General features: G+C 43.0%; 1 protein-coding gene and 1 pseudogene across 4 annotated transcripts; both read right to left on the bottom strand.

Moving 5' to 3' along the window:
- Nucleotides 1–18,943: 18,943 nt before the first annotated feature.
- Nucleotides 18,944–91,212, bottom strand: CPEB4 (cytoplasmic polyadenylation element binding protein 4). Of its 4 annotated transcripts, XM_002710388.6 has the most exons (10): nt 88,621–91,181; nt 66,770–66,851; nt 48,672–48,722; nt 37,669–37,692; nt 35,821–35,994; nt 29,900–29,989; nt 29,433–29,551; nt 27,948–28,062; nt 26,637–26,818; nt 18,944–23,347 (listed from the first exon to the last, which is right to left on the bottom strand). In XM_002710388.6, the coding sequence occupies exons 1-10, from the start codon at nt 89,743–89,745 to the stop codon at nt 23,120–23,122; spliced, it is 2,190 nt and encodes a 729-aa protein (XP_002710434.1). In that variant the 5' UTR covers nt 89,746–91,181; the 3' UTR covers nt 18,944–23,119. The 4 variants fall into 4 exon arrangements, with proteins under 4 accessions (XP_002710434.1, XP_008253619.1, XP_008253620.1 ...); XM_008255397.5 differs by lacking the exon at nt 37,669–37,692; XM_008255398.5 differs by lacking the exon at nt 48,672–48,722.
- A 27,035-nt stretch (nt 91,213–118,247) lies between these two features.
- On the bottom strand, nt 118,248–118,339 carry LOC127490910 (U2 spliceosomal RNA; annotated as a pseudogene).
- Nucleotides 118,340–131,144: the final 12,805 nt, after the last annotated feature.

Below are 131,144 nucleotides of genomic sequence, written 5' to 3'. Positions count from 1 at the left end.
CGTCTTGTCCTGGCCCTTTCCCTTAGCCTGGCTCCCCTCCCCTCCCCACATGGCTCTTCACCTCCAGCCTCAGAAAGCTCGGCTTATCCCTGGTCCTTATCAGGAACCTAAACAGGGCCTTTGGTGTCTGCAGGGGGCAGTGAGTGGCCTTTTCTGCTCTGCCCTGGCTGCTGGAGGAGGTCACACTGGAGTCCCGGGAGGGGGCTGAGTGAGCGTCCCCGCTCCGTGTGGTCTCGCAGCCCTATTGCTTTCCTATACCTGTACTCAGTTGCCTCACTAAGACAACCATGCGTCTTCCTTGGCTGTGTGCAGGGCAGGCACCCCGTGGAGAAAAAGCTGTGTGCTATGGTTTGCAGTTTGTCCCCCTGAAACTCACGGAGGTGTCTGATCCCCATTGTGAGCTACTGAGAGGACTGAGACTTCATGTGACCATGAGGTTTGGAGGTGATGGGGAGTAGATGCCATGAGGATGGAGCTGCCATGGTGAGTGCGCAGTGCAGGGGTGGGGCGGGGGGTTCCTCGGAAGAGGGAGGAGGCCCAGAGGTGCTCCCTGTCTCACACCATGTGGGGCCCTGGGCTGCCTTTTGCTCTCCATCAAAGCCATTAGCAAGATGTGGGCCCTTGACCTTGGGCCTGCAGAACTGCAGATAAGAGAGAAACCCCTTAAACCTCTTTCCTTTATAACTCATCCGGACCGTGGTGTCTTGTTCTTAGCAACACGAAGTGGGCTAGGACACGGTTTATTCCTCCTGAGAACGTCACCTGGGCCAGGCCGAAAGCCACAATCCTCTTCCACCTCCATCCCACCCTCTCGGAGCCACTTCAAAACAAACTCCCCGCGATGCCACCCGTGTTTCTAACAGTAATTCCAAACAGTGATTTCGGCCTCTTCACATCAGCTCCCCCCGGCTGTCTCTGATTCTGGCCTTTTGCTAAAAGGGAGGAGCTTATTCAACCCACGACTTCCCATAGCCAACATTTCCTTCCAGCTACAGCGTGGAGTCAACTCTCAATACCAGAACGTGCCACCTCCACGGCTCGGCTGACATGACAAGGTCGTTCTCCGCGTGGGGTCCTTGTTCCCCCCTCCTTCGCCCCCCACTGCTCTGAGGACGCTGTGCACTGCTCTTGACTGCCCTTGGAGAGGTCTTGCGGACCCGCCCCCTGCCCGCTTCTTTGACTGTATCTCAGCTTTATCTCCCAGCGGGCGGAGCTGCCTTCAGTTCCTCAAAGGTGTGGTCTGATTTCACCTAGGAGTCTCTACTTGCCAGGACCTTGCCTCTGCTGATGGACTTGTCACCCTTGCAGAACTCTGCCTACCCAGCCTGCCCCCTGCCCTACATGGGCTAGGACCACCCAGAATAAGCTTATTAGAAGTCATGATCATGGGGCCTGTGCTGTGGCATAGTGGGCTAAGCCTCCATTTCCAGCACTGGTATTCTATATGGGCGCCGGGTCAAGTCTCAGCTGCCCCACTCCAACCCAGCTCTCTGCTGTGGCCTGGGAAAGCAGTAGTGGATGGCCCAAGTGCTTGGGCTCTTGTGCCCATGTGGATGACCTGGAAGAAGCTCCTGGTTCCTGGCTTTGGATGGGCCCAGCTCCGGCCATTGCAGCCATCTGGAGAGTGAGCCAACGATGGAAGACCTCTCTCTGTCTCTCCCTCTGTCTGTACCTGTACCTCTCAAATAAATAAATAAAATCTTTATAAAAAAAGTTACAGAAAACATATATTTAAAAAAAGAAAGAAAAAAAAAGAAATCATAATGACCCATTTACCTGTCTGCCTTCCCCAACCAGACCGTGGGAACGAGGTTGCTTTTTGTTCGTGGTCCATGTGTTGACTTGTTCACACCTGTCTCTCTCACCAGATAACGAGCATGGTGAAGTCAGGAGTGCTGTTTCTGGTCACTGCTACATCCCTGACGCACAGCAGAGCACCTGACACACAGTAGGTCCAAAGGCCCCACGGCCCAGCCTTTCCCCTACACCACCAACGGATGTGTGAACACTCCCGGGTCTGTGTCTCTGAGCCCTCAGGGCCGTCTGTGAGGTAGTACTGCTGGTGTGGGCATCGAGAGCCCTGACTGGGCCAGGACAGACTCCAGCTAGGCTTCGTCCAGGACCTTGTCCTCCCGTGTGCGAGGACACAAGTGAGAGACGTAGACGTCGGTGAACAGAACAGCAGGATTTATGCAAAGGCAGAAACATACTCCGGGTAACCTAGAGACAGAGAACAGCCCCCACCCAAGCTAGGATCGTATTTTTTCTAGGATGGGGGTGGGGCTCAGGGCCAGGTCTGGTTGGCGATCCAAAGGAGACATTGATGGGGCCAGTGCTGCCGTGGCTCACTTGGTTAATCCTCCGCCTGCAGCGCTGGCATCCCATATGGGCGCCGGGTTCTAGTCCCGGTTGCTCCTCTTCCAGTCCAGCTCTCTGCTGTGGCCCGGGAGGGCAGTGGAGGATGGTCCAAGTGCTTGGGCCCTGCACCCCATGGGAGACCAGGAGGAAGCTCCTGGCTCCTGGCTTCGGATCAGCATAGTTCTGGCCATTTGTGGGGTGAACCAATGGAAGGAAGATCTTCCCTCTGTCTCTCTCTCACTGTCTAACTATCTGTCATATAAATAAATAAAAAAAATATATAAAGGAGACAGGGTTTGAGGTGCAGCTGCAGCACCATGTTGGTCTCCAAGCAGGTGCCGTGGTGTCTGGAGCATGGCAGAAAGTGAGACTTCGCTGCATGATGAGGCTCAGGTGTGCGGAGTCTTCAGCCATATTGAATTGGCACAGATGACGCCGGCGTCCGGGAGGTGCCCATGGCTTGGGTGTTGGCATCCGTGGCTCCCTACCCCTTTCTGACTCCGTGCCTTGCTCACATCAATGTGACTGCAGAGGTAGAAACCAAAATCAATGGCATTTTACAGATAAAGAGGAGGAGGCCAGGGAGAAGTTAGGTGGAAAGCCTAGCAGTGTGGCTCCAGTGCCCTCACCCCTAATCCTTCCTCAAGCCTGTCACCATCATGCCCATCACTCTGTGTCCTCCTTGACACCCTGCTACCACCAACTGTGCTCCCGGCAACAGAAATGTTTGAACAGAAGAACTAAGAAACGAATGAATAGCTGACTCCGAAAATCCGGAATCCTGTAGCTGCTCTGCTAACTTCATCCACCAGAGGGCAGTCACAGCTCCCAAATAGTCTCTACCTTTTTTTTTCCCTTCCTTTCCTCCTTTAAGAAAGAATGCAATTTCTATCAATACCGAGAAGTTATTAGCCTGAATTCAACACCTAATTCTTCGATTGAGCTTTCAGAAAACAGCACTTAGGAAAAGTGCACGTCCGCTCCACGTGCACCATGGGATGAGAGTCGAGGCAGCCTGTTGCCCAGACAAGCAGAGAATGGGTGGTGCACAGCACAGAACGCAGGATGGATGGAGAAAGATGTAATTTCAGCCCACGAAAAAGCTGATTTGCTCCTCCCTCCCCCCACGCCTCACAGACAGCTGCAGTATTGAGAGGAAAACCAGAGAATACATATATTCCTGGTCATGAATCCAGGCTAGCACAGGAACAGGAGCAGGGAGTCCCCCGGCAGTGAGCCGTGAATGGTGGTCCGAAGGCCTTCCTACCTCATCTGCACCTGCAGTGCTGTCCCTTCATGCTCTGCTGGTTCTGCCACAAGCTTCTGGAAGCTTCTACTGTGTTCCCAAGGGCAGAGGGGGAGCTAGGAAGGTCCTTGTTCCTGAGCCACGCCAACGATCAGGAAGTTAACCCAGGACTTCCCTGGGAAGCACAGAGGCCCAGGCCAGTCCACGGGAGGGCTAGAGGCAAGAAAGAGGGCCACTCACACACACACACACACGCACACATGCACGTGCACACATACAATTCGAAGGAGAGAGAGAGAGAGGGAGAGAGAGAGAGAAAGAGATCTTCCATCCTCTGGCTTATTCCCCATTCAGCCACAATAGCCAGGGCTGGGCCAGGCCAAAGCCAGGAGCCAGGAACTCCATCTGGGTCTCCCACATGGGTGGCGAGATGAAATGCCTATACTGTAAAGGAAGGACCCGCGTCTCGTCTGTCTCCCTGTCCTATACCAAATGGAACTGGCTGAACTGAGAGAGTGTGGAGCCGACCCTACAAGGTTCTAATCACCGGACCCAAGAAGTGCTCTGCCTCTCCGACAGATGGAACCCTGCTGGCCAGTGCTGTCCGGAGGGGCTTGTGTAGGGGAATTCTAGGTCCAGGAAGGGAAATTCCAGGTCTGGGGCAGAGGGAACCACCACTTCCATGTAGCCCCCAGACCAGCGGGAGCCTACCCAGCCATCAGAAATTCCCTAACGCACATGGCCTCATCAACCAATCAATGGAAGGGCACCAACCAGGAACTTGGACACGTGCTGATCACGCACCTCTCAGCCCGTTTCGACTTGGGAGAACTTTCACCCCTCACTTCTCAAGAAAGTCTGAAAATGAAGCAAGAGCTGCCTGGTTCCTTGCTGTGCACTTGGCAATAAAGACCTGTGTTCTGGGCCAGCGCCGCGGCTCACTAGGCTAATCCTCCGCCTAGCGCCGGCACACCGGGTTCTAGTCCCGGTTGGGGCACCGGATTCTGTCCCGGTGGCCCCTCTTCCAGGCCAGCCCTCTGCTGTGGCCAGGGAGTGCAGTGGAGGATGGCCCAGGTGCTTGGGCCCTGCACCCCATGGGAGACCAGGAAAAGCACCTGGCTCCTGCCATCGGATCAGCGCAGTGCGCCGGCCGCAGCATGCCGGCCGCGGCGGCCATTGGAGGGTGAACCAACGGCAAAGGAAGACCTTTCTCTCTGTCTCTCTCTCTCTCACTGTCCACTCTGCCTGTCAAAACAAAAACAAAAACAAAAACAAACCTGCGTTCCTCCCCCACCCCGATGTCAATGACCGGCGTTCTGCACAGCGGGTGAGTGGACCTAGGTTTGGGGCTTCTATAATGACACCTCCAAGTGCTTTGTGGGGGTTGTTCAGCAACAGTGGCAGGGCCCCGAGCACTCAAGCCATCATCTGCTCCTCTCCCAGGCACGCTAACCGGGAGCTAGACCGGAAGCAGAGTGTCCAGGCCTCAGAACTGGCACTCTGACAGGGTGTGCCAGTGACGCAGGCAGTGGCTTAACCTGCTGTGCCCCAAGGATATTTTTTAAAATGAAGAAATGATTCCATAGTTGAAATGTTTGTTAAAAAGATGCTGTTAACCCTCACAGTACAATGTAGCATGCCTGCCTGCCTAGAGCAATTTGCGCACCAGTGTTGGGTTCTGGGCGCCTGATGGCTCCTTGCTACTCTCATTGCAGCCAGCGCACTTCCATGACTACTGTTTCACCTCCAGGTGCCGTGCCTGTCTCCACTTTCAGCTCTTTGAGAATGAACGCACCATGGGCCCAGGGGACTTAGCCCCACGCTGAGCTTGTTGGGACTCAATGGGTGGGAGGACCCCAGCGCTATAGAGGATTGCAGGGTAACTCTCCAGACCTAGTTGCAGGAGAATTGAGCATCCTTTGCTGCCCTGCCATCCCCCCCCACCACTAAACCAACACAGACACACACCTCGTCTCCTGGGTTTTGAGCCCTGTCTCTAAATTAATCCAGCTGCCTGCGCCATCGCTGCTGTCTCGTGTTCCTTCCATCACCCCTCTCCAAATTAGAATAACGCTCCCTCGGAGCTGGGGTCTGTGCCGCGCACCCAAACACTGCACATCGCTTGTGAAAGCAGGAGCGCCTGTACTTGCAAGCAAGCAGGGAAATTCGGTGAGATTTCAGGGGACAGACGGGGTCTGGGGGAGAAATCTCCCATGGTAACCAGCGCGCTCCTCTGGCAGGCTCTCTGTGTCTCCGCTGGTGTCTACGCAAGACCTCGAAACTGAGTGGTGGTTGCTGCTCCCTTCATCTCTTGAGACCCCTGAAACTCAAAATCCCCTTGCTGTGTCTCCTCTTCCTTCCCCCAACACCTTCCTAGCTTGTTCCTTAACAGGTTACAGCCAGAAAAGTCAGGTTACTGGCTGTATTATTTCTTAAGCTGGCCTAAATCAGGTCTCAACTCCATGGAGCCCGGAGCCGCTGAGCCGCGCATGCGCAGAATGGAGGCTCAGGGCCTACACAGGACGCCCGGAACCCAAATTGCACCCCTGCCCTGTCCGCAAAGCCAGAATTGGCGCTGAGTGGGCCCTTCTGGGTGAACTTTGGAAGGGGGAGGACCCGCAGATCGCAAATGCTCACTGGACGTCAGATTGTCCCCATCCTCGTGTCCACTCCCCTGCCTCTCTTTCCTGGCCCCATAAAACAGCCTGCAGAGCCCTGCCTGGGGAGGGAGGTTTATGCTTCACCCCTGTCTTCGTGCCAGCCAGGCACACGGGTGAAGCTTGTCCTTTCCCCAAAGATGGTGACCCAGATTGGATTCTGTGGATCTGTCTTGCTTGGTGACCATTTTGCCTTTGCTGAAGGGCTCCGAGGTTAAGGGATTAGTAATGCATTGTAATTGTGTTTGTTAGGTCCAAAAATAGTGGAGCATCTGGGCTCCTGGCAACACTCAAAGCGTGCGCATGTGACATCCATGCTGCCCACACTTCCTCCAGTGTGTATCCTCGTGTGGCCTCCATCACCCTGGCCCAAGCCACCGTCACACACAGACATCCACCAACACCCACCATTGTTGCCCTCTAAGACCACTGCCAGCCTATCCTAAATGATTCTTCTGGGGCCAGCATGGTGGTGGTCTTGTGCAGACACCAGCGGAGACACAGAGAGCTTGCCAGAGGAGGTGGTGCAATGGGTTAAGCCACCACCTGCATCACCAGCATCCCATGTGAGAGCTGGTTGGAGTTCCAGCTGTTCCACTTCTGATCCAGCTTCCTGCTAATGTGCCTGGGAGAGCAGCAGAAGGTGGCCCACGTGCTTGGGCCCCTGCACCCACAAGGGAGACACAGATGGAGCTCCTGGCTCCTGGCTTCCGCCTGAACCAGATCTGACTGTTGCTGCCATTCGGGGAGTGAACCAGTGGACGGAGGATCTCTCTGTCTCTGTGTCTCACCCTCTCTCTCTGTAACTCTGCCTTTCAAACAAACAAACAAAAAATCTTAAAAAACAAAATGGTTCCTCTGCTCCCATACAATCTGTTCTCTGCGCCCGCTGTTGCCAGGGTGATCACAATTCAGTCCGCATCCCTCCCCTGCAGCTCCTCCGTATTGGTTCTCCCTCTAATTTAAAATAAAATCTCTGAAAGACGTACGTGTAAGCTCCCAAACTGTGAGACTGCAAGATGGAAACAGAGAGAGAAACAGTTCGTGACACTGGACTGGGCGAGAATGTTTTGAATAAGATCCCAAAACGCAGGCAACAGAAACAAAATGAGGCACATTGGGTTTTTATCAAACTGGGAAACTTTTGCCCTGCAAAGGTACCAGTCAACAGAGTGGAGAGTCAGCAACAGAAGCGTGGGAGTGTGCAAACCCTGCCTGTGACAAGGGGGTGACACGCAGCATACAGAAGTAGCCAAACAACTCAATAGCAAAAGCACAAACAATCCAATCAAAGGACAGTTCTCAAAAGAAGACAGCTGCGTGGAAAGCCAGCGTTAAAAAAGATGCCCAACAGCACTGGGCATCCAGACACTGGAAACCGAAGCCGCACTGAGCTGTCACCTCCGTCCAGGCAGAATGGCTGTTACCAAAACACAAAAAGCAGCAGTGCTGGTGAGGCTGTGGCGGAAAAGGGGACCCTTCACGTTGTCCGTGGGAATGCAAAGCACTACAGCCACTGTAGAAAACAGCCTGAGGATTCCTCAAACAAACAAACAAAAACAACAACAACAAAAACCTAAACATCAACTACAAATTGGAAGTTGCCACCTGCCTGAGAGGTCTCCGCCCTCTGAGCTCAGCTGCTGCCCCTGGCTCCCTGGCTGGCTGTGCCCCGCCCTGCGGCTCCTCCCTGAACCGTTATCAAGCTCAGCCTCACTCCCTGTGTTATTTCCGCCACCCAGAATACTTTCCCCTCTGCGGTCAGCATCTGTTTGGCTCATCACTCAGGGCTGAACTCAAATCTCAGGTCATAGAGACCTTCTGTCACCTCCCAGTGAAAATAGCCCCCTCTTCCGAGTCCCCCCCAGAATTCTGATCTCTGTTCTCCTTGGGCTGTGTCCAAGCTCCAGGGCCCCATGAGCCGGGGGGTGTTCCCACGGAGGTTCAGAAATCTTTTCGTCACACATCCACCACGAGTATTTCCTTGTGTAAGCCTGTGTTTACCTGTTGGCTGTCTGATGTCTCCTTTCAGAATGTAAATGCCAGGAAGAATGGGGCCTTGGCCGGTTTGGTCTCCACAACGTAACCAGAGCCAAGGGCAGTTCGAATCCTGGTTCAATGGATGACCAAGTGAGTAGGAAATCCCCCATGCAATTCTCTTTGCTTATGGACCACTTTGGCTGAGAGTTATCAAGTTCAAGACTCAGGCTAGGAGTTCAGCGAATAGCAGTAAACTTGGCCCTCTATATTTATAGCTTCTGTAACCATGGATTCAGCCAATCATAGGTGGCAAACGTACACCCTCTTCTTTGTCCTTATTTCCTAATAACAATACAATGTAACAACGATTTACACAGAATTTGCATTGTATTAAGCATTGCAAATGATCTGGTGATTGTATGAATTACATGGAAGGATTTGTGTAGGTTAGATATAAATACTGCACATTTTTAAAAAAGATTTATTTATTTATTTGAAAGACAGATTGAGAGAAAGAGAGAGAGAGAGAGAGGAAGAGATCACCCATTGTCGGCTCACTCCTCAAATGGCTGCAATGGCTGGGGCTATGCCAGGCTGAAGCCAGGAGCCTGGAGCTTCTTCTGGTTCTCCCCTGAGGGTGCAGGGTCACAGGCACTTGGCCATCCTCCACTGCCTTCCCAGGCGCACTGGCAGGGAGCTGGAGCAGGAGTGGAGCAGCTGGGACTCGAACCGGCGTCCATATGAGAGGCCAGCACGGCAGGCACAGGCCCCCTAAATACCACACCATTTTATGTAAGGGGCTTGAGCACCGGTGGAGTTTGGTGTTCCTATTGGCAGGTGGAGGAGGCTGGAATCAATCCTCTGTTTAATGGGAAGGGACTGTAATGCTGGATTTCTGCAAGGCGTTATCTCCTGAGATCTTCCCAGGAGCGGCCCATGTTGGGTGTGAACATCGTAATTCACTAAAGTTGAGAGAACTGAAATGACTCGCCAAAGTCATAGTCATGATCTCACACACAGACACAAGCTCAAGTCTAGGTCTCATCTCTGGAGCAGAAACGCCAAATGCACAGAGATTTCGCCTGCAGGCTGAGCTCCCCTGGGGCCTACACTCACCCTGTCCACCTTATTCCAAGGTCCAGAAGTGCCAAGGCTTTACTCAAAGAACAAAGTCCTTGCTACCGAGCAGCTGCAGCGTGGACTTGGCCCGGCAGCTGGCTAGGAAGGCAGAGCCGTGGGCCCCAGGGCTACGAATCAGAGCCGGCGGCGTCTTACCGGTATCCCCGGGCGAACTTGTGAAGAAGACCGAGTGACTCAAGCCGCCTTTATCGGGAATTCGATCTCTGATCTCCTTGGGAAATGTCTAGGCTCTGGGGGCTCCCATGAGCCTCCGGGCATTCCTCCTGTAGCACAGACGTCCTCAACTCGGGAATTCTGAGAGCAGGCACAAGAAAGGGAAGCAACCATACAGCCCTCTTGGTCACTCAGTCAACAAACGTTTATTCAGCACTTACTGCGAGGAAAGACACTTGATGGCTCCTGTGGACACAGATATGAGCCATGTACTATCCCCCCCAAAGGTAAACAAATAGAGTGATAATTACCCACTGGGAGAAAAATGCTAGTAAGAGAGAGTGATCCTGATAAACAAAGGTGATGAAGGGGGCAGGGTGCCATGGTGCCCGCCTTCACCCGCACTTTGCCATGGTAAGGGCGAAGGGGAAATATTCATAACGAGGAATTAACGCCCTTGCAAAACTCACGTTGGAATTTCACTGCCATCGTAGTGAGCCGTGGCTGGATCCTTGGAGCGGCTTAGCTATTGCGAGAGCGGGTGTGTTGTGTTTGGCCTCCTCTCACACATGCTCACCTGCCCCCCTGCCATGTTGGGGTGCAGCAAGAGGTCCTCACCAGATGCCATCGCCACGCTCTTGGACCCCAGCCTCCAGAAGGCGGAGCCCGATCTGTGCGGGGTCATCTAGCCAGTCTGTGGTTTGTCTGTTACAGCACACAAGGATGGGCCTTTAGAGAGCGATCTTGGAAGATGCAGGGGTGTCTCGGGTGAGTCGGCAGGGTTGAGGAGGAGAGTGCTGCAGTTCCCTGTGGAGCTGAAGGGGGGCGGGGGTAAAACTTGGCTGCGCCGAGGATTCCGCACTGAGCTTGATCAGCCAAGGGGGCCTCATTCCCAGGATGGAAAAAGGCCCAGGGCAGAGCAGCCGGACACGTGGCCAAGAGGGAGTACTTTTGGAGAGGATGTTAGGGTGGAGGTCAGGGCCATACCCTTCGAGGCCTCGGGGGTAGACTTTATTTCTGGGGGCAATGGGATGCTGGCGGAAGGGTCTCGTGCAGATTTCTATTGCCCTCTGGCTGCAGGGCCAGAGACTGCAGGTACTAATCAGAGCGGAGGCGGGACTTCCGCCCCCCTCCCCGAGGGGGGGTGGGGCCAACACCTGATGTGTCTGGGGCAGTCCAGCTACAGTGGGAGCCCCTCACATTTATGGTTGGGGTGCTTTTCTCGTGCTTATCTCATTTAATCCTCACCCCAACTGGAAGATGGAGATGTTATTTGCCCCTCCGGACCCACGAGAAAAGACAGTGCTCAGAAGCCACCTGATGTGGCCAAGGTCACTGGGTCAGTCAAGGGGTGGCATGGGAACAGATGCCCCAGCAGCCTCACCCCAGAACCCAGTCCCTAACCACAAAGATCCTTCTGCTTGGGATATGAGCCTAACTGTGCCTAATGTCCACACGGCACCCACTGTCACCCACATTTTGCCATTGCAAGGGCAAAGGGGAAATATCTGTAACCGAGGAACTAACAATCCTATTTCCTCTAAGGCAGCGGTCATTGAGCTGTCAGCTGAGGGACACAAGGCACTCATTTCCAGCCCTCCCTCCCCCCTTCCTGCTTCTCTCTCTGAAGAGCACGACTCTGGGCTCAGCCAAGTGTCCAGAAAAGCCGAGTGCCAGGCGCAGGCCCTCTGCAGTTTACATCCAATTTGGGAACAGACGCGACACCCACCGCTGCGGGGTTTGATTCCCCACGTGTGGCGTGGGAGGCATCCTCACGCTGTAGACAAAAAGAGCTGGGCACGGAGTGTCAGTGCCTTCCGTCACCATGGCAACTCGTCATTTGGATTGGGGGGGAACCGAAGAATACACAGGAGACAACCAATGAAGGAGACAGGCATCCAAGGGTTCCTATCTGCTGCCTGGCATGGTGGCCATGCTGCCTACCTGTTCCGTCAAAGCAGCACCAGGACTGGCTCCGTGGACGTCAATGGGTAGTAACAGCAAGAGTAACGCTAAGTAACGCTAAGACTGAGCATGTATTGAGTGCTTACTCTGTGCTAGACACAGCACTCACTGCTCTCAGAATCAGATGTTAGCCCAACTTCCACAAGGGATTCAAAGCAAAGAATGTGGAATTAGGACATCAGTGTAAGGAAAGCTGAGAAAAGCTCGCGGTCCCATGGATGGTGCTTACATCACTGCAAAACTGCCTCCCCCGGGAGACAAGGTCATGATCGGGAGTGTGGAAGGCCGTAGATACCATTACGGGGTGTGTGTGTGTGTGTGTGTGTGTGTGTGTGTGGTGGTCGGGTACTATTGTACTTGATAATAGAATTCTACTTCCTTTCTCTTCCAATCTTCCCCCTTCTCCCTGCTCGGCACCTTAGCTTTCCCCACCCGGGCCCCGCCCACCGCCACCATTCTCTGCCGCCCCTTAGGAAGGGCTGCTGATCTGACTTAATTAGGACAGGTACTGGACTAAATCAGCCCCCATGGGTATCCTCTCCCATTTTAGAATTTTGTGTTTGGTCTAAAGATTGGAATTTGGGGCATGGCATCACAAAGGAAATTGCTAAGGACTGAATTCGGCCACGGTCTTCACGTCTCACTCAGAAGGGAGTCTTGCTGCCAAGCTAGGTTCAAACATTCTCAGTTGGTTCTCCCAGGCTCTAAGCATCACATCTGTTCAAGCACAGCTGTTCAGACTGCAGCAAGCATCAAAGCTGTGCATCCCGGAGCTCCGGTGCTCTAAAAACGGCAATGCTTTCTCTCTTTCATAAATATCTATCAAATCACAAATATGAATTCTCTGCAGAAATCTATTTTGATGCTTCCAACATCCCCGTCCAGAAGCAAAATGTTCAAATGCTATTTTAAAATTCCCAAGGACACATCAGGAAAGCTCTTCCCTCATTTCTTTGCATTTCAGGGCTGATTTTGTGAGATTAACAGGACTGTGCTGAGTAGCAAAGGATGAGATGCCTACAAGAAAGCTTGATTTTCTACACAGAATATGCTCTTCAATTAGGGTTCTATGGAAAGATGTGAAAACCCTTTCTCCTTGGTGGAATTTTCTTTGATCTAAAAAAATCCAATATATAAAATTGTGAATTTGTATTTATCTATCATCTATTAATGTACCTACCTACCCACCTGTCTACCCATCCATCCAATTTGTTACATACATTTTCTTGGCAAATGTGCTTTTTTCCCCAGATTATGGGACTGCTTCTTAGTCCCCTGCCAGTTTAGAGGATGACATATCTACGAGAAAAGGCAGTCATTGCATTGTTGCTAAAGGTATCAAAATAAAAGGCCAAAGGACTTTGGGCTTGTGAAATGAGATGCATGCTTTTAGTGTAACTTCTCAGTGATCTCTTAGTCGATGTAGTGAAGACATAAAATTGTAATAAAATTTCCCCTTGTTCATTTGGAAATATAAGGGGTAAGGTGAAACAGGACCTAAAATGTGTGTGTCTGGGCCCAAGTCCTGGTTAGCTCTGTAGACTGGTCAACTTTCCTGACCCTTGGTCACCTTGCAACGAGCACAATAACTGTACCATCCTAAAGGGCTGCACAGAGGTTGGAAAGAGAAGCCTGCAGCATGGAGCCTGGCACTTAGGAAGCACTCCATCATGGCTGCTTGTTGTCATTCTTACCCCAGAACTGCTTGTGTTTCTGGAAATCTTGGGTTCACACTACTAGAGAAAAAGACCTTTCTTCCTTGTTTCCTACCCCAAACTTATGTGTCTTTCCTTGACAGTTGAATCGAAAGGAAAGAATACACCCTGGGACTGACACTATGATGTAGCAGGTTACGCCTCTGCCTGAGGTGCCAGCATCCCATATGGGTACTGGTTCGAGTCCTGGCTGCTCCATTTCCAATCCAGCTCCCTGCTAATGTGCCTGGGAAAGCAGTGGAAGATGGCCCAAGTGCTTAGGCCCCTGCACCCTTGTAGAAGACCCAGAAGAAAGCTCCTGGCTCCTGGCTTTGGATTGTCTCAGCTCTGGCCATTGCAGCCATTTGGGGAGTGAACCAGTGGATGGAAGACCTCTCTTCCTCTCTCTCTCTCTCTCTCCCCCTCTCTCTCTTTCTCTTTCTCTGTGTGTGTGTGTGTAACTCTGCATCACAAATAAAATAAATCTTTTAGGCCGGTGCCATGGCTCATTAGGCTAATCCTCCGCCTGCGGCGCCGGCACAGCGGGTTCTAGTCCCGGTTGGGGCGCCGGATTATGTCCCGGTTGCTCCTCTTCCAGTCCAGCTCTCTGCTGTGGCCCGGGAAGGCAGTGGAGGATGGCCCAAGTGCTTGGGCCCTGCACCCACATGGGAGACCAGGAGGAAGCACCTGGCTCCTGGCTTTGGATCGGCCGCAACGCGCCGGCCATAGCGTCCACTTGGGGGGTGAACCCACGGAAAAAGGAAGACTTTTCTCTCTCTCTCTCACTGTCTAACTCTGCCTGTCATAAATAAATAAATATTTTAAAACATGCATTAACAAGCCTGTACTTCCTCAAAGTGAATAGAAATATCTTAGCTTTGCTCCTACCCCTAAAAATGTACACCTCATTCTGGCCACTGGACCATAGGCGCTGGTTTAAGAGAAGCCAGTAAGGCAGAGAAGATGGCAGAGGTGGATCTGAGTCACCTGTGCTTGACAGAACTCACGAACTTTGATGTAGCCTCCTGACCTGACTCCCACTAACTAATGACATGACTTTGAGCAAACCTCTTAACTCAGAGTCAGCTTGTAGGGAGGAAGTGACTTAACTTAAGGACTTAACCACCAAAACTCACTCATTTAACTTTGGTTTTATCATCCTATCCCTATACGTTCAATTATGGCACTTGGTTTAGAAATGAACTTTTTTTAAAAACAAATCCTAGGCCGGCACTGCAGTTCATTTGGCTAATCCTCCGCCTGCAGCGCCGGCACACCAGGTTCTAGTCCCAGTTGGGGAGCCGGTTCTGTCCCGGTTGCTCCTCTTCCAGTCCAGCTCTCTGCTATGGCCCGGGAGTGCAGTGGAGGATGGCCCAAGTGCTTGGGCCCTGTACCCCATGGGAGACCAGGAGGAAGCACCTGGCTCCTGGCTTCGGATCAGAGCAGCGCGCCGCTGGCTGTGGTGGCCATTTGGGGGGGGGGGGGTGAACCAACGGAAAAGGAAGACCTTTCTCTGTGTCTCTCTCTCTCACTGTCTAACTCTGCCTGTCAAAAAAATAAATAAATAAAAAATAAAAATTCCTGGGGCTGGTGCTATAGCATAGCAGGTAAAGCCACTGCCTGCAGTCCAGCATCCTTTATGGAGCCGGTTCAAGTTCCAGATGCTCTACTTCTAATCCAGCTCTCTGCTGTGGCCTGGGAAAGCAGCAGAAGATGGCCCAAGTCCCTGGGCACCTGCACCAGTGTGGGAGACCTGGAAGAAGCTCCTGGCTCCTGGCTTCGGATGGGCGCAGCTCTGGCTGTTTCGGTCATCTGGAGAGTGAACCAGCATTCGGAAGACCTCTCTCTCTCTGCCTCTGCCTCTCTGTAACTCTGCCTTTCAAATAATAAATAAATAAATCTTAAAAAACAAATCCCAAATTAAAACGACACACACACAAAAATCCCTCAAGTGAACAAGTGGATAGAAGACCTCTCTGTCTCTGCCTCTCCCTCTCTGTGTAACTCTTTCAAATAAATAAATACATCTTTAAAAAAAAAAAGTCCCTCTTATTTTGTCCACTGCTAATCCAGTAGCAGTAAAGTTTAAGGAGAAGCAATTGGGATTTAGTCAATAAAATTGGTATCAATCTAGACTTATGTCCTAGCTGGGTAGCTTTGGCCAAGTCACCCACCTTCTCCCTGAGACAGCTCATGCTCTGTTCCCAAACCTCCCTGGGGTATGACCCTTGCTAATGCACGTTAGGCGCCCAACATAGGAACACAACAGGCGGTGAGCAATGACCAGCATGTATGTGGAAGTCACAGCAGGATCAGGAGGGCTGAGAGTCATCTGACAGATGAGACTAGTCCACATTCCCTCCCACACTCCTCCGCCCGAGCAGGGCACTGGAATCGGGCCTTCAACCCACAGTTAAACACCCACGGGGCAGCATCACTGTTCCCTCAAATAGGAGAAGTGAGTTTCGCCTGCACCCCTTCAAGCAAGGAGGCATCACATCTTTCCTGGATCCCATCTAAAGCCCTGGATGAGGCTTCACAGCACTAGTGACCACCGTGCCTTCCAGTCCTCTTCTTGGGCAACTTCAGAACAAGTTTCAAATGCCTTATTTCCTTTAGTGGGTTCTGGAGAGTCACTCCTGGGTGTTTGGATCCTCTCCTCTCTTTTGGTGTTGCAAGGGGGTGGGAGAAAAGTTGAAAATAATCTCCTTCAAGTGGTGACATTTGCTTGATCACATTGCCATTTTTATGGTCTCAAAGCTCTGTTTCCTGAAACAGAGCTCTAATGCAAAGGATGAGGGAAAGCTCAAGCTCAGCTTTTGGCATCTGCATTCACTGATTCACCACCCTCCACGCCCATCTCCCCACAAGCGGGTTTTCTCTGCCACTTAATCAGATTACACACAATACAAAACACGGGTGGTTTGTTCACTCTGGATTTGGACACTGCTGCTCATTTTTAACTTCCTTGAAACAAACTGTACTTTTCCAACTCTGGTCACCACGCTGAATCACATTAAGACAGTTTTTCCAGACACCCAACAATGACACCCACTTTGACTAAATGAGAATTTAAAATATCCTGCAAAGACTCAAGGCATGCCAAAACAAACTGTTCTCTAATAAGAGAAACTGAAGTGGCATCACTAGATAAAACGCATATGGTGGGGCACAAATGTTCATTTTCAGAATTCTTAGGAGTTGGTCCAAAGCCAGTGGCCCCTGTTCTCTGAGCATGGACAGAGGGGAGTGCGAAGGGAATTTGCAAAGGGAGATTCTGAAGGAGGAAACGGATCAGCAGCCAGGCAGATGGCGTGTCACAAAATGGCGGACTGAAAACACAGGCTTCTTGTCTGAAGCAGTGTTTGTGGCCCTTAGGAAAAACAGACGCGGGATGGGCACAGGTGCAGCACAATCAACCAGTTCTGCAAGATGCAGGTGCGCTAGCAGAGTACCCGCTTTTCCTTTCTTCCGGGGAGGGAGGAGGAGGGCTTTAAGGAGGTAAACTGGCCACGGACGAGGGGTTAGAAGCTAGGGCAAGCACTGGGAACCCCAGGCAAGTGTCAACAATGGACCCAGCTGTGGATATGACTACAGGCCAGGGCCAAGCGTCCTTAGACACACTATGGATGACAAAAAACAAGATGGGGTTTTCTAAATGTTAGAATGGTATATTGTGAACTATGTTCCACGAGAGCCAGGTTACCTGCAAATAGTCTGTCCTCAACAACTGGGCCTAGATGGGGGCGCTGCTTTCAACAGAAGCAATGCTTCCTCACTGTAGAGCTTCTCAAAGCCTTAGTAAACTAATGCGCACTATTTTGATTTTCCAAGAAACAGGAAACCTCATTTGGTAAGCTTTTTTCATAACAATTTGTTTCTGTCCTTTTCTTGTGGCAAACGCTATTCTACTCCTCTGAAGCTCACTTACGGGAGACAAACACTGGAGTTTCTTCTTATTATTCTCATGAACTTCAGAAAAATATTACTCTGGAAAGATTTTTAATTCATTTCATTGGCACCTTCAATATTGCTCAATTTTTAAAATTAGGAACTTACTTTCCCTGTAACTGACTGTTTTGTTTTCTTAAATCAAACTAAGTATTTCTGAAGCTTAAACAATTAATTTTTTTCCTGAACTGGGCATGGACACCCTCCCACTATCAAAAGAGGTTAAAAAATGAATTGTTAGGAACAAGGTAGAGCATTTTCTTTGTGGGATGGTTGTAGGTGAACCACCAGGGAAGGAGGAAATGCAGCCCAGTAGCCTGTCACAGCCTTTCCAGACTCACTAGTCCATGATTTAAAACACCAGGAGCGTTGCACCTACATATTATTTCAAGCTAAGAATCACTATATTACTAAGTTGAGTATCACTCGGCTTCAAATATTTCCTAAAAGAAACTACATATACTTAAGATGCTGAAAACCATCCCATGGTACCTAAGGATACTGTAGAGGTGGCAACCCATGTGGCCAGACCTAGGGCTTCCTCAGTGCCCTTCACGCAACTCTGAACACAAGTTGTGGCTATTGACCAGTAAGAGGAAGGGATAGCTGTCCAGTCACAGTTCTGTGACCTGGTACTGCAGGAGCACCCTAAGAATGCTGGTCCAGCCCTCTCCCTTGGGAATCTCTATAGCTGAGAGTCACATACTAGGGGGCTGGCGCTATGGCGCTGCAGACAAAGCCTTGGGTTGTGACACCAGCATCTCATATGGGCACCAGTTTCTGTCTCAGCTACTCAACTTCCAATCCAGCTCCCAGCTAATGCCTGGTAAAGCAGTGGAAGACAGTCAAGTGCTTGGGCCCCTGTACACACCTGGGAGATTCGAATAAAGCTCCTAGTTTCGGCCTGAGTCAGCCCTGGCTGTTGTGGCCATCTGGGGAGTGAACCAGCAAATGGAAAATCTCTGTATTTCTCCCTCTCTCTCTAACTCTTTCAAATAAATAAATACATCTTTGCTTTTTTATGGAGTTGCACATTGGAAAAGAATTTAGAAGCAAAATGTTTCATAGTCTGTTTGTTTCAAGATAAAAATTGCTTCTTCTAGTCCTGAGAGCACTACACTCAAGAAAGAGTAGATACTAAATTTGACAAAACAGGCTATTCTCAGATGTTAAACTCTGTTATGATAAATCCTAACCTTAGAAGTTTGAAAGTGTAGGTTAAAATATAAACATTCTACAATACTTGTAGTCGACATGATCAATGGATCCAATCAAAGACAGCATGTCCAATCTACACACTACTCTCAGAAACTATACCCTATGACACTGAAATCTAGAGCAAGTGCAAACTGGAATTTGAAAGACTTGTTTTTCAAGCCCTCTTGTAGAGTGGCCTGAAATTGAGGCTTTTCATTAATAAAAACTCCAAATTAAACCTCCCCACATATTTATTTTCACTGTTCAACATTTTTTATTTTGATTGAACATTTGGCCTTTGGCAGGTGATGGATCACTCCTGGGTGACACCCCACATACACAATGAAGGCTACAGAAGAACAGAACCCTTCAGGGCAGCATGTGAGACAACAGTACAGGCCAAAGACACGGGGACCACCGAGCTACAGGTTTGCACAAACAGTGCCACTGGCACAAGTCCTCACAGGAATGAGCATTTTCCATATTGCTTTGTTCTGCCTTGGTCCCACAAAGTACATTCCTAACATTTTAAAACGGTTATAGTCCCGACCATGGAAGCATACTCTACTTATATTGAAACGAAATAAGTATATTAAAATAAATCTGAGTTAAAAGTTTTATTCATTCAACATCTCACATTACAAATATTTAAAAATTATATGCATACTGGTATAAATAGTCATTTGCAAACTATTTAATAACATTAATTTTTCACTAGCACTTCAACAAATGAACTCTTTTAAAAAAAGGAACTGTGTTATATAACTTAAGAGTAGAACATACAAAAATAGGAACTTAACGTGAAAATGACTTTAATAAAAAATGAATTACCCTTATTTAAAATGCTATAATAAATACTACAACCTCCCCATACACAGTAAAAACTATATGGAAATTCAGCCAAGTAGTACAATTAACTGACATACTTAAATAACTTTTCCTTCTGATAATATGAGCAATACACGGGAAAAAAAATTAGGGATTAGTAAAAACTAGACACCCACTTGCTAAAAGTTTCACTTCCAAAAAATATAACAAAAATCTGATGAAAATTATAAAAACTAATTATACTTTAAATTTTAAAAATATAAAAAATAAAACAGTTGAATACAATATTGTCCCAATTCTTACAATGCTATCAATCACAGTAGCTTTAAAATAAGATAATAAAATAAAGCAAATGACCAAAACTTCTTTTATTCCATTTTTAAAAATAATCTCAAATTTACATTAGTAGAAAGATTGATTTCTGATTCTTTTCTTTAGAAACACCAGCAAGAAAGAGGATTACTCTTAACAGTAGAAAATGACATTTTTAAATGTCTGCAATTAAAAACAAAGAATTACACTGCAAAGATCTTTCAAAAGTTTGAAATAAGTATTGCACATAACTTGAAGTTAACTTGCCACAATTCATCACATTCAAGTTTTAAATCACCTTTTAACAGAAGATTCAACTCTTCAAAACAAAAGGGGTGAATTATCAAGTCTTTCCAACAGCACTCTCATAAAATGCTAAATTCATTCACTGCAAGTTTTATTTTGCATTCTGCAGAGGTCTGTGTATGGAGAAGTATATATATTATACCAAAGCGTGGGGACCAGAAGGGGAAAGGAGAGGGTTCCTTTACATAGAAAATAATCAGAAACACTTTATTTTACATTGCAAAAATAACCATGTAATTACTCTGTAACTACATTGTAAGTACATGGCTGGTGCCATGCTAGTGCCTAGAACTACATGCTTGGTAAATTGAAGTGATACCCTAAAATCTGTAAACTAATTACATGTTAATTATGTCTGAGTTACATGGTAACTCCCACTACAATCCCATGTAATCTGAAGGACATGTAATCAATAAAGTTCAGAGTAATAGATAATCATTGTTTATGCCCTGTAAATTGAAGTGTAACCAAATAATCTGTAAACACGCTTGTCACACAATCACAAGTAAGTATTAGTAGAATAACAATTTCTTACATTAGTCATGCATACTAACATTACACACCTGTCCCACGGCAGGCTATTTTTTTTTCTTATATATAATTTAAAAGAGCAGACATCTCTGAATCAAACACTTAACATCAATTTATTAATATTAAAAATGGCTAAACATTCACCAAAAGTGTCTGCATTTTATGAATAATTTTAAAAACTTAGTAAGAAGCTGTAGACAACTTTGTTATTTTAAATTTCTACCCTATGCTTATGCATTTAACTTTTTTTTTTTAAGGAACTACAGTGTTATCTGTCATTTTCATGCGCATTTTTTTTCATTAATTTGTGACTTTACATAGACTATTTCTTAAATTATAGGTACACCAATAGCTGGTGCTGGGGAAGGATGTTTAAGCAACATGCTTTCTCTTCTCTGCAGACTCTAAAATAGCATTGCCAGTGCACAACATTCATAATTTAAAATGTATGCAGAGCACTGAAATGTATAAAAAGCAGAATATAAGAAAATAAAATTTATTAAAATTATTTATATTAAAAAATGAAGTATATGAAGATCTCTCAGTAATAAAAGTACAAAAAGCTACTCTTTGCAATATGAAAAATTGAGGTATTGCATAAAGAGATATCCCGTCAGTGAAAAGTGTGCCTAAAAATGTTCACTGTTGGAAAAACAAGATATACAAAAGTAGTGCATAACAAATATACATTATGTGCATGACAAAATAAGTTAGCTACAAAAACACTGTACCGAAATTCAGCAGGTCATGTACAAAGGGAAAAATTATTATTCAAAGCTAGTTCTCAAACAGTGTTATTTCTTGTTAACTCATCACACCTGTTTACTGAGTAGGAACAGCACAATAGCACACCCCAAGCCACCTACCTACAAGCAATTAAAAAAATAAAAAAGAGGCAAATGAACATTCCAATTAGAATTATGTAGTTCAGGAGAAAAGAAAAAAGTCCCTGACCAGCTACACAAGAGCACCCTCCATTCGCATGACTTGGCTCTCACTATCGGCGGGGAATTTTTTAAAAGCAGCTCCCTTTCTATGCTTGACTATCATACAGCAAATGCCTCCATTTTGACCTTTGGAACTTAACAGGTATAGTTCATTAAAGCCTGTATTCAAACTAAAGGACTGCTTTTCCTTAAGATAATCAGTAGGGGTCATCAGCCAGGTGGTTCCACAGCAGTGCTGGGGCAAGTCTTTGGTTTTGAAGGATCTAAGATGGTACTGTTAGGTAGCACAACTAGCAAGACTGCCATCAGATGTTTTGTTTTCAATGTTTTGCACACTGATAATAATCCTTTTGATGGTGGATAGGGCATTTAATAAAAGAATGTCAATTAAAATAAAAGTTACCTCCATGACTAGGGCTTCAAGAGACCATCTTAAATTTACCCCTGAAGCATACCGTTCAACACATAATAATGTCTTTCAAAGCTAGAATTGTATTTATAATAAAGCATGCATTACTTGATGAAGTTGGCACTTCAAACACTGACTATGTCCCATGCTAAGTTCTGAAACTGTAATGTTATTTTATTTTATAGGAAGAGTAGGATAAACATACGGACCTTTGCACAGATTTACACAGTTACTTAGTTCAACAGTGCAGAACACTTTGCAACTACTTTTTTTTTTTTCAGTTTTCTATGTTACAACTAAATTACAGGATATTTAAAGTAACTTTAAATCTAAAAGTAAGCCAATCAGCAGCCAATTTGTATACTGTTTTTGTCTTCCAGTTTTGGTGACAGGTGTACTGTAATACAAAATAAAAAAATGATATCCTTGAGGTATCTCTAGATCTGTTGTTGTTGCTTTTTTTAAAAAAAAAACGTCAAAATGGAGAGCAAAGGCTGACACCTGATGTGTGTTAGTTAATTAGGATATAGAGTTTATATATAACATCAAAAAATAAAATGTATACATTTGTTCTTCAGGAGAGGAAATGCTAGTTTTCCCACCAGTTGTCATTCACTCTAGCTTTGGTAGGTTTCCTGGGGCTGTGACCAGATAAGTAAGTTAAATAAGTGCACTCCCCTCAGTAGTAAATTTACCCAATTCTACATTCTGACTTTTAAAAGTTCTTAAAAGAAAATAAACATAGCTCTGCCTACTTTACTATTTTTTTTCTGATGTGGTAGTAACTTTGAGACATAATAAAATTATAGTCAGCCTCAAAACCCTTAAAATTAATTATAATGCTGCTCAGTCTTGCTCATGCATTTGTTTAACATGCTCTTTCCTGTTAATAATTGTTAACTTCCTCCATTGCTGTTAAAAGAATAAAAAGGGGATGAAAAAAAGAGAGACAAAAAAGATGAAAGAAAGGAGAGGAAAAGGCAAAAGCACTTCCCTGGGGGAAAAGTTGTGTCAGGATAGACCGATAGTGTTACTGTTGCATGGTTATTTTAATAAAAGTATTCTTATATGTTATATTATTAACAATAATTTAATTAAAAACCCAAAATACTCTATTGTTTAATTTCTCTTTTAATAATTCTTTCTCTCCTCTAAGAAAATGTTGCAGGAAGTTTGGATCCTCTTGGTCTCCGGCAGAACAAGAGATTAAAACTTCCATGCAACCTGATGTCAATAAGAAAAAGGAGTTCATATGTATTGTTTGCAGTGACACAAGAATCTACAAAACACCTATATTATAGGTCATTCTTCTCATTATACTATTGTTAAGTTACAGACTGCTACAAAAGGACATGCCGCGTGAGGAGGGTGAGGAAGGGGTCAGAATTAACAGAAGAGTGCACTTATTCTGAGGCCTGAAAATGAGCACTGTAGTTAGTTATCCTTTAGTTCCAGCGGAATGAAATATGCCGAGGGCGGTCACCGCCTTCCTTCACCAGGGGCTTGTGGAATTCCCTGCCAGCACGAGAATGAATAGCAGCCCAGCAATATTCACAGTAATACTGCAGACAGGTAACATTAGCACAGAAAAATGGAGCAAATTTTCCCCCACAACGGGCCCCCTGACATTCATCACACAGCTGATCATCCAAGACATATGGCTTAACTTCCACCTGCAAGCAAAAATAAAAGAGAGTTTACCTTTTCCAGTGACTGAACCAGGCAGCTCTTACCAAACGTGCACATTTGCATACACTGTCTGAATTAATCTGTGCCAATGAGTCCAAGAAGAAAGTGCCAGTGATTCACTTAGAGAAACTAAAGACAGTGTATCTTTTAAGAGACTGGTCAGGCTTTTATACCTATCACTGTACATTTATGTTTTATTAAATAAACACCTTTCAAAGGAAAAAAATAACTTCACCAGAAATCATAAAGTAAAGCCTAAAGAGTTGAGATGAGAATGTCATGAGACTAAAACCACAGATTGTTCATAGACATAAACCCTCATTTTAATCAGATCTTGATTTCTGTCCTATCTGAAATGATCATTTTAAAAAGACCAACTAAGAGCTTCCAAGTTCCACCCAGAGCACTTGCAATACCCAGATCCGTGGGAAGATGCGCCACATCTGCATCATCAGCTTCTGAGCTGTCAGTGGGCCTGGTTCAAGGTCTCTGTTTACAATGTTACACAGATCTAGAACTCCAGCCCTAAGCAAGATGCAAAAGCTTGCTTTTGTTCTGTCAAAAACAATGGTTTATTCAAGTCTAAAAGACAGGGGTGAATGTATAAAACTGGGCCTCTTCCAGTGTGCAACAGGTCAGCTTGTCATTTGAGCCTCTCAAGTATTAAAAATAACCTGGCGATTAATTCACCAGCTAGAAAAGGCTTGACTATTTTTAGCTTTGGAGAAACGCATGGATGCAAGCCCCTTCCACCAGGCTGTCACCATCATTGGTCTCATGCGGTTCTGACAAGGATTCCTGACAAAGGAGAGCCATGGACAAAAGGAGAAGAGTGCCACAGAAGGGGAGGAAGGGCACGTGTAACTGCAGCATTCCACTTATGGCCCTGAGATGGTTCCATACACATCTCTGGAGTGTAAAGAACACTCAGCAAAGGGTGTCACTGTAGAAAAAATTAAGTCTAAATTTCTAATGACTAACCTCACAACTCGGAAGCCTGTGTTAGAAGCAAGAGTGAGACGTAGATATTTTTTAGGGGGAATAAAAAACAAGTAGGCACCATATTAACATATACTGTAATTAATCTTGTCTCCTTCCCCCTTTCTCTTTAATATATTCAGTGTATTGTAGGATGACCATTATAAACTTACATTTGTTACTGCCACTGAAATATAATATACACTGCATGTAACCAAACAGCAAGTATAAACCACTATTGACTTGACAGTTTCTACATCATGAATTGAGAACAGCACAATAAAATCAATCACTAAGAGTTTTTTTGAGCACAATGCTTCAGAGTGTTGGATATCAATGGCAGCACTCATGAAAGTGCCAGTATACCATGAAATAAAGAGTTTACACCAGAATATAAATCAACAGATTGCTTCCTTCATCCAGAAAATGTTTCTATGAGAAATCAACAACTGAACTCAATAAACATTGTGTTTAGCAATGCAGTGGTGCGTATTCTGATGTAAAGTCCTGTCTTCTTACAAACTAATAACAGTTTGCAGGTTGGCAATTGCTTTACAGGCCATACTTTGAATAGCATTGGTATAGAGCACAGTTCTACAAGAACATTAACTCATGAGGACAGAGATCTCCTGTCCTAGGCACTAAAATATGTGTTGAAGTCATGAAACACAGAAATAAATCTGTGAACACAAAGAAACAAGACACTTTAAACAAAGATTTTTAAATATTATACATTGGAAAGAAGTTGCTTTCAGTTTTTCCCCAGCCTTGGAATTCAGAGAAGTACACTCACCAAAGGGGAATTTAAGAAGTGCTGAAAATAATGCTAACTAGTTATGACCCAATTCCAGGTGGCACATTAGACTACAAATGAAAAGATAATTTATTTGACTTTATCTTTTATGATGAAAGATTTCTAATAGAAGCAGTCTTGCAAGTAAATTTATTCCATCACATGTTACCACAGTGCTTTGAGAAATAGAGATTTCTGGGGCATTCATGATGTACCAAGATTGAAAAAAGGTCAGGGAATCTCAAGCACATTCATGTTCATACATGAATAACACAGTATTGTATAATTCATGGTATAATACAGTACAGGGAATTTGGGATGTTTTTTTTTTAAAGGCAGGGTGAGAGAGAGAGAAGCAGAGATAGAGAAAGATCTTCCATCTGCTGGTTCACTCCCCAAATGGCCAATGGCCGGGGCTGAGCCTGGCCAAATCTACTGCTTTCTGAGGCCATAAGCAGAGAGCTAAATCAGAAGAGAAGCAGCCAAGACATGAACCAGCACCATATGGATGCTTAGCCTACTATGCCACAGTGCCAGCCCCAGAATGGGAGAACTTTATGTGATGTTAAATTGATAGCCATCAGTTATTCCTATTGGGTCAATTAAAGGTATGCTGTATAATACATACAAAAATTTTCTTCAAATTGCTTCTCTCAGTTTTTTGAGTACCCTAACCAGAAAATATAATTAGTTTACTTGCGTTAATCTTTCCTAAACTGTTACCTCCATCCATCCATCCATCCAATATTTCATTAAGTTAATCATTCAAAAAAGGTTTCCCTAGGAGCCGGTGCTGTGGCACAGCGGGTTAACGCCCTGGCCTGAAGCGCCGGCATCCCATATGGATGCTGGTTCGAGACCCGGTTGCTTCACTTCTGATCCAGCTCTCTGCTATGGCCTGGGAATGCATTAGAGGATGGTCCAAGTCCTTGGGCCCCTGCACCTGCGTGGGAGACCTGGAGGAAGCTCCTGGCTCCTGGCTTCCGATCGGCGCAGCTCCGGCCAGTGCAGCCAATTGGGAAGTCAACCATCGGATGGAAGACCTCTCTCTGTCTCTCCTCTCTATGTAACTCTGACTTTCAAATAAATAAATAAATCTTTAAAACAAACAAAAAATGTTTCCCAGGGCCAGCAATGGCTGCTGTGGTACAGCAGGTTAAGCCCCCTTCTGCAGTGCTGCCCCACTTCTGATCAACCCACTTCCAATTCAGCTCCCTGCTAATGTGCCTGGGAAAGCAATGGATGATGGCCCAAGTCCTTGGGCCCCTGCACCCATGTGGGAGACCAGGAGGAGGCTGCTGGTTCCTGGCTTTGGACTGGCTCAGTTCCAGCCGTTGCAGCCATTTGGGGAGTGGACCGGAGGATGGAAGACCTCTCTGTCTCTCCCTCTCTCTGATATTCAAATACATAAATAAAATTTTAAAAGTTCCCCCATTCAAATATTAGTTGACATATTTAGAAGTCGATTTCTAGGACTTATCAGAATGTAGTTTAGATCTTACCCGTTTATCTATCTCTCCATGCTGCAGCTGAACAAAGCGGGCACTGATAGCAGCTATGTAACTCTGTTGATTAGAGAATGCAACTCGCCCAGCTCCTTTTGGGTATTTTAGCTCAGGGTCAGTATCAATCCCAGCATAGCACACACCTCCATATAGCCGATCCATTATCATCGCAAGTTCCACTAAGTAAGAAATGAGCAAAAGGAGTATTTTAAATCTGGAAAATTCATCTGGCACACCAATGATTTCATCAAAAGTAGTTCATTTGTACTCTGAACTCACATCATTATCATACTTATTAAACCCAAAATTATTACTACAACTGGTGGTCCACTGTGTTAACATTTAGTGTTTAAACTATGAGCAACAGTTTATGTTCCCTGTTATTCTTCACGACCCTCCTATGAGGTAAACAGTTGTTTCCTGAGGAAACTGAGTCACAGAGGGTGTTCAGTCTGTCCAAGGTCACAGACAGCTCAGTGACAGCACTGGACTTGGTGCCCCAGGTTTATCTGCTCTGTACTATATTTCTGCCTATATTTACCGGTTACAATGTACTGCTTACCATAATAATTACGTTAACTCTAGAAAACAAATTGGGAGACTCTGTTTATGGCCCTCCTAGCCTATCTCCATCCAAATCCTATTTACCTTTCCCTAGAGTCTAGACACATTTTTTCATATAAATATTTAGAATAAAATTGCATTTGCATTCATTTTATGATTTTTAAAAATCTTATTCATACTGTTAAATCTCAAATTATTTGAAATTGAGAATATAATCTCTGCAAGTACTAATCTTAAAAACGTGACACATGGCTGAGAAGCCTATTCTGTTTCAGAACTCAGTAAGCAGCTGCTGAGCATATGAGGACATGAGAAACAAATGCTGACTGTCTTGATCCATAATCTGTTCTTGAAGGCGTTCCTTTTTCCAGATGACGATGAGAGTAGTGACGACGAGCACTGTGAGGCATTACACTAAGTACTGGGCATGGGCTACCTTATACAACCATCGAAAGAGTTCTAAAAGTACTTACACTTTCACTGCATTTGACAGGTGAGAAAACTGAGAATTCGAAGAGAAACTGCATAATTTGTCCAAGGTTACTCAACTATTATTTAAGTGACCCAGGAAAGGGGTCATTAATTAATGACCCCAGGAAAGGGTCACTTAAATCCATACCTAGACACTTTGACACAAAACTCTCACTCTTATACATTAACCCAAGTGCTTATGGAAAATTTATTCTGAAAATCTATATATTTCATATGTTAGAGCATAGAGGTTTCTGGTCTGTTTAATCATACCAGCTCGTAATGGTCGAGGAACACCACCAACAAAGATAGTTTTCCGTGGGTCAAGTGGCTGTGAACCATCCATCACAAAGTCACTGTCACTGAGATTCCATGGCCGAATCTGTACCTAAGAAGTGTGCAAACCAAAATGTTTCATTCTTAATCCAGGCAATTTACACGAGAAAGAGTTTAAAGTTATTGCAGATATATCATTTTTTAAAGTGATAATCCATGTCATCACAAACAAAAAGCTGTAAAACAAGAAGACCTAAAAAGAGTGTATACCAACCCTTCATTTTTTAGAGTAAATGGAACCAAGGTGTTAAATTCAATTTATGGGCTACGATAAACCAAATCATTTAACATATCCTTAATTGCCTATAAGTGGATTAGCTGTTTTTCAGTTTAAGTAGGCCTTTAGTATACTAAATCCCCATAATATCTACATAATTTAAATTTAGCATGGTATCCCCATGGCAATCAGCATACAAAGGTAAATAAACTAGGATTGTATACCCAGGGTATGACTAGGAAATGGAAACCACATCTGATATTAACAATGTCATCTCAAAAAGCATTTCAAAGTACAAATATTGATATTTGCAATAAAATTTTTAATAAAAATCACTTCAGTATATCCAATAGGTCAATCAATAATCCTGTGCCTCATTTAAAATTGTTTTCATTTATTAACTGCTAAACGTCCACATCAAAGGCTCTGGGTTGACAGCTAGGTATTCCTAAACTTGCATTCTAACAAAGTCCGGTGCTAGAGATCCCAAATTCAAATACCTACAGGGATTAGCAGGGAACCTAAATAAGTAAAGCAGAAACAGTTCAAGCCACAGACCTTAGAAGAATGTTCCTTACCTAGAAAATCTCAAAAAACAAGGGAAGCTCCCCAAATTTTTACTTGTTCTGGGCCCATTAATGACTTCATTTTACACTGTACTCAATATACTGAGTGTTAATAAATTGTTGATTGCCAGATCCATAAGAATCAGCCAGTTGCTATTCTTGAAGACTTTTTTATGATAAAGAAAAAGACATTATGCAGTGTACCTGTCTATAGATAGCTACATATACACAAGATCCATTTTACTTTGGGGCTGTATCATATGCAAAAAGTTAAGGACAGTACTGGGCAAAATCTGGACCAAAGAGAGGAAGGAAAAAAACATACATATATTTGTGATTTGACTTCTATTAATTACTGAGGAAATTCAGCTACTTTATTTTTATCAAATGCATTACCAAGTGAAGTCTTTCACTAGTAAAGACTCAATAATATGTCAACTAACAAAAAATCCCATTTCAAAATAACATGCACAGATAAACACATTGTCAATACTAGGAGCTTAACAACCAAATAACTTTTTTAAAATTTAGATTCTATTTACAAACAAGTCAATTAAGTACAACATACAAATCAAGATGTCTATGGAGACAAGAGTACAGACAAGAACAAAAAGCTGTATTAGGCTAGACCACACTTACTGGCTTATCCTTGATAGTGGGACTTGATACACACAGGTAGAGTTTACCATCTTCTTCAATACATGCATCAATGAGAGCCTGAACAGAGCTTTCATCTTGAAACAGCAGGAATGCATAGCCTGAAGGAAAAAGAAAAAGACAATTTATGTTTCTTTTTTTTTTTCCTTTTTTTTGTAATTGCTCAGGGGAAAGGGAGCATAAACTAAGTAAGAGAGAAGTAGAAAGTGGGGAAAAACAAAACATTCATACTAACAGCCTGAATACTAACAACATATACTATTTTGACAATACCTTCAAATATCTTTTAGAATAAATTTGAATTAAAAGTATATTAGGCAAAAATTTTAAAGATGCATTCGGAGATATGCAAGTTCAGCAATGAAAAATTTTCAAGTGATGGTAAACTTTTATGAAATAAATGGAACAGAAGGAAAAACTGTACATATAAGTTGAATCTTGAGAATTACCTTTAGGAGGAAAATAGGATTTGCTCTCTGCTTTATGAGGCCAGTCCACAATCAAAGGGCCAAAGCGACGAAAACTAGCTGTGATTTCATCTAATGAACAACAAAACAAAAACACTAGAGTTAAATATTTTTATGATCATTTTTTGGAAATAGTTTCTTTAAAAATGTTTAAATCCATACTATCCAAGAACAGAAGAACTTCTGTATCCCCTTCATTGATACTTTGCACATTTGCCTTCACTCTCTTCCTTCTATCTTCCCTTTCTTCTTCCTATCTGTATGAAAATCTAGCCATTTATCCATTATCTTTTTGACATGATTCTTGGTACCACCAAAACAGAACTGTTGATCCCTGCTTAAAGCAAGGTCAGGTCTTTATAAAGCATCAACCTCTCAATCAGGAAATCAATATTGATATAATACTACTGCCCAATTTACATTTCAAACTACCCAAATATATCTTTTTTCCTTTGTGATCCAGAATCCTAGCCAGAAAATGTTATATTTACAGATTATATCCCTGGAGCATCAAGCTTTTTGAATTTGCACAGCTCCTCATTCCTTCCTACCTTTCATATTCACTCTGTAGAATGACTATTATGGTCTGACTCTTGGTGCTGGAGCCTAACCCTCAGTAAGAGGTGTTTGAAGGGTGAGAGGGGTTAGTACGTAATCAGGTTCAGGAGTAGAGCCCTCACCAATGGACTTAGTGTCCTTACAGAAGAAAAGGCCCATATGCTATTACAGTGAAAAGACAGTCATCTACAAGGAAGGCACTCACCAGACAATGACTCTGCTGCACCTTGATCTTGGACTTCCCAGTCTCCAGAACTTTGAGAAAATTCTTTTGTTTATAAACAACCCACTCTATGGTATTTTGTTAGAGTAGCTCAGATTGACTTAAGATAATAATGGTCCTCAGTTGAGATCTATACGTCAAGGCGTAGCAGGTACAGCTGCCGCCTGCAATGCCAGCATCCCATATGGGTGCTGGTTCAGGTCCCGGCTGCTCCACTTCTGATTCATCTCTCTGCTATGGCCTGGGAAAGCAGTAGAAGATGGCCCAAGTCCTTGGGTCCCTATACCTACGTGGGAGACCTGGAAAAAACTCCTGGCTCCTGGCTTCAGATCAGCGCAGCTCCAGCTGTTGTGGCCAGTTGGGGAGTGAACCAGCGAATGGAAGTCTCTCTTTATCTCTTGCTCTCTGACTCTCCTACTCTCTTTGTGTAACTCTGACCTTTGAATAAGTAAATAAATCTTTAAAAAAAAAAAAAAAAGAGCAAAACCAGGGAAGTAATGTAAATGTCTACTACCCACAGGATGGATCACGTGTGGGCTTTAGAGAGAGAGAGATCTGCACTGCTTCCCCATGACCAGACTCATGCCTTGCATTCCAAACAGGAATACCACCATCATAATGATACAATGCTGCCCCACCATACCACTGGGCATGTTAATCTTGATGGTTTCTCTACCAAAAGTAAACCATTTTTCCTTTTGTGTCTGTTTAGTATTTTGCAGGGGGACACTGTGTTAACAATCACCAAAATCCTCTTCTCTCATCAACCTTGGCATCCACTGAAAATTCCTGCCTACATCAACTACACTGATGGTCGCCAAATGCTGATTTCTATTTTCACCATTCCTTTGACATTTACTAGTTACTATTATGTACTAAGGAAGAGCGTTCCCTTCTGTTTCTTTTATTTATATCAATATGAACCTATTTTATTCAATAAGTTGTAATCTAACTTTCTCTTCATTTATTTTGATGCTCAATTTGGCCAGTGGAGTCTTCTGACCTATCCCCATCATTCTTTAAGCATTTTCATACTTTCTGGCCCAAGAAGATACTCCAGGCTCATCTTGTTCTCTCCTTGCCCCAGCCCTACCATCAGTCATTTTTATGAAGATGTATGGTTCCTTTCAATGGTAAAAGATACCTAGAAACTGAGATTCAGGTGCTCCATAAAGTCATTGCTAATGGTATTCATTATCTCTAAGTCTTCTCAAAACTAAAACATAAATGAATACAAACATACATTTTTAACTTGTTATGGTTGAAACAGGAGTTAGCTTTCCAAACTGATGCAGATGTTTAAATCCCAGAGTCTTATGTTAACATCTAATGAATTAATATTAATGGTTGATAGATTAAGGGCAGAGACTTGACCTAATTATGATGCCTGAAAGCAGGGTTTCTGGAAAGTGACTGGATTAAATTATGTTGTCAGCACAAGTTGATTCACAGTATTAGAAGGAAACTACATAGATGGTAGGAGTGTGCTCTGTTTCTGATTTTTTGGTTGGCCATACAATTGCCCCTCCACCATCCTTTAGCCTCACCAGATACCAGAACTCAATACTGTGAACCTCTGAAATGAACCTTCTTCCTTCCTAAGAAGTTCCTTTTAGGTATTTTAGTTTAAGTATGAAAGACTAATATAGAACTATTTTGAGTCTGTGTGTTTATAAAAGTAAATCAGTTCATATTGATATTTCCAATTCCATTACAACATCTTAGGGTTTTTTTTCTTTTCTTTTTTAGATTTATTTACTTCCTCATTTGAAACTCAGAGTGACAGAGGGAGAGGCAGAGAGAGATCTTCAATCTGTTGGTTCACTTCTCAAATGCCTGCCAACAGTAGAGGCTGAGTCAGGCTGAAGCAAGGAGCCAGGAACTCTATCCGGATTTCCAACATGGGTAGCAGGAACCCAAGAAGTTGGGCTATCATCTGCTGCCTTTCAGGCTCATTAGTAGAAATGTTGGATCAGAAGTAGAAACAGGATCCAATTGCAGGTATTCTGATATGGGATGAGGTGTCCCAAGTAGCAGTTTAATGCACTATTCCACCATACTTGCCACCTCCCTGAGTTTTTAAAATTCTCCTTTCATGGTGAGAAAAGAAGCTCCCATGATCTATGATGTATTTACTTACTTGCTCAGAATAACCAATCTTTTATCTACCTTGCTAGCCTCCAGCTTCTACCCTAGATTTTATTGTTCTAATTTCTTAGATACCATGCATACTACTCAGCAGTCGCATGGCATATTTAAACAGACTCTTCCACTAGGTACCCTCTTCCCCCTCATCAACTCACTGTCTTAGACAACAATATTTTGAGACTGGAAGGAAAAAGAGGCAGGAAAGAAGATATGCACTGAAGGGATGGTCTGATCATACTTCGCCATTAATTTGAAAGATAAAATTATTTTATGTTTTATATATTTTTATTTATATATATTTGAATAACTAATTAGGTTATAGGAAAATAAATTTTCAAGAGACTTCTGGGAAGAACAGGCAAGCATGTGTAGATAAGTCAGGACAGAGGAACAAAAGAGATGGAGCCAGTATATATTAAAATTCTCATCTTGTAGAACTGTTATCACCTCCCCTAGATTGGGAAACAGTAGTCTATTCTTCTATGAAATCTGTTTTTATGATGCAGTCTGGCTCATGTGAGACTAGCACACAGAGGAATGCTGTCAGTATAATATGAAGTTGTACTCATTCATAAATGATTTTTCCTAGTTAAGGTGAGTTAGCATAGTGAGAACAGAATTACAATAATCAGGAAAGGAAAAAGCCCCCTTCTTGTTTAATGCACAGGCAGCACAAACAGCTCTATAATAAAATTTAAAATGATTGTAGCAACCAAGGCTCTCTTGGCAGAAGGATGTACTCCCAGCCTTGCAGGCTTCCCAGCTCCTGGCGGTCTGTACCTCCTCAGGTGCTCAGAAGCCCTCTTCCATCTGTGCTGCCTTCATGCTTGCAAGTCAGCATTTCTGCTCTATTGGTTTTGTGTATTTCAGTAATCCTTGAGGCAGCCCCAAGCATGCTGAGCTACTTGCCTGAACTGCCCAAGTTATTTCCAAGGTACTAATCCTTTTTGTTAACCTCAGGTACAAAATCACTCGGTTTTAAATGATCTGCGTCTAACCCTATTTTCCCCATAGACCGGGTAGTTTTTAGTGCACAATTCTGCAGAACACAATAGTCTTCAAGTTATGCTCTTTGAAGACAGGGCAGAAATTGATTCAAACTAGATGAAATTTCACCACAGCTTCCTCCAAGATATTGTACTGCAGACTAAAGAACAAAACAAAGCAGAAAAACAATGCTATGCTTATTTCAATCTTTGACTTGGGAACCATTTTGCCTCAACCTTCTAAGAAGATTGATCATCTTAAGGAAAATGAAGTGGCTCAATGAATTTAATCCTTGTCTATATAGAAAGTTATTAAAAATTATGATTATATTTTTAGAGAAATCTATTCTATTCTCCATAACATTAGTTTATTTACATTTCCATTCAAGAAGCCAGACAAAAGAAATAAGGAAAGAAAGCAACAAAAGATATGTGATTGCTAGAAGGTCTGTTAGTTCGATTTTTGTTAGGGTCACTTAGTACCATCAATGAACAGTATGTTCCTGGACAACTGGTCTTCCCACATGTTTGCTTGGCTGCCTCTACATTCTGGTTTCAGCTCAAATATCATTTCCTCAAAGAAGCTTTCCTTAATCACCCAGTCAAGTAAGACTCCTTTTTTTTTTTTTTTTTTTTTTTTGACAGGCAGAGTGGACAGTGAGAGAGAGAGACAGAGAGAAAGGTCTTCCTTTGCCATTGGTTCACCCTCCAATGGCCGCCGCGGCTGGCGCGCTGCGGCCGGCGCACCGCGCTCATCCGCGCTCATCCGATGGCAGGAGCCAGGAGCCAGGTGCTTTTCCTGGTCTCCCATGGGGTGCAGGGCCGAAGCACCTGGGCCATCCTCCACTGCACTCCCTGGCCACAGCAGAGGGCTGGCCTGGAAGAGGGGCAACCGGGACAGAATCCGGCGCCCCGACCGGGACTAGAACCCGGTGTGCCGGCGCCGCTAGGCGGAGGATTAGCCTAGTGAGCCGCGGCGCCAGCCTCTTTTTTTTTAAAGATTTATTTACCACTTATTTGAGAGGCGGAATTACAGAGACAGAGAGACAGACAGAGAGAGAGAGAGATCAATCTTCATCTGCTGGTTCATTCTCCAAATAGACACAACGGTCAGGGCCCAGAGCTGCTTCTGGGAATCCCATGTGAGTGCAGGGGCCCAAGCACTTGGGCCATCCTCCACTGACTACCCAGACTCATTAGCAGGGAGCTGGATTGGAAGTGGAGCAGCCAGGTCTCAAATTGCTGCCCATATGGGATGCTGACATTACAGGGAGCAGCTTAACTTGCTACACCCCAATGCCGGCTTCAGACTCCCTATTTATAATTCTACATAACATCACCCTGTCTGTCCTTCAATACCTCCTGTCTGATATTTTCTTGCACGTTTACACATTTTCTTATGAGACAGAATGCAAACAGGGACCTTCTATCTTGTTTATACTGTAAACAAGCCCAAGAACAGAACATGGTGTTTAGAAAACATACAAGTATTTGCTGCATGAAAAAATATAAAATTATATGACAAGAATCTCTTTCTTAAAGTACAACCATAGGCTATATTTCTCAAAAGTTCATGCTTAATCTAAGAGTTTAAACTATAAAACAATGAACTATATGTTTATGGAGTACTTGTAAAAAGTGGGAAAGAAATAGAAAATACATAATTGAATTTGGCCAAGGTATCTTACACAGACAAAAAGACAGTTAGCACCTATGTTTGCCCACAACAAAGGAATCCTTGGACAGTTTTTCCAGTGAGCTTTATTTTTTTTTTTTTTTATTTAGTCCAATCCCTTGCTTCAGCTGGTTCCCACAGCCCTGCTTCCTTTCCTTCTGTGAACTAAGGCAAGAGAACAACACAATCATGATTGAATCCCTGGAGCTCGATAAGACTGTTACTATAATAACAACAACCACTATCTATAAGTTCTGCACTGTGTGAGAGTAGCTGTGGGCACCCCGTTAGGAATACATCTTTGTAAACATACCTTCATCAATGTCAGGAGGCAATCCACCCACAAACACCTTGCGAGAATACCGTTCCACTCTTTCCCCATTCTGGTGAGTGAAGCAGTGAGGTGAACCCAGGCCACTATGAAGAGGTTGATCCCCACGGCCATCATCCAAAAATCCATCTTCCATTGGAAACAGTGAAGACTGACCTGGAACAGAAAACCAGAAAAAAATTAACAATAAATGTTCCTTGCCACTGATTATCACGCACAAGAAACAAGGAAAATGGCAGAATGAATAAAACTGCTGCTTGTACTTTTCTCACTGAGTAACAGGATCATTCAGATATGCTCTTGAATTCCTATCAACTTAAAGTCCCAACTGAGTCAGAAAGAAAGCATATGGTTAAATAGAGGGCTGCTCAAGTATCCCACTGGGATCCAGACTTCAGCAAGGTGAAATGAAGTACAGTAGGAGAGAGCATTCTTCTCAAAGCAGTTGGCAGCACACTGCACCACTTTGGCAGGGCCCCATGGCCACTGGCCTAGACACATACATTAAGTATCAAATTTGGCTATAAGGTACTGGATCACTTAAATTTCTTTAAAAGATCAAACACTATATATAGCCTGCATAGTTTCCCCTAAGAAAGTGCTTAAAGTGAACATGTCCATTTCTAAAGTGACTACTCAGTTTAGTTTACCTTAACTAATGGGAAATAATCAAAATCCACTTAGTGCTGTTATCCAGCATTATCTAGTCTTACAGATTTTAAAATCCAGAGGCATGCTAAAGATAGAGTTATTTTTAGCTGGGTAACCGGTGATTAAATTTGCTGTCTAAAAATCATACCATCTAGAATATACAAGTGGAAAGATCAGAGATGTCAATGTGTATAACAGTTTTCCCATATTTACCTGACAGTAAAATACGAATTTTTAAATCATAAGCAAAAGAGAGTAATACAAATAACTACAGAATCTCTCAAGCACTGTTTTATCACTTTCCAGGCTGCAAATTTACACCTAGGTACTACCTAAGGCATTTGCTAATGGATCCTCTGCACATGCATCTCAAGTGTTCTTCCACAATTGAAACATTCCAATGTCCTTCTGTGGACGCACTTGGTCTCTTAAATTTCATTATCAAATGCAAACAATATTTATTACAAATATATCCTATAATACCATGTCAAATGAAGACAAAATGATTATAGAATTGGAAGTTATTTCCAGAATGATCTTCATAAAACACTTACATTTTAAATCTAAGCTATTTAACTGTCTTACTTTCTTATCAAAAGGCAAAACTTATAGCTAGCAAAAATAAAGTTTACTCAGGTACCATTAGGAAATGACTCTTTAAAATTCCCTAAAACTTCTAAAGCTTTATTCCCCAATGTTAAAATTTGTAAGATAAGTTGTTTATTTAGTTCATCTCATTTAAACCAAATGTATTATGCCCAGTATTAAAAAAGCAGACATAAGGTATTTAAGTATAATTGAACCTCCAAGATAGTAAGGTATTTTGAGACTAATCTGACTAGTTTCCCTGTTAAAGATTGTTAACTTTTCCCCTAAGAAAATCCTTTCAGAAAGAAAAAGGAAGCAATTCATCAGCTGTAAGTAAGTTAACTTTCTAATATAATATATGGAAATCATTTGTATTCAAATCCTAATCCTACCACTCTGGTAATTTGTCTAGAGCTCATTATCTCCTTCAAATTAGAATCAGACGTTAACTACAACGCAGAAACTACATAATGTTTCAAAGCTGTGCTTCACTTTCCTTCTTCCTTTCCCCACAAAGGTTAGAAACTGAGCAGGCCTAGGTCCTCTCCAAATACAACTGATATATTCAAAAATTAGAAACAATAATGTTACCTCTCCTTCGCCCATATGTCCTTGCTGCATGTCAAATGAGAAAAAAAAAAAAAACAACCTTTCAAACATTGTCAAAAGAATCAATTGTGATTTCATCTACTAGCTTTTCAAAGTGAAAAAATCGGGCTATATTCTTCATTTCCTGGCTTCAAAAACAGGAATTGAATGGTGAGGGGTCAATTTAATGCATTTTTTTTAACATTCTTCAAAGACACTAGAGAAAGCTTTATTGAATCTTGTTTGCTTTAAGTGAAGCTTTTTTTGTTGTAATTGTTGCCAAGGGTCCAAATTATTAGGAAACTAAGGCAGTATGTAACAAGATATAAACAAATTACTACCATATTAATCATATTTTCTCTCACAATTCTCTACTAACTGGCAATTTAGTAGGTATGGCAATATTTAATTCATGACTTTTTCCCCACTACTGAATAAACATTAATTTTATTATTTCTCAGTTAATCTCTAATAAATGAAAATCATAACAAATGAAATATTTAGGCAATTTATAAACTTCTTTTTTAGTCAGAAGTTTCTTTTCCCTAATCAAATCTTCTGCCAAGTTTCAAATATTGAAAAATAAAAAGGTTTGGCATTTTATTGCCAAGTAGGTTGTAGCCACAGAGAAATGAGAAGGCAATTATTATTCCAGAAGATAAACCTGAATTCTCAGGAAACAACAATATAAACCTTAAATCAGAAAACTTTAAAAAAGGAAAGTCCTTCATGAAACAAATTAGCACTTACAAGTCCAGTCTGATCAAATGCTTCAATTCCACTCAACAAACATTTCTTGAATGCCTGATCTTGCTAAGCATTATGGATAAATAGCACATGACCTTTACCTCAATGAACCAGAAAGGTTAAATGACAGAGAGCCACAGAGGCACACACACAATGATAATGGAACAAGCCCACTGCTATACTGATAATATGGTAGGTGCCATAGGGACAAAGGAGGAGCAGCAATTGTTTCTGATTAAAGAGCAAGGGTGGCATATGAGGTAGGCCTTAAAGGAAAAAACAAAGGGCATCTGAACTCTGGCAATGCCACAGGTGGAGGTGCTGTACTTTTCACGAAAAGAAGCAGATGGAACAAGCAGGGACTTGGCTGGGGATAAGGTTTTAAACAGGAAGCTGGAATTTGATTTAGAAGATATAGTACCTTTAAGAAATCACTACATGGACCAGTGTTGTGGCCTAACAGGTTAAGCCGCTGCCTACAATGTCGGCATCCCATATGGGCTCCCAGCTGCTCTAATTCCAATCCAGCTGCTTGGCTCAGCCCCAGCCATTGTGGACATTTGGGGAGTAGACCAGAGGATGGAAGATCTATCTCTCCCTCTCTGTGAAACTCTGCCTTTCAAATAAATATTATGAATGGGGGGGGGGGGGGAACGGGGGGGAGGGGAACGGTGAGGAGGGGAAGGGTGAGGAGGGGAGAGAAGAGGACAGGAATCACTACACAAACTAGTCAGGGTTCTTATACTAGCCTTCTAGATAAATGCTAAACAAATATAACTCAGAAATACCATGAGAATATTTTCAAAAATCAAACTACATCTCATCTAAAAATGTAATTCTCCCATTACTAGTGAGCAAATGGATTAAAATAACACAAAAACCTCCCTCAAGCAGTTAGGAAAGTTTATAAGGGAAAGGATACTTTCTGACAGTCAATCAGATAGAGCCTAGAAAGACAAATGATGTTCAGAGAAGCACATATTTAAGAACATTCTACTTATACAACTGCTTCAAACACAAGAGAGTTTGAAGAAACTAATAATCTGAAAATCCTCATTTTGTCAGTATTAAAGCTGATTGATGATGCCTGAATTACAAAAAAAAAAAAAAAAAAAACCTCAGATATTTTAAAATAGTAGGCTTTTAAAGGCTAGAAAGTTTACAAGAAAGCTGCAATACTGTCCATTACTTCAAAAATATAGTCCCAAGGACAGCAAAAGCTGTGAATCAAAAGCTAAAACTAAATAACCTCAAAATCTTCAAATGTGTACATTCAAACTTTGGTTATATATTGGAAAATGAAACTGCTAATGTAAAAAGAATCCATGGTTAAATTTTGAAAACTAAATGGCAAAATAAGCTATAACTATACAATTTTTACAACTATAAAAACTCCAGATATGGAAACTAAGTAAAGTAATACTTAAAAATTAACAACGACATCCTGGAACATGCAAAATTAAGATGTATAAATTTTTATTGCCACCTATAATCATTTATACATTTTTTAAAGATTTATTTTATTTAAAAGGCAGAGTTACAAAAAGAGAAGAATCTTCCATCTGCTGGTTCACTCCCCAGAATGACTGCAACGCCAGACTAGGACAAGCCAAAGCCAAGAGGTTCATCTGGGTCTCCCACATGGGGGTAGGGGTCCAAACATTTGGGCCATCACCCACTGCTTTCCTACGTGCATTAGCAGGGAGAAGGATCAGAACTGGAGCAGCCAGGACTCGAACTGACAACTGTATGGGATGCCAATGTCCACGTGGCTGCTTAATCTGCTACACCAAAATACTAGCCCCCTTATTTTATTTTTTAAAAGATTTTATTTATTATCTAAAAGGCACAGTGACAGAGATAGAGAGAGGCAACGAGAGAGAGATCTTGCATCTGCTGGTTCACTCCCCAAATGGCTACAACAAGCCAGGTTGGGCCAGGCTGAAGCCAGGGGCCAGAAAGTCTATCCAGGTCTCCCACAAGGGTGCCCAGAGCCCAAGTATCACTGCTGTCCCAGATACATTAGCAGGGAGCTTAACTGGAAGCAGAGCAGCTGGGACTTGAATGGCACTCTGATATACGATACCAGCATTCTAAGAGGCAGCTTAACCCACTGCAACACAATGCTGGCCCCTATACATTATTTTTACTGTAAATTTTGACATATGACATATACAGAAAAGTAAATAAACCACAGTTCAATGAATTTTCCACAGGTGTCCACATTAATGTAACCAGAACCCACACATTAAGAATGTCAAGTAGTGCCAATTTATACAAAAGTTGTAATAAAATACCTTTTTCTCATTTATTTCAAATAATACTTGGCACAAACATTATGATGAAATACTTGCAACACAGATCCTCATCCTTTTCCTGAGAATAGATATCAGACAGATTTCCAGTCTCGTGACTCTCAAGTGTTGTTTATTATCTGATGTTTTTCAAACATCCAAGGAAGTGACAAGTACAAAAATGGCTTTAATTATGTTGAAAGAAACCTATGTTTTGGAAGTTTTAGCTAAGTCAGCTGAAGTAAGCTCTGTTAAGAATTTTCCTTTACCAAAGAGCATACTGTTACAAGAATTTTTAAAAGAGACACCATTGCCACTGAATAAAAATCTCCCTGTCAGATGAATACTATTTTCATGAATGTTTCTCCATTTTTATTTTTATTTCCTAGTTTTGATATATAAAGTCTCTATAATTTTATAATCAGGACAATGGGATTCATGAATGTTAAAATGGGCTTGAAATATTATGGCCATTAGTTTTTACAACTTCTGGAAACATGTTATTAAATCTATTGGTAAATATTTTATTTCTAAAATATCTTTACAGGATTGCTTACAAATACTTTCCTTATTGTTAGCCCTATATTCATCAATGAATTCTCTCTAGTAAAATATTCCATTACTCTATGGTGCTATATTTGCAAAGAAGGTTCAACTAAAAGATCATTAGGACTTCCCCCTCCATATAATACACACATTTCATTATTAAAATGAAGTATTATTTCTCTATCAAAATAATGTATCCTTTCCTTATTTATTGCAACATTTGTAATAGTCAAAAAGAATAAGTATCTATAAGAAGAAATACTTGATTCACATTTACAATGTGGCATGTTCCCCTGTGCTTGTTGGTTTCTGAAGTTCTCCAAGATGCAGCTTACATGAATGTCTACCTATGTATGATATAAATTTAAAAATAAGAAATAGCTATTCATATTTAGAAGTTTGCATACATCCTTTTTCTATAAATAATAATAACTTTGTAGAGAGAAACAGATTAAAAAAAAGAGATGGCTTTTACTTCTCCCTTTTTCCCTTCTTGAACTATTTGGATTTCTTACTTTTGTATATGTTATATTAGTATATTTGTTAATGGACCCTTTTTTATTTTCTTCTTGGCAGAGAGGAAATACTAAAGAAAGCATCCTTTTTCACATGAGAATACCTTGTCAATTCTTGTGAAGATTAGGACTTCAGGTCCTCAAAGATAAAATTTTCCTAGGTTTTAGTAGGCAATGAAAGAATTGATTCTATTCAGGCTGTTCTGGTCTACCTTTAGCTTCCCACCTGCTTACACTTCTCCCTGATCCACAGTAAAAAAGCAGATAGTAACTCTATTTGGAAAAAAAAAAACACAGCAGCTCATATGAAAAGATGTTATCAAATAACTAATGTTTCCATTAAGTCTAAAAAAATGTTGGAAGGATTAGCCAAATTACTAGATCAGCTAAAAAGATACCAATCAAAGCCTCAAAGCTAGATAGAATTAAGGTAGAGGCCGGCACTGTGGCCCAGCAGGTTAATACCCTGGCCTGAAGCACCGGAACCCCATATGGGCACCCGTTTGAAAGCCTGCTGCTTCACTTCCGATCCAGCTCTCTGCTGTGGCCTGGGAAAGCAGTAGAAGATGGCCCAAGTCCTTGGGCCCCTGCACCCACGTGGAAGACCCGGAGGAGGCTCCTGGCTCCGGATTGGCGCAGCTCCATCCGTTGCGGCCATTTGGGGAGTGAACCAATGGATGGAAGACCCCCCCACTTCGCCTCTCCTCTGTGTGGCTCTGACTTTTGAATAAATAAATAAAATCTTAAAAAAAAAAAAAAAAGGAGTTAAGGTAGCAGAACCAAAAACAGATAAAATCATTAAATGGTCAAAGCATAAATTTCAATAAAGATACAAAGTTATTTTCAATGATTTTATAGATCAACAGATTCACCATACAAAATCAATTTATATACATGCTTAATATTTAGAATTTCCCATGTCATACTATCTCATGTTTATACTGATTTATTGGGACAACAATATTCAAAGAACATTCCTAAGATATAAAAATGTAACAGTTTATACAGAGTTCTTAGAGAAGATTTAAAAATACAACTCTGGTTTCTGTATACGCCTAACCCTTAGTTTCCTTATACCGAGCAAATGAGAATAACAGTACAACAGTAAACTTGTATGTGCACAGTCTGATCTTCAACAATTTTTCTCAGCTTTTCATTACTAACTACAAGGTCATATGTAATAATGTTTCCATATGATCTTTTTCATGAAAGGATCTTTCAACTTACTTCCTACTGTAGTAAATAGAACCATATTATACATATTTTCAGTAGGTCACTATAATGTAAATTTCTCTTGGATAAATTACACCTTCCTACTTTACAGGTATCTGCCTCTCTCTCCAATTAAACAATCTTCCTCCTTTTATTCCGAAGAACTATAATTAAGAGAGGTTATTCTATCCTAACCTTTTAAAGATCTCTTACTAATCCCATCCTCTGAGGTAAGCGAATATTTAGTTGTTGCTTCTAAGCAAACAAATATCCTCACAAGAAAGGAAATATACATATGAGTTGGTTAAAATCAACATTCTTTTTTATTATTGTTCTATAATTTTCCTCTGCTGCACATTTCATTTTTGGAGCAGTTAATTCTAAGGGCTAAAGCAGTGGAATGGAAATTTGAAAAAACAAAAAAGTACAACACATAAGCACTTTATTAGAGTGGGTTGTACAGGGGTATTTAAAAATTTGTTAGAAAATGAAAAGTTTATTTTGGTGTATAAAATTTGAAATCTGTGCATCATTTTTGTAACATGCATTTTTCATGAATTTGTTGAAGACTCCTCTCATATGTTACTTCTCTTAGGTTAAGAAAAAAAAAAAAAATTAGGGGCCAGTGCTGTGGTGTAGTGGGTAAAGTTGCCACCTGCAATGCCAGCATGCCATGTGGGCGCCGGTTCTAGTCCCCGCTGCTCCACTTCCGATCCAGCTCTCTGCTGTGGCCTGGGAAAGCAGTAGAAGATGGCCCAAGTCCTTGGGCCCCTGCACCCATGTGGGAGACCCAGAAGAAGCCTCTGGCTTTGGACTGGTCCAGCTCCAACCATTGCGGCTATTTGAGGAGTGAACCAGAGGATGGAAGACCTCTTTCTCTCCCTCTCTCTGCCTCTGCTTCTCTGTAACTCTGCCTTTCAAATAAATAAACAAATCTTTAAAAATAGAAAGAAAGAAAAAAAAACTTCAAGTTAGGTAAAAGAAAAATAATAAATATTTCAATCCATGTGTAACTCAGAGCTAAGATACTATACACCAGAAGAATTTGAGGTAAATCTCGCTGATGTTTAGTACTCCTTCTGACTTAACCAAAAGAAACCAAAAGGTTTACTTTCCATAACCATAAAATAGATCTTCTAACTATATTCTCTTTACATGAAATGAACTAGTAAAATGAAATGAACTAGCAAAAGACCTCTGTTATGGGTTGAATTTATTCCCCATATTCCTATGTTGACGTCATAACTTTCAGTACCTCAGAATGTGAAGGCAGGGTTTTTAAAGAGGTAATTAAGGTTAACTGAGGTCATTGAGGTAGGCACTAATTCAAAAGTGACTAGTGTCCTTACGACAGATATGACCAGAGGGAAAACCATGTGAAGACAGCTGTCTATATGCAAAGGAGAGGCCTCAGAAGAAATCAACCCCAATAACTGCTTGATCTGACTTCTAGACTCCAGATGTGAGAAAAATTTCTTTTTAAACCATACAGATTGTACTTATTACAGCATCCCTAGCAAATTAATACAGCATACAAAAAGCAGCTAGAGAGAAACTTTGGAGTTTTTTATACATCCAGAATCCAAGAATTTCCCCAAGACTGACCCCAAAAAGATCTCTGCAAAATATAACACTGATATAGTGTGCATAATTCCCTAGAATGTACACAATATTCTTAGCTCAGTTATCAATCATTATTTGTTGAATTACACCAGCATACATTATGTTATAAAAGTGATAAGTAATATAAGGAGGTCATCACACAGTATGAAAACTGTTGACTGAGTGTAGCCAAAGAAGAAGAAGTAATAATATGACTCATGGGTAACTAAGTCCCTTGTATCTCTGTTTAAGTAAATTCCAATGTAATTCCAATATACACTGCTGAAAACTGGTAGATAACTTGGCTTTTTTTCTTTTCACTTATTTGGGCCTTAAATTACACTTCTTTTCAAAAACCTTTGAGACTGCTTCAAAATTTTAAAACAAGTTCACAATAAAAAAATCACATAAGTTCGTATGTTCATGTTAAAATGTTCATATGAGCTAGAGGATAAACAGTGCTTCTACATTTTTATCCACATAAAACAAGAAATGTCATTCCACAGATAACTTGGCAGAAAAGACTCTGAAAGTTACAACTGAAACAAAGTAGAATGATGATATAATCACCTACCCAGAGGCTTTGTAAAGCCTGAATACACCACTTATGGAGGACAGGGAAACGAAGCTCCTTATAGTTCCATTCAGACTTAAAGTGAAACAATGACTATCAAGTGACATAAGGCATGAGGTTTCTATGGTTTAGTGTTAAGAAAAGGTTGTATGGGGGTCGGCTCTGTGACGCAGTAGGTTAATCCTCCACCTGCATTCCATATGGGCACTAGTTCTAGTCCCAGCTGCTCCACTTCCAATCCAGCTCTCTGCTATGGCCTGGGAAAGACCTTTCTCTCCGTCTCGTCTCTCTCTCTCTCACTGTCTATAACTCTACCTCTCAAATGAATAAATAAAATCTTTTTAAAAAAATAAAGGTTGTATGGATATAACATTTGAAAGTGAATAGTTACAGATTATCTATCTTAATAAGCCAAAAAAGTTCAATTATAGATAATTTCTACAAAAATAATCCCTGTTTTATATATTTTTCTTATAAAGCTTTAGCACTAATATTCCTTACCATAAATTACTTTTTTTTAAAGATTTATTTATTTGAAAGTCAGAGTTACACAGAGAGGGAAGGAGAGGCAGAGAGAGAGGTCTTCCATCTGCTGGTTCACTCCCCAACTGGCTGCAAAGCCCAGAGCTGCACCAATCCAAATCCAGGAGCTTCTTCTGGGTCTCCCACATGGGTGCAGGAGCCCAAGGACTTGGGCCATCTTCTACTATTATCCCAGGCCACAGCAGAGAGCTGGATAACACGTGGAGCTGCCGAGACTCGAACTGGTATCCACATGGGATGCTGGCGCTGCAGGTGGTGGCCCACCCACTATGCCACAGCATTGGCCCCCTCAAAATTACTTATTCTACTTATTCTATTTTGACATACTGTGTGCCAGGTGTTCTGTTAAGCGATTAACATATATTTAATCCTTACCAAAACCCTTGAGATGGGTAGCATTTCTAATCCTCAAGTTTGTCTTCATTAAGCATTAAGCACAATTAATTCACCAGACTATATTTACAACAAAAACCCCCCCAAAACCTGAGCTAAAGTGAGAACTAAGCTACCAAGAATCAACACTTGAATGAGATTTATTTATCTACAGAATATGTATTTATCACTCCAGAATATGTTTCACAAAGAAGACTGCAAAAACAGACAATGCTTCTGCCTAAATCAAGGTGCCTAAGAATTTATGCATACCCCTCCTGCCTTCTTTAGTTCTAATATGACTTTCAAGTAATGTTGTACTGTAATCTGGACTTTACCAGGGAAAGAGAATGGGTCTATCCGTCAACCTTAATACCTGCTCTACCTGGAAGTTTGATTCTTCATTATAAACGAATAAGTGACATGAATAAACTGATCCTAGTTACTCGGAAATTAAAACTAACACTAGGCTGGTGCTGCAGCTCACTAGGCTAATCCTCCGCCTGTGGCGCCAGCACTCCGGGTTCTAGTCCCTGTTGGGGCACCGGATCCTGTCCCAGTCGCTCCTCTTCCAGGCCAGCTCTCTGCTGTGGCCCAGGAAGGCAGTGGAGGATGGCCCAGGTGCTTGGGCCCTGCACCCACATGGGAGACCAGGAGGAGGCACCCGGCTCCTGGCTTCGGATCGGCCAGAGTGGCCATTTGTGGGGGGTGAACCAACGGAAGGAAGACCTTTCTCTCTGTCTCTAACTTTGCCTGTCAAAAAAAAAAAAAAACAACTAACACTAGATGAAATTTCACAAAATCAATTTTTGGAGTCCACAAGCTGAATATTCGATGAGAGATCATGGCAGTCATAACCTTACATTACTGGACTTTGCTTGAGGAGACAGCAAGTTTCCCTTCTTGGACATTTTTGTTGTTGTTGTTCTTTCTTTATTTTCATATATTTTAGTTTAAGACAACATTACTAAATAAACAAAATCTCCATATATGCAACAGTGAAAATAATCACCGCTCATCCCTTTTAGAGGTTAAGGAAGAGTAAAATGCCAAACAAATATTTCAGGGAAACGTTTATCTTTCAATCTTTCTTTGCCAAGTAAGGGCCATAAAAAATAATGGATATTAAAGGAGGGAGAAAAAAAGGAACAGTAATCTCATTGAAATAGTCTTTAAAAAAAAAATTAGGTAAATGTAGCTTTAAGGAAAGCCCACTAGACAGTTTATTTCCCTCACCTCAACAGTTAGGGCCCAGAGGCAAATGATCCATCTGAACAACTTCCTGAGAAAACTGGGGACAAAGACGAGTTGACCACTTTTCCTAAAAATCACACAGCAGTTTCTCAAATCTTGGTTTATTTCCAGTATGCTGATCTGACTCCAGGACTAGTTTCACAATAAAAAGTAAACTCTGCTATATGTTCCCTCTATGTCCTCCTTATCTGATGTCACTGTCACCACTGGGTTTGGTTTTTGGCCTTCCACATTATGCTGGAATATCATATTTGGTATGATTTCTGGCACTGTAGCATAAAAAGATCAAAGTCTGATGAATAAGTGAGGCTGGTATAAACTAATAGTTTCCAGAAGATCGGATGCACCTGGCAACTCTTTCAGACTTTCTGGCTCAACGACTCTATGTTCCACAGGGCACTGGTTTCAAAACTAATCAAAAGGAGTTCAGTCATAAAAATAATTTTTAATCCCTCATTCACAACATGTCAGAGACAAGGAATAAAAGGGGTTTTTGTTTCTTTTTGTGTGTTTTGGGAATGAAGAAAAACTATAGCTATTTAGTGAAGAACACTTCTTAGAGGTTGTGGGTCTTAAAATGGGCTGCAGCAAACAGAAGGTATGATAAACACACAAAAAAACGTGAAACCCATGTTCAATATTAAACCAGCATAAGGTTCACTCAGTTACTCTGTAACACTAAAATTAAAAAAAAGGAAAAAAAAATTTAAATTCTTTAATTCTTTCTGTGAGTAGATGTCCCCCGTTTCCTGAGAAGCTTAGCTTGCTTCAGCATATACACATAAGAGAATTTAACAGCACATTAGTAATATTTAGAACAGCTAAGGAGAACCTACCAACGCTACTGTAGAAGTTAATACAACTTCATTTTTCTTGTTCTCTTAGACAACAAACAGTAAATGACCTTGTACTTTGCAACATCAAGCACTGTGGTCTTAGCTGCGTCTCTCTGGTTTCAGATCTCTGACTAACCTCTCCTTCTGGGAGATTTTTTCAGCTACATGGGAATGGCTTTTATGTTGACATTGCAAAAGTTACTATATGGAAACTAATGTTAGATTATGTCGGATCTTTATATTTCTGTATGGGATTCTTGTTTATTATCATCATCACTAATTTCAGGACAGGTATCAGTTGGCTCTCAAATTCAAAAAAAAGTCTGACACAATTTTGAGGGAAAAGAATTATTCTTAAAATAGCTGATGGATTAATAGTAACTTGGAATTATCATTATAGAACAAACTAATGTCATTTCTCCACTTATTCAGGCGCAACTATTGTATTTTCTCACCTAGTAATTTATTTCAGCTATGTGAACTTCACTAGGGTAAATCAATTATCACTTACCATTAATAAGCAGAGAGCTATCGGATCCTGGATATGAATAGTTTAGACGACCTGAAGGTAAAAGAAGGCCGTTACTAAATTAATTTTTTTCATAGATGTTTTAAATTTATTCAATGACAGAGCTGAACTGAGTGCTTTTAATAGCCAAAGTATTTAAAAAGCTGTTGATGGGATAAAGCTGTTGTACTAATGAACACAATGAATCAATTAGCATGTTCACCAAAATTCAAAAAAGGAAAGTTTGATAGTGGGAAAATAAAATATCCTTCATATTTGACTACTGTCATTCTAATTTCCAAATCCTCATCCAGGCAATTTCCTTTAGACCATTAAGTTCTCACATCAACTCATAATAGCAATCTTCACATTTTTGCCCATAAGTGTGAAATTTTTGTTCATTTGGGTAGTCTGGTACTTTTAAAAAGTATCTTACAAACAGTAACATTTTTCTACGTGGCTCCTAACAAAAGTGCCAGGTTTGTGGCTACCTGTACAAGACATGCCAGCAGGCTTAATTCAATTTTCAGGAAATAGATATCAAAGGTAAAGAAGGACATTTCATTGGACTCACACATAATGGAAACTACCAAAAGCCCACAGCACAGTAGCCAGAAGGCAGCAGGCACTCAACAACTCATGAGTTACTTTCCTTCCAATTTTAAAATGCCTCAAAATATAGTTTTGTGCCTAATTGGACATCCAAGGAGTCCCTCAAAAAAGAATTTTTGAAGATACCAAAATTTTTGTTTGCTGAAAAATGGAGCTTGAATTTTTGTATACTTAAGGAATTACATTTCTTTGTGGAAGAATTTCTCTGTGTATCTGGACCATGTAGTTCTATATTGACTTATAAAAACAATTATGGCAACATCTTTAAGTCTCTATACTCCACATGCTTATCCAACCACCTTTAGAAGAGCAGGGAGCCCTCAACAAATCTTGCTCACGTAGGGAATGGATACAGGAACTTGACTATCAATTGTCCAGCACTCCAAATAAATCAGGAGTAGTGGCAGAATTTCAAACAGACTCAGAACTACAAACATTCTTTTAGGAAACACCAGCCTGAATTCTGACCTCACAAAGCCATAACTCTCAAAGGCAATGGAAACACAGATGAGCAGAGGTTCTCCCACACCTTGAGGCTGGGGCAAACCTTCCAAGATGCCAACAAGACTCTACTTAGTTCCACCGAACACTCTGGAAACCAGAGTTAACAGGCAGTCACATCAGTCCAACAGCCACACAGTAGTAACTGCTTAGAAAGGAACTTGAGGCCGGCGACGCAGCTCACTAAGCTAATCCTCCACCTTGCGGCGCCGGCACACTGGGTTCTAGTCCCGGTCGGGGCGCCGGATTGTCCTGGTTGCCCCTCTTCCAGGCCAGCTCTCTACTGCGGCCAGGGAGTGCAGTGGAGGATGGCCCAAGTACTTGGGCCCTGCACCCCATGGGAGACCAGGAGAAGTACCTGGCTCCTGCCATCCGATCAGCGCGGTGCGCCGGCCACAGCACACCAGCCGCGGCGGCCATTGGAGGGTGAACCAATAGCAAGGAAGACCATTCTCTCTGTCTCTCTCTCTCTCACTGTCCACTCTGCCTCTCAAAAAAAAAAAAAAAAGGAACTTGAGTGCTTCAATGTCTTAAAATCTTATTTCTTTGAAATAGTCTTCACAGAAATGAATTCATGTCATGATAATGAAAAAAATTCTCTGTTGTCAGCAACTTTCAACCACCTCTAAAACAAGGAGCCTAATTTGAAACAAAATCAGAACTTTATAAATTTCTTATAGTTTTTAAAACCAAAAATGATCTTCCAAAATCTTTCTCACTATATATACATATGTGTATATATATATATGTATGTATATATGTGTGTGTATGTGTGTGTGTGTGTGTGTGTGTATAGTTAATTGTTGCACTTGAAGTTGCAGCTTTCTTCCTATTTAAGGAGTAGCAGTAGGGGCAAAAGAAGGCAAAAATTAACTGATATTTCAGTATCTTCCTAAAATTCATCTTCTTTAACGGCAATGTATATAGCCAAGTATCCAAATGTAGTGAATTCCATCAGAACTGTTTTAATGAAAGCCTGGATCTTAAAACTTGTCATAAGAGTATTAAAAAGGGGAGGGGTGCAGATTTGAGAGTGTAGGAACAAGAATATGATCTTAACTGCTAAACAGTAGGTGGAGAGGGGAGTACCATTTCTGAATCACATCACTCAAAGTAGCAGTTGAGTTTTTACACAGGAACAAATGAGAGTGCTTCAAAATATTCATGGGGAAATGGAATTAAAGATAAGTTTATTTTGGTACCAAAAAAAAAAAGTCATGCTTTTTTGTTTCATAATATGCATTCTCCATGGCCTTTCTAAACACCACTCATATGCATAAAATTTATAACTGTAAAACTCTAGTACAATAAAAAGTGAACTCTGCTACATGTTCCCTCTATGCCCCCCTTATCTGATGTCACTGTCACCACTGGGTTTGGTTTTTGGCCTTCCATATTATGCTGAATGGTCACACATTCTACTTTCATTGATCGTAAAACATTTTAAGAAGATGACATATGCCAATTCAGAAACAAAAATATTTAATTATATTAATTAGTGTTAAGGATTAAAAGGAAATGAGCTTTTATTTCTAAGGAGAAATGTTTTATTATTTCTAATTTTGTAAATACTAACATTCCAATTGAAAGCATGACTGTTATATAAAAATGACAGTGCCTCATAGTTGATGCCATAGAATGATAATTAACAGTGAGAATCAAAAAAAAAAAAAGACAAATTATCAAATGGCTAGCCCAGTTTAATAAATGAAGTTCCACCTTATCAGAAACTCATCTTAAGAGAGCGAGCGAGCCAGCAAGCCAGCATGCACATAACTATTTTAACTTGACAGGCACAAAAATATTCTGAAACGCAGCTGAGAGTCTGCCACACTGTACACCTCCTGAAGATAGCCCCCAAGGCAGGTAACCTTGGACACTTTTCTACTTCCTACCTTTCTGAATACAGTAATTTTACCCTTCAGCTAAGATACAATATGACACTGAAGAGTCACTGAACAATGAAGTGATACTTGTTTTTAATTTTTTGACCTGACCTTGTGTTAAGATACATGTCAGGCTGAAATCAATTTGGGTCTCTGAGTGGCAAATACATTTGTGACACTTTGTTAGTGAGTAATTTTTTTCTGCTTCAATTTTAAAATAAAACAGTGATATTTGATAACCTTGCTGGAAATCTCCCAAAAGCTCCCATTCTAAATGCCACAAGAGTTTAAAGTCTTCTACAAGCCTTTCTCTCTCCTTGCACTCCCCTCTTTTATTTCTGTTCTAATGTCTTTTCCACTCCATGAATGCCAACTTACACGGACATTTCTGCATTTTCCTATTCCATGGCTGGCTTCTGACAATCACCTGCCACAGCTGAGGCAGTGGCCCTCATTTCATGTTCCCAATGAGTATTTTTGTGTGTAGTATTTATAAAGACTCACTTTTTTAGAGTTTTAGGATCACAACAGAATCAAGAGAAAGATATAGAAATGGCCCATATTACTCTTGCACTCACACATGAATAATTTCCCCATTATCAACATCCCTAACCAGAGTGGTTCATTTGTTAAAACTTACACTGACACACCATTATCACTTACATCATTTACAGTATCACTTCATCAATTGATACTGTAAATTCTACAGATCTGGATAAGTATTTATGGACATATAACTATAGCCACTATTAAAGTATCATACAGAGAAGTTCTAGTTCCACTACCCTAAATATTCTCTATGCTCCACCTATTCTTCCCTCCCTACCCCCAGACCAACCCCTAATCTTTTTATTGTCTCCATATGTTTGTCTTTTAAAGAATGTCATATAGTTGCAAGCATAAGCAGCCTTTTTTGATTGACTTCTTTCATTCAGTAATGTGCATTTACATTTTCTCCATTTCTTTTTGTGGCCTGATAGCTCACTTGTTTTTAATGCTTAAGAATACTCCGTTTGTCTGGATGGACCACAGTTTATTTATCCATTAACCTAGTGAGGAGCATCTTGACTGTTTCCAAATTTTGACAGTTATGATAAGACTGCCATAAACATCATTTTGCAGATTTTTATGTGGACATAGTTTTCTGGAGGGTTTTGTTAAAAAAATTTAAGGTTTGCCGGCGCCGCGGCTCAATAGGCTAATCCTCCACCTAGCGGTGCTGGCACACCGGATTCTAGTCCCGGTCGGGGCGCCGGATTCTGTCCCGGTTGCCCCTCTTCCAGGCCAGCTCTCTGCTGCGGCCAGGGAGTGCAGTGGAGGATGGCCCAGGTGCTTGGGCCCTGTACCCCATGGGAGACCAGGAGAAGCACTTGGCTCCTGCCTTCAGATCAGCGCGGTGCGCCAGCCGTGGCGGCCATTGGAGGGTGAACCAACGGCAAAGGAAGACCTTTCTCTCTGTCTCTCTCACTATCCACTCTGCCTGTCCAAAAAAAAAAAAAAAAAAAAAAAAAAATTTTAAGGTTTGTCTTCCACCAGAACACCTTTCCAAAAAATGAAGCCTCTTTTTAAATTAAATTTTATTTCTAGCTACACAGCAAATCCAATCAATTCACATATATCTTACATAAAAGGCTCCCCCACCCCCACACACACACACATACACACACATAAACAGCGTTTAGGAACTAGGGGTTTGTTTTTGTTTTAGTTTTTGAACCTAGGCATCTTGATTTTCCTGCTTGGGCACCAGATGAGCATTCAATAAGTTCATTCTACTTCAGTTAAAACAGCAGCATTTCACAAATGAATAAAGTATAGTAAAATAAAAATAACTGATATATCTGAATGTGAATATAACTCAGTGCCTATCATTTTGTTTGGCTCATTTTTTGATAACTTATCCATATATAAACATAACGCAGATCTGGCTTTTTGAATTCCTCAAGGGAGGAGAGTATTAGGATTTGGACAAAGCAATCTATTTGGTGGGTAAAATTCAATCTTTAAAGGCTCTTAGTACTGATTGTTAGAAATATAAAAACCAAAATACTGCCTTATCAGCAGCCCTAATTTTAAGAGATTTTATAACAGGAAAAGTAGTTGTCTCTAGAGGCCAGCTGTGGCATTCTGAGCCAGGAGTCTGGCATACATCATGCAGAAGGCATAGGCTATATTTGGTGACATGACTCAACTTAGCCAAATATAGGCAACTGATACAGTGTTACTCTGGGGAAACATACTACCAAATTCTACAGCCTAGAAAACATCCAAACACTAACTAGGCCAATTATATGTTGAGCATTTGTGAGCTGGACAGAACCAATATTTACCAAACAGAATGATTTAAGATTAGGTGTAGGGGAGGAGGTACTCAAAAGAACAGTATGTTCTATATCATATTCTTTTAAGCCTCTAACTAAACCAACCTGGTCAAAACCATGAAAGGAGCAAAGACTAGAAGAAAATAGTCATATCAGTAGTAATTACTTTCATAACTAGATGAAGTAAAAGTTACTTTTCAAAGAATAACCTAGTTATTGCTGCTGCTGATTCATCAGGAAATGATAGAAAAAATGCTGTCATTTCAAACACAAACACAATGAAATATCAAATGTTTTACAGTACTATTAGATTTCCTGCTATGACCTTCTCTTTTTCAGACATACTAGCATTGTTGTTGGCATGGTATAGGCCAAGGAACAATAATAGGGAATTACCATTTTTTTTGTCCAGAACAAAGTCATGTAGTCCTATAAAGTGACACACACAATGAAATTCTAAGTTAACTGGGTTTTTTATTGACTCACACTGTAAAAACTTACCTACACTAAAGGAAATGGGGCATGGAGGTGGGGTGGGAGGGAATCTTCTGTGAAAACCTTTAAAAACTGTTGAACACATGTATGTATATACACACATACATACACTAGCTGTTTAATCAAAGATAACCCCATATTTGCTTCTGCTGATTTTATTTCATTTGTGTCTGAGTAAATAACAGCTATACTGTCATAAACTTTTAAAGGAGGTACTCCACCTGTACATCTTCTATTCTTACCAATCAACACTGTTACTTGCAGCAAGATGGCACTGAGGTGACCCTTGGACAATGCACAGCAAGGCTCAAGAAATGTGAAATAAGTTCAAAGGGTCTGTATGCCAACTCTATACTTTACTTATACAAATGCAGAACACATGTCAATATAAACTAATAAAATTTATTCAACATATTCTATAATTTTATAGACAATTATTAAATCAACCTAGTAATCTAAAAATAACTCCCCAAATCAAAATCAGTTACCTTATTCTATTCTCCTGACCTACCTATACATCAATCAACTTCTAATAAAGACATTTCCAGGCCAAATTCATGAAGAAGCTGGCCAGAACTATTATCAACTGGAGAGTTTACGTGCTCCCTTCCAGCACCATTTAAAATTCATTCAACAGAATGTAAGCTAAACACAATCCCTCTCTGGGAGAGATTTGGCTTTCAGTTTAAAAGCCAGGGTTTATAAAAATCCTTAAATCCATGTCCTCTTCTATCCCTTCACATTGCCATCTCCCTTTCCATACTATGCACTCCAGTCATTCAGAACTACTGGCCCCTTACTGCTGGCCTCTGAATGTCCTCCTCTCTGCTCCCAAATGTCTCACCACACAAGATGCCACTTTTTGGTCCAAGTGCTCCCCTCTAGGCCTTATATATTGTATGAAATCTTTCCTGTCCCAAGCCACCCTCTCTCTCATTCAGATAACCTTGTATGCTCCATACAGCACCCTTTATAGCCATTATGCTGCACTTAAGTTACCTATTTTGAGCTATCTCTTCCTCTAAGGCAACAAGATCTTTGAGGACAGATTATGGGTCTTGCATCCCAGAGCCTGGGGCAGAGAAAGTTCAATAACAATTTCATTCATTAATTCATTAGCTAAGCCAGCAACAGTGGTCTCTCTGCCCTGGGAAATGCAATGAAAAAGGGAGAGTCAAACCAATTTTATTTTGTGACCTGGGTCAAGTTATTTAGCTTTACGGAACCTCAGAAAAACAGAGCTATCTTCATATACTTCACAAAGCTGTTGTTAGACATTCTTGAGATAATGAATGTCAAGAAAAGGACTAAAGGATTATATGTGTGTGTGTGTGTAAAAGAACTCTATATGAAGTAAGGTGCTTAATTAATATTAGTCCCTTCCCCCTTCCTAACTATAAGCCAGATATAACAAACAATTCTTCACTTGTGAGAGAAGGAAAGAGAGATTTCTTTTGGCCAGTAAGTCTCAAACTGGAATGTCAAAGAAGGGAGTGGCAATCTGGGAGGATTTTTGCTTTCAGAGTATAAGTTTGCTAGTATCCTTGGTTACAAACAGGGATCCTTCTCTGACAGAGAAAAGAAAATAACTTAATTCCTTACTTTTCTCATAGCCAGACTGGCTAGTAGAAGGATTTCAGGAAATGAAAAAAAAGCTCTAAAAATTCAACTTAATTTTTTTCCTTTTAATAAAATCACAAACGGTCTTCCTTTTGCACCCAAAACTCAAGTTTGATTTTTTGTTGTTGTGATAGGAGAGCTGAAAAACAGACTGTAATAGTGGCAATAAAATTGTAAATTTCCCTACAAGGTAAGTCCATGGTATATGTTACTACATTTCGGGAAAGTTTCATGTCAAGGAGGGATTGCTTTGATTATAACTCAGGGCAGGTGCATAATTGCAGAATCTAAAAGCATCTAAGAAATTCAGGCACAAGGGAATGTCTAGAGAGAAACTAAAAAGGAGCTGACCCAATTAAGGAATTCAAAAGATTTCCTACTGCCAGTAAAGCTAACAACAAACCAGTGAGCAGGAAGGCTATTTTTATCCCTGCCAGAAGCCTTCTGACTCTGGATGCTACATTTAGAGGACAGAGCAACAAGATAACTTGCCTTAAGAGGATGTTATGATACCCGTGATTAATGATGATTTTTTTAAGCTCTAAAAAACTAGGCAGTTTTTATCCAAACTAGATCAGCCTGAGCCAGCTTAAAAAAAAAAAAAAAAAAAAAGAAAAGAAAAGAAAAAGAAAAAAAGTGGGTGATATAACGGAAAGAAAAGTAGAAAAATAGACCAACAATACTAGAAAGCTTTAAAAGTAATTTAAAAAAAAGGGCTAAGGCAGCAAATTAAAATACTCTTACTTTGTAAAAAGCTTAAGAGAAACATGTGTCATAACCACAGGCACATTTTTAGATAAATAAATAAACATAAACAAGTATAGAACTGTCCCCAAGGTAAATGTGATTTTTGAGGAATGTCTCTCCATAGTGACATGAACATAAAAAAAAAAAAATCAAGATACACTTAGGATATACCCAAACTAGGTATATCCTATATACAGGGACCCAAACTAGGTAGCTGTAAATGATTGTGAACTTTAGAGAGATAAGAATAAAAAGTCTAAATAGATTTTTCTCTAACCACAGAAGCTAAGAGAAATTGAGCATGATTTCCTTATTTATAATCATTATTTTATAAATACTACTCTGATAAAACACACACTGATGAACCACTGTCTTTAAAATTGGTTACTGAAACCCAAAACCCAAAAAGCGATTAGCAAAGTCACTGGGCAGCTTTCTGCATACAGACCTGTCATCAAAGCTAACAACCTATCTAATATAAATTCTGATGACCTTTTTGAACCTTACTGAAGAATGTACTGGATTTCATATCTGATTTAAGAAATCCTCCTTTTTTTAACTTTTCAGAAGGTCCAGTCCCTATTTCTCCTAGGGATACTCAAGGATTTACAGTCATCCTCTTATTTACTGGCCTACACAACTAAACGATAAAAAGGCTCCATGAGACTAACAGACTTTGTTTTTAGTTCCTGGTGTGTAGTAGATGCTTGAGGTCTATCTGTTATACGAATGGCTTTGGACTTCACACATACTTTATCAAAGGCAGAATGAAGGTGGGCTGGAAAGGGAGAACACCGCATTTGAATCACTTGGGGAAAAGACATGCTTAAATCCCATGACAGCCCTTGTCAAACACTATCAATGAAGAGAACAAGGCAGCTTGGAAAGGTTCCCTCAGTGATTCTTATCTCCACATTCAATAAAGTAATCTTCAATATGAAAACAGCAAGTATAAGATACAGATTTTTCACAGAAGATGATGCTAAAATACAGATTTAAACTTTGGTATCCAGGCTCTTAAACTGAAATTTTAAAAAGTCAGTAACTACCCTTTGTCAGATAAAACTTACTTAAGTTTCCTTCTGTTTCCCTCTTAAGAGGTCGCACAATAAATACCTAAGCCATTGAACCAGAGCCAGAGGCTAGGTGTTCCTATCTTGATCCTCTGGGTACTATTAACTTGTGTGACTTTACAGAAGCTATTACATCTCTCTAAACTTCAACTTTTTCAAATATAATATGGAGATCACTAAACTCACAGGAGGTTATTATAAGAATATAAAAGTTAGAGATAAAAGGTGAATGCAAGGATTTAGGTTAGAGATCATTATCAAAACAGGCACTAACTAAAAAAAATCATAGAAACCTGTGAGAACTAACAGCCTTTTCACTTGAAACTTGTTAACACTACTTTATATACAGAATATCCGGGTCTACCTCAAAAATGAAATCACAGTCCAGCATTAAAAGAGTCCTTCAATCTACTAGGTACATGGGATATGTTGCTCATATGTTGTGGAGCAGGAATATAAACAGAAGCTAACATGTAAGCTACTTACAAATCTTGTCTTGTGGCTTTAGGCTTTAGTAGTACCTGTCTTCCCTCCTGACAAGAACTGTCATGCTATACAATGCCAGGCGCACCCCTCTTGTCACACAGCTCCTGCTGTGCCTAGCATCGTACAGGATGTACCCTCCACAGCCCATACTCTTAGCCCTACCTGAAAGAGCAAAAAGATGTCTTTAGATGTCAGATATGATGCTCCACGATGCTATTTGGTGGAGATGACCACCTACAATAGGGAAGTGACCTTCTCACTTCTGTCCTCCTCATCACCATTTCCTCTATTAAATTCCTTTTCACATCATTTTATTTTTAAGAAGAAGGAACATTCTCAAAGCAGAGTATAAACAAGATCAATTAGAGAAGCTCTCCAGAACAGTGTTCCCTAAGTTTTTATCTATTAAGATCTAGTTTGAGGGGCCAGCATTGTGGTACAGAGTTAAGCCACCACCTGTATCCCATTTAGGAACTGGTTAGTGTCCTGGCTACTCCACTTTCAATCCAGCACCCCACTAATGCACCTGGGAAAGCAGTGGAAGATGGCCCAAATACTTGTGCCCCTGCACCCATGTGGGAGGCCAGGATAAAGCTCCTGGCTCTTGGCTTCAGCCTGGTCCAGCCCTGGCCATTGTGGGCACTTGGGGAGTACACCAGCAGATGGAATCTCTCTCTTTCTATGTGTCTCTCCCTCTCTCTGCCTTTCAAATAAAAATAAATAAGACTTGATCAAAATGTGTCACAGAGGCTTTACTCCAGGATAACAATTAAAGACTCCCACCCTCAACTCATAACCCAGGAAATATTATAAGCAAAACGATAACCAAAAAACCCTATGAACTCAACAGCACCTTAAAATGTATTTTAATTGCATTGCATCAGCATGCACATGCTTTTGGAAGATAATCATAGATAATCATGCATACATAACTGGAATGTTTGATCACTAAGAGGTCCACAGCCTCCTTGGTCTACAACTGATGAACAGAAACATTTAACAAGGTTAAGTTTAAACAACTGTTTCATAAATACAGTATTTTTAGGCCTCTCACACACAAAAAAACTGCAATTCACAAGCAAAGCCTTCACTCAACTGACTAAATATGTCTGATTTCTGGTTATATGCCTTCTACAAGCTACTCAATATTAAATACTGCCAGACTCAGATACATAACATATTCATGTGCTTTCAGTCATTAAACCATAAAACTTTCAATTTTGTAATTTAAGACTATAAATAATTTCTAGTAGTAATTTAAAGATCATAAAGTTCTACTCTCTTGTTTATAGGTGAGAAAACAAGAGATCTCACAAGAAGTGACCAGCCTAAAACCACATAACTGCTAATAGCAGAGCCAGGACTGAACATGATCCTAAATTATTCCAAATATTTTCCTTTCTATTTTTTAATATGGGGAAAGTCTGCTATGTGCTAACAACTTATGATTATTAGAATGAAGATATCAAATGGCTGATTTAAATATCTCTAGTCAACAAATGCCAGACATTTACTACAGCTAGTACAAGTTAGATTTTCTGTTTTAGATTCTTTATACTTCAATTAATCACAGCTGCTCTCCAGAATTAAGATTTGAACTTTACTGTTGGTTCCTCAAGCACTAAAAAGGGTCCCCTAATTGGTTGATTCCTTCTTCTCTTTCCCCAAAGTATAGTGACTGGCATCTGCCCAACTGGATTCCAAAGAGATGTAAAATTGCTTTCCCTTCAGAGTTCCATTAATGTTCTTAATTGACTGGTTACCTGGTAATGCCTGGAATAAAACAAAGCCTTGCTTTTATAACTGAGTACACTGGTATAGCACTGAATTCAGAATCAGTCAATTAGACAAAAATAATGAAGTCCAACAGTACCCTGGCCATCTCAACATTTTATTCAAAATGTAGTGACCAGCTTCAATTTAGTTAAAAATATATAGCTTTTACAAATTGTACTGCTAAATAGCAACAGATTCACTAAGATTTCTCTCTGCTTTGTTAGTCAAGATGTGGCAACATGTGGGTGAAAAAAGAAATTCACAAATCAGGCACAGACAGCTGATAAACCGATCAACTGCACACAATATTCAGGTAGAAGATCCAAGCTTATCAGGAAGTAATAATTTTGTGGCACAATTGTGAACTGTTCCCTCCTTCCTGTTGTTAAACTTGAGTGCAAAGAAAACTCAGATATTTTTTATGACAATTATGAATCAGGTGGCATTGTTTTCCTCTCCCCCAAAGTCATCAAGTAATACAGTCCAGGATTACATAATAGGATCAAGCAAGGTCTTAAGACATTTATACATAAACAAAGGATTTTCTTTAAGCAGATAGAGTTGTTTTAGTAGCTGTCAGAGAATGAGACAGTAAAAGCTCTCTATACAGTTTTACAGAAATTTTTGGAAGAAAAAAAAAAACAAAAAAATAGTGACACTATCAAAAAGTATACAAATGTTTATATTAATTTGGACAGGAAAATGAATAACCTGGATTCTCTACAGATGTTTGGAACTCTCTTTTCTTTTATAAAGTAAAGCAATCCCAAATACTTATCATTGAAAAATTGCTGACAAGGTATACAAACCTTACTACTTAAAGTCATTCAGATTTCATATCAGAATGGAGAATATAACTTTTTGTCTGATCACATGGTAAAACCTATACTTATTAATATATAATATTTAGGATGTCAAGATAGAACCTTAAAGAAAAGCTCTTGTTAATTTTACCTGATTATTGCTTGTTTATTGATCTGTCTGCGTTTACCACATCTAGTTTATTCCTTTACCAATCTCTAACTTTGAATGCGTGTCTAACAAACTTAAGTCACAACAGCCAAACACTATGAGAGGCCTTAGTATGAAGAAAGGTTTAGAATCTTCATCCTTCTAATACGATAAAAAGCTTACTTTTACTTTCCCCCTGCCCTCCCTTACTCTCCCTGCTCACCCAGGTAAAATCAGAGCCTCAATGTTTCAAGATGCCTGTTCAATTTTCACGGATCCCAAATAGGAGTGCCCAGGCTCAGTGCTGAGGATTAACACAAGGGACTGCCTAAGTAACTGCGGACCACATCATGGATGACATAGCCAAATTCTCCCTTTGTGACAACTACGTACACGGTTATCAGAACAAATAAAAACAAAGGTCAAACATTGTATCATAATTGCATAGAGGATACAGAGCAAAGGATCACTGCTTTTGGTTTACCAGTATGTGTATGTAAGTAAATATGACAGATGAGGATCTGGCCAACACACAAGCTGCTTTCAGTATGAACTGAGTTGGTTTCGGTCCAGAGGCCAGTGTGAGAAAGACCTCAAACCAATCTTGTGAGCCTCTCAGTGCTCACTCACATCAGGTTTTCTGTTTTTTTGTTTTTTTGTTTTTTTCCCTCTCCCAGGCATTTCCCCTTTCCTTCCTCCCCTTAAAAAAAAAAAAAAAAAAAAGAAAAAAGAAAGACAAAAGCTGCACCCCCCAAATCTGAACGAGGTATAGTCCTGCTGTTCAAAATCCGTAACTTTATAAATTCTGCCTAAAAGGGGCCATGAGCAATCCATTAAATCTGGATTAAAAGTAAACCAGAAAACAGTCAATTGCTCAAAATTAATAGGTTCTATGTCACTACATCAATACTATCAAAAGAAAACCATACCATACAACCTTGCCCTCTTCATGTCAACAGAAGTTACCCCAACACAGAAGCCCAGGACCCATCCTCTGGCACAACTAAGCCAAGGCAAGAAAAAGACTGTTCAAGATGTTCTGTCTCTGCAGTCAAGAAAGTGAGAGTGCAGAAAGGGAAGAGATACATTCCATCCAGTTCTACACAGCCACACACAAAGTTGACTACAGACAAGTTTAAATTGTACTCTTCTTCCTTGTATCTTACTCCATTACTCATGAGGCTTCTAGAAGAAATGCAATTTTTTAAAAAAGATTTATTTATTTTATTTGAAAGGCAGAGTTAGAGACAGAGAGGTCGTCCATCTGCTGGTTTACTCCCCAAATGGCCACAATGGCCAGGGCTGGGCCAGATCAAAGCCAGAGGCTTCTTCTGGAGCTCCCACATGAGTGCTAGGACCCAAGCACTTGGGCCATCCTCCACTGCTTTCCCAGGCCATTAGCAGGGAGCTGGATCAGGAGAGGAGCAGCAATGAATCGAACCAGTGCCCCTATGGGATGCCAGTGCTGCAGGCAGAGACTTGGCCTACTACACCACAGAGCTGGCCCCTAGTGATACAATTTTCTACTCTCAGGAGACATCAACCACTAACCTGCTACCTTGCTTTAATTACTCAGTATCATCCCAAACAGAGTATAAAAAAAACCAGCCAAGGTCAGGAAAGCTCTAGTCAGGCATGCAGGGCAGCTGCTTTTTAAGCCTAGAGACATCTAACAGTTAAAGATTCTCCAAATCGACCCAAGACATTTGATACTACACACTAGTAATGTCTTTGGGAAGGAGAAATCTGATTGAGAATCCAAGTAAAATTAGTTAGTTGGCATTATCCATTTCTTCATTGTGGTACTTTGCATCATGTCTCATTAAATGTCCCTTAAAGGAAAACGTTCATCTCTTTAAAATGTTGGGGGATAAAGGGGGGAAGGTATAAAGTAATCTCTCAAACTGTCACAAGCACAACTACTGATTTAAATAGGAAAAAGGTTGAATACCTTAAGAAATTATACTCTCCTACATTATTCCTATGTGAAAGAAATCATTTCTATTTCTAATATTAAACTGTTTTAGCAGGGGTTTCTTTAACATTTTATCTGTTCCCAATTCTCTCAAAATTATAATGTATGACATGAAATAAATAAATGACAAAACTGGGAAAGGCGTTATGATATAGCAGGTGAATCTACCACTTGGTATACTTAAATTCCCTGTCAAAGTGCCTCACTACTCCACTTCCCATCCAGCTTCCTGCTAATGTACCTAGGAAGACAGTGAATGATGGCTCAACATCAGTCCTTGCCACTCCTGCCTCCTGGCTTCAGCCTGTGCTTTTGCCAGAACTGGGAGAGTGAACTAGTAGACTCTCCTTCTCTCTGTCTCTCTCTCCCCCTCTTTCTCTGTCACTCTGCCTTAAAAAAAAAAATAATAAATGAGTGTCAAAATTTAGTCTTATATTCAGCAACTTGCAAAACAAGTTTCTAGAGCTATCTTAGTCTACATAAAGTCAGGATCCACATAAATATCTGTTCTAACACATCTTTACCAGCATACAACATCTGTATTCTAAAATACAGAATTAAGTGACTGTAATTTAAAATGCTGGAATATTAAGAGTTTGTGTACCACAAAAATCTTAGTTTCCTGGTTATTTATATTATTTTTTTAAGTAGTTCTAAATTCTTTCTCTACCTATTGCAAAGAATTTAAATATGTATTCTAACAATCATTCTTCTAGTGATATAAAAAATTTCAAATGAAATTAATGAATCAAGTTTTGTGTACTAAACTTTCATCTGCATTTTATGATTTTCTTCTAAAGAGAACATTATAAATTCTTCTGCTTAGCAACGAAGCACAGATGGAATCATCACTTGCCCACTCATTTAAGTCTTTGTTTCAAATTTATAAGAATAAAAAATAGAAAAGGGCTCTAAATTGAATGTGTAAAAAAAATATTAAAAATGTTTTAAAATGCAAGGTCACATTGCCTTTGGCAGTCAGGATTTAAATACACAGCACTTTGGGAATAGATCTACAGCCTTTAAAATAAATCCTGATTAAATGAACACATGAAGCAAGAGAGGCAGTAATGTAGTTAACTGTATAATACGCTCCCCCTACTTATCTCTACATATGCAATAGGTTTCCTGGGCACCATGGAGATATGTAAAAGACTGGCAAGTTAAACAACTTGCCTTTCTGAATGCAATCATTGCTGCTTACTTTCAAACAAAGTATTGCAAATGCCTGAAATTCAAAGGAATTGTGGTAGATATGTTGAGTCCTCCTTTCCAAAAATTGAAAGCAAGATATTGTAAAACAGTATGAGGAGAAAAAGACTTCATTTTCACAATATTCAAAGGAAAAGTATGATGCTGTTCTGACTCGTAATTTAGTAAATTAGTACCTGAAGAACAAGTATAATTTTTTGACAATTATAGATTGCCTTTGTTCTTATCTCATTTTGGCTTTCTAGTAAAATGAAACAAACTGTATTTTGAAGTGTTTTCACATCAGATTTAAAATACTCAACCACTATCATGAAATAGCGAATTTTGTATAATTGTCTGATATTCTGCCTGAAACCTGTTCATCTTCAAGTACTATTTTTTTTGTCCCATTCCAGTGCTGCCTTCCTCTGTTTCCATTCCACGAACTACTACTTCTTGGTATATACCCAAATCTGTTAATTCCCTGCATACACAGGGGGAAAAAAGGCTCCTGAATTTTCAGCAGTCTCTGCTACCATACACTGAATTTAACAGTGCCTCATGAATGTTTCTTTCATGGTGTTTTACCCAAGCTTTCAGAAGACTGAAAACAGATGTACTTGAATGTGATTTAATCTAGTTCATGCTGCTCCATTTAAAATAGGATGTACCAGTATCACAGGTGAGAAAAAAGCAGAATAGCAGTGAGATACAATATTCCCCAAATAATCATCTGGGCATCTGCGTAGTAAAATATTTTCCTGTCCAGGTAAGGAAATTCTTGATAAGCCCAATAATATGTAGAAATGTACAAGCTGCCAGCTGGGAGATCAAATTTCAAAATAGGTCTGAAGCTCAGGCTCTTAGGACACTGGGTGTGCAGTAAAGAAAATGAAATCAGTCTCTGGGGAAGAGCTTCTGTGGACAGTCACAGGCATTGGTTATGGAGTAGGCAATACAAAACTGCATGGATAAAAATAACATACAGACTTGCCAGCTGACCAGAAAAGAACACTGAGATAAGGCATAGGGAGGACCCTTTTCCTCTCCAAAGAGCGAAGATCCTGCACATGCAGAAAATGGCAGCAGCTTTAAAATTCTTAGAAAAGCAAATTTTTAAAACCCTAATATAAAAAGCTATCAAATAAAGGTTCAGTACTCCTTTTGAATATTTGTTTTAAAAAAAGAAAGTTTCCACCAAACCAACTGCAATCAACAACACATTCATAAAGAAATTCAAAAACTATATTTGAAAGTTCCTAGGCATATTAAGCACTTTGTTGATGGCAAAAATAAAATTGTAAACCCGAATACATCAAGAGAGATTTTTTTTTCCCCAAATGCAAAATACAAATTCAGTTTTCTGGCTTTTTAAAAAAATTAATAATGTAGCCACACCAATACATTTGACTTGCAGCTCTTACTTCAATTTTAGGCGTCATTATTTAAACACACAACTGCGTTATTTAGGGGGAACTGCAAATTAAAGATAAATAAATGAGGTCATTTATAATGTTTTACAAAATTATTTTTAAAATGAAACCAAATGTAAATTCTGCCTCCATATGGAAGATTCTTTTTAAAACTACTCTTAAACTATTCACTTTAATTGAATTTTTGTATTTTTTTCTGAGAAGTATACTGTTCTCTACAAGTATGATGCAGGTAATGACAATTTTCTATTTTCTAAGGAGGCAGAGCACTGGAAGAGGTATTTATTTATTTTCTTTTTTTTTTTTTTTTTTTTTTTTTTTTTAGGTATTTATTTATTTTCAAAATGGACTGGCAGGTTTTTAGATATTTATTGTAAAAGGACAGTGTTTTTTTTTTTTTAAGGTATTCAAATTTTGCTATCACCTTTAAACAAAATCTCACAATACAGCCACAGTAAAATCAAGCATAGTATTCCCAAAATGTCTAAATAAGAGAGTTTGACAAGAAATAAAGTATTCCCCTGCGCAAAACTACATGTTGATGGTGATAGACTCTAATGATTCAAAGATCATGATCTTGGCATAAAAGGAAAAAAAAATGAAATAACTATAATCATACATTTTAGGATCAGGCCCTCATATCTGAATTTTTTATTGCTCTCTGAAGGAAAACACACCAGGTTCATTTAATATGCTCAAGCCACTTACGATACAGCTCCCTGCAGATGGCTACCTACACGGGAGGCTCCTGGCTTCGGCCTGCCCCAGCTCCAGCTGTTGTGGCAATATGGGAAGTGAACCAGCAGATGGATGCTCTCTTTCCTTCTCTTTCTGTTTCTTCCTCTTTCTCTGTAATTTTGCCTTTCAAATTAATAAATCTTTAAAATAAATAAATCTTTCTAATAAACTTTTACTTTTATGAAGAAAAATATTTTATTTTATGATAGTTTTCTCATAATTGCCATATTGTTCTTCAGATTAAGTAGATAATACACATTTAGCCATTTACTAAAATAAAACATTTCTAAACTTACCTTTAATGGAATCATTTTCAGCTCTCATTATATCAATGAGTGAACTCTCCAGTGAGTGCATGTCAAATGTCCTGGGGCGATCCTGTAAACAAACAGCCACAAAATACTTTTTAAAATGATATTCAGATATAAAAGAAGATAGGAAGTTGCATTTCATGGGACATAGATCATAAAATAAAAATAGCAATTTTAATCCCTCTGTGTATAAGGTACATTATTACTAAATATTATTATTAATACTTATAAAATAACAAAAAACACAAAAATGAAGTACACAGGAATCAGCAAAGAGCCCTTTGATTTTGAACAATAATTTCAACAAAAGTAACACTTTTATTCATAAACCAAAAACCACTAAAACTAATTTCCATACTAAGAAGATTAATATTTAATTCTTAATTTTCTCCACCACTTAAGACTACAATAACATGGCAAAGCGTTCCAAACTTGCTCCAGATAATTATCTACTAAATTGGTACCTATATGTGCTGTTTTAAAAAGCTATATTTTCTCATAAACCAAGTCTTGAAAATACTCATCAAATGTCTGTAAGATCACTAAATACCAAAGTATTCCAAAATAAATAATTAGAAAAATAAAGAGAAGATAAACAATACCCTTATTCTAAAATAATAATAATAATAATTTTGGGGGGTATACTGTGTTGTAGCAGGTAAAGCTGCAGCCTGCAGTGCTGACATGCCACGTGGGTGCCAGTTCGAGTCCCAGCTGTTCCACTTCTGATCCAGCTCTCTGCCATGGCATGGGAAAGCAGATGGCTGAAGTCCTTGGGCCCCTGTACCCATGTGGGAGACCCAGAAGAAATTCCTAGCTCCTCGCTTCAGTTTGGTCCAACTCTGGCCGTTGCAGCCATTTGGGGAGTGAACCAGCAGTTAGAAGACTCCCTCTCTCTCTGCCTCTCTTTCTCTAACTCTGACTTTCAAATAAATAAATCTTAAGGAAAAAAAATTCAATATGATTGAGTGGTCCACTTACATCTTACCCAGGATGTACTAATGTTAGCAATCTGCCTTCCCCAAGGATTTTTTTTTTAAGATTTTATTTATTTGAGAGGTAGAGTTACAGACAGACAGCAAGAGGGAGAGACAGAGTGAGGTCTTCAATCCACTACTTCACTCCCCAGCTGGCCGCAACGACTGGAGCTGCACCAATCTGAAGCCAAGAGCTTCTCCAGGTCTCCCACATGGGTCCAGGGAACCAAGTGCCTGGGCCATCTTCCACTGCTTTCCCAGGCCACAGTAGAGAGCTAGAGTTAAGAGGAGCAACCAGGAAACAAACTGGCGCCCACATGGGATGCTGGCACTGCAGGCGGAGGATTAACCTCCTGTGCCACAGCACCAGCCCCATATTTATTCTTATAACTAACATTCCATATAGAAAGGAGACAAAATTTCCTTGCCTTCCCCTCCTCAAAAAATTATTTTGGTAGAAGCTCTCCTTCCCTAATATAAAAATAAATATTGAATAATAAATTGCAAGAACTGTTCTCATAACTGTGAGGACGTCTTCTCTGAGGAGACAGTAATAGAGCAGTATGCAAGTACTTCTGTCCTTCCCCACACCCCAATGCAACAACTAGGGTCCCCAGACAACCCAGTCATTACCTCTGATGAATAAAGGATAAAATTTTGGACTCTGGATCAGAGTTACAATCTTGATGAAAACCAACCAACCATATCTTCATACTTATTATCTCAACTTGCAGTCAGGCAAGGTTTTGCTGACATTAAAATTAAGGGCTCTGTCCACAGCGGCCATTTGAGGGGTGAACCAACGGAAGGAAGACCTTTCTCTCTGTCTCTCTCACTGTCTAACTCTATCTGTCAAATAAATTAAAAAAAAAAAAAATTAAGGGAAAGTCAGGGTATGGAGTACTCGCCTGGTCTAAAACCCTGGCTTGAACAAGCGCATTTCAAAAGTGGGTGAGGGATCCTAAAATACAAAGAGTTCCACCTGCTCTGGCATTCTTGGGAATAAAGGGTACTAGAGATAACTAAAATTAAAATTTAGTTTGAAAAGAGGAGGAGATGGGGAAACTTTATAAACTGAGAGGAACCAACAATACTTGCCACTGACATACCTTAAGAATAAATGTAGGGGGGTCTGGCACTGTGGCATAGTGGGCTAAGCCTCTATTTCTAGCACCAGCATCCATATGTGCACCGGTTCTAGTCCTGGCTCTCCTCTTCTGATCCAGCTCTCTGCTATGGCCTGGTAAAGCAGAAGATGGCCCAAGTGCTTGGGCCCCTGCACCCACGTGGGAGACCCTAAGAAGCTCCTGGCTCATGGCTTTGGATTGGGAAAGCTGGGGACATTGTGGCCATTTGGGGAGTGAATCAACGGATGGAAGATCTTTCTCTCTGTCCCTCCCTCCCTGTCTGTAACTCTACATCTCAAGTAAATAAGAGAGAAGAGGCAGAGAGAGAAAGAGAGGTCTTCCATCCGATGGTTCACTCCCCAACTGGCTGCAACGGCAGGAACTGTGCTGATCCAAAGCCATGAGCCAGGAGCTTCTTCAGGGTCTCCCACATGGGTGCAGGGGCCCAAGCACTTGGGCCATCTTCTACTGCTTTCCCAGGCCATAGCAGAGAGCTGGATTGGAAGTGGAGCCGCCGGGTCTCAAACCGGCACCTATATGGGATACTGGCACTTCAGGCCAGGGCGTTAACCTGCTGCACCACAGCACCGACCCCATAAATAAATAAATATTTTTAAAAATGTATATACAGGCTGGCGCCATGGCTCAATAGGCTAATCCTCCGCCTTGCGGCGCCGGCACACTGGGTTCTAGTCCCGGTCGGGGCGCCGGATTCTGTCCCGGTTGCCCCTCTTCCAGGCCAGCTCTCTGCTATGGCCCGGGAGTGCAGTGGAGGATGGCCCAAGTCCTTGGGCCCTGCACCCGCATGGGAAACCAGGAAAAGCACCTGGCTCCTGGCTTCGGAACAGCGCGATGTGCCGGCCGCGGCGGCCATTGGAGGGCGAACCAAAAGCAAAAAGGAAGACCTTTCTCTCTGTCTCTCTCTCTCTCTCACTGTCCACTCTGCCTGTCAAAAAAAAATAAAAAATAAATAAATAAATAAAAATGTATACACAAAGACCACTGCAAGAGTACTGAAGGAAAAAAGGCTTCCAAATGAATACAGGAGGATTCCATAATCTTCTGTTATATTTTCTCTTATAGTCCTTTTTAAATCAAAGTTTTGACCTAAAAAAAATTAACCTAATTTTATCATTTTCCTTTTATTTTGCGGGGGCCTCACTTTTCCACCTTCCTAGCTAACTTCTAGAAACTCCAGCTGATAAGAGATGTCCTTCACTCAAGAGCACTTTCTGATCAACTGGAATTTCTCCTCTGTGCTTCTGTAACACTTGTTATCACACATATGATAACTGAGCTTCCCTGACAGAGGGACCACTTCTCTGGACCCCAGCCCAGCAGAGACAATAAGCAATGTTCAGGGAATGAATCATTTTATAATACACATATTTTATCTGTGCAACCTGAAGAGTCTAAGGGCAACCGTGGGATGGGGATCATCGCCTTAACATGCTGCTCTGCTCTAAACTGGCATGACTCGCTCCAGAACATGCTCCCCAACCTTTCCTCCTGGCTATTTCCTCATCATCTTCAACTCCTCAATGCAGTCTAGAGAGAGGCAAAGGACACATGGCCAGAATCAGAATCTCTACAGGTTAGTACTCACAAAAGGGAGAGACTATGCCAAACACCGAACTAAATCAAAGCTTTTACCGCATGTTCTCCTGGAAGTAAGGTAGATTCAAGGTATAACTTAGATTTAGAAGACAATACAAAGTTACACTATCTTTTTCTGTAGTCAATGGATTTGTCTCTTCAGTAATCCATGAAACTCATCATGCACTATTTTTATCTCCAATAAAAACCAGTTTTGGAGGCTATAACTCTCAATGTCTATTCACTTGGTTATAATCTCTGATAGTGAGCTTTTCAAAGGCAGTAATCATGCCTTGTATCACACGTTCCAGCGTGTCTACCTCACAAGCATCTACAGGACTCCCCAGAAGGACCTGAGGCTGCAAGAGATCCCTAGTAGAAGGTATCTATTACTACCATTGTCTACATGTGCCATGGCGTGAAACATGCTGAGAAGCACTGCGACATTTCTCTATCATAATGCTTCACACGAATCCTGGCAAGCAGACAGCACATGTTTCCTAAAACAAAGGGATGAATTCTTCTGAGTAACTTTTAAACATTTAAAATATTTCTTCTACTTCCTTAAGATTCATTTTTCATATTTCTTCTTTCCCTGTGTAACACTGAATGTTTTCTTTTGCAAAAATAGCTAAAGGGAGTTGAGAAAATCTCAGTTTATTATTCTTTTGCATGCAACTAAAGTAGTAAACAATCTTGTAGATTTCTAAAATTTGCATTTTGCCAATCACTGAATGAAGGGCATGGAAGAGAACAGCTGGTAAAGAATACAATATACTGTTTTTGTTTGGCTTGTTTTATAGAAGCTGTTTCCAGAAAGAAGCTTCTTTAAAAAAAATAATTATTTATCTGAAAGACAAAGTTACAGAGAGGAGAGACAGGAAGAGAGAGAAATCTTTTAACTGCTAGGTCACTCTCCAAATGACCACAACAACTAGAGCTGGACTTTGCCTAGTCTCTATCCTAGTCTCCCACATGGACGACAGGGTCCAAGCATTTGGGACATCTTCTTTTGCTTTCCCAGGTGCATTATCAGGAAGCTGGAATGGAAGTGTGGCAGTTAGGACTCAAACAAGCCCTCATATGGGATGCCATCCCTGAAGCCTCCTTTTTACTTGTAAGTTTATGAATGTGGTACTAGAATTCAGCAAAGTTCTTCATAATTCTCCCCACGCTGAGACTGATAACAAAAAATAACCGCTGGCATATTTTCTAGGATCTATCTTTTCTAGGATCTATTTCCTAGAAATCTTGTTAAATAACAGCTCTTCTTGACTGAATGTAATCTCATAATGAAAATATGAACACTGCATCAATCAATGGAATCAGCATTATCTAACACTAGGAAGCCTCAACTCTGCCTGGCATATTATGTGAACTTGGGCACTTGTAGCCTCTAAAACTCACTCCTGATCTATGAGATGAAAGGGTTTGATTGGCTCACTAATGTTCCTTTCCTATTTCCAACATGTTTGTATTCTAGCATTCTGATATCCTAAGATGTGTGTGCTCTTCCAAGATTCACAGTTTATAAATTACAATTATGATGACAATTATGGCAGAAACCAAAAATATGGATGAGAATAACTATTCTCATCCAAAGTTCACCACCATTCTCATCCAAGTTCACCATTTGCTGCTGGCATGGTGACACTGTGGGTTAAGCTCCCATTTGGGATGTCACATCCATCAGAGTGCTGGTTCATGTTATGGCTGCTCTGCTTAAAATTCTTTTTCCTGCTAATGTGCCTGGAAGGCAGCAGAAAGATACTCTAAGTACCCGGGTGCCTGAGACCCATATAGGAGACTAGGATGGATTCCTGGCTTCTGGCTATGGCCTGACCCTGCTGACATTTGGGGAATAAGCCAGCAGATGAAAGACCTCTCTCTCTCTCTCTCCCTTTTTATCTTTCTAAATAAACATGCATAAATAAATCTCAATAAAAATAAAAACCAAGGCCTAGAAAAATCTGTCCAGTTTATGTTGCGTAGGCAAATTTACTGTATAGTTTAGCAACATAGCAAAGATTCAAGCCCAAGTCTCACTCCAAAGCAGGTGATGTTTCCTTGGGTAAGGTAAAGGTCTTGGCAGTTAAAATGGTCTTTGCACTCCGTTTTAAGGGCTCTGGGGACACGAATGTGATGACTAATGCCTGGCAAACAGTAGGCACAACTATTATTTAATAAATGAATGAAAGAACAAACAAAATATAAAGGGTAGTAGAGGATGATACCACAGATGTAATAAATCATTAGAGAATGAGAAGCCTTATCTTCCTTCTCCCCATTGGGATGACCCATGTGGCTTTCGAATTAGAGACCTATCAAAAACATACCTCTAGGTTATCTATGGCTTACCACAGAAGAAATGGTAATAATAGCAATAACAGTATTATCAGCTTGCAATCTTTATGTGTGACATGCGTAATCTTACTTATTCCTCACAAAATATAGAATTAGCTATATTATCTAATTTCACAGATGAAGAAATTGAAGTTTAGATTGATTAAATAACTTTATAAATGTCAGGCAAGTTGAGGAGCTTGAATTTGAACCCCAAGCCTCCTGAATGTTTTATAATCATTAATAGAAATCAAAATGTATCAATTATTTCTTTTTTTTTTTTTTGACAGGCAGAGTGGACAGTGAGAGAGAGAGACAGAGAGAAAGGTCTTCCTTTGCCGTTGGTTCACCCTCCAATGGCCGCTGTGGCCGGCGCGCTGTGGCCAGCGCACCGCGCTGATCCGATGGCAGGAGCCAGGAGCCAGGTGCTTCTCCTGGTCTCCCATGGGGTGCAGGGCCCAAGCACCTGGGCCATCCTCCACTGCACTCCCTGGCCACAGCAGAGGGCTGGCCTGGAAGAGGGGCAACCGGGACAGAATCCGGCGCCCCGACCGGGACTAGAACCCGGTGTGCCGGCACCGCTAGGCGGAGGATTAGCCTAGTGAGCCGCGGCGCCGGCAAAATGTATCAATTATTTCTAAGGTTCAGCAAAGCAAACTTCATTACAATATTTAGATCTCTTTATTTTGTAATTTTATATTTTAATTAATTTTTATTAATATATTTTACATTTAATTTACTGAGTTGTATATAACAGTTTGTTTCTATCATCTCTACTTCACAAGACAATTTCTAAAGGAAAAGCTATATAATATCACTATGAAAGATCAAAGTTAATAAAATAAAAATAGCTTTCTGAAAAACAAAATAAATATTTCAAAGAACAGGACTCATCTTTGTAAAATACACATAGATAATCCTGTCTGCCATAGCAAAATAGGAAGACCTACATCAGCAACTAACTGATGACAAGACCTTTCATGACTTGCCAGAAGTAGCCACAAAAAATAAATGAACCTGTTTGTCTATTACTATCAGGAAGATCTACTAAATTGTAATTACGCAACAAGCCAAAATTATTATTCATGGCAATTTCTCTTTAAAAATCTAGATGGGCTTTTACACTTTTTGAGAGTATATCAGAAATTCCTGGAGGCTTGTTAAAATACAGATTACCATGTCTATCTAGATTTTTCCATTCAGTAGGTCTAGATATTACCTAAGAATTCACATTTCTGATAAGTTTGTGAGTGATGTCGGGGACCACACTTTGAGAACCAATGAATTAAGCAATTCCACTCAAAAGAGTAACTTCAGTAGGTTCTTCAGGATGTGATTTGTAACTTATATCCTGGTTGAGCAGCTGTGAGGCAGTCCAGCTTTAAATGTTCTGGAGGAACCACTTTAGGGTTTCCTTATGAAGAAGACCTCATTCTTAAAACCTGAAACAAAACTTTCTTTCAATTTCTAAGGTGCATACCTTGGGAAAAGGTCACAAGTTCAATTTCAATAATATAGAGCTGCTCCTTCAGAAAAAGCCCAGAGAGGTAAGTGAATCACTATTAAGAACAAACAAAATATAAATCTGGTGCTTACATTTCCAGAATAAAATGTTGCCTTTGGCATCTACAAAGGTACTTCAAGAAGTTTGTGAAAAAATGAAATTAAAAGATAAGCATATTCAGTGCAAAAAATTCAAAATCCATGTATACTTTTTTCAAAATAAGCATTTTCCACAAATGCTTTGAAGATTCTTTGTATGCACAGATTTCAAAACTTTTTGCAGGGTGGCCATTGTGGCACAGCAGGTTAAGCCACCATTTGGGATGCCTACATCCCATACGGAGTGCCTGGTTCAAGTGCTGGCTACTTTGTGCTTCAGATTCAGCTTCCTGCTAAACCATTTGGGAAGCAACAGATGATGGTCTCCTGCCATCCACCATGGCAGACCTGATGGAGTTCCTGGATCCTGGCTTCAGGATGGCCCAGCTCCAAGTGCTGCAGGTGTTTAGGGAGTGAACCAACCCGGCTCTCTTTCTCTGCCTTTCAAATAAATATAAAATCACCTTTTAAGTCTACTTTCCATGAACTCTTTGAAGTACCTGTATATGTATCTGTATCTTAAGCATTTTATCTAACAATACCTGCTTTTCAGGTATTTACTAATGATATGTTTCTTCTCTCGCAAAACTGTTGGTCAGATGTCTGATAAGGTACTTCTATTCAAAACAAACAGTTAAACAAAGGATATGCTAATTACTCATTCCTTAGCATTCTATTTATCAAGTCATAGCCATCATAAAACTATATATTGGTCCCTACTGATTTGCCTTAATAGAATTGTGTCTCAACAGTATGATCTTAGATTTTAATAAGTAGGATATCATAGTATCTCTCATTTGTTAAACATCTGTAAAATCTCTTATCAAAGGAAAAATTCATTATGTATGTCAATACCCCATGATTAAAGATGCACATGACAATTTCCCTCAAAAAGGTTTCACTCCAGTTTTAAAAGTGTGCCTACTTGAATGAGAATTACAGCTGCACAGCCCATCATGTTTCACTTTGTGTGAGATGTTGGTATATTCACACTAAGTTTTGTGCTCAGAGGTATTAACTGTCTTCAGACTAAATTTTCTCATTGAAATATACCCCCTGCTACCCACTCCTACCCAATTCTTAGATTTATATTGAGTTACTGTACTCTGGTATTACTAGACTGAGTCTGAAACACAAAAGGTAATTAATTGAATGTAACCAATTAAGAATCAAAGCCAAAATTCAGCTACCACCTTTACTCATCCTCTTTCAATAAAAACATGTATTACTGTGATCACCACTTCTCAGATCGCTACGTATCCATATCAGAATGTGCATGTTTCTCTTTCTAGCTTAAATTTTCCCTGATGAAGAAGGGAAAGGAAAATACTTTTGTTTGAAAGGAAGGTCTATGCCAGTATGTCAGCTGCCAAAATAAACAGGAAGTTTGCAACGCCAGCTGAGACATAATTAATCAAAGGTAACTATGGGAGTTTTTGACAAAAATTTAAACATTCCTCTTAAATTCATATTTAAGCCTACACATCAACAGTTGACTATATAGTCAACTCTCAAGATTCTACTTCTAAAGACCCCTCACATTCCTGTGCAGGCAGCAAGTTTCTTTTCCCTTGTTTCCCTCTGGTACGTTGATATCTCACATGATACTGACAAACTCTGTTAGGACTATGCTCGCTGCAGGCTTCCCACAGATTGTAGCATATGGGTAGAATGCTGTAAATCAATCATCCCAATACAGAAAGAGGTTAACATGCTCCTCCTGGCTCTGTGTTGTGCGTGTTTTAAGAATTACATATCATTTACATATATTATTTCCTTAAAACCATCATATGTATTCACTACTCTTAACATCTCCATTTTAGGCAACTGGAATGATAAGAAATTAACCAATTGTCCTCAAAGTCACACAGTAAGTGGCAGAATCTGATTCCACAGCAAAAACTCAAAGTAGTAGCCCTTTAAAACAAGCCTGCCATAACCCAGCATTTTCATTCTACTGACAACTGTAATGTATGAAATCCTTCTTTGTCCATATATGGTCTAAATACAGACAAGAAGTGTTGGAGACTGAACTCAAAGAGGTAATGATGTAAAGTAGGAGGAACGACATTCAACAGCATGTCACACTTCTTAGCACATTCCCTCTTTATTTATTTATTTATTTATTTATTTTTTTTGACAGGCAGAGTGGACAGTGAGAGAGAGAGAGACAGAGAGAAAGGTCTTCCTTTGCCGTTGGTTCACCCTCCAATGGCCGCCGCGGCCAGCGCGCTGCGGCCAGCGCACCGCGCTGATCCGATGGCAGGAGCCAGGAGCCAGGTGCTTTTCCTGGTCTCCCATGGGGTGCAGGGCCCAAGCACCTGGGCCATCCTCCACTGCACTCCCTGGCCACAGCAGAGGGCTGGCCTGGAAGAGGGGCAACCGGGACAGAATCCGGCGCCCCGACCGGGACTAGAACCCAGTGTGCCGGCGCCGCTAGGCGGAGGATTAGCCTAGTGAGCCGCGGCGCCGGCCTAGCACATTCCCTCTTTAATCAGTACTTTTCCATCATGACCTCTTTAGTGATGGCAAACAGCCTTACTTTACAGATCTTAGGCTACCAATGTTCCCTAACAGAATCATAAACATCTTCAGTGCATTGCATTGATTGAATCAACAGTTCCATTTGGTTTCCATGAACTGATGGGTAAGATCTCTTCAGAAAGCCTTTGAGAAAATTTTCTTTCATTCCACCTTTACTAAATAAACTAAATTCATTTTAAGCACTAGAAATCCTGAAAGAAACAAATATTTCATGTGACCATTTTTTTAATTAAAAAACCAACTGGCATTCTAAGTTCAGTCAGTTCCTAGACCAACAGACTCCCTTCTTCTTGACTTCATTTAACCTTGCCTGTCAAAGAGAAATAATTAAAATCTACTCCAAGGCCTGAGTTCAAATCACCACTTACTGGGCAAGTGATCTTAACACTGAAATATCATTGAACCTTGACCTCATATGCAGAATGAGGATAATTACTCTTTAATAAAACCGCAGTGAAGAACAAATGAGCAAGCATAAGCACAATTCCTGGCAGTTGACAGATCCTTTCAATAAACATCCCCTCTGTCCCTCTCTCTCTGCTGCAATAGAAAACAGCCTGAAACTCACATTTTAAATGATGTATTGGCTTTATCTGAATAACTTGGCTGTTCTGTGCTATTTCCTATAGACCACAGGAAATAAGACAAAATCCCTGAACCCAAAAATATTAGTATATGATTTATCCTACCTAAACAGCTGTTTAAGAGGCTTTTAGTTTAAGGAAATCAGGTAAATAGTAATAAAACTCAGTTTTAAGGAATGAAGCCATGAATTGACTATCAAGGTTCCTCTCTAGCTTCTTCATGTTTGTGATCTCTAATCAGGGTCCAGCATGAGCATGGAGAATAGCCCATGCAAAAAAGCACAACATTTTTTTTTTCCTGAAACTGAGGCCTGTTTCCTGCAATGCTTGACATTTCTTCTCTTTGATGAACCTGTACAGTGATCTCATTAAGCAACTTGTGCCTGGTGTCCACCTTTTTAGGCCCTCACAGCTCTCACTTCTACATCCTCAGCTCTCCAGAATCTCCTGGGCAGATGACATTCCTCAACACTGAAGCACAAAATAGGAGATGATCAAACTATACACTTCATGAAGAGAAGGGTCACACTTGCCATGGTTCAGTACTCCCTACTCACAGTCCCCCAGAAACTTCAAACATCTGTGCACTTGAAAGAAATGAAAAGGCTTGATGCCAACTGCCTCCAAAGACCTGAAATTTCTACATTCCCCTTAAAACAACAAAAATACAAGCCAAAAAGCCCAGTCCTACACTGTTCTTTTTTTTTTTTTTTTTCACAGAGAGCTTGGCCACCAGTCTACACAAGCCTGACCAAAGCAATGCAGAGATGAGAGAGAAAATGACACAGTCTGCTCCCAGATTTCTGGTCCCCAGATGATGTCATTATGCTTTAGCTGGGTAAGACCAATAGTGGTGTCCTTACAGACTGGCATGAGGTTGAAGTGAAAACAGGGTAAGCAGGTACATTAGAAATGTGGGCTTTACTTCAGTTTCTCACTTTCTTTAAAAAATAACTTGAAAAATATCATTTGTGTTTTGTTTAAAAAGGCTTCTTGGAGCCAGGACTGTGGCGCAGAGGGTTAAAGCCTCAGCCTGAAGCACCAGCATCCCATATGGGCGCCAGTTCTAGTTCCAGCTGCTCCTCTTCCGATCCAGCTCTCTACTATGGCATGGGAAAGCAGTAAAGATGGTCCCTGCACCCACGTGGGAGACCTGGAAGAAGTTCCTGGCTCCTGACTTCAGATCGGCTCAGCTCTGGGCATTGTGGGCATTTAGGGAGTGAACCAGCAGACAGAAGACCTCTCTCTAATTTTGTATTTCAAACAAATAAAAATAAATCTTTTAAAAAATTTTTGAAAAAGGCTGATCTTTTAGAGACACATACTGAACGTTTTACAGATAAAACAATATATCTAGGAATTTCTTCAAAATAATAGGAAAGGGTAGAAAGAGGGTTAAAGATAGATGAAAGTGAATTGTCAAGGAGCTGCTAATTGTTGAAGCCACATAAATGTACATGCAAGTTCATTATATAGTTTTGTCTACTACTGAATACATTTAAAGTTTTCCATTATAAGAAAATCAAAAAGACATGAGGAAAACAAAAATACCAAAAGAGAAAAAAAAATCACCAGTTGATCACTGTATTATCACACATCAATTACACACTGGTTTTCATATCCTAGGAAACTGTGCTGGGAGCAGGCATTTAGCATAGTAGTTAAGACGCTCATGTCCCATATGTAAGTGCCTTTGGTTCAATACCTGCCTCTAGCTCTTGACTCCAGCTTCCTGTCAATATAGACCCTGAGAGGTAGCAGTGATAGCTCAAACAACTGGATTCCTGCACCCTTGTGGGAGACCTGAATGGGTTCTTGACTCCTGGATTCAGCCCCATGGAGGGCACTAGAGTGAACAAGCAGACAGCAGCGCACTCTCTCTCCCTCTCTCTCTTTTTCTAAGAAACAAATCAAAAATCAATCCCTCTCCAGTGTGGTTGACATAGCTTATCTACCTGTTGAAAGAATGAAAGAAAACGAAGGGAGGGAGGAACTGTGCTATTCATAAGACTTTAAAAAAAAAAAAAAGATTTACTTATTTATTTGAAAGTCAGAGTTACAGAGAGAGAGGGAGTCTTCCATCTTCTGGTTCACTCCCCAAACGGCTGCAACAGCCGGGGTTGGGTCAGGCCAAAGCCAGGAGCTGGGAGTCTCTTTCAGATCTCCCATGTGGAGACAGGGAGTCAAGGACTTGGGCCATCCTCCCCTGCCTTCCTGGGCACACCAGAGGGAGATGGATCAAAGTAGAGCAGCTGGGTCTCCAACTGGTGCCCATATGGGATGCCAGCATCACAAGAAGCAGCTTTACTCACTACACCACAATGCCAGCCCCTATTTGTAAGACTCTGAATTAATATTTCTATTCAGTGGCTTATTTTCTTATAACAATAGAATATTGAATCCAAATATTAGACATACAGCATCTCAATCTATCCTCAAAAAGACCAGACAAAAGAAACGAGAAGGGGCTAGTTTTGCGACGCAGTAGGTTAAGATGCTGCCTGCCACAGCACCTTATATGAGCACCAGTTCCAGTCCTGGCCACTCTACTTCTGATCCAGCTCCCTGCTAAAGCCCTAACCACCCATGTAGGAGACCCAGATGGAGCTCCAGGCTCCTGGCTTCAGTCTGGCCCAGACCTGGCCTCTGTGGCCATTTGGGGAGTGAACCAGCAGATGTAAGATCTCTCTCTTTCTCTCTCTCTGTTTCTGTTTCTCCTGCTCTGCCTTTCAAATAAATAAACAAGTACTTAAGGAAAAAAAAAAAAAAAAACAGGAAAGAAAAAAAAAGCAATGAGAAAATGAAGGATTAGGAAATAGTAGTAACTTATGTCAGAAAACACAGCTAGCAAACATTAGGGCCTCAGTTGGAACTCAGATCTCACTTTCCCTTATCATAATTAAGGTATTTTTTTTTCTAAGTAGCAATGTTCTTATGCTGAGTTTTACTGTTGTTTTTAAGGTCTTATCGACAGTAAAATGAAGCACCTACTTTATTGCCTAGCACCATGATTATACTGACTAGATGCATTCCTCAAAAACACTGAGAAAAACTATTTTCAAAAAATGTTACATATTTTAAAATATAAATATGACTTTGCTATTAGGGATTAACTATAGTTTACTTGGGATCTATTAAAAATTATTAGGACATAGCTAACAACTATTCAGCAAATAGAAATTGTCCATCCTAAATACCCTACAATATGGAAAGTACATGTACAACTTAAGGTTTTAAACTTTTAATAATTCAGCTGGTAAACAGGAGAAAGCTGATAAAGTTCCTCTTTGACATGTATCCTGGGATCTGAAATTCTGGTATCTATAGGTTATAGTTTGCCTTTTGCAGTACCATTTTGCCACAGAATGTAAATAAACGAGTTGTGCACAAGTGTACAAGGTAGCTTATACAGGGGTATGTTTATGAATCCCCAAATGTTTCTGGAAACTTCAAAATATTTTATTAACAGCCCTATTTGTAAGATATTTAGAAACACCACTTACATGTTGTTTTTGCTAGACCTAATTTGAATACGTTAGTTTGCCTTAAAGTTTAAACAGTTCAAAGAATAAAATGAAATGGAACTACCATGGACTAGTTGATAAGTCATCTGCAGTGTTTAAGAGGAAAAACGCATATTCAGTATCACTAAAAGATTAGCACAGGTCAGAAATACAATACAAAATATATTATCAAATCATTCATTTTTATGAATCTTGTGCCTAGTTTATAACATGGCAGGTGCTCAACATGTGCTAAATAAGCATATTAAAAAAACAAAACTTAATTTCCAAGTAAAAGTCAAATTAAACAATTCAAATATATATTTTTTCCTTTTCATAAAAGATAACCAAAAATATCACAAAGTTTACATTAAAATGTTATCTTCTTTAATATATATAAAAGCAGTCATCATATGCTCTAAAATTCCTTAATAAAACTATAGGCAAACTCTTTCAAAATATTAAATGACAAAAGTTGTTAATAATAAGGAAAGTTTTAAGTATATGTGCAATTATTAAGCTTCTCTTTAAGAAAGTTGGTAATTCTCTAAAAGTTTTAACTGCCCTGGATTGTACTGATAATTTATTAAAAGAGTACTCTGAGAAATTAAGCATATACACTAAGATAGACAATATTGAGAACTGCTTAAAAAATTTTTATAGGTACTCAAGCTATATTTGTGATCACTTTAATTTCATGATTTTACTCAATATTAGACAGCTATATTTGAAACTTTAAAACACTTAAGGTACCAAATATAGGCACATATTTAAAGTACCCCATAACCCTTCATTGTGAGATACTAGCTTTTTAAAATTTTTATTAAAAATTATTTATTGATTTATTTGAAAGGCATCATGACAGAGAGGAAGAGACAGAGTGAGAGCGAGAGCAAGAGTGAGAGAGAGAGAGAGAGATATCTTCCATTGGCTGGTTTACTGACCAAATGCCATCAACGATCGGGACAAGGACAGACTAAAACAAGAACCAGGAACCCCATCTGGGTTTCCTACATGGGTGGTAGGAACCCAAGTACTTGGGCCATCATCTGCTGCTTCCCAGGCACATTAATAGGAAGCTGGATTTCAAGTGCAGAGTAGTTGGGACTTGAAACAGGCACTCCAACACAGAATGTCAGAATTCCAAGTAGTGTCTTAACCTATGTCACAGTTCCCACCCTGGTATTACTATCTTGATGAGACACTTTCTTTCCAAATTCAAGAGATTTACTCAGGGTCACACTACCAATTAACAGTTTAGAGTCAAACTTCCACAGTCTATATGCCCCTCTACTACATTCTCAGCTTCAGATAATAACCTTTCATACTAATTATTCATGTTTCATCTTCAGAGACTGATTAATAAGATCTACATCTGTATCTTTCTATCCACAAAGTATTTTTTTTTTTTTAAATAGAACTAGGGGCCAGTGCTGTGGCATAGTGGGTAAAGCTGCTCCTAAGGCGCCAACATCCCATGTCAGCACCAGTTTGCGTCCAGGCTGCTCCACTTCTGACCCAGCTCTCTGCTGTGGCCTGCAAAAGCAGTAGAAGATGGCCCGAAGTCCTTGGGCCCCTGCACCTGTGTGGGAGACAGGGAAGATGCTCCTGGCTCCTGGCTTCAGATTGGAGCAGCTCCTGCTGTTGTAGCCATTTGGGAGTGAACCAGCAGATGGAAGACCTCGCTCTCTCTGTGTAAAATCTACTTCTCTATAATTCTGCTTTTCAAATAATCATTAAAAAAAAAAAACTCACTGTTTAAATAACATAAAAAATGAGAAATTTGATGAGAATATACACTAAATTTGAATTAAAATATACATAAATATTGCTCTGAATTTATCAATTCAGATGTATTTATCCCACACAGCAGCTTAACTATTGTGGCAAACACCTGCCAACCTCAATTTTAAAACTATCTTTTCCACTTCTTTCTCATGAACACCAACAAAGATTACTTTCAAAAATCTTAAACGCATATCTTTCTAGTTGCACCTAGCAATAACCACATTCATTATGCTTTTAATAAGCAAGTTTTCCTGAAAGATGTTGGAGCAACATATTCCATGACTTTCCTAAAACCAACAATAACCAAAACACCCTACTCCAGAACTAGAAAATTTTCTATCAGTATAACAATTAAACCGAGTTAAAAGGCCTTCTATAAAGATGCAGAGAACTGTATCTGATAGGCTTTTCACAAAGCTTTTCTAGTATCTCAATTCTTCCATAGTTAGAAGCAGACAACCCATAGCTTAGAGTTAAAAAAAAATTTAATTTCTCAGAAGTGGGCATTGAGCCTGGCAGTTCAGATGCTCACATCCCATATCAGAGAGCCTGGTTTCGATTCCTGGGTATGGCTCTTGACCAGCTTCCTGCCAACATGGTCCCTGGGTACTAGAAGTGACTGCTCAAGTAATTAAGCTCCTGCCTCCCACGTGGAAGGCCTAGATTGCATTCCCAGCTCCCAGTTTCAACCATTGTAAGGCACTGGGGAGTGAACTAGCAGATGAGAACTCTCCCACTCTCTCCCTCTCAAATAAATAAAATATAAAGCCGGCGCCGTGGCTCAATAGGCTAATCCTCCACCTTGCGGCGCCGGCACACCGGGTTCTAGTCCCGGTTGGGGCGCCGGATTCTGTCCCGGTTGCCCCTCTTCCAGGCCAGCTCTCTGCTATGGCCAGGGAGTGCAGTGGAGGATGGCCCAGGTGCTTGGGCCCTGCACCCCATGGGAGACCAGGAAAAGCACCTGGCTCCTGGCTCCTGCCATCGGATCAGCGCGGTGCGCCGGCTGCAGCGGCGGCCATTGGAGGGTGATCCAACGGCAAAGGAAGACCTTTCTCTCTCTGTCTCTCTCTCTCACTGTCCACTCTGCCTGTCAAAAAATAAAAAAAAAAAATAAATAAATAAATAAATAAATAAAATATAATTATTTTTTCACCTTCGAAATCAAAGTAAATGTTTTCTATGCAAAGATCCCTCTTGGGACTGTTTTAAGAAACAAGAAAATGCAATAAGGTTGCATGTTAAACAATGTTAATAATTCACAATGACTTTCAGAACCAAAGCACTGTCCCAACTTTCTGTTTACAAATATAAGATGCAGTATATAATTTTAAGGATCTATAAACTGACAACAATCACAGAGTTTTGAAAGTGACTTGAATTATTTGCCTGTTAAACAATTTAACACATTTGCAATGTTTATATCTAAAGTAAGAGCAAATGGGTTCTAAATGCTAAAGTGTTTCCCTATCAGTCAAGTTTTAGAATAGTGTTTGTGACATAATGACAGATTTTGTCTTTTTTCCTCCCTATCTCCTGGTTCTTAGCTTACAGAGCTGGGAACATAATTGAGCTATAGATAAGAGGGTGTCAGCACATACACCAAGGGATTCTCCTTTCCTTTCTTATAAGGACAAAAGAGCTAAGCATCCCTACAAACACATGCTATATTCAAATAAAATTATTGGCAGATACCCCAAAATATTATTTGATATGGACATCAAAATTCCAGGATGTATTCAGCAGAACAGGTGAGATTTTTTTTCCCCCTTATCTACGGGTCAAATCACGCCTGTAGCGATGAATATGAGCCTTGTTTATTCATTTTGAAATCAGAACAGAAGCAGGCGCTATGGCATAGCAGGTAAAGCCACCTCCTGCAGTGCCAGCATCCCACATGGGCACTGGTTTAAGACTCTCATGTTCAACTTCCGATCCAGCTCTCTGCTGTGGCCTGGGAAAGCAGTGGAAGATGGCCCAAGTCCTTGGGCCCCTGCACCCACGTGGGAGACCCGGAAGAAATTCCTGGCTATGGATTGGCGCAGCTCCAGCCATTGCAGCCAATTAGGGAGTCAACCAGCAGATGTAAGACCTCTCTCTCTCTGCCTCTCCTTCTCTCTGTGTATAACTCTTTCAAATAAATAATTAAATCTTAAAAAAAAAAAGAAATTAGAACAATAAAATCAAAAGGCACAGGATTGAGAAATCCTACCTAGGAAATGAAATAACATTTATAAAATCACCTAGTCCACTGCTGGTTATATACTACATACTCACAATTTTTTTAAAAAGTATTGATTTGAATTTTATCTAAGTTTAACATTTAAAGTTGATAAACAAAGATATTCTATTATTTATTATTTTCTACCTTCAAAATTCTATTTATGATCAATCATCTTTTCATTACCATGTATCACCATAAATTTTTCTTCTCATCTTCTACACTTCGGAAAGCATTCTCCCTACCCCATCTCCCCACTGAATTATGACTGTCTGAAGAAGCACTGTAGAATAATGGTTAATAGTCATACCTTAACCAAGATTAATAACTTCTATCTCACAGATTTGTTGAAAAATTAAATGAGTTAATACATGTCATACACTTATGTAGTAGGCATATTAGCCATTATGAAATGCTTATAGTTTGTAAAAAAAAAAAAAAAAAACAGGATTTGAGGCATACTATCTGAATTCACATGATGCTTTAAGCAAAAAATAACTTAGAAACAAATTTTAAAACAAATTAAAATGCTCTCCTATATTACTGATTTGGAGGATTATTCAAATACTTGGAATCTCTGCTCATGCTCCATAAACATGGGCAAAAGAAATGTTGAGATTAGACAAAAATAAATAAGCCTGTCATTAATTTTAATTCACTGTAGGTACTTAAACCTGCAGTTAACATATATAAAATTCATTCTGGGTTCATTCCAAATTAAAATATTGTCCAGTATCAATTACATTTCAGATAAGTTATTTCTTTTAATATAACAACACCCCGCTGTTTTTGATTGAATAATAATCATGGAAGCTTTCTATCCCATGGAAGCTTTTTCCTGGAACTTTCTATGGTGTATTTCAAGATCTCTCTATAACACCTAAGGAATTATTTTTAACTGCAATTGAAGCTGAATTGCTAATGTCTATAAAATGCATTTCCTAAAGTTAATAGTGCTAAAGTTAGAAATTTAAATAAGGAGTGTTTAGAAAGAAAAACATAGATTGCAGTTGGATCAGTTTAACTAAATTTCACAGTAGTGTACTTTAGAATCATAAGAAACTTCAGGGATCACCTAGGTCATCCTAGAAATTTTATGAATAAAGCGAGGCTCCCAAATGATGATGTTGATAGAACCAAGACTGAAACCTAGGTTTCTGAGCTCTTTGTCAAATAAATGTTCCTTTCAAATCAAATTTAACCAGGTAGTTTACATCAACTCAGAAGAGTACTTTACCCCCCCCCCGCCCCAACACACAAATCAAAACAATTATTGTTTTTAAAAAACACACAAAAAGAATTATATTCTACTGTAGTCAGTTTACTACCTATGATTTTTTTCAAAACCCAATTAAGAGTTTCTAGCCATAAAAATTTCTGTCCAATTACTCTCTTGTGACTTTCAAACCACCGCACTTCCCCCTCTTTCTCCACCTCTCTCTAAAAATGGTGCAGATGGGCAGCAGAAATCAGTTATCTATTTACATTCTACTCCTACCATATTTAAGGTACCTTAACCATCCACAACATAATTCTAAGGGAAGAGTTGGTTTCTAACAGTATCTGTTAGTATCAATTTCATGTTATTCTACTTCACAGATTAACTTAATCATCAAAGAAACTGATTTTAGAAAAGATACATTCCACTAGCCCAATGTGAAAAAAATACTGACAAGCATATCTGCATATTTTATTCATTTCTGAACTTTTCATGTTTCCCACAATGAATCTTTATCAAAAGTCAATAAGCTGACATTAGGAAACATGCCATGAGCTCACCTAAGTTCATTCTTCAGTATGTATGAACAAAATAAGAAAGAAAAGTGTATTCAATTTTGAGTCAAATCTTAGTCTATTTAAACTGTATAGAATACCATCTAAGCTTTTGAAATTATCAATATAGTTCATAAAAGTTACCTCTGTATTCCATAGCCTTTTTAAATTTGTGTTCAAAGTAATATCAAAAAGTAACTTCCTAAAAAATAAACTTCATAAAACTGTCAACGTCTTATTCAGGCTTTTACCTGCTCACTAAAATACAGCTAAGTTCTTCAGGTTTGAGTAAAAACTCTAAAATCAAGTGCCAATAGTTTTTTAACAGACAAAACATTTTTTACAAAACTAAAAGGAAATTTAACCAAATATCTTAAAATACATTTCATCTGAATTCTTAGGGAAGGAATAGATACTTAACTCCTTGAACGTTTCTCTTAACAAACACCCTTACCCCCTAAGCAAATCATTAATTAAAACAGATCGCTTTGTTTGCGCTAACATCATATTTGGGAATGCTGCAACTCTTTTATAATCTGTTTTAGCCCCTGCAGAGAGATCTCAAAAATAATTGTCTAGGTGTAGCACACATGTATGTGGACATATATAGGTATACATATTTTTAATCATTTTTTAACCTCAAATTTGAACTTCTATCAGCTGTGTACTCTTGGGCAAGTTATTACATATTTCTGATATTCAATTATTTCACCTATGAAATGGAGATAACAGAACTTACCCTTGTGGGTTGTTGTGGTTATAAGGACTGATTCAGAGTCGGCTTATCACCTGCTATACATTTTCTAAACACGTAACCGATCAGTGGAGCATCTCATAGTCAACTATGAAATTTCCTTTATCTTGTTTCTATCAACTAAATTAGCTGCTCATTAATTTTAAAACATCAAACAATGTGACTCTTGCCAAAAAAAAAAAAAAAAAAGGATATACTGGTAGCAAGAAAGACATGCGCTCTTTGCCTGGATCTATTTTTAGGAATGGTTTAATTATTTTCACCCCTAGTGTTAACACTGGAAAATAAACAAACGGGTGAAAGGCATCACCAAAAAAAAAAAAAAAAAGGGAAAAAAGGTCACTCTGAGATTAAGAGTTTCATAATAGCACTCAAAAGTGGACGGGAATGAAGAAAACATTAGATTACTTCTCGTTCACTAGTAGTCCTCACTAACACAAAGCAGGCCAGAATTTGCAAAGAAGTTTAAGAAGAATTGTTGAATTATCGATTCACACTGTTCCAACTACAAGATTGCAAGGGTCCAGGTTTGAAATGTAACCACTGAGAAAACTGTGATTCAATAGTTGGTTTTCAATGAATCACAACTTTACCATGCCAAAAGTACTGAATTTTTTTCGTTATACAGTCACTTCATACGGGCAGAAAGCATTCATTAGTTTCCACAGGGCAACGTATTTGCACCCACATATTATTAATCTCACCTAAATAAGCAGGGAAAAACTGACCCTGATTCCCTTGTCAGTCAAGAAAAGCATGATAATTAATAATTATGACACTACTAGCTACCTGGTGTTCATAATTATCTATGGAAAGATTGAGGCTACAATTAGAAAACTGCCAAAGAAACAACTAAATATTTTGTTCCGAATCACCGTCTTCTGATAAAATAAGGTCTGGTGATGGGTTCATTTTCTATCTAAAAAGAACCCTGATGTGACTAGACACTTCAAACCGTGTAGCTACACAGATATATACCATACTATTTTCTAATTCATCTTAATCTATTAGTGAAACATAAGCTTACCGGGAAAGGAAAAATGTTGTCAGCCCTGTTCAAGCTATCTTCCATCCAGGATTTAGGAGCAAAGGCAGAGCTGGGGCGAGCATACTTCTGGAGCTGAATATGATTGCTTGCAAAATTCTTCTTCAAAGGCGAGATGGAGTTCAGGGGTGTTATTCCACCATTCAGCCCTCTGCGGTGATCTCGGCCTTGGGAGCCTCCCCAGCCACCATATCCGCCACCTCCGGGGCTCCAGGAAGAAGATGGGGTTGGAGAGGGGCTCTGGTAGCTGCTCCACGGAGAAGGGGGTTTGTTAAGATTATTCGCCAAATGAGGGAGCTGGTTAAAAGCAGCACTTCTATGTGTGAAGGGTGGGGGATGGGGGCTGGCAGGAGACCTCCTCTGCTGCTGATGCTGGCTGTGATGATGCTGGAAATGAGGGTGATGAGGGTGGTGCTGTGAAAGAGGCCCGAGCTGAGGGGAGAAGCTGCCTCCAAAGCCCGGGCTGACGTGATGGGGAAAATTTTGAAACAACAGAGCACCGTTATTAGCCGACGCAGCAGGGACCCCTCCCTGATGGAAAAAACTTGCATCTTCATTGATTATGGTAGAAGAAGAAGGCGCTATCGCTGCTGACCAGTTACTGAAGCCGGTGAGAGAGGACGCACTGGATGTCAAGGGTTGGGTCGAAGTACCTAGCCCCGTGGCCTCCTGGTAATCGAAGCCTGTCAACACTGGTGATTCGATTCTTATCTTCTCCTTCCCATTGCCATTTTCCGAAGAATTGTCCCCTTGATTTTCTTCCGACTTCGCCTTCTCCGTTTCAGGCAGTATTCCAGTTTCTTGGCCTGGACTCGGGGACAGCTGCTGCTTCTCTAAGGGGTCTTGCTGCTCCTGCTGCTGACTTTTTGCTTTTTCTGACCCCAAGATCTCATCCTGAATGTTGTGGGTAGCGGGAGCAGGAAAGAGCCAGGCTGAGCCAGCACTGCTGCCGTTGGCAGCTGTGTTATTATTTATAAAAGCAGCAGGGCTGGGGGTGGCATTTTGGTGATGGTGTGGAGGCTGCAGATGTGGATGGAATCTGACTGGAAAAGCAGATTTATTCCCAGTATTGCTTTGCACTAGCACTCCAAACCCGTAATCCCCCATTTATTATTTTTAGGATCAGAATCTGCTCAGCCAAAAATGACAACCTGATGTCTCCTGTCTCTTTTTGCCCCCACCCCTCTATTCAAAATTTCAGTTGTTTGCTTGCTTGAAATCTGATGTATAGCTAGCTCAACAATTGCAGCTTATCACCCTAAGGAGTTCTGATTTGGAATTCTGGTCTCTGAAAGAAGAAAAAAATTCACAACTACAAAAAAAAAAATTTCTTAAAACATTGACATGAATCCAATTGGGCTTCTTTCTAGGAGGGAATAAAAATGGAGAGGGTAAAAATCAAGTCTTTGGTTAGTAAAATAGGCGCTTTCTTTTTCCAAAGGAAAATGTACATGAATGACAAAAACACAGCTTCTCAAGCATCTATGGATGTAGAAGAATAAGCATTGAGCAGAGTAAAAATATATATATATATATATAATTTAACAATCACATAAGGTCTTCCCCAGCAGTTTAGATTCACTCACATAAAAATTAGAATAGGGCTAAGGGGAGAATACGTTCTTTTCTTGGCAGCTTGGTTAAAAAAAATCAGGAATAATTTAAGAACATTATATATTATATATTTATATAGATAGATTATATTAGGTTATCTGGGGCTGGGAGGGGGGGTGAACTCCTGGTTGCGGGAGAGGAAGTCAGCATGGACTAATGGAAAGATGATCGCACGGAGCTCTCTGCTGTTCCTGGTCCTGCTTCTGCTCTTTCGCAGGGCGCAGCTGTGGCCTCTGGGGCTGCTCCTGAGGCTCCGGGTGCAGATCCTGCTGCGGTCGTCGTCCCTGGGCTCCCCCCGGCCTCCTCTCCCCCATGAAAGGGGCTGGAAACACCGGGCTCTCCCTCGGCGGGGGTGGGGAGGGAGCGTGATCGGGAGGGATTAGCGAGACGCGACGAGGGCGAGCTGGCGGCCTGGGGGTGCGGGGACCCAGCGGGCGACCTGGAAGGTCCTGCGGTTTCTGCCTCTTCCCCTCTCTGCGGCTCCGGGGTTTTTTTCCCTCATGGGACCCAGGGGCGGTTTGTTCAGTTCTCTCAGTTCGATTCTCCGCACGGGGGGGGAAAAAACAAAGAGGGAAAAAAAGTAAAAACCCACTACCGTAGTTACTCTAAAGGAGAAAGGCCTCCCCCCTTGGCTCTATCTCTCTTTTCTCCCGGATCTTTTTTTTTAAACTATAATTTGGAAGGCTTTTGTTTCTCCTCACGGTTGCTGGGCCGCCGCCGCCGCCGCCTCTTTACCCCGGTCCCGCAGTCCCCGCTGTCGTGGCTGCGGGCTCCGCCTGGCTCTTCTTTTTCTTTCCTTCTTCCTCCTCGTCCCCCTCTGCTGTGGCCGCTGCCACCGCCGCCGCCGCCGCCACCGCCTCCCGGTGCCCGGGTCCCGCAGCCGCGGCTGAGTCCTTCTCCTCAGGACCGAGCCGAGTGAAATGACAACCAGCTGGAAAGACCGAGAGACACTTCCGGTTCGAAGAGGGAGGGGTGGGGTAACGCGGATGCCCCGCCCACCCCTGCCTAAATACCAATCGTCTGCTAGAATTCCAAGGGGACCACGCCTCCAAAGCTCAGTGCCCCTCCCAGGAAGGTCGAAAAGTGAGCCCGAGAAACGCCCCTTCCGTCTGCGCCTCGCCCAGTGAGGCCCGGCGTCTGGAGTCCGATGCCCCCACCCAAAGCGAGCGCAGCTGGTCGCCATCTTTTGTGTGGGCAAAGGATTCCTTCGACGATTACTTTCGCCAATAGGGCTTTGCCGAAAGATCGAAGAGGGACGCGCTGAAGAGAATGGACTCTTCACACACTATGGCATGAGGTTAAGGTGTTAGGAATAAAAGTGGTAACCCGTGAAACCGCGGATGAACGGGAGGTCTGCCCTGAGTAAAGGTGGTGCCCCAAGCATCACGTGCTCTGGCCTGAGCTCCGCCCCAGAGGGATCTGGAAGGGGAGGCAGTGTTGCCAGCAGCTGTGCGGTGCCTAGAACTGCGTATGCCCTTGCCCAGAACGCAGACCTCATGAGGGACTCTCCTCCAGTCACTTTCCGTTTCCGCACCCGCACCCCCCTGTCCCCAGCCTGTCTTAGGTTCGCCTTTGATGCAGTCTCCCAGGCACAGAGATGTAGCGCTCGTGGGCGTCAGCGGCTCAGCTCCCACCCCCATCCACCGGGGAGACAATTTTATCCTAGGCCTCCGCGTGTGCAGCTCTCTTCTGTGGCTGCCCACCGCCGAGAGGATAATGGCCACGCTCCTTAGTCTGGCGTTCAAGGTTTTCCACCTTGTCCACAATGCATCTTACTGCCTCGTCTCCCTTCAGACATACAAGGGGAGTTCCAAAAAGTAATGCAAAAAAAAAAGGATTTGCTGCATATGAGATGTCTTCAAAAGGGTTATGGACAGTGCGTGATCTAAAAGAAAAAAAAAAAAAAAAAAAAAAAAAAAAAAGAACACTATGCTTGAACTGCAAAAAATGTTCTGCACCAAAATAAACTTGTCCTCTAAATCCATTTTTCCACGAACATGTTGAAATACCCTCAAACTGCCAGTGTGTTTTTCCGTGCCCTTCTCTTCAACATCCGATAAATTCTATAGTTTGAGAAATCAGTTCAAAAGCTACCAACTCTGTCTTCTGAATTCCTTCTTCTAAAAGTGTCTACGCCCGTATGTATCTTGCTTTTGCTTATCACACTATCTTGTCACAGTTGGGTGTTTCTCCCAGAGCAGTGTGCCACTCTGGACTCTTTGAGGAGTAAACGGGGATAGATAAGAGGCATCAGTGAATGAATCCTGACGCCATGAATGAACAAATGGGCAACCATGAGAACTTTCCCAGAGGACCATCCCCCATTGCCAAGCCTGAATTATTTAGTCCTTTGCACCATTTGGTTTGGCGCTCACATCTCTGTCATCATTTAGGTTCTTTGTTTGCGGCTCAAGGGTTCCACCTTGTTCGGCTTTGTGTTTTTCCACCACTGTGAGGACCATGGAAGCCTAGGGTAATGCCTCACTCTCAGCTCAGATTTTAAAGGTGTTGACTGTTTTACTTTAGCAAGAAATGGGGGAAAAATCAACATAGAGCTGAAAGTGACCGGAGCAAAACATCGGAAAAAGATAGGGGGAGTAACAAAAAATCTTATGAGCAAAGATGGCTTCCAGTTCACCCCGAGAGTCCCCTGCTAATGGTTCTGAATTCTCCTGCCTAAATCTCTCAATGCTGCAGCACTGCCATGGGCCCTTAATCATCATGAGCGCGAGCCTCCTCTCTGTAGCTCTGAGTTCTTGGGCACAAGGCTTGTGCCTTACTCTTGTTTGTTCTCCACGGCAGGACATGCCTTGAGCTGTAGCTGCTCCAGTTAGATGAAGTCATTTCCCCCAGGATGGTTTCTCTGACTGTCCCTCCTTGTAGCATCTCATAGATTCTTCTCTTTTAATTATTGCGGGCTACCGGTGGGTTGGTGTCTTGAAGGCAGAGACTGTGTCTGCTCTCTGTCCCTAGCGGCCCGCAGAGAGTCTGAGACAGAGCCAACTTGGGATGTGTTTATTGAATGAATGTATGAATGTGCCATTCCCAGTAGACAGTTGAAATTTTCTTGGAACTATCAGTTTTTCTCAGTGACTAAAATGGCAGCCACAGCTTAGTGGAAAAAGAACTACCTTTGGAACCAAGTAGCCCCAGGTTTGAATCCCGGTCCTGCTGCTTCCTAGTTGTATGGCCCCAGGCATTATCTTTGCAAGCCATGGGTTTCTTAGGGATGAAATGTGTGTGAGATTTCCTCCCTCTCTAGATTTGTGAATTGCAGGAGCTACAGGTAAGGGCTGACCTGCTAGGAGGAGTCCACAGTATTAGTTTCTTAACATACTAAGGGCAGAGAATTGCATCACACGCATCTTTTGCCTAGAAGCAGCTGTATGCACAAAGGAATCCAGGAACCTGTCTTGGTTTGTAGAAGGCACACCCAGAGCCGCCGTCTGGCGCTGCAGGGTCAGTCTGGTCTTTGAAGGCACCATCAACTGTGGGCAGTAGGTTTGGGCTGGGCTGAAATTAGGAGGATCGCTGGTTCCTGCTTGGGGACCAGGGACAGAGGAGAAGGAAGGGGAAAATCAATTCTCTTGGGTCAGTTGCCTACTTAGAAACCTAGGATACCCAACCCAGGGCTGCCCTCCTTGAAAACATTCTGGTTTCAGCAACTGTCCTGCGGTATCCATGACAACAATTTAGCAGCTCCATTTAGGCTCTCCAAAGGCATCTACGGCTGCAGATGAGTGCTGGCTTGAACACTGTGCTGGCAGAAGAGAGCCCTTCCCATGAAACGCATTCCCCGGGAAGCTTTCAGGCTGCAGGGAAAGCAAGCTCTACCCAAACATTGAGATGCTACCAGATTTTTTTAAAAATTAAAACTAAAAGGAAAACTCCCTTCCTGTCTAATGCAGCAAAGATGGACACTTCCTGGTGGAGATGTCTTAGGCTAGGGAATTCCCATACCCGGCTGGCTACTACCCAGTTCCCTCTGGGTTTTGAGGTCAACCACACCTCAAACGTGGAGCCTCCCAGGAAGCAGGATCTTAGTATCGCCTCCACTAGCCTTGGCAGTGACTATAAATCTCACCCCATAATCACACAGGATGAACTCAGCCTTAATGTCTTCTACCACTGCCCTCGACATGTACAGTGTCAGCCTTCTCCCAACAGTCTACACCCAAGCTCCCCAGAGCCTGTCTAATGACCTCAATGATCAGGGCCACCACCTGGGTGTACACTGTCAACTCCATAAGGTACCACGCACATGTGGCATGTGAATGCCACCTCCTGGAGTGGTCCAACACAGCTGCTGGCTTCACTTCATTTCTGTGAGACATGGACACAGTATACAAAAAAAATTTTTTTTTTTTTTTTGCAAAATCCACCTGGTATTACTGTCAAGTTCCTGAGTATATGCTCGTTGAATGTAGAAGTATTTGAAGCAGTTGATCCTATTAGAGTTAGTGGCCCAGGAGCTCTCTGTACTTGAATTAAAGGACACAGTGTCCTTGATGTTGGTTTTGGTTGGGGAGCTGTAGTGAGGACAAGTCTGGGCAGGTATATGGTTCAGTCCCTCAAGAGATTAATACCAGCAGTTATTTTGCCTGGCAACATTAATAAGCATTCTAATGTAGTGGTGCAATATATATTTTAATGAATCTTAAAAAATAATATTCAAAGGCAGGTCCTGCAAAGGTAGGAGAGAGAAGGATGGCATAACTTTTGCAATGTCCTCAGACCTCACTGCTATAAAGCAAGCGGGGCGGAAATCAAATCAAGGCCCCAAAGCAGATTTTATTAAATTCTACCTCTGAACTTCACCCTGTTTCTAACCTGGAAAGTGTGCATGCTTACTTAGAAAGTACCATTTTTTTAAACAACTAATTGCTGAGTTGTGTTGTCTCCTTTTGTTTGTTGTTTTGCAACCTGTGTAAGCCCTCTGTATTTTAACCACTCTTTTCCTCCTGCCTTCCTATTCAAGGTCTGATCATTAACACAGAGTCCATGTTAACAAGCCATTTTGTGGAGAGTGGTGAATCCAGTTCTTCCGAAGCATTGTTGTTGAATAACTGGTTTGGAAAAGTCCCAGACTTCAGAAAGGCTTCTCTCGAAATAGCCCTGTCCTGGCAAAGATGGAGGCGAGCTGGAACGGGAGGCTGACCTTCCAAACTGTGGCCTGCATCACATGGGCTGACTTGGATGCTTCTGTGGCTCCCGCCACCTATGTGGCCAGACTGCTGACCCAGATTACCCCTTGCCGTTTGGAATAAGCACACGTGGCTTCCTGTATCAAACCCAGGGCCATGCTGCCCAACAGCTGCCGTCTCACACTCTGTACCTAGGCTGGAGGATTTGCACCTGTCATGCTGGGCAAAGAATAGCTTTCCAGAGCCTGCAGAGAAACTGGGGAGGCTGGAGGTTGGAGAGCCTGGAGTCAGAGATCAAACTTCTAGCCCCAGCAGAGCCATGAACTCACAGACATAGGCCCAGTGTGTCTGACCATTTCCTTATGGCAAGAATTTGTATTACAAAAAGGTTTTCAATTCTGAACCCTTAAGAAAAATTAAAAACAGCTAAGAAAATCATCTCTGTGTGTTTAAAAAAAACTAAAAATGGTCCTTTCCCATTGTGTTTAAATTTCTTGCTATTAGAGTATATACGTTCCTAGAGTACAATGATAAAAGTTGAATTGTCAGCAGCCCGCTACAAACTTCGAGTGTATCTGTCTCTAGGGGAACTTATCAAATCCAAAGTCCCAGGCCACGTCCTAAGATACTCTGATTCTGTTTTCTCATACAATCATCAGATAAAAGAATGAGAGAGCACAGGAAAAAAAATAAGAATGGCTAAAATCAGAAGTTCCTTTCTCATGTGAAAAAACAATGTGAGTCATTATAGAGCTGGTGGCTGGTTTCAGGGAGTCCTGAGAAACCCAGCTTCCTTGTGTCCCTTTGCTCTTCCTTCCTCAAAATGCGACTTAGAAATCCACAATGGCTAAACTAGCTCCAGCCATCGTATCTGCATTCCAGACCAAAGGATGCAGGAAAAGATGAAGAGGGATGTAATTCTTCTCTTTGAAGAAACTTTTCAGAAGACAACACCGATCACTTCCATTCTGCTGTAATTGGCCACACCTTGGCCATGTGGCCACACTGGTGGCAAAAGACGTTGGGTAATACAGCCTTTATTCTGGAGTCCTAGGTACTTCATTAAAAACCAGGGTTCCATCACTGTGAGGAAGGGCAAGATGCTGTTTGGGGGCTGGGGGCTGAAACTCAGCTAGGTTTAGTGACTTACTAGAGGTCTTTGTTGCCAACTCAATGTCTTCATGTCACAGCTGAAGAAACAGGCTGAAGTAAAGGCCTGCTCTAAAATAACCCAGGAGGGGCTGGTGCTGTGGTGCAGTGGGTTAAGCCACTGCCTGGGGCGCCGGCATCCCCTATAGGCTCTGGTTCGAGTCCCAGTTACTCCGCTTCCAATACAGCTCCCTGCTAATGTGCCTGGAAAAGTAGCGGAGGATGGTCCAAATTCTTGAGCCTCTGCACTCACATGGGATACCTGGAAGAAGCTTCTGGTTCCTGACTTTGGTCTGGCCCAGCCCTGGCCATTGTGGCCATTTGGGGAGTAAAGCAGCAGATGGAAGACCCCCCTCTCTCTGTCTCTCCTTCTCTCTTTCTCTGTAACTGTATCTTTCTAATAAATAAATAATAAATCTTTAAAATGAAATAATCCAGGAGCTGGTGTGGTGTAGCAAGTTAAGCCAGCATCTTATATGAACACTCATTTGAGTCCTGGCTGTTCCACTTCTGATGGAACTCCCTGATAATGTTCCTGGGAAAACAGCGGAAGATGGCCCAGGTCCTTAGGCCCCTGCCACTCATATGGGGAACTCAGATGGAGTCCTAGCTGCCTGGCTTTTTCCTAGCCCAGCCCTAGCTATAACAGCTATTTAGGGAGTGAACCAGTGAATGAAAGATCTCTCGCTCTGTCTTTCCCTTTCTCTCTCTGTAACTCTGCATTTCGGATAAAGAAATAAATCTTTAAAATAAATAAATGGGTTGGCACCATGGCACAGCGGATTAAAGCCCCAGCCTGTAGTGCCTGCATCCCATATGGCCAGTTCATTTCCTGGCTGCTCTACTTCTGATCCAGCTCCCTGCTAATGGCCTTGAAAAGCAGAGGAAGATGGCCAAGTCACTGGGCCCCTGCATCTGCGTGGGAGACCTGGAAGAAACTCCTGGCTCCTGGTTTCGGACTGGCTCAGCTCTGGCGGTTGAGGCCATTTGGGGAGTGAACCAGCAGATGGAAGACCTCTCTTTCTCTCTCTGTCTCTGCCTCTCTATGTAACTCTGTCTTTGAAATAAATAAAATAAATCTTTTAAAAAATGAAATAAATGAACATAGATGTTTTGTCCAGGTATCTTAACATAGAGCTCTTTCCCTTGCCCAGTGGTTCTTGAATTATAGCGTGAATCAGAGTCACGTGGAGGACTAGTTAAACCAGAAGAGACTCTGACTCAAGCGGTCTGGCGTGGAGCCAGAATTTTGCATTTCTAACAAGTTGCCAGGTGATGCTGATGCTGTTGTTTGATGAACACACTTGGAAAACCAGTGATCCACAGGACATCCTTGTCTGGGCTTAACCAGGGGCCTTCAGTTCAATGTGACCAACTGGACCCATCCTGTTCCCTCCCAGCCCTAGGCCTCCTCCCTCATTTTTTAGCTCATTTAATTGTACCATGATTCATTTTGCTGGTCACCTAAGCCAAACTTAGGGCCATTTCCGACTCCTCCTTCCCCATCCTGTTGTAGTAGATGACCAGGTTTTCTCTCTTTAGCTTCTCCTTTTCCTCTCCATCTCCTGCTTGGCTCAAGTGTGGCCACTCCTTACCTGATTTTTTTTTTTTTCCTTTAGCAAAGGCCATCTTCAGTGTTCATACTTGGCCTTTGGAATCCTTCTGAGAGGGGAATCTAATCGCATTACTCCATTGCTTACATACTCTGAGTGCTCTGGGATTTCCTCAATTGTATTTCTCAAACTTCAGTGATGTTAATTCTAGAATCACTATCTTTGCCATACTGGAGTAGCTCCTGCACTGTCACTTGTTGACTACCTTTCTGCACACTGGCTTACTTCAAAGAACATCTTCTTAAAGAAATGCACAGCACAGCAGTTAAGATGCCACTTGAGGTGCCCATGTGTCATATCAGAGTGTCCAGGTTCAAGTCCCAGATCCCCTTCTGATTCTAGCTGTCTGCTAATGCACAACCCTGGGAGGCAGCAGGTGCTGGTTCAAGTACTTGGATCCCTGCCACCCATGTGGGAGAACCAAATTGAGGGCTGGGCTCCTGGCCTTGGCCTGGTCCAGTCCTGACTGTTGTTGGCATTTAGGGAAGGAGCCAATGGATGGATGATATTTCTCTCTCTCTCTCTCTGCCTTTCAATAAATATAATTTTTTTAAAGTAAGAGAAATGTAAGGGGTATTCAACAGTTCATGAGAAATGCAAATCATGAAAAACACTATGTGTGTGTTGCCAAAATAAAAGAGTGCCAAAAATAAATTCCTCCTTTAACTCTAGTTTTCCACAAACTTTTTGACATACTCTTGTATACATTCAAGGAAATTTGATTCATACCTCCAAATGGAACATTAATCACTCTCCGTAACCAAAAGGTGACTACCAAAACTAAAACAATGGAACAAATTAACGGTATTGAATTTCTCCTAGGCCCTGAGTCTGAGACCTTTCTCTTTGTCAAAAGGGGAGATTGATAAGCTTGAACAGAGGCATTATAGACTTTGTAGCCCAGTTTCGGAAAGCCCTCTTTATGTGATTAGAGGGACTGAAAGAAACGGAACAGGACTACATTTCTCACGGTGTGATTTAAGTTGGTGCACAGAGCTGCCTGTGTGCCACCTGCAGTCATCTCACGTACCCCACAGAGAAAGGGCCCAAAACCTTTGGAAAATCCTGCCAGCTGCCCTCGACACTGCCTCAGGGCCCTTGGCAGCCTGACGTCAAGGTAGAGTTCCCGGCTGATCTCTTGCAGCTCTCCGGCAGGTGGTCTTGCTCCAAGCACTCTGAAAACCCCGAGCTTCCTCAACTCACTGATGGTTATGAACGCTATTGGCCATGAGTAACAGAATGCACGGGCCACAGTGCCTGAATCTGTTTGAGGCGATTTTTGTCCGACATCAAGAAGGCCAGGGCTGGGCAGTGGCTGGTGCTTGTAGATCAGGGGCGTCAGGGCTCTGGAGTGGACTCTCTGGATGTTCTTGGCCTTCTCTTCAGGGTCTCACAATGCCTGCCACAATTCCAGTCCTTCCACAGAGCCCTCAGAAGCAAGACACAGAGAGCTGCCAGGAGCCTGGAGTTTCTCATCCTGAGCTGTCCTGTGATCAGGGAGGGAAAGTCTTTTCCGAAGTCCTGCTAACACAACTTCCTGGTGTATCTTGGTGTATCTACCTGGGCCACGTGCCTCGGTCTAGACTAGACCTGGGCCTGCCTTCCCAGCAACTGAACAATCCCAACCCAAACCATCAACAAAGGTTAGGATCCTGCGGGCAAAGGGGGAAGGGAAAGTCTTTGGAGGGGCTGACAAGCTTCTCCCATCCTTATGGCACAATGACTTGAGGTCTATTTGCCAAAGACACCTGCTGTGTTTGCCTATGCAAATGTCCTTCCTCCAGTGGTCTTCCATGACCCACAGCCAAGGAGGGTGTCTTCTCCTAGGTTGGGGCAGGCACTTGACCACCTAATTCATTATTGAGGCCTCACCCACTAGAGTTACTTGCCCAGGTCAGGAACTGTTACCTTTTGTCTGTCCCCTATGGCTGGCATTATGCTCAGCACACAGTAGGCCTTTAATGAGTGTTTGTCAAACTAAGATTGAATTCATCATTATTTTCTTTTTCCTATACAAGTCATCAGTAGATCCAAAGTAATACATTTTGGGTTGGATTTAGCAACAAGTCACAACTGTTCCAGTGTTCTGGAGCATTTTACAAATAGTACTCTGGGTGTTATTGTGCTCTTGGGCTGTTGTTGCCTCCCACACCTAATAGCGTATGTGAAGTTACTATTGGCATAACGCTTCTCCTGCATTGCCAATCTCCTGGCAAATCAGTCAGTGTAAATCCAGGAGAGTGATTTTATAAACTCTGTAAACCATTTCAATCTTGTGTAAAACACATTATACGGGGTAATAGCTTCGTTTGGCCAAGTCATCTTAGGTATCGTTCCACGATTGCATTAAGCTAGTCTTTATTGATATACCGTCAATGTTAAACAGCTTCTTAATGAAGTGGCTGGCCTTCTAGACGTTGAACACTATGTGCATACACACATACACACACACATTTACATATAAAGTTTGCCCCACCCAAAAACAACTGTAGAGGCAGTAATTATACACCACGAATGAGCAGCGTCACACATAATTGAGTGTGCCCATTTCTAGTATAGTTGAGTTGATGCTCAAGAAAGGGTTTCTCGAAATGACCTAGCCCCCCAGACGTACCTTGGCGTTCAACAGCCCATGTAAAATATAATCAATGCATAAATAATTTAGCAAGGGAAATAGGTAGCATTGTGAGCACACTTCTGCGCTGCCATTATTTAAAAGCCTGGCAGCTTGGTAGTTAGAAACCACTGCGTCCAGGGCTGCTGTAATTCACCATTTGCTCGGAGTCGAAATGAGGCAGAGGAAATCGCCAGGCCCCTGGCTCATTTTTTATTTAGAGGCAGTTTTTTTAATCCATTCAACCATTTAGGTTCCAAAAATAGAAAGGGGAAAATGAAATAAACACACTTCAAATTAAGACGTTTAGCAACTGCTTGGAGTCTTCATTAGGCAGAGCCCAGATAATATGTTTGAAGCAAGGTTCTACAAACTTTGAGGTACATGGTGAGAGTTAGAAATTAATTTCTCTGTGTCTGTGTATTTCTTTTTAATCCATATGTAGTAGCTTCTGAGGCAGTGTTGTCCAAATTCTGGTATTTATTATACACTCAGATACATGATTTTGTTGTATTGTTATACTACTTTATTATTCACCCAACATTATTTGTAAATAGACTCAGTTTTTTCTACTTTAATAGGCTAAAAGGAAAAGTTTGTGTCACCAATGTAAATAAAAAAATCAATGGGACATGATATAAACAAATGCTGTCATTAACTCTTTCCCTTCTACATGCTAAAATAAATGGGGTTCTTTTGAGTCCATCAAATGCCTAGGAACCAAATGAGAGGCCGTCCCTCTACATGCTATACTGAACTGACTCCGAGACAGGCAGTGAAGCACCAACTTATTGGTAAGGGACACAGGCCTTTCAAATCAGACGCTTCAAGTCCCACCTCTGCCATTTGACATTAGTGAGCAGGTCTCTGTCTCTCTAAGCCTCAGTTTCTACATCTGGAAAGCGAGAAGAAGAATGGCCAAGGAGTGGGTTGAGAGCATTCTAATGAGGTCATACGCGTAATGCTATTAGCCTAGCTGCCAGCCCACAGCAAATGTCCAAGCTACATCAGCTCTGATGATTATTCATTCGTAACCGGGGAGATGTGCGTCACCACAGAGGACCAAGCAAACAAAATGTGCTAGATGTCTACACATGGCAGGCTCTGCGATAGGCTCTGCGGACACGGAGATAATTTTCCGAGTGACAGCGATGTGAAGGGACAATGACAGCAGTGCGTGTGCAGCACAGTGAGAGCCGTGGGCTGAGGCTAAGACGGCAGGTCAGAGAAGAGGAGTGAAAACGTGCAGCTCCATCCATCAGGTCTTTCCCGGGATCTTATGGGGAGGTTTCTGGCAGGACTGCCAAGGAAATTGCCTTTCTGTTGGGGAATAAAAGATGCGTGAAATTCCAATGCATATACTGGCCGGGGGACCTATTGCCACTTACTTACAGGGCTCAAGAGGCATGAATGAATCAGACTGTATCTTTTTAAAAAAACAAAACAGTGATCAAGCAACATGTAAATGGAATTTTATTTTTCTTTTATGCCAACGAACTCACACACTGATGGTTCAGATACACCTGACCTGCCGTATCTGTGGGTTCAGCCAACTGTGTTTTGAAAATATTCAGGAAATGAATGATGTCTATATAGAGCATGTACACACTTTTGTCCTTGCCATTATTCTATAAACCATGCAGTTAAATGACTATTTACATAGTGCTTACAGTGCATTAGGTATTATAAGTCACCCAGAGACGATTTTGTGTTTTCGGAAGGATGTCCATAGGTTCTGTAGAGATACTATGACATTTCCTAGAAGGCACCAGCATATAAGCATATGAGGCATTTGGTATTTGCAGGGAGTCTTGAAACCAATCCTCCACAGATGTGAAGGCTACCATGTTTTTAGTTTGGCCTGCAGAATAATTTGTTGTTATTATTATGAACATTAGTTAACGTTGTTATGATTATGATCATTTGTTAACATGGAAAAATCATGCGATTTCACATGAAAATCCAGATTTGAGTCCTCTCTTAGAAAGGCAGAAGACGTAGCCATCTGGGTCTCTATTCCCATGAATGATAATTTGGGGCTAGAATTGAGCAGCTGTTGCTGTCATAAGGTGGGTCATTTGCTCTCCAGTTGGTCATGGTTCCTCCCTGGCCAGCTGATCGTATTGTCCAAAGACCCCTGTAGCATGGCCTCTGCCCTTGACCTCACGCTTCTGAGGGCTGCACACTGACTTTTCCAAATGTGCCTCCCTCTTGCAGCAACGATTCTGTGTGCCAAGGAATTCTGCCTTGCTCCTTCTGGGCCTTGTTGCTAGTACCACGAGAGCCTGGAATTCTGTGCTCTGCTGTCCTGAGCCTGATTCCAGAGCCTTCAAAGACCTCATTTTTAGTTAATTTCTTTTTTTAAAAGATTGATTGATTGATTTGAAAGGCAGAGTTACAGAAAGAGAGAGAGACAGATTGTCCATTCATTGGTTCATTCCCCAAATGGCCTCAATGGCTGGGGCTGGGTCAGACTGAAGCCGCATCTAGGTCTCCCACACGAATGGCAGGGGCCCAAGGATTTGGATCATCTTCTGTTGCCTTCCCAGATGCATTAGCAGTGAGCTGGTTTGGAAGTGGAGCATCTGGGATTTGAACTAGCGCTCATGTAGGATCCAGCATTGCAGGGGGTAGCTTTACCCACTGAGCCACAGCACTGCCTCCACCCCCTGTTAGTTCTATCTGGGCAAAGAGCACTGCCAAGGTACAAAGCCAAGACTCAAAGGATGGCCATGGAAATGAATTTTTTGTGGGTAGGTGAGGGAAGAATGAGATTGGATATGCAGGCCAGGGTGTCCATCCACTTGCATGAAGCCTCTTGCTGTGTGAACTTCAGCCAAGCAAGGAAAGAGAAAAACAGATGGTATGTTGGGGGTGGGGACCTTGGGCTGGGAACCAGTTCCCCCTACATCATCATCATGAGGCATCTGATAATTCTAAACTTGAACTTGAACTTGCAGGTCATTACGAAAGTATATTTTGTCAAGCTAAGAGACTAGGAGTTACTTAAATTTGATTAAAATTGATCTATAACTTTTAAGTATTTAGATATATGGTAGGTGGGCTTCCCTGCACACTTTTCCCTTGAGCCTACTATGCTAGCAAGTGTCGGGAGTGGGTCTGCTGGTGAATTTCGCTCCTTTCTCTTTGCTGTCTGGCTCCAGGTAGTGCTTGAATCTGTGACTCTTACTAGACTGGGCGTTACTGGCTCTTACTAGACTGGACATAGGGTGGGACGTGTACTTGACTTGTTTACCACTCTGAGCATCTTCTGCTCTTAGCACAGTCTCTGGCTCATCACAGGGCATGCAAGTAATATTGAATGAGTGACCTTCTAATCTGAGCCCTGAGAGTTTGTGTTATTTCTGTCAAAATTATTTTCTCCTGTCATATGTCTATGCATATCAGAATATTTACTTTTTCCTCTAGAGAGACTTGGAGTACTTACCAAAATTTCTTTTAGCTATATCTATTTTTCTGATTAAAAATGAATTTATATATGGTAAAATGATGCAAAAAAGCTCATAAAAGTAAAAAAAAAGAAGAAAAGAAATTCACATATCATCCCAACTCCACTGACACAATCATTCTTAACATCTCGTTATGTTTATTTCCAGTGTTTTTTCCATATATTTCTTTTCATAGTTGAGATCCTACCCAGAGACTTATGACAATAAAGTCACCATGTTCCAGTTATTTGAGCAACTTTCTTGCCACTGTTTGTCCTCTCCAGGGATGCATTTCGAAAGATAAATGGACATAAACAGCTTCTGAATCTCCTGAAGAAATATTGAACACTTCCCAGGAAGGTCAACGTGGTTCTAACTTTTTTGTGCAGGTGAGAGTTTACGATTTGCTTATCAACCATTCATCATTCTTATCGGGATCGCCTTTGAGAGTCGATTATTACCCATCTGATTTTTTATGGCCTTTTCTGCTGAGCTGTCTACCCAGGAAGCTGCACGCCCTTGGACCATTCCCTTTGGAAGCTGACAGACCGACATCCCTGTGTATTTGTCATTCAGTGAGTAGTCCGCAAACATTTGTCAGGTGACACGCAAATGCTCCATGGAGAGCCAGAGACTGTTCACTGTAACAGGAGCGAGCTGGCTCAATCTCAAATGGCAACACGCATGGGAAACTGATAAAGAGGGTGCCATGGGGACACTGAAGAGAGGCTGCCTCACTCAGCCCCGGGGAGGGTTTCCAAGAAGAGGGGACATGTGAGCACTAGCTGGAAAGATGAGCACGGGCTGGCAGGTGCTGAAGGGAATCAGGTGTCGCGGGCTGAGGCCCCGAGAGGGTGGAGCTGGGGCAGTGGAGCTCATCTAATCCACACTCATGGACTATGCACTATGGGTCGGGGAGTACACTGGCTCCAGGGGAGAAACAGGTGAATGAGCTAATGAATGAGTACAGAAAACAGACCTTTGGGGGACATCCTGCTTACCAGCTCGTGTGGTGGCACAGTAAGTCAGGCTGCCCCTTGTGACAACTGCATCCCAAAGTTGGACTGCTGGGAGTCCTATACACTCAGCTTCCCAGCCAGCTCCCTGCTAACTCTCCTGGGAAAGCAGCAGAAGATGCCCCAAGTGCTTGACTCCCTGCCACCCAAGTGGGAGACCCGGATGGAGTTTCTGGCTCCTGACTTCAGCCTGGCCTTGCCCCAGCTGTTGTAGCCATTTAAGGAGTGAACCAGTAGATGAAAAGTCTTTCTCTCCTTTCCTCTCTTCCTCTCTGTCTCTCTCTTTGCCTTTCAAATAAATAAATAAATCTTCCGGAAAAAATTTTTTAAAAATTTGGAAGGTTCAAGGAGGGAGGCATAGAGAAACAGCTAAGTAAATGATCTATCTCTATTCCATGGAAATGTATAGAGTTAGAACAATGAGGTAGATTTATACGCAAATAGGAAAAGCTGCAAGACAGAGAGAGCTGAAGGAAATTAATGAGTCACATAACACATATGCAACATGCAAAAGAAAATCCACTCACAAAAGCACCAGGTTTTCTATAGTAAAAGACATGCAAATTTTCACTAGTTCACAGATAAACAATCTTATATAAGAATACAGACAACAAAGTAAATTCTTTGCTAGAGGACTTCTATTACACTGAAAGCGGACTATCTCCCGGGTGCTCAGAGCTTGAAGGAGGTGATTGAGAGATGTAAGGCCTTACCTTTTAAAAATTGCTTACAAAGAGACTATATTCCATGAATTACTTGTGCAATTAGATATTAAGTAAAACAATGAAAGTGTTCTTTCAGGGTACATCAGAACCACCTCTTCGGAAACAAATTGAGCAACTTGAAATGTCCTTACCCTGTGGCCTAGTAATTTTCCTTTTAGGAATTCATCCAAAAGAAATAACCTCAGATAGTCACAAAGATTCATGCAGAAAGATGTTCGGTGTCATGTTGTTCATATTGGGAAAGAAAGGAAGAGAGAGAGAGAGAGAGAAAGAAAGGAAGAAAGGAAGGAAGGAAGGAAGGAAGGAAGGAAGGAAGGAAGGAAGGAAGGAAGGAAAGAAAGAAGGAAAGAAGGAAAGAAGGAAAGAAGGAAGGAGGAAAGAAGGAAAGAGATAAATGAGAACTAGCTAAAAGGTTCAATAATGGATAAAAGTTTAAATGGTTAAGTAGTAGCTTGCTAGGAAGCCATTAAAAATCTTGTTGGGGAAGAATTCTTATTGATTTGTAAGAAGGCCAACAAAAGAACATTAAGTCAGAATACACAATGTGAAGGTAGCGTGATCTCATGATCTCAGCATGACAGAAGCAGGGCGCGCATGTACAAGGCCCCTGGGTGTAGTAAGGGCTGGGGAGCCAGAAGAGCCATTTGAACAGGCCTCAGGTGCACGGATTTAGACTTCTGTCGTGATTTCTGAATGCAGTGAGCCAAATAATCGCGGGATGCTCTCCAAGAGCCACAGCGTCACAGGCACTGTCTTTTGCCTTTTGTCATCTGACGCTGGTGAAGGTATGAACACGTTGAAAACACAGAGTGATTTTTTCCCCACTCTGCTTTAGTCTTGCTTCCTATCTAGAACGGCACAGAAAGAGGACGCCCAGGCTGCTGTCAACGGCTGTGCACAGGGAGCTGGGAGGAAGCGCCCCACGCCTCAGTGTGCCTGTCACTTGTCTCCTGTGTGTGGGATTGCAGACCTACTTCTCATGGATAGTGTTCAGCTCTCTCTAAATTTTCTCCAATGAATATGTGTCTTCCTGTTGTAACTTACAAATAATTCCGCTAGTGAAAATTTAAGAAAAAAAAAAAAAACACCCAGAAGAGGAAATGTCCTTCTTTGAAACACAAAAGCAGCGCCTGGCTCTAGAATGTGCCACATCAGGATGTCCCTGGGCGTAGGCCTCGGCAGGCTGGCTCCAGGGCTGCACAGAAAGAATGCGGCTGGACCCTGCTCCCTGTGTCATGGAAAGGCCATCGGTGGCTCCTGCTCCCGCCCTCCCCACGCTGCCGCCTGGGTGAGGCTGGGCCAGTTCTTAGGCTACAGGGGCAAGAGGCTTCTGCTTTTAAGCTGGACACTACCTAGGTCTGGAGGGGCTGGGGAGATCCTCCAGGCTCCTGCCAGACTAGGGGAAGCCAGGGCCCTGGCTCGGTGACTGAATCAGGGAGTGCGAGAGCAGTTCCGAGGCAAGAAGCAAATGGGATACACAGGTCAGACTGATGAACAAATCCCTTTATCAGGGGACTTCAGGACAGAGGACTTATTTGCATTTCAGACAAGCTGCACACGGGACAGCAGGCGCATTGGAGTGAGACAAGAGTCCCCAGATTACTGTGGAATCTCCCATTAATGGCGTTGGCCTTTACTCTTGACAGGTTCAGGGTGTGTGTGAGTGAGTGTGTGTGTGTGTGTGTGTGTGTGTGTTGTAACCGGCAACAAAGAATCCCCTCTCACCAGCGCCACTGTCTCCCCAGCCCCCAGGCTTTTTCTCCCCACTCACACAGCGGGTGTAACTGGTTCTATCAGCAGAACAAACACAAGGCCTTTGGTTTTTCAGGGAGGAGCACGTGCGTTGATAGGTCATGGGGAACAAACCGAGTGTCTAGTGCTGAGCAGCTGGGGCCGGGAGCCAGCACCCTCATTAGAGAAAGCTGCTACTATTTCCAGCCAGCCTGTGTTCAGCGAAAGCAGGTCATTACAAACACAGTGCGTTTTGCATATTAACCAAATTAAAATAATAATATGTTCTCTCCTTTCATGTGCTATACTGATAAATCCCAATTTATGAATGAAACATGCTGATTAGTTAGTTAAAAAATAATTAGTCCCGGGATGTGCTTCCAGGTTGGAGGCTTAATGAATGCACACAAATGCCAAGTCCTGGGTCCTCCCCAGATTACTCTCTTAAAGGAAGATGTGTTCAGGAGAGACAAAGGATGACGAGGTCTGGTTTTCCCCAGCTTGCTTTCTCCGTGTGATGGATAATGTTTGGGTGTTATTTAGCACCTTGTCAGGCTGGGACCAGGGCATCCAAGCCATGGTCGTTATATTCCACTGAGCATTGACGTTCGGGTTGTCAAGAGAAAGACCTCAGCTCTGAAGCTGCTCTTTGTCCCGGAGAGAACCTTCCAGTTCTGCAACGGAGCCGTCCCTTCTGGAGCTCAAAGGTCCATTGTAAAAAGACCAGAGTGGTGGAGGACCTGTAGGCGGTATCTGCAAAACCAGAGTGGGGCTTACTACATTTTTCTTTTGTTTTGTGGGGTGGGGGTGGGGAACCTGCATTGGGTTTCAGATAAAATCTGTATGCTTTGGCCACTGACAGTCAGGAGACCTCAGGCGTTCCAAGGACAAAAGGACACCAAGCTGACGGCATGCCAGGTGCCGTTACTGCACAGGCCAGCAACGGACCCGTCCCAAGCAGGCTGGCGGAACTCAGCACAGCTGCACCTTTTTGGGGTCATTACATTCCAAAGACAGCTTGGACAACAGCTTACTGTAAACACGGCCTTTGAAAAGCCCTTACCTTGACCCTTCAGGCGCGCTTGGTAGAGTGAGATGGAGGAATGCTCATTGTTGGACCGGGTGCATCACTGTGTCTTTGAGCCCTGAATGAAGTGGTAGGTGTGCATTTGGACACCTCGCCGTGCCAGAGCCATGTGCACACCAAGACGCTTTGGCTGCATAAGACTCACAGAAACACAGGAAAGTCAGGGAGAGCAGTGCAGATTCGGGCTTTAGTCCCATGTTTTCTCCCTGGCACAGGTCAGGGGACTGCAGTGAGAGACCCGGCCCATGCTCTCATGCACACATGTGGCAGTCACGAAACGGCCTTACTCTGCTCCAGGATATGGACTCAGGCAATCAGCTTCTGGGTTTGGCTGTGCAAACTGCTATTTAATCTCTCTGAGTTTCAAATTTTCAGATTTTATCTATTTTTTTGAGAGACAGAGTTATAGAGAAAGAGAGAGAGAGAAAGAGAGAGAGAGAGAGAGAGAGGTCTTCCATCCGCTGGTTCACTCCCCAGTTGGCCGCAAGGGCAGAAGCTGAGCTGATCCGAAGCCAGGAGCCAGGAGCTTCTTCTGGGTCTCCCATGCGGGTGCAGGGGCCCAAGCATTTGGGCCATCCTCTACTTCCTTCCCAGGCCATAGCAGAGAGCTGGCTCAGAAGTGGAGCAGCTGGGACTCGAACCGGTGCCCATATGGAATGTCGGCGCTTCAGGCCAGGGTGTTAACCCACTGTGCCACGGTGCCAGCCCCTGTTCTAGGTGTTTTCTAGAACAATCTCTTCACTTCTCCAATCCTGGCCATTTCCCTCCCTCTGACAGGAAGGATTGAGTCATATGACCTGTGTAAAGGCCTGACACTGTGTAGACAGCAATAGATGGATGGGAGCTGTAGTCCTGCTTTATGGCAGCTCTTCACGCTCATCCCCCATCTCCCTGCCTCACTTATGCCTTCATCATTCTTTCATTAATCCAGGAGACATCTATAACCAGTAACCACTCTGGGGCTCGAAGGGGTCAGCGATGAGCAGGTCCTACCAGTGTCCTTTGCACACTCTCTCTCCAGCCTCTCTGCCTTCACCGCTCCCCTGGCCTGGAGTTGTCTCCCCTGCAGGAATGACTGCCTAATGAGCCTGCCATTCACCACTCAGCCCAGGCACCACCTCCTCCAGGCAGCTCTCCGTCTTTCCCCCACGAGCTCATTCACCCCATTCCCTGTGGAACATAGACTTTGTTCTGATGGTTCAGCTCCCCGAAGTAAAATATCTGGAAAGTCACCTCGGATGATGCCACCTGTCCCTGCCCACTCTTGGTCCCATGGTGCTCTCTGTATATTTCCATCTTCGCTCCATTATCCCGTGTTTTCCTATTTGGCTTTTCTGGTCTGTCTCCTTTCTGTTAGAAGCCCCTGGAAGGGAGGTTTAAATGCCACTCATCTCACTGACTAGCCCAGGGCTGGCCACTACAAGATATCAATGGCAGACAGAGGGAGAGATAAGAGGGGTGGAGGATGAGAAACAGGGGGTGCATTTCCAGTCCATGAGGAAGCAGCCACAGCCTATAAAGCTGTCTTTATTGACGCTGTCCCTATCCCTCCTCCCCCAATCCTCGCCACCTGCCCCCACAAGCCAGCACAAGGAATCTTGGCCTTTTCTATACAAATTTCATTCTTTCTGAAAATTATATCTAAGTATTAGCATCATCTGTGTCTTGCACTTAGAAAGAAAAAAAAGTCCCTTATTCTTGCCTGTGTTGCTTTATTGTTGGGTTCTTTGAGACTCTGGGCTGTGAGTGTCTGTGCCAGTGTGCACGGCTGAGAATGGATGCTTTATGTGCGAAGGAAGCGAGCCTTTTCTTTGGCTGCTTCTCTGGGCCCAGCTGCCAGTCACAGGGCTGGCTGCCGCAATGCAACCCGCTTCAAGGAAGTGTCACGTCTGTGTTTTAGCTCTGCACTGAGGAGGCTGCTGCCTTTCCAGGCAGGCCCCCGGGACATCCCCTGAAGCAGGAATGCCCCGAGGCCAGGAAAGGCCCCGGGTGGCAGACCACACAGAGCAAGGTGACAGAGCCCTCCCTCGGATGGCTCCCTTCTTAGGAAGCTGCTGGGGAAGGGAGGCAAGCAGGCATGGATGCAAAAAGTCCCCGGCTCTGTGATCTTGGGCAGGGACGTCCCTGTGCCGCAAACAGCGGGAAAGCAGTGACAGTCCCCCAATAGAATGGCTGTGCCAAATGGTCGAGAGCATGCACACGGCAACGTTTTGGGAGCTGGAAGGCTGCTTGCACAGGTCAGTTTATTATTAATGGAACAGGAGGTTGACATGGAAGCTTTAACTGAGAAACCAAGGTACAAAAGCTGTGGTCTCACACCTGTTGGGCAAGTGCAGAATTTGTTCAAGAAAATTGCCTGAAGCCGCGAGACTCCCTGAAATCTCTTCACCTCCCCAGAGGGTGGCAGAGGGCTGGGTTGCGGGCATGGAGGGCAGACTCCGTAAAGACTGCTTTAGGAAAGGAGTTTGTGCTTCCGCTCTCAAGCCCGGGTCCACAAGGACTCTCAGAGGGCTTGTCTGGCGTGCTTTGCAGAGGTGGGGGGAGGGTGAAGATATTGTGGGCGTGGTCTGACGCAAGCTCAAGGAACCTACAGTGGCTGGTGGCTGTGGAGGAGAGCAAAGACAGTCATGACCTTGAGGGCAGGTCAGAGCCAGCCACGACAGAACACAGGAGTGGAGGTCGCACTTGGGACAGCCATAGGAAATTCAGCCTGGAGTCACTGTGAAAGGGATTCTATCCAGAAGGACGTTCTTGGAAGGCGAAGCAAGAGGAAACGTGGAGAGCCTGTAGCCCAGTGAAAAGCCTCTGGGCAGGAAGGGAATTGCAATCGCAGGGCTTTCTGCAGAACACCCAGGGAGCACCCTGGAGGGAAACTGTCAGGTGAAAATATCTCTCAGGTTAGCAGAGGGCAAAGCCAGCCCGTGACAGCCCCAGCCAACTCCTCTCCTTGTCCCTCTTCCTCTTCTTCATGTGATTCTTGGAGGCACCAGAAACTAGGTTAGCAAGCTAGGGAAGGAGAGGACACGTCAGCCGTGCAGGTTCCTGCTGGCTGAGGCTCTAGTGGAAGAAGGAAAAAGACAGAAATGATGAATGGAGGCAGTGTCCCTGGTTTGGAGTGACCACAGGACCTTTGCCTACCTCGTGGTGATTAGGAAATTCGTGGATCTGTCCATGTTCTCATTGAGGAGCCAGGGACAGATTGCACACAATGAGTCATTTTAAAAGGAAATGGACCCGACGCCGTGGCTCAATAGGCTAATTCTCCGTCTGCGGCGCCGGCACCCCGGGTTCTAGTCCCAGTTGGGGCACCAGATTCTGTCCCGGTTGCTACTCTTCCAGTCCAGCTCTCTGCTGTGGCCTGGGAGTGCAGTGGAGGATGGCCCAAGTCCTTGGGCCCTGCACCTGCATGAGAGACCAGGAGGAAGCACCTGGCTCCTGGCTTCAGATCGGAGCAGCATGCTGGCTGTGGCGGCCATTTGCGGGGGTGAACCAAAGGAAAAGGAAGACCTTTCTCTTCGTCTCTCTCTCTCACTGTCCACTCTGCCTGTCAAAAAACAAAAAAACAAACAAACAAACAAACAAAAGGGAATGGGATACAGCAACCATCATGAGTCCTGTCTGTTCAATGCATGACTCTCCAGGACAGACGAGGTGAGGTGCCAAAGACTGTACAAAAGGCTGGATATTTTCCAGGTATGAAGATGGGGGCTGTTATAATCTCCACTTGCAGGGGAAGAAACTGAGGTTCAGGAAAGGCTAATAGCTTGTCAGGCTGTAGGGAAAATGGGACAGCGCCAGGACGGGGAGCCGGGCTGGGAGACCCCCGAGCTGGCCCCCACACCACGGTCCTAGGGAGAGTGCGTCTCACTCGGAGAGTCAGCCAAGGTATCTTGAGATGGACTACGGTTGTCCTTCGTGCTCCCAGTCCCTTCAGCCAACGAAACCGCAAGAGACCACAGGGATTTTCACCGGTCCTTCCGGAGAGAGACGTGTTACTTTGATTAGAAAGCCTTGGTTCCGCGTATTGTGAGCTACTCAAGGCAGCTCACAGGAGACAAGCATTCCCACAAGCGGAGTGGGATGCGGCCCGGCAGCCTGTCCCGACCCTCTCGCCTCCGCGCCTCTCCTGACTCGGCCTCCCATTCTTTCCCTTCTGGGGGCTCTCAGCCCATTTTGCAGAATGTAACTGCCCATCATCTCCCAGGTAAAGGGGACCTCAGTGCCAGCTGCAGGGAGACCAGTTGGCTGAATCCTGATTCAAAGCGAAGAAAAAGGCGCAGCTAAATATACCATGAGCACCTACTAAATGCCAGGCTTTATTTTAAGAATCTGGGATACAGCCGTGCAGGAAATAGAATAAAAAGGGAGAAAGAAAGAAAAAGCCTGCCCTTCTGGGAGGGCCCGTTCTTTCTTGCAAGATTCTGATTGGTCCATTCTGGGTCAGCTGATCTCTTCTCCTGGCCCAATCATCAGTGCCCTGGGGGCGGGGCCACAGGGTACAGCCACGTTGTCCGCAGGCTGGTCCCTGGGACTGAACGAAGAGTGGGATCCAGGGCGGCCCGTCCCGGAAGGCGAGCAAGCCAGAGTTCAGCGTATGGAGCTGGCTGTGGCACGGTCCTAGTGGCTGCTCCACCTGGAGGGCCCCCACCTCATTAGCCTTGCCCCCACTCTCTTTCACAGGGTCTTTATCCCACCCTGCTTGGTGTCAGATATCTGAGGCCCACGTCCGATTCCCCCCGTTGCTTTTCCTCCTTCTCTCTTTCTTGAGTGAACCTTTGAGAGAAAGAAACGGGGTGGGGTGGGGATGGCAGGGCAGGCAGAGGCAGGGGGGACAGGGCACCCAGATGGGCTCCTCTGAGGCCGTGGGTGATGCTTTGTCCAGCTAGGCACGGCTGGTAACAGGCGTTGTGGGAGTCCCTCATCCTCCTCTTCCTGGGGGCTGGGATTGGTGGTGACCAGGACAGGTCATTCTCCCCGGCTTCCTGATGTGCTTTGGTAAAGCAGCTGCTGCCTCCCTGCCTTCCTGCCTATTTTATAGGCTTTTTCTTTTTCCTTTTTTTTTTTTTTTTTTAACACGAGCTACTGCGCATCCAGTAATGGACTAGATTACATCAGATGCTGCATTTGCCAGGCTCAGCGCTAAGTACTCGCTCACGACTGCGGCACAGGCTGCCAGCCTGGTTTGTATCAGAGTGGAGCTCCCAAAGATGAAGCCCTTAGACAGTTCTCTTGCAGGTCTCTGAGTTCTATCACTTGCCAAGTGTGCTACTCTGTCTTTTCAGAGCATGAATGGCTGTGGGGCAGATCAGAATTTAATCCTGCCTCAACCATTTTCTATGCATGAACCTGTGCGGGTAACTTAACCCTTGGTGCTCCAGTTTTTCATGGTTTCCCCACTTCATCCTCCTGGGTTGAAGCGAGGATAATGTCATGGCTCTTGGCACATAGTAACAACCCGCTACACAGCAGCCATTGTTAACAGATTTGTAACACCCTTCTCGAATTCTGTCCCCCAGTACTCTTCCTTGGCTATTGTGACAGTGTGCTCAAGCCAGGCTTTGTCGTCAGACCTGCATCGCTGTGACAATCACATACAGCTCTGGGGCTGTTACGAGGCTTACATGGGGTCGTGGGTATAATGACAGTACATGTGTCAAAGCATTGCACACATCCTGCACGTTAAACCCTCGCAGTGGCTCTAAGAGGAAGGCAGTATTCTTACATGCATTGTACAGATGGGGAAGCCGAGGCATTAACAGGGGTATGAGGGACTGAGTCAAGACTGCAGATAGTGAGGGAGTAAGGTGGGAGTGAGTAGAGAGCACCATGTGTGTTCCAACCGCAGCAGGTTCAGGACGACAAGCTGGTGAGGGAACAAAGCCGGAAGTGACTTGAATGACACACCTGTTCCGTGCTCCAAGAGCAACAGGTTCAAGGCTGCAGACTAGGAAGGGGTAAGGTGAGGAGTACATGGAGGAGCAGGCCAAATGGCTATTCACTGTACCATACGGACACTAACGCACCGTGCACGCAGCACAAGTTCAAAAACGTGTGAATGACAGTTCTACACACTATAAGCATCATAAATGACAAGGCTACCGAGCTGAGAGGGTGTCTGGGGATCTTTAAAGAACAGAGTCAGGCCAGTGGGCGAAGCAGATAAGAGCATTTCCTGTGTGCCAGGTGTTGTCCTGCGGCCTTGGCATGTGTCATTCAAGTTTGTTTGGAGAATCACTGTGTGTGGTAGATAAATAGGTCGTGATGGTTCATGTGAGTTCTGTGCACACACCCTCCGAGGCTCCCAATCGCAAATTAGGCCTGAAAAGCCACTTTGCCCAAGAACCCGTAAATAGTAAACAGGAAGTGCAAAGCTTTGAAACGACAACCTTACCACAGCCAAATTTCCAGCCTTATGTTCCACTGGTCCAGAAAAATATATGCACCGAGCAAAGCCGTCTCCAGGCTGAGAACCTGGAGGTGTCAGTCGGAGACAGAGAGGAAACAGATGGCACGCTCAAATTAGGCGATTTGAGGAATTAAAAAAAGCAGCTATTTTCAAAGGTGTGGGGCACCCACAAGATAGAGTACAGCTCCCTGGGGCTGTTAATAGCCAGCTACCATCACCTCCCCTGTCACTGAGAGAGCCGCAGAGTGCTGACCTGGACCCTGAGCCAGAAAACCCTACGGGGGACACCCTGGCGGGAGCTGTTCTCCTTAATCATAGGCCTTGGCCAACTCCGATTGTCCCAGCAAAGAGGAGGCAGGAGAAATACCCCAACCTCATTTAACCCCTCATCTCCTGCCTGGTCCCCCCATTGCTTGAGCCCAACCAGGAACCAGGGGATAAAGGAGCACACCGAAGATTCTGTCCACAGTCAGCCTCCCATGGGTGCAGGACAGGTGCAAGACATTAGCATGGGGGTCTGCACAGGCAAAGGGAGAACTTCTGGAACATGGTTTCTTAACCAGATGCACGGAGAGGCTGCCTTCCCCCTGGGCCTGGAGAGTTGAAGGCCAAGTGCAGTTTGGGATTTCAGAGATGGTGACCAGCTGCGGGGATCACGGAGAGGAACAGATGTGGTGTGACCAGGCTTGTGTCGGCCGAGCTGGAAACCTCACACTGCCCTTCGTCCCTCTACCCTTGGGTTGGGGTCTTTTAACACATTCAGGTGCAATGGCGCACTGAATCTCAGTTTTCTCTAAAGTCATGCTCTTACAAATACAAGAAATAGCCAAAGGCGACGTTATTAGCTTAGGAGTAAATGATTGCAAACCTCTTCAAGCTTGGTTGAAGTTCCACTTCTGTGAAGTCTTCCTTGATGTCTGTGTATGTCTGCCCCCCCCATACACATAAGGTTAAACTGAGTCTTTGTAGTATCCTTGGGAGAACGATCCAAGGACCCCCTTCAGATGCCCAAATATGTAAATGCTCCAATCTCGGGCATAAAATGTTGAAATATTTGCTTATAATCTACACTTAACCTCCCATCTAGTTCAAATCATCTGTAGATTATATAATAATCCTTAATACAATGTAAATAGTAGGTAAATATTTGCATTGGGTGAGGGGTCTTCAAAAAAGTTCTTAGAAACGTGTATTATGAAAAGACTCTGTGTGGATTTCAAAAAATTTTGGCACCAAAATAACCTTAGTTTTTAACCCCACTTTTCCACAAACTTTGTGAAGTATCCTCATATTGTTCAGGGAATAATGACAGGAAAAAATATCTGTACATGTTCAGTACAGATTATGATGGTTATTTTTAATATTTTCACTCCAGGCTTGGTGTGGGATTCATGGATGTGGAACCCAGAGATGTGGAGGGCAGAGTGTGTGGACCTGCAATATAGCCCCTGAAAAGGGCATGTTTTATTCATCTCCATATGCCCAGAACCTGACACCAGGCTGGCATGTTGCAGAATACCGATAAATACTCGTTAGGTCTTTATGTCTCTGTAGGCTGCAGCAGATTCCAATTTGTCTGGCATTTGCTAAGCCCCTACCACTTTCACAGCACTGTGTTAGGCCATTTTCATATCCCTTCTCTAATTCCCTGTGTCTAACAACCCTCATTATCTTATCTCCAATCTCACAAATCAAGAAACTGAGGCTCAGAGACATGAGAGAGGCAAAAGGTGGGTGTGAACAAGGCGCTCTCCTTTCCTGATCAGAAGCTGTCCCTTGATTGGTCACTGCACATTGACTTCATGCATATGCATGGGCTGACCGCATGAATGAGCCCAGCAGAGCCTCTGCGTGTGTGTGTGTGTGTGTGTGTGTGTGCATGCATGTGTGTGTGTGTGTGCTTTGTGAAGCTCTGAGCCTGTCGTCCGGGGTGCTCCTCCTCTTCTGATGTCTGCTACCAATGACAGCACTCATGGATCGTCTCCCTATGATATCTGCCTTGAACCCACCACGCAAGATTGGCACGAGATTGGGTCAGGTGGACGCCGTCCCTGAACTTGACTCTGTTGGATACAAGAGGCCTGGCTCTCTCAGATCTGGCTGGCATCCATGGATTCAGAACATACATTCAGGCATTGTCAAATGCCTTCCCTTCAGGAGCTCCCAAAATTCAAGTTGCCCAATAAAATCTTCCTTTCTTAGGAGGGGCCACAGACATACCCATGCTTACCGAAAGACAACAAAAGCTAAAAGGTCGTCCTTCGGATACGTATTCCCTGTGCCGTGATCATGCATGTAGTTCTTTGAATTCATCTTCAGAACAGCTCTGATGATAGGCCCTGTTGTTGGCTGTGTGTTACAGACAATGGGCCCAAGGCTTTAGGCGGATGCGGCACCGTTCCAAAAGTCACACAGCCAAAGGTGGCAGGGCTGGGACTCGGGGCTGACCTGGACGGCTGGCTCTTGCTCGTGGTAGAGAGCAGCAGCCCTAGGATGCCCGCCACTGCTTCTAAATGAGTGGCCTCCATCACAGGTGGTTCCGCCTCAATTCCTGTCCGTCACCTTCTGCCCTATTTTACCGCAGATTCAGGGCAGATTTGGATCTGGCCTAGAAAAACATCTTCCTGACCCCTCCAAGAGAGAGACAGAATGTGTTTCTAGGCTGTTCTCTATAATCCAAGGCACTTTCGTGGTGTTTTTTTCTCCTTCCGGTTGGTCCTCAGGCTGTGACCGTTGTCACAGGCTTCTGTGTTTATTTCTGCCCGATTGCCCTTTCCAGGCTGGGAGACACTGGGGGGCAGGGGCTGTGTCTCATCCTGCTTGCTTCTCCCACCTGAGCACCGGCGGTGTGCTATGATGCATTTTCACAGTTCCGAGTCTACAACACACGTAGATTAGATGGTAGTGTTAGCGAGGTGGCAGAGGCTGTGTGTGTGTGTGTGTGTGTGTGTGTGTGTGAAGGGATTTGCCCAAGGCTGCTGAGATTTGAGCAGGTGCCTGTTTTGTTCCACTGTGCTGGTCTTTCTGCAGCATTGCAGTGTGGAGGAGGTGCTCCATAACCATGGGTTGCATGAAAGAAGAAAAAAGCAAGGAGGAGATGGAGGAAGAATAAAGATACTACACTTGATCTTAGCCAAAAGGCTGAGAAGCGATGGAGGAAGAATAAAGAAAGAACATCGAAGACAGCAAAACCAAGAGATGGGATGGAATCTCTCAAGGCAGTAAACTGACAGAAGGCCAGAGAAATGGCTCTAAGGTCTAAGTTCATGTCTTCTAAAGTCACAAAAAGAAAGACACATACTCAGGATGGGAGAACGAGGAACACAAAAGAGGTTCCTGGGACCAGTGCCTTGGCATAGTGGGTGAGGTCACCACCTGCAGTGCCAGCATCCCATATGGGTGCAGGTTCAAGTCCTGGCTGCTCCACTTCCAATCCAGCTCTCTGCTGTGGCCTGGGAAAGCAGTGGAAGATGGCCCAAGTCCTTGGGCCCCTGCACCCACATAGGAGACTGGGAATAAGCTCCTGGCTCCTGGCTTCAGTTCGGAGCAGCTCTGGCCATTGTGGCCATCTAGGGAGTGAACCAGCAGATGGAAGACCTCTCTCTCTCTCTCTCTCTCTCTCTCCCCCTGCCTCTGCCTCTCTGTAACTCTTCCTTTCAAATAAATAAATAAATAAATATTTTTTAAAAAGCAGCTTATGTTCTGGCTGCAGAGTGGATCTTTCACTGGGCTTTCCATGGGGATAAAAACCCTCAGATGGAGGCCCCTACATCGGGTGCACAGTGTAGCATGTGACTTCTGTTTTGAAGTGGTAATATTATTTTCAATGAACTTGGGAAATCCATATAAATGAGGACATTTCAAAAAGTTCATGGAAAACTGGAATTTAAAGATAATTTGCGGGGTCTGGCCTTGTGATATAGCGAGTAAAGCCCCTGCCTGCAATGCTAGTATCCCATGCCAGTGCCGATTTGAGTCCTGGCTGCTCTACTTCCGATCCAGCTCTCTGCTAATGTGCCTGGGAAATCAGTGAAAAATGGCCCAGGTAATTGGGTCCCTGTACCCCCGTGAGACTGCAAGAAGCTCCTAGCTCCTGACTTTGGTCTGGCCCAGCCCAGGCCCTTGCAGCCATTTGGGGACTGAATCAGTGGTTGGAAGATCTTTCTGTTTCTCCCTCTGTCTGTAACTCTGCCTTTCAAATGCATAAAATAAATCTTATAAAAAGAGACAATTTGTAAAATGATGTTTGGCACAGCAGTTGAGGTACCACTTGGGACACTCACTGGGTTCAGATCCTGGCTCTGCTTCTTTTTATAAGATTTATTTATTTATTTGAAAGGCAGAGTTACAGAGAGAGAGAGAGAGGGAGAGATGTCTTCCAACCACTGGTGGTTCACTTCCCAATGGCTGGAGCTGGCCTTGTTTAAAGACAGAAGCTAGGAGCTTCTTTTGGGTCTCCTAAGTGGGTACATGAGCCCAAGCACTTGGGCCATCTTCTGCTGCTTTCCCACGCGCATTATCAGGAAGCTGGATCAGAAGTGGAGCAGCTGGGTCTTGAATCGGAGCCCATATGGGATGCTGGCTCTGCAGATGGCAGCTTTATCTGCCATGTCACAGCGCCAGCCCCACCGGCTACATTTTCAATTCTGGCTTCCTGTTCATGCACACCCTGGAAGGCAGCAGGTGACAGCTCAACTGCTTGGATCCTAGCCACCAATGTGGGAGGCCTGGATTGCATTATGGGCTCCTGGCTTTGGCCTGGTTCAGCCCTGGCTATTGTGGACATCTGGGGAGGGAGCCAGTGGACAGGAGAGCTCTTTCTCTGTCTCTCAATCTTAACAAATAAGTAAAACACTTTTTAAAACATTGAAAAGATAATTTTCATTTTCCATGAACGTTTTGAAGACTTCTCACACGGTATGCAGTGGAATCAGAGAAGTCAGTGTCCTTGAAGGTAAATGACCAAGGTTCAAATTCCGGGTCCGTTGTTTTCCAAACAGCTCAGGTAAAACCTCTCATGTCTCTCGACTTCAATTTTCTCACCTATAAAATAGACATGACAAGCTTCCTCATTTCACAGCGGGTTAGTAAATCAAGGAGAGTGGGGGCTCTCAGCTTCTAATGGCTTCATTCAATGTCTCCCACGTGGTTCTATTTAACGACTTTGTTTTAAGCGAGAAAAGGGGGTGTCACTTTCCCTGCTACCCAGCTGGGCTAGCCCCTGGAGGTAGTCAGCAGAGCAGGGACACCTCAGGCTCTGGGACCAGACCCCTGGGGTTCACATCTCATGTTGCCATTTCCAAGCTGGGAGACCTGGGGCAGCTTTCTCTGCCTCGGTTTTCTTACCTGTGAAGTGGGAGTCACAGTAGGCCCTCTCTCAGCATTCTTTAAGAAGAGCACGGTCGCTAGGCGCCCTGCCAGGCACCGTAGCGAGTGTTGAGGGACGTGAGTTATGACGTTTTCTTGTTATTCTCCTGAGCGGAGTGTTTTCTTGCGACGCATATCCCCTCCCCCGCCCAGCAGCCGCCCAGCTGGAGAGCTCAGATCTGCAGGGCAGCGAGGAGACAGCCTCCTCATCTTGCAATGATGTCAGGAGGGCACCTTATCAATAATTGAACAGTTTTTCCAGGAACCCAATCTAGAAAGTGCAGTACCCTGGCTGCAGCAGGGCCTGGCTAGCTGGCCTTCCCGGAAGGCTCTGGGCAGAGGGGATTGTTATCTCGGGGCTGGTCCTGAATGCTCTGTGGGCGGAGGCTCTGGCTGCCTGGGCAGGGACTCCAGCCACGGCTCTCACGGGACCATTCTTGGTCCTCTTCCAGGTTCCGCCCTCACAGTCCGGCTCTTGGAGGATCCCCACGTAGACAGTCCTGTTCATCACCTGGCATGCTCAGGCCAGGAGCCTGGAAGTCATTCTGGACACCTGCTGCTCCCTCCCTGCCTACTCTCAAGCCAGCCACAAGTCCTGGCGACTTGGTCTTTACGTGTGTCCCAAACCTGCCCCGTTCTTACAGCCGGTGCCCTCGTCCAAGGGTGCCTGGGCAGCTGCGGGAGCATCTCACTGCCTGCCTCAACAGGATTCATCTCAGGATTCCATGAGCTGCTCTGTGGAATCCACGCTGGTGGGTTGAACCTGGCACACGGTGGGGCTAACGCACAGAGTGGGGGAGGCGGCTCCCATGTTCACCCCACAGAAGCTCCTGCCAAAGGGTTTGAGCAGCAACCAGCCTACAGCTGTAGTGCCCTTCTTCTGTTTTTTTTTTTTAATATTATGTATTCATGCCTACTTTGAGCATTTTTAAAATTATTATTTGAAAGGCAGAGTTACAGAGAGGCAGAGGCAGAAAGGTCTTCCAACTGCTGGTTCACTCCCCAGATGACCACAACGGCCAGAGCTACGATCCAGGATTCAATGCCAGGAGCCAGGAGATTCTTCCGGGTCTCCCATGTGAGTGCAGGGGCCCAAAGACTTGGGCCATCTTCCACAGCTTTCCCAGGCCATAGCAGAGAGCTGGATCGGAAGTGGAGCAGCCGGGACTCGAAACGGCGCCCATGTGGGAGGCTGGCGCTGCAGGTGGCGACTTTACCACTACGCCACAGTGCCAGCCCTGGTAGTGCCCTACTTCCAACGAGCCAAGCCAGAGTCCCAGTGCTCAGAAGGTCTGTCTTCTCCTTTCCTAAAGGAGGGCTGCAGAATTCCACCCTGTGATAGGGCTGCCAGGGAGCTCCTGGAGAATGTAGGTGCTCTACCATGCGCTTTGCTTCTGCGGTGGGAGGGGTCATCAAGCAAACTGGACATACCCCAATGGATCATTTATGATCTGCTACTGACCTTCCAGCTCCCTGACTCACCCCCCCTCCCCAAGAAAACCACAAGGGCGAAAGGTGAAAAGCTTTGAAGTTGTAACATTGGCTTTGTTTGAGAGACCTTATCATAATACTGGCTGGGAAAAGCGATAAAAAGGATAAAAAAAAGTTGCATAAGATGCTTTGTGCCAGTGTTGGAGCTGCTGGCGATAAGGAGGAGGCCATGTGATCTGACACCACAGGAGCTGGTGACGTTTAGGTTTTATGGCCGTGAACTTCCAGCCATAAAAACATCTTTACTGTGAGGACACCTCTAGGGAAAATTAACTTTGTTATTGTGACGCTCAAGCTCTCCAGAACCAACCTCCCGGCTCCCCTTTCAATCGCCATTGAAACTGTTTTTATAACCAAGACCCTAGTCAGGGTTACTCTGGCATTAAAGCCAGCAAGGGCCATCAGCGCTTTCCACATACGCTCTGTCTGCTCTCCAAGATGCTGCATTTTCATTAAAAAAAAAAAAAAAATGAGGGCAAGACATTTACTACATGCCTGATATATAATAAGCCCTCTAGAAACATTTGCTGCTATTATCCTTGCTTATATTTTTTTAAAAAGATTTATTCATTTATCTGAGAAGCAGAGTAATAGACAAAGAGAATGGGGGGGGGGAGAGAAAGAGAAAGTCTTCCATTCGCTGATTCACTCCTTAAATGGCTGCAAAGGCCGGAGCTGTGCCAATCTGAAGCCAGGAGCCAGGAGCTTCCTCTGGGACTCCACTTGGGTGCAGGGGCCCAAGGACTTGGACCATCTTCTACTGCTTTCCCAGGCCATCAGTAGGGAGCTGGATCAGAAGTGGAGCAGCCAGGACTTGAACTGGCGCCCATATGGGATGACGGCATTGCAGATGGGGGTTTAACCTACGATGCCACAGCACCGGCCCTTCTTACTTATTTTATTAACAGTAGTCTCTATGTAGTCAGACAGCACATAATGACGATCAACCACGTATGTGACAGTGATCCTATCAGATTGTAATGGGGCTGAACAATTTTATCAAGTATCTTTTCTGTGCTTTCTCCAGGTTCCGATACACATTGTGTTACAGTTGCCTGCTGTGTACTGCAGTGTGCAGGTGGGTAACTTAGGCACAATCCACTGTCCCCTATAGCCTAGATGTGTAGTAGGGCTTGGCTTCTAGGTCTGTGTTAGTCTCCTCTATGATACACACACAGCAACAGGATTACCTGGTGACATTCTCAGAATGTGTCCCTGTGACCAAGGGACGCGTGACAGAACGTGCAGTCTGCAGCCGCAGCTTCTTTCTCCCAGGGAGATTAGCAGTGAAGAAATTCCAGGCATCGGCAGTGCATTCTGATGGCTTGGATGGAGCGAATTTCAATGCCTTGGCTGTCTCTCCCTCCTCAAGCCAGCCCGGATAAGAATCCCCTCATTGGACAGAAGGAGAGAACAAACATAGAATTAAATACCTACCAGGCACCTCCTTACTCAGTTTAAGTCTCAAGCCAACCCAGGAAGTTAGGGCTGGTGTCTCCAGCTTATAGGTACAGAAACTGTGTTTCAGCACAATTCAGGAATCCACTAGAAGAATCTAGTTAGGCAGCGGCCAGGCTGAATTGGAGTCTAGATCTTTGTGACTCCAAAGACTGCAATTCTCCATGATTTAGAATGTATTCCCCGATTTTGGCCATTTCTTTTCTTTCTTTTCTTTTTTAAGATATATTTATTTATTTGAAAGGAAGACAGAGAAGGAGAGGCTGAAGCAGAGAAAGAGAGAGAGAGAGAGAGAGAGAGAGAGAGAGAGAGAGATATCTTCCATCCACTGGGTCACTCCCAGAATGGGTGCAATGGTCAGAGCTGGGCCAGGCTGAAGCCAGGAGCTTCATCAGGGTCCCTCATGTGGGTGCAGGGGTCCAAGCATTTGGGCCACCTTCCGCTGCTTTTCCAGGTGTATCAGCAGGGAGCTGGATTGGAAGTAGAGCAGCCTGAACTGGAACCAGTGCCCATATGAGATGCCAGCACTGCAGGCAACAGCTTTACCGGCTTGGCTTTGCCACAATGCCATCCCCTCTATGGCCATTTCTTTAGGAGCCTGCAGCAGGTCTGACCTTGCAAAGTTTGTGTGTGTTTAAAGAATGGCGTCTTAAGTTGTGACTCATTTTCCAGTGTCCATTCCCTGTTTTGTGGGAGACCCAGCACTAGGCCTTTAACTTCCCTGCCTTAGCTGGTCAGACTTCTCATCTGTAACCCAACCCAGGATCCAGGCAGAATGCAGGCAAAGTAAGTTATCTGCTGTCGGGGCTGCTTAAATATTTCATGGTGGCCTGGATCGCTCCACTTTGGGGGCAGGCAAGGCAGCTAATGGATCAGCTAGAGGCACCAGATGTCCAGGGGCTGGAGATAGATGGTCCGGAGGAGGAGGCAGCGGCAAGCAGACGATGGATGCTTCAGGCCAAGCGTCTTGCTAAGGGCAAAGCTACATGTTTGTAAAGGGCCAAATGTTAAACTGTCCAGTTCAGGTGGGCCCCCAAACCTAACCCAGAGGAAAAGCTGCTTTAGTGGTTTTTTTTTTTTCTTTTTAAGCTTCATTTCATTTATTTGAAAGGCAGAGTGACACAGAGAAAGATGGAGAGACAGAAAGGGAAAGGGACCTTCTACCTGTTGATTCATTCCTCAAATGGCTTAATAGCTAGAGCTGGGCCAGCCCAAAGCCAGGAGCCTGGAACTCCACATGGGTCTCCCACATGGGTGGCAGGGGCCCAAGTACTTGGACCATGTTCGGCTGCTTTGCCAGGCGCATTAGCAGGGAGCTGGATTGGAAGCAGCCAGGACTTGAACCTGTTCCCACATGGGTTGCTGATATCTCAGGCAGCAGCTTAACCTACTACACCAAAATGCCAGCCTCTGCTTTAGTGTTTTTTAGAAGCTTTCAATCAGCCCTTGTACTACCTTCTGAGAAACACACACACAGACACACACATACAGATATACAGACCCACACACAGAGATATACACAGACCCACACACACACAGACCCACACACACAGATATACAGACACACACACCATAAGAAACTGACTGAGCACCCCAGGCTGCAGAGGGGTAAACTGAGACTTGCAGCATTGAAATGGTGTTCTTTAGGCTAGCCTGAAAGTAAAGACAACTTTAGGATTTGAACCCGGCTTTCTCCGTATCCATCTAAGGGGAGTAACAGGTTATTGGAAAGATCTCAGAACCTGGAGGAGAGGAAACCTGAGTTGTTTTTTTTTCTCTTCCCCTCCTGTCACTGCCCAAGGCCAGATCACTTTCCCCATCCGGGCCTCAATTCCCATCGTCAGAGGAATCCCTGGGATCCGCGATGCCAGTACTGATGGATAGACTGTTTCCCCCAACAGCAAATCAGGCAGGGGCTATTTGCAGAGAAGGCAGGCAGGTGGGCAAGAGGGACGATCAGGTCATTGCAATTCTGGGTCTGGGAACGGGGCCTAGAGAACAGAGTCATCAGTCCTGAGCAGAGACACAAACTGCAGGCCAGTGAGCTTCTCACGTGTGGGTTGCCTGTCTCTAAAGAGTTCATCTGCAAGGAGAGACAGTGGCTGGTGGGGGCACATTGCCCAGAGGTTAGTCAGCGGGATGTTGCCTTCATATGCTAAGCAGGTGGGTGCTGTCAGAGAAACCAGGAGTCTGAATGTGAAAAGGGGTCTACCTCTGGCAGAGAAGAGCTTAGGTTTAGAATGCCATTTCTCTGGGCTGGCGCTGTGGCCTAGTAGGCTAAGCCTCCACCTGCAGTCCCCCCCACCCCCGCCCCGCATCCTATTTGGGCATTGGTTCTTGTCCAGGTTGCTCCTATTTCAATCTGGTTCTCTGCTGTGGCCTGGAAAAGCAAATGCTTGGGCCCCTGCACTCACATGGGAGACTCAGAAGGAGATCCTGGCTCCTGGCTTCAGATCATCCCAGCTGTTGCTGCCATGTGGGGAGTGAACCAGTAGATGGAAGACCTCTCTTTCTGTGTCTCCTCTCTCTGTCTGTAACTCTGCCTCTCAAATAAATAAATAAATCTTTATTTTTTTAAAAAAAGAATACTATCTCTCCACTTCTCATTCATGGAGAAATGACTTATCTACTGCCTGCCAGGCCTGGAGCTAAGTCTGGAAGACATGGAATAAATAAGACAGACATGTGCCTGCTCTCTTTGGCCTACGATCTAGTGTTAAGGAGGAGGGTGCTGTCCCTAAACAAGGGTCCCAAGGGATTTGCAGGAAACAGGACAGAGTGGGATGGAGTGACCATCAGGAGGCAGGCAGGAGCAAGGAGGAGGACCTGGAGGGGGAGGGGGAGCCAGCTTGGTGGTGGGTGGTGGGGGTGGAGGATGAAGAAAAACGAGGAGAGGAAAGCCTTGAAGCTGTGCATAGATTAGGGGGCCCCCGCTGAAAGCACCAGAAAACCCAAACCAAAGGTGGCTTTTATGATAAGGTCTCATTGAGCAGAGGGAGGAGAGCTGGGGCCACAGGGCGACTCAAGCACACTGTCTGTGTCACTGCTCTGCCCAGCCCTGCACCTCTGAGGGATCCTGGTGTGCCCGGCACATCGGATCTGTGTCTAAGGGCAAGAAGAAAGCTGCTTTTGCATGAGTGTGTGTGTGTGTGTGTGTGTTTAGGAGAGAGAGAGAGAGTAAGAGAAGTGGCTTTCCCATGAGCCTCCTAGCATGCTTTTCCGTAGACCAGAGCTGGCGCATAAATCCAAGTCCAGACCAATCGCAAGTGAGGGGAGAAGCCCCGTCTGTGATGATACCGGGTGTCTCATTGGAACGGAGCAGGATAACCGCTCCTGGCACGCAGATGCTTGCTGTGGCTTGCAGACATTTTGTCTTCCAAAAAGCTCATGAGCCGGAAGCTTGGTCTCCAAAGGATGGTACTAAGGTGGCAGAAACCTGAAGGGGTGGACCTAGAGCAAGGCCGCCGGGAATGCTGCCCTCAGAAGAGGTTAGTGCTAGTCTCGAGCGGTGAGTGAGGTCTCGTGCCCAGGTTGTGATAAAGTGAGCCCATGCCACAGCTTTGCTGTTTCTGCATGCGATTGGTTCTCTTTGTTTCTCTGGCCAGGTTGTGGCTTTAGCCAAGGGGTTGGTTCCCTGGACAGAGAGGCTGTCAGGATGTGTTTTAGCCTCTAACAACTATGAGATAAGGAAACCAACTAACAGTGGAAGAAGACAAGTGTATGGAATTAGGGTTCTGTTGGCCTTAGGAAGAGGGGAGGGAGGGTTAAAGGTGACCAGCAGTGCCCGGCATAAACGAGGACACATTGTTGATCAGAGGTAGGAAGAGGAGGCAGATGTGGGAAGAATAAGCTGCTATCGGAGGTGCGGCCAGGGGATACTTGGTTCAGTTGTGAGCAGGCCGAGTTACTCATCTGTGAGAAATCAAGATGACCTTATAAATTCTATAAATATAAGGTGCCAACAAAAAGGTTCTAAGAAAGAATAACCACTGTGAATTTAATTCCAACATGCCCCAGTTGTAAAATATACTTTGATCTGTAGGATGTCAAAATGTGGGGGAAATAAAAATAATATGTGTGTGTTGGACTCATTGAACTGTGATGACACCAACTTGCAAGACAGATGCAGAACTGGAATTCAAACCCGGTCCTCCTGTTTCTGTTCCCACGTTGTTGCTTGGTTTTTGCTTTTCTCCCAGTACTGTGAGCGGCTTTCTGTAGACTGTTATGACCATACCTGAAGAGCAGAGCCAACATGGTTGATTCATATGGCAGGCCAGGAAAAAAAATCACATAGCACAGAGTGATGATAATGTAAGTTTTTTTAATATTTATTTATTTATCTGAAAGTCAGAGTTATACAGAGAGAGGAGAGGCATAGTGAGAGAGAGAGAGAGAGAGAGAGAGGTCTTCCATCCACTGGTTCACTCCCCCATTGGCCACAATGGCTGGAGCTGCGCTGGTCTGAAGCTAGGAGCCAGGAGCTTCCTCTGGGTCTTCCCACGTGGGTGCAGGAGCCCAAGCACTTGGGTCATCTTCTACTGCTTTCCCAGGCCATAGCAGAGAGCTAGATTGGAAGTGGAGCAGCCGGGACTCTAACTGGTGCCCATATGAGATGCCAGGACTGCAGGTGGCAGCTTTACCTGCTATGCCACAGCACTGGCCCCAGACAACATAAGTTTGAATTCCTCTCAGGCCACTCAACTGTGCGGGGACCCTAAGCAAAGCCTTTGCACCCCTGAGCCCGTTCCCTCTTCTGCCTCTCCTGGTTGCTATGAGGATTCACTGAAGCCTGCCATCCCCTGCAGAGTCGGTGCTCAGTCCGTTCCCTTCTGTGTTCTCTCGCAGCTGGGGAAAGACTTGAACACAGATCCCCCAGAGATAAAAAAGAACCTTTGTCTCAACTCTTCTTCCAAAGCCCAGCTGTCCTAATGAAGGTCTTCCTTGCACTCTGTGTTTGAGCCAACACTCCCTAGGCATGGACGGCGCCTTGGACCACGCTCGCCCAGTGGTCAAATCAGCTCTCGCCACCTATTCCAAGCTGCACTTGCTATTTCAGTCCAGTCGCTGAGCGCTTCCCTCGAAACCTCTTGAGCCTACAAGGTACCAAATGTTTTGAATTAATTGGCTTCTATTTTCCTTCCTGCACGTGCACCTTGGTGCCTCTTTAGGATAAGATTGACTAAAGGACTCCTTTCTGAATTCTGGCAGCCCTGATTCAGCTCGGAGTTAATTATCTGTAACATGCGGCACAATTCCCTCTGTACCTTTTAGGACATGGAGTGGAGGCATAATTTATCCAAGTCTATCACTGGAGGAAGATTGTTAGAGAAAGCAAAATTCTATGTGAGCCTTTACAGAGTTCATTCTGTCAGTCAATGGTTTATTCACTCAATATTCTTTGAGAATCTACTTTTTTTGAGGATTTACTTCTGTACCAAACATTGCAGTAAGTTCTTTATAATTCTTAATCAAGTTGATGTCTCATCAGTCTTTCAAGTCAGTATCCTTGTAAAACAACAATTATTTAGAGGGAGAGAAAGAGAGAAACAGAGAAATCTCTCAACTGCTGGTTCACTTCCTGAATGCCCACAATGCCTGGGGCTGGGCCAGACCAAGACTGGGAGTCGGGAACTCAATCCAGTTCTTCCATGTAGGTGGCAGGAGCCCAATTATTCAAGCCACCACCACTGCTTCCTGCGGCCAATGTTAGCAGGAATCTGGACTCAGGAACTGGAGTTGAACCCAACACGAGATGCAGGCACCCAAATGACTTCTTAGCCGCTAGGAAGAGGGAAAGACAAGACTGAAAACAGTATGAGTTGCTCTCCCGGTTAGTCTTCGCTCGCCCCGGATTCCACCTCTCTCTGCTTGCTCTCTCTGCGTCTGTTTGTTTCCGACTCCCCTGTTCTGAGCTTCCTGCTGTTCTCAGAGAGAAGCTGAAGTCTCTGCTCCCTGCCCCGCCCTGCTTTTGGTTGCCATGGGGGGTCTGCCAGCAGCTGTGCCCTTAATGACCGCAATTTCTCCTGGACTCCAGTAACGCCGCTTCCTCCCAGCATCCGCTTGGCTCTGGAGGTGCTACTGGTCTCCTACTGTTCTTCTCTGCAAGCTTCACCATCCCTGGCTGTCCCCCAGCCCTCCACGCACCTCCATGTGTGTTCTCTTCCTCGGAACTCTCTGCGGCGGCAATGGCTGCAGAGCACCCGAGCTGTCTCCAGTCGGAGCAGACATTTAATGGACAAGGGCAAGAGCCTTCCCAGCCTGGGAGGAAACCGTGACGGGTGGAGAGGTGAGAAGCAGCCTGTGAGGTCCATTCCATGTGCTCCTCTCAGGACTTCTTGGTATAGGAAACGTGTGGTCTATGTAATTTTTTTTTTGGTAACCATGAATTATATTAACAGCCAACTCTGTGCTCTCCAAGGTAATTGTGACCAGGAAGAAATAGTTTCAGTAATATTTGAAACTTTCATATTTAAATTTCTTTAAGAGAGAGAGAAATGTAGAAGAAATATTCTGAAAGTGCCAGAAAGAAAACAATCAAGCATAGATTTACCTTCCATCTCCAAGGCCTGGTCCCCTGAGGCCACTTCTATTACAGGTTTTCTTCCACTAATTATCTTTAAATAACAAAAATTCAGTGTCTTCTTTGTCAGCGGTGTTTTAACTGTTCCAAATGAAAGTGCTCTAAAGAAACACAAGAGGGTTTCATCTTTTAAAAAAATTATTTGAAAGACAGAACATCAGAGATATATAGAAGAAGGGGAGGCAGAAGGAATATCCTCTATCTCCCCAAATGGCTGCAAGAGCTGAGCCAGGTCAAACCCAGGAACCAGGAACTCCATCCCGGTCTCCCACGTGGGTGGCAGGGGCACAAGCACTCGGGCCATCTTCCACTGCCTTCCCAAGTGCATTCGCAGGAAGCTGGAATGGAAGTGAAGTGTATGAGACTCGAACCAGTGCTCATAGAGGATGCTGGCTTAGCAAGACGTGCCTTAACCCACAGTGCCTCAACATCATCCCAGGAGGGATTCCCACTCCCACCCCCTAAAAAAGCACAGCTGGTTTCCTTGAGGAATAACCCAGCTGTTCTTCTGCTGGGTCCTACAACTTCAAGGTTGGCAAGTAGGGCTAGAGATACCTTATGAGATGAGTATTGTTACTCTCCTCTGTGGTATGGTTATCCCCATCTTACTGATAAGGAACCTAAAGTACCAAAAGATAAGTGACTTATCTAAGAGCATAAGAGAGACAAATGACTGGGCCATACTGCATGCCCTTTGCCATTCAATGGCTTACAAGTAAAATTCTGGTGAGTTTTTTGCTACTCTATATTCTTTTTTTTTTTTTTAAGATTTTATTTATTTATTTGAAAGGCAGAGTTACAGAGAGGCAGAGTCAGAAATAGAGAGAAAGAGGTCTTCTATCTGCTGGTTCACTCCCCAGATGGCCGCAATGGCCGAAGGTGGGTTGATCCAAAGCCAGGAGCCAGGAGCTTCTTCTGGGTCTCCCATGCAGGTGCAGGGGTCCAAGGACTTGGGCCATCTTCTCCTGTTTCCCAGGCCATAGCAGAAAGCTGGGTTGGAAGTGGAGCAGCCGGGATTTGAACCTGCATCCATATGGGATGCTGGCACTGCAAGCAACA

Source organism: Oryctolagus cuniculus, chromosome 6 (assembly GCF_051225735.1).
Source record: "Oryctolagus cuniculus isolate XC-2025 breed Fujian yellow rabbit chromosome 6, ASM5122573v1, whole genome shotgun sequence".
In the NCBI taxonomy this organism is placed as follows: Eukaryota; Metazoa; Chordata; class Mammalia; order Lagomorpha; family Leporidae; genus Oryctolagus; species Oryctolagus cuniculus.
The sequence above is the reverse complement of the archived record's forward strand: the minus strand, read 5'-3'. Positions and strand labels throughout refer to the sequence as shown.

Coding starts and splice junctions, on each gene's coding strand:
- CPEB4 (XM_002710388.6), bottom strand. CDS start 89,745: ATGGGGGATTACGGGTTTGGAGTGCTAGTGCAAAGCAATACTGGGAAT. Junction 66,852..88,620: donor ACAACATTTTTCCTTTCCCG/GTAAGCTTATGT, acceptor GTTTGTTTACAG/GATCGCCCCAGGACATTTGA. Junction 35,995..37,668: donor GACATATGGGCGAAGGAGAG/GTAACATTATTG, acceptor TTTCTGTTCCAG/GTCAGTCTTCACTGTTTCCA.